The following is a 108507-nucleotide window of genomic DNA, read 5'->3' as shown; positions in this document are numbered from 1 at the left end:
TGCGCCGCCCCAGAGACAACCCCGCGCACCAGCGCCACTACCGCCGCAGGTGTGTTGCGCCCTTTACTGACCTTACACAGATAACACAATACAACCCCCTGCTGGCGGCGGCGGGCATCCCCGTGCAGCTGGCGGACAAGCCGGTGCTGTGCAAGCTGTGCCGCTACTACACCACGCTGCTGCGCCGCCCCAGAGACAACCCCGCGCACCAGCGCCACTACCGCCGCAGGTGTGTTGCGCCCTTTACTGACCTTACATTTTTAACACCACACTAAGTATCAAAATAAAGTGCCGTATCGCTTCGGGCGGTCTATCGTCTTACACTACCAAAACGTAATATCTAGAATATCAGTGACATTAAATTTGAACCTTAATACTATGACGATACCGGTTGTTTTTCAATATGAATGTTGTGCTGGCAGGTGCTAACGCTCGAGCTAGCGGCTTTGCGATAATAGAGACGATGGCCTTTGTTTGAAAGATTAAGGTTCGAAGCGAAAAGTTCACCTCAGAAGAGCCATACTATACACTAAAAGTTTGCGTTACAATGAGATAAGTTGAATAGGGAATATTACGCGAAAGTCTGCGTAGGGGGCGCCACTCCAACAACAAGTAAACAATCTAAGGGTCTACCGCAAACGAGAGAGTCGACATTTTGTTATCTAACCTCTATCACTCTTGCATATTCGAACGCTAAAGAGGCAGATAGCCGAGTTTCGATTTCGCGTTTCCCGGTAGCCCCTTTGTAAACAAACCGCCTTGATGTATCAATGTCATATTTGATTGTCTGTGAAAACTTGTCAAAAAACAGTTTAAGGTACAGCATGTATAAGTTACTCTATGGTATACTTACTAGTGCTGCAGAAAAACATTGCAGTAATACTCCCTATCCTCCTAAGGCCCAAGGTCCTACCCATAGTACTTATTAACTTTGTTATTCAGACCCAGCTCCTACAACAATTGTGTAGTCATAGCGTACCACGGTACTACCAGTAGGACTTAATAGAAAACCCATCATTTTATTTTCAAATTTTGCGCTTATCGAAATTGGCGTGTACGAACTTCTAAAGGACTGTTTTGTTTTGTCTGTGAGCCCATTAACAAGTTCTTAAAAAAAATCAAAGTGCTGTACAAGGTGCTGTATAAGTACAATAACATTAAAAAAAGTCTTTTAAGTACTTGGGTCCGAATGAGTATAAAACAATAGTACTACTGGTAGGACTACGGGCCGTACTGACTACATACTCAATTTTTCGTTGGGCCTTCGGAGGCTATTGTATCAACCTGGACTGAAGGGATTAATCGACGCAAAATCTTAAGTTTTTTAAACTTAATCTCATGCTACCCAGTTTAGCTTTGCAAGTGTCAGTACCAATTTATTCTGGGACTTATTAAGCTTTCCATTTTGTCCGCCACTGATAATGGAAACAATTGACTTCATTAATCACTATGTTCTTTTCAGATTACTGCAAGTGCACAACATCGAAGTGCCGCCAGAATCGGAAAACGAAAGCGAAAACGCGCAACTACAGCTCGAGGACAGCGCGCGGCGCAAAAAAGCGCGCTCCAAGAGCAAGCGCAAGTCCGACCCCGACCGCCCCGATAGCGACTCCCGCGACCGCCCCGACAGCCCTGAAAAAGACAACCAACCCAAGACCCAACCCGATGAAGAAGACATCGAAAGCCTCATATCTTCCAACAAAATTCTAGTCCCCAACGCCAAAGGCACCGAACCCATGCCGAGCGATGGCTCCGACCCCGAAGGCTACATGGACCCCGTCCTGGACAAACAGACCGAGCTACAGATCCTCCTCCAGAAACAGAACAACCCCGCACAGTTCATGCACAACCAGGCCAACTTAACGCAGAAGCAGAGAAACTTGCTGAAAGTCCACCATCTTTCTAACATACAGAAACCTGGCTTGCAACAGAGGATAAACGATAAGAACGCTCGAAGGCTACATAAGCTCGGACAGATGATTGTAAAACAAGACAAAAAGCAGGACGACTTGGAAATATTCGATCCGGAGAAATGCAAAGATGTTAACATGAAGAATTTGTCTATTAACGAGGAGTGCACTATCGAGAGTATACCGAATAAGAAACCGGCGGATATAAACACTTTGAAAAACAAATGGCAGCAGTCTGAAAGCTTCACCCAAGTTAAGAAAAATCTGAGCGAGTTATCAAAGAAATTGACGGTGGAAAAAGATCCTAAACAGAAATCTGAGGCTAAATACTCCAATCCGGTTAAGAGGCTCGAAACCAATCCGTCTATTTCGGTTCGAGAGTTGTTCCCGGGCGAGGAGGAAATGAATCTACAGTGCAACATAGAGTTCGGCAACGTGAAAGGAGTAACACCCGAAGGCTGGGAAAAATGCAGCACCACTATACAGTACGATGTTGAAACAAAGAAGCTGTGGAACGACCTCCAAAGACCTTACGGGAACCAATCCAGCTTCCTGAGACACTTAATTCTCTTAGAAAAGTACTTCAGAAGCGGGGATTTAGTGCTATCGCATAACGCAGCCCCAAACGCCGCTAATTACAGCGATTCGGTCCAAAGCAGACTACGGGCGTACGATAACGTCGTGAACGACGCTCCTAGGAGAAGCGAGCCGGCTATAAGTCTGATTGAATTCAGGAAAAAACCAGCTGTGAACGGTAAAAGCTTGCTAAAGACCAATCAGAGCATGGAAGATAAGGATCCTAAGAGGTTCATGCCGCCGCCAGCGCTTCCCAAACCTAAGCCGAAGGAGAAGAAATCCAAGCCGCTGCCTCCGGAGTTGATAGCTATTAACACGCCTAACGCTCAGGGCAGGAAAGCGATACAGAATGTTCTTCACAATATCCAGCAGTTAGTGAAGGGGGTTTCGGCGTCGGATCCGACGGAGGTGGCAGCGTCGCCGGTGCCGGTGGCGCTGCCGGTTCCGGTTCCGGTGCCGGTTCCGGCGCCGGTTCCGGCCAACACGCCGGATAAGAAAGAGGACAAGCCTCATACGCCGAAGAAACAGAAGACTACGAGCAAGCCGTGGCGGCCGACGCTCATGCCTATTACGCCGGTGAGTTTTTATATTGTTTTTCTACTCCAGCACTTAAATGTGTCAATTAAATGACTGACAGTGATATCTAAAGCAATGTCATTTGAATGATTTGTCTATAGGCTCATAAGATGACTGCTAGCAGTCATCTTATGAGTATAATACAACTGCTTTATTTTTTTTAAAGATACAAGTTCCGATCATCTTGATTGAAAGAGGTATGTTTTCATTTACAATAATAACTCTTTTTTTTTTTTTTAAATAATAACTCAATTTTTTTTAAATAATAACTCTTTTTTTTTAATAATAACTTTTTTTTTGCTGCAGCTGTCATAGAAAAAGTAATGTATGCAACAGCTCATAATTGGTTCTTAAAATTCTCGGGTCTTTTTTTACAAAACTCGACTACGTCTCGTTTTGTAACTTCGACCCTTGAATTTTAAGAACCCTTATTATATCACTGTTGCATAAACTACTATTTGACTGTAGTAAATATTATTTATTTTATTTATTATTCTATTAGCAGGCAGGCAGTTTTGACAACTGATATTGCGTGTATCCAGTTGTCATTGACAAGTAGATGTATAGGTGTGTCTAGTTTATTTTTAAATTGGTCCACATTTTGTGCTAAAACCACATCTTCAGGGAGTTTGTTCCAAGCCCTGACTACTCGGTTGCTCAAAAAATGTTTGTACGGGTTACTGTGGGACCTACGCCTTTCTAACTTTAAGTGATGACCTCTCAGACGGGTGTTGTTGCTGCGCTTGAACATCTCATGAAAATCCCCTGGCTATTTTGTATGTAATATTGACAAACGACAATGTCTGCTAAAGTCACAAATATTACCGAAGTGCGGCCCGCGTCAAATTCGTTAACTACTATGTGGCCCTTGGCTGCTAAAAGGTTGCCGACCGCTGGCCTACAGTATGGGGTTCTTCAAAAAAAGAGTGTACAGGTTTTTAAAAGTTCAGCAACGCGCATGTAACACCTCTGGAGACGCAGGCGTCCATAGGCTACGGTGACTGCTTACCATCAGGCGGCCTGTATGCTTGCTTGCCACCGATGTGGTATAGGTAAAAAAATATATAAAGAGGAAAAAGGGCGTACTCCCATCTTAAAGGTCGGCAACGCACTAACAACCCTTCTGGTCTTACGAGTGTCCATGGGCGGCGGTAATCGCTTACCATCAGGTGATCCGTCTGCTCGTTTGCCTCCTATATTATTATTATTATTATTTCATTTTAGACAGGCAGCTGATGCTGGTGCGTCTAAATCATAGTTCACTTAGCACGATTTCACTGTTTTGATAGTTTGTCGAGTCTATTTTTAAATTGATTCACACTTGTAGAGTTCACAACTTCAGAGGGTAATTTGTTCCAAGCATTTACTATACGATTTGCAATAAAGTTTTTCCCGATATTTGTTTTATGCTTTGTTGTTACTAGTTTAAGGTAGTGTCCTCTTGTGCGCGTGTTTGGGTTTCGAGTGTACAGGTCGCTTAGCTCTGGACTGTCGTAATATCCATGCATAATTTTGAACGTCTCGATCAAGTCGCCACGTTCCCGCCTTTTTTGCAGTGTTGTCAGGCCCAGCTTGACTAATCTTTCCTCGTACGAAAGTGACTTTAGCTGTGCGGGAATTTTAGTAAATCTACGCTGTACTCGCTCGATCATGTCAATATCTTTTTTGAAGTATGGATTCCATATCTGAAAGCCATATTCCAGAATTGGTCTTATGTAGGTCTTGTATATCTTTAGCATTGTTTCGGTGGTGAGAATACGAAAAGCTTTTCTGATTATGTAGATTATGGAATTAGCCTTTTTTACCATTTGTGAAATATGGGGTTCCCACTTGAGATCGTCAGACATAATGACTCCTAGGTCTTGTTGGGTCGTGGTTCCTGCTAATTGTACGTTGTTTAAAGTGTAGGGCAACTTGGGGTTTTTCTTGTGCATATGGAGGACTGTGCATTTTGATTCGTTGAGGTTTATAAGCCAGTTTAGGCACCAGTCCCTAATTCGGTTCAGATCTGACTGTAGTTTGCTATGGTCTATCATAGGGTTTACAAACAGCTTGGAGTCATCTGCAAAAAAGCTGAAGTTGGATTCAATGGTGGTTTGCAAGTCGGTAACAAATATGCTGAACATGGTGGTTGAGATGACCGATCCCTGTGGGACGCCGCTCCAGACATCAAATTCATCAGAGACACTGTCAGCGATGCGCACTCTAAATTTTCTGTCTCTTAGAAACGATTCTATCCATTGTAGAAGCTTTCCTCTTATGCCAAAATGCTCAAGTTTAGCCAGGAGTCTACGATGAGGTACTCTGTCAAAAGCTTTTTCATAGTCCAGGTATATCACGTCGATTGGTTCTGCATTATCCATATGGCTTGACCAGACCTTGACACATGCTAGTAGGTTAGTGACAGTGGATCTTCTCTTCATAAAGCCGTGTTGTTGGTCGACAATTATATGATTCCCATCTAGGAATAGCCTTATTTCGTCGTTTATAATAGCCTCCATTAGCTTAACTGCTAGACAAGTTAGACTGATTGGCCTGTAGTTGTTGGGGTTGAGTTTGTCTCCCTTTTTATAGATAGGTGTCACTAAAGCGTTTCTCCACTTCTGCGGCACGTTTGATGTGTGAAATGACTCCTTCATTATATGCGTAAGTGATGGCAAAATAGCTTTACATTTCTTTAGCAAGACTGCTGGGATTCCGTCGGGGCCCATAGAAGTATCTTCACGTAGCTTCTTTAATTTGTTCCAAACTTTATCTTCCGAAATAGTGATGTCACATAAGGATTCCTGGATCCGAGGGCATGCAATAGGAGGTACCGTGAGGTATATCATAAAAAAAACCGGCCAAGTGCGAGTCGGACTCGCGCGCGGAGGGTTCCGCACCATCAACAAAAAATAGAGCAAAACAAGCAAAAAAAAAACGGTCACCCATCCAAGTACTGACCCCGCCCGACGTTGCTTAACTTCGGTCAAAAATCACGTTTGTTGTATGGGAGCCCCACTTAAATCTTTATTTTATTCTGTTTTAAGTATTTGTTGTTATAGCGGCAACAGAAATACATCATCTGTGAAAATTTCAACTGTCTAGCTATCACGGTTCGTGAGATACAGCCTCGTGACAGACGGACGGACGGACAGCGGAGTCTTAGTAATAGGGTCCCGTTTATACCCTTTGGGTACGGAACCCTAAAAAAGAGAAATATAAATAATTAATTTAAATTTCGCTTCTTCCCCAGGAAAACGTGGCTCGAGCGGCTCGCGAGCCGATCCAAACGGCGGTCGACGGCCGCCGCCTCCCCAGCCTCGTCAAAGTCATGTCCTCCGGCAAGCAGTACCACATCACGCTGCAGGACTACAACAAGATGTGCGTCATGCGCCGCGAGAAACTCCAGCAACTCGGCCACGACGAGAAACCCAAGAAACCGGAGACCGAGACAGTGGTCACCGAGGTCCAGACCTCGGCCATGCTCGGGAACGGAGGCACGGTCGTACAGAACATCACAGAATCGGATAAGCTAGATATGCACGGGTCCAACGCGGCCACTATCCTGAAGAACGTCGGCTTGAAGAATATAACTATAGCCCCGATCACGCCTAAAACGGCCACGGTGACCTCGCAGACGTTCCCAGCACCGGTGGTCACTTCTCCGTCGCTTCTGGTCACGTCGACGCCTCTAAAACTGCCTCAGCTAGGCCCAGCGGTGTCTATTACTAGCGAAGCTATCCTACCGAGCCTGCCTATAATGGCGTCCAGCCCTATGATAATGCCAAAAATCCCCAAATCGCTAACTGTGATACCGCAGTCGCTGAGCGTGAGCGCGCACTTGCCCGCGCCGGCGCCCGACGCGCGCCCATAACGAAGCCTCATCTTCCTGCTCATGTAGCGAGCGCCCGCGGCCACCGGCGTGGCCGACAGTGAACTTAGTGAGCGACAGTGAACTTAGTGAGCGACAGTGAACTTAGTGAGCGACAGTGAACTTAGTGAGTTACAGTGAACTTAGTGAGCGACAGTGAACTTAGTGAGCGACAGTGAACTTAGTGAGCGACAGTGAACTTAGTGAGCGACAGTGAACTTGGTGAGTTACAGTGAACTTAGTGAGTGTTTAGTGAGAGCCGGACGACAGTGTCGCCGCGACACCGTGAAGCCTTATAATTATACCGTGTACATATAGTTAAGTGGACTCGACGTCGGTCGTGTTAAATATATCATATTACTCTATTAGGCTTTGTTTTTATTTGCGCAAATGATGCGAACCTTTAACCGATGCAGGTCTCCTTTTGCTGATTGACTAATTTATTAATCGGGCTAAAGTCAGACCGAGTTAACTCTGCAGCGATTTTTATTATTTTAAACGTCAAACTTCTATGAAATTATGACGCAAATAACACGCACGTCTGCTATAAAAATCGCTGCAGATTTATCGTGGTCTGACTACAAGATATCAGGGATGTTGGAGTAGGATAGAATACTGATTGATATGGAATGTAATGCCTCGAAGGCAAAATGTCGCTTTCGGAGCGCAAAATATAAAATAATCGAGCACTCTGTTGAATTTTCTGTAGTATTTACTATATTTTTATACGGAAATTTGTCTCCTTTTGATTCATCCTAAATCATGTTGAAGCTTACGGACCCTGACCGGTTAGTAGACTAATTTGTAGAAATGGCATATTTATTATCAATTTATGATTGCTACTATAGGGTAAACGGGCCTGCTACTGACAATCATAGTGATAATACGGACTTAGCTGGATTATAGGCTCTCCTGCCTTGTGATAAGGTTTAAATGTTCTTAATTGAAAGAGTGGTTCCAGTAGGGCTGTTTACCCTACCTAATTTATGTTGGAAGCCTACTTAAAGACTTAAATTGTCTAGTCGGCTGGTATTGCATTTATAATTTATTTTATTGCGGCCGTTCACACACGTATCATTTGCGCGACTATGGACTGTATGTAGCATTACTATAGTTCGAATTTCACTGAAGCATATTTTTCCATTGTTGTAATAAATCCTGTTTAATGCAGACTAATTCACATGTATTCATAGCGTAGCGTATAGCACTAAAAATCTACCAAAAAAAAGTTATGGTCCACGTATTTATGGTTTCAGTACAGTGTATTAAGGAAACTATATTTTAAAATAATGTTTTATTTTTATCGAATTGCATATTATTAAGGGTGACAATCGTAATTCATTGGTCCGCTTAATCACATAACCTAATTTTATATTAGCTTACAATTAATTAACAGATTTGTTAGATACGGAACAGTGCCTGAAACTGTACGATAGTATCGCACTGTATATAACCACCACACAGAATGGATAGTTCCGACAATTTTTTATATTAAAAGCTCGTGTTGAGAATAAAATTGTATGTTAAAAATACTTATATATATTGTTGAGAATTAGTAGTACATATTTTATTTTTGGTCCATTGACATAGAGTAAAGGTCCAATGTTATCGATTAGATGTTGTACTGTATGGATTGTATGGAAGCGTCTGCCGAGGCGTCGGCGTCGATCAATAAATGCTCATGATGATATTCTTGTAAATTTGATCTGATTATTTCACCTAAAGGGACCCACTGATTAACAGTCCGCCGGACGATATCAGCCTGTCAGCAGGCGTGGCTCACTCCGCGATTTCGTCGCTTTGCTACAGGTAGCTAAAAGTACATCCGTTCCACACCAATTTTGGTGGCTAGCCATAAGCCGCGCGGCGCTGTCGCCACCTAGCGGCCATATCTGTGCTGCGGGCTCAGCACGGTTCCATTTTTATCCACTATCACTAAGCCCGTCACTTTCGCACTTACATACTTGTTAGAACGTGACAGGCATGGTGATAAATGATAAAACTGCGACCGTGCTACTAGGGCTGATCGTAACAGACGCGTTTTGTTAGAGAGTGAGTCTTCTGTACCTAGTACTATTATTAAAATTTATTCTGTGCCTGTGCTGTCAGTTAGAACGAGAAGTTGACAGTTCCGAACAACTGACAGGCCGATATCGTCCGGCGAACTGTTAATCTGTGGGCCCCTTAACACCTGACTGATTTTCCTTCGGTTTGTTAATGCATGATTAGATGATTACAACTCAGCTAAGGCACGTACCGTACCAGTAATTCGATTCAATGAATAATTGATATTAAAACAAGAAAATGAATATTAAGGAATATTGACCACAAACTCCAGTGCCCGAGGCTGCGCAGTTGGTACATTTTTCGTTAGCGCATTTGTTAAAATTGATATGGCATTCCTACATTTAAGCTTAGTAACAAATATTATACACAAATTTATTTCTTTTTGCGCTGGAAGTAAGAATAGTTGATGAAATTAGACTGAACATACAAACAATACATGATTTAGAATGTCTATGCATGATATGCAATTGTATGAATTGGCAAAATAACACAAAAACAAAATTGATTCTGATTTAAAATAAACTAGGTACTTGTGTAAATTTTTCGTATCGAAATTTACTTAATATTAAAAAAAAACAAGACGTTCCGAGAGATAAGGTACCTAATGCACCAATATAATGTAAAATGATATTTTTCACGTTTTAAAAGCGTTAACGTACTTAACGTAAATGATTTAGGTACCTCTCTCTTCTTCATCATCTTAGGTACCTACCATAAAAAAATGTTTTTATTGTTTACTGATTCAAAATGATTTTCATTTAATTTTCCATTGTCACGCAACATTATCATCTTATCTTTCTAAAATGGTGGGAAATATCAAGTAAATCGCTGGTTGGCGCCATACATTTTATAGTAATTAGATTTTGCCCTACTTTACGCGTCTTTAGTACCTACCTAAACTTGTCTATAAAAAGTGTTTTTTTTTTTGCATGTAGGTACTGCTTCCTTTATCTGAAAACCTAGGTAAAAATGAAAACTACACAAGACATTTTAATGAAATCCATATTCGGATAACTTTGCGATAATATTAATCGCCATGAGCCAATAATTGTCATTCTAAATTTAAAAAAATAAGACACCTCAACAGACGCATTCCATGTTATGGAGCTATTACATAAGTCTGGTCGTGATAACGGTCTAAAGCAGTTTAAGCAGTGTTTTTCAACTGGGGGCCGCGACCCACTTCTGGGTGACTTTCTTCAAAATAGCTACTTATTTTGTAATGTTGAGCTTTGACCCCACAGATTGAAAAAGATTGCTATCAATTAGCTAAGCCATACTGCTTGGCACAGTCAATTAGTCAATTTATTTAATTTATTACCTAAAACATAACGGTGCCTAGCCATTGCGACAATCGCTTGCGCTACGACCACGAAATGCTTTGCGTCTCTCTATTAAATAGTGCAACAGCGACAGATCCGTTTCTTTCGCTACGGAGTGTAAACGATTGGCATGGAGGTGTCAACGTAGCCAAGCTGTATAAAATTTAAATGATTACGAATTCGAAGTTTATAATAACCGGATTATAACCGTGTCAAACATCGCAAACGACCAGACCAATGTAATGGAGCCATCAGTGAGCGCACTGTGGACGCTCGAGCGGAGCGGGTAGCGAGCGTCAAGCAAAGTGCACTCTCATACGTTTGCCTATGTTACAAATGAACGCCGCACGCCCCGCTCGGGCGTCTAGTTCGTACTACTAGTAATAGTATTTGGAAGTTCCGACTACACGATCCGTTGCTCAGGCCACCACGGACGCTCTTCCAAAGATATCGTGGTAGGTTATCATATTTGTTTAGTTTATTTCGGCACTGCCGGAGGTATGAATTTGTCTAATAAACATATCCTTATCTCATGAATTTGTGTATTTTTTATTGATCTAATTTTGAATGGTCAGAAGATCACTAACAACTACTAAAATAAGAAATACCTATATACTTATAGGTTCTGCATATTAAGGAGAGGCAAGTGGTACTTATGCTCAATTAATGGAACGAAAATGGCTGTTCTTACAGTGTATTACCTATACGGGCGTAATACTTATAGGAATATTCAGAAAAGTCACTTGTGATATCAACTTGATTTCCTTCGGAATGTTAAACTCGCGCTATTAGACTACAGAAGCCTTAACCTTTTGAACGCCACAGTCGGCATATGACGTCAACGCAAAATCGTGACATAGACGGCATTTGACGTCGATAGTTTTTTGATAAAAATCTACTGAAAAACACCCCACTTTTAGTGACAAGGCAAATGGACGCGCCGTTTGGCGTTCAAAAGGTTAAATAAAAAAGGCGTATTTAGAATAGGGTTGGCAACTGTCATTTGCATAGATGGCGCCAGGCGCCATCATAACTTGTCCCTTTTTCTATGAGATTTGGCTTAAAGGGCTGGCATCAAGCTGATGCTAGCTTAAAATAACAAAAAATTGACATAATTCTAGGGACTGACAAGGCAAGCTATGATAGCGCCAGCTGCTAAATACTTCGACCGGCCAACCCCATTGTTAAACATGAAAACAATTTAGTTTTGAGTGGCATACTTTTGCATAAACGGAGATGTTGAAAAGTATCATGTTCTAAAAATCTGAATATAGACGATCAAACAATTACCTATGTCACTAGAAAAATGCGCGAAATTCAAATATCTATATGGGACGATAATCTTCGCAACTGCATTTTTTAAATTTGCCGCTTTTTTCTGCTGACGGAAATGGCTTGACAGACTATACATCGTAACAATAGCCATCGGTCACTATTAACCTTTTCGACGCCGTGTCAAACACAAAAGCTGTCACGCTGACGCCACGTCACCGAAGTGTCAAAACTGAAATTGAACTTTATGCATACGCACGTAGGTCTATGTTGCTCTGTGGTCTGTGAGTGACCGATTAATCGGTCCTTGGCGTTGAACCTACGGTGCGGATATATCGGTCATTGGCGTCCAAAAGGTTAAACGTTGTGGCTTTCAAAATGTTTACAAAATCCTAGTCTTTCTTCTTCGTATAGTTGACAGCGCCCTTGGTACGTTTCCATTTCATTCTTCTATTCTGGAACCACACCTTCACCTGTCAATAAAAACAGTGGGTCAAATCAAACAGTCGATCTTCACATTTTTAAAAAGCTCTGGTGGTCTAGCGGTAAGAGCGTGCGACTTGCAATCCGGAGTACGTATCCGGAATAGGACTACCAATGAGTTTTTCGGAACTTATGTACGAAATATCATTTGATATTTACCAGTCGCTTTTCGGTGAAGGAAACATCGTGAGGAAACCGGACTAATCCTAATAAGGGCCTAGCTTACCCTCTGGGTTGGAAGGTCAGATGGCAGTCGCTTTCGTAAAAACTAGTGCCCATGCCAATTCCTGGGATTAGTTGCCAAGCGGACCCCAGGCTCCCATGAGCCGTGGCATAATGCTGGGACAACGCGAGGATGATGATGATGATCTTCGCATTTTTGCATCAGTACGATAACCGCGTTAGCAATTTATCATATTCTGGTTCATTTTGTAATACATAATAAGTAAGTTTTTTAGGGTTCCGTACCCAAAGGGTAAAAACGGGACCCTATTACTAAGACTCCGCTGTCCGTCCGTCCGTCTCACCAGGATGTATCTCACCGTGATAGCTAGACAGTTGAAAATTTCACAGATGATGTATTTCTGTTGCCGCTATAACAACAAATACTAAAAACAGAATAAAATAAAGATTTAAGTGGGGCTCCCATACAACAAACGTGATTTTTGACCGAAGTTAAGCAACGTCGGGCGGGGTCAGTACTTGGATGGGCGACCGTTTTTTTGCTTGTTTTGCTCTATTTTTTTGTTGATGGTGCGGAAACCTCCGTGCGCGAATCCGACTCGCACTTGTTTTCTAACAGGTAATATCTGGGTTGACCCGTTGACCCCATAGTATAAATGTAGTTCTATTGGGATTATTGACACACAAAAATTTGGTTATTTCGCTACGCTTCGGTCAATATTAACGTTTGTTATACTAGACCCGTAAAGACTTTCTCCAGCTACGCGGCGTAGCGGTGCTACGTGTGCTACGGCGTAGCACAGAAGCGGATTGGCGGGAATTCTGACGCCGCGGCGAAATAATGGTGAAAGGACAGAGCGTTAGAAATATGAACCCTAAATAAGGGATGATAAGGTTGAAGTTGTCTTGAAGCATCGCTATGATTGTTAATTGTTATGAGGTTATCATTTTTTTTAATGAATTTAAGTTTATCTGTTGCAGGCAAATGGAATGTATAGTTTGGCCCAGGACTGTCTCATTTCAAACATAGACAGAGAGTTGAGAGAGTATCATACTGTCTTTGACTTACGCTAGTACTACATATAAGTTATAATATAGCCAGCCTTCTAGGCACACTGCACATCGGCAGTGACTTGGAGGCCGTGTTTTATTTATAGGGCGTTTATTTTAAATTTATTTACAGATAGTTTGTATTATTATTTTTAAGCGTATTTAATGTTCCGTGTGTATTTAATAGTGCCAAAATAAAATTCTACATTTTTTTTAGTAAAAATGAATCTTTATAGGCATTAAATAATTAAGTATTTGAGCTTAGTCACTGCCGACAGCCTTTTGTAGATAATTACTATAAGTACCTACATATTTGCCTAAGTCACAGAATAAATAATAGTACTAAGTACAGAAGACTCAGGCTAGGTTCACACGGCGTAATTTTTTCCCGTACCGTATACGGGATTTTATCGAATACCGTAGTGACAGCCAAATTTGTAAGGAAACGTTCAAAGTCGTTCACACGGCGTCTATGCGGGAAAGCCGTCTAGCCGTCTGAACGATTTTGAACGTCTCTATACGCCGTGTGAACCTAGCCTTACTCTCTAACAAAACGCGTCTGTTACGATCAGCACAGATATGGCCGCTAGGTGGCGACAGCGCCACGCGCGGCTTATGGCTTTCCCCAAAATTGGGGCCGAACGGATGTACTTTTAGCTACCTGTAGCAAAGCGACGAAATCGCGGAGTGAGACACGCCTGCCTAAGTTATAACATGTATTAAAATCTATTTTTTAATTCGGTAGACTAAAATGACATTTCATAGTATGAAATCACATTTTATGTTCATACTATGAACTGTCATTTCAGTCTACCGAATAAAAAAATAGACTTTTTAACCTGTCTCTCGGTGAGGTGCAACGCCACGGCGATCTCGTACCGGCGCAGCCGAGTGAGGTAGTTCGCGCGCGTGAACTCTGCCTCCAGACTCTTCACTTGAGCTTTCGTGAACGCCGTGCGCTCCTTGCGGCCCGGGGACCGGAGTTCTGGGGACAAAGTTAACGTGCCAAAGTTTGGCCATGAAATGTTCTCGGTATTTTTCTCTGCACACTTATTTGCCAATCCTTATAACGCTACGGCTTACGTAGGCGGACAACGCGCGAACGCGGCGTTGATAGGCATAGACATAGACATAGACATAGACATCCTTTATTGGTAATGATAGATTACAGGTCACAACTTAGGTGAGGGTGGGGAGGGTCGATCCCTAGGGGACACTTGGTAAACTTCATTTTTAATCAAACCAAACGAGATAATTTTTTTTGCACTGGTAACACTCATTCAGTCGTTCCTAACTTCACGTTCTGTCATGGCACTGTATCGGAAAAGTCAGTGTTTCAAAAATGGCGGACGGTGAAAGATTTTCTGCGTACTATATTAAATTTTCGGTAAGCTTTAACTGGGTTTATTTTATAATATGAGATGGAAATGATGTTAGTGAGTGTGCTTATTTTATTTGTTGTTTATTGAAGTGATGATTAACTTGGATTACATTGATATACGCAAACACACGTTTCGAGTACGGCACGTTTTATAATCTTGCTATGTATGGGGAGACTTTGTCTTTTTCTTCAGGGGAGATATGATTCCGGGATCATGTCACCCCCAAAGCGATCAAGTATATACATTGTAATAAATTTACTTACAAAATGATTCATAGAGCTATCATAAATATTTTCTTTTCTTTAGTAAATCATGCCGCAAAAGTACGACCAGAGAAACACTGATTTAAACTTTCAAGGTTTTTGACTGATTATTGTTTATTAAAACGGGATTTAATGGCGTATAATTCAGTTTTTAATTATACAACCGACTCCGAACTCCGAAAACGGAATTATCCCCGTGGCCTTTGAAAAGACTAACTAAAGTTGACATCAACATTTTACGAACTACCCGCACTTGGTCTTGTTTATCAAGTTAAACGTTTTACACACAGGGGATGTTACTCGGTCGACAAACAACACTTATAACGATATTTGGTTTTCAACCGGCGATATTTGTTTTTATGGATGAAATGCTATTTCAATGGCTTTCCGACCTTATGTACTATAGAACCGACGGTGCATAGAAAGGATTTTAGGATTATGCAGCTCAAACACCGTCCTCGAAACGTGAGCAGTAAATTTCTAAAATTATTTATTATAGTAAACAATAACGACCAGAGATAGGTAAAAAATTTAAAATTGCTGTAGGTATCTGACGCTAAAAAATACCTTAATAATAACTTTAAAAAATTTAGCTTGTTACAAGAAATGTTATGTTAATAACTTAGATTTTTGTTTTTTTTTAACTTTTTTTTTGGTTCAAAAATTGATTCCCTATTTTATGTTGTTTTATGGATAATACGATTACATTGTTTTTTAAAAGTATAAGATTATGGATTAATATGTGTTAGATATCTACATATATTAATTTTCTGTAGATAAAGTGAATAAATTAATGTAGATACTACCCTCGAAATATGACATTGCCGCTTAAAATCTTTTTACCAAGTGTCCCCAAATCTGGAAGACTTGATCCCTTCGGCTTAGACATCTGATTACCGGAAATACAACTTCAAAGCATGGAAGATGCAATTTAAATATGTTTGCTGTGTATTTTACAAATTATAGATGCATTGCTAATAGCGATCCTAGTTATATAATCAATGAGAATCTGGTATGGGGAGACATGGTAAAAATCTGTTTACCATGTGTCCCAAGAACCAGGGTCACTTCATCCCCCTAGGATCAAGGCTCCCGACCAGGGGTAAACAAGTCTCCCTTACATAGGGGACACATGGTAAAAGTCAACAGTATGGGTTTTCATTAAATAATGGTCTAATTTATTGCACAAATCTGTTCTAATTCAAACTATTAATGAAGAGATAAATTCTGAATCGTATGGTCTATAAAGTTTTTCAATACTACAAATAGTTAAGAAAATGTATGCTAAAAACAAAAGGGGTGATCAACCCTCCCCAGTTTCCCCTACATATTATTCAATTATTATACATACGACATTATTTACACATTATTTACACACAACTTATTTGTTCATTACGGTCACATAACAATTTATGAAAATAATAGCTTGCAATTATTTATAACTCATTATTTAATTGTTATAATTTAATAACTATTCAAACAAATATAAAATATAATTTAATAATTATTCATACACACTATTGAATGTTATTTCTTTATGTTCAATAAATTCTTTATAACTGTAGAAACATTTTTCAATAAGCCATTTTTTAGGGTTCCGTAGCCAAATGGCAAAAAACGGAACCCTTATAGATTCGTCATGTCTGTCTGTCTGTCCGTCTGTCCGTCTGTCCGTCTGTCTGTCCGTCCGTATGTCACAGCCACTTTTCTCCGAAACTATAAGAACTATACTGTTGAAACTTGGTAAGTAGATGTATTCTGTGAACCGCATTAAGATTTTCACACAAAAATAGAAAAAAAACAATAAATTTTTGGGGTTCCCCATACTTCGAACTGAAACTCAAAAATTTTTTTTTCATCAAACCCATACGTGTGGGGTATCTATGGATAGGTCTGCAAAAATGATATTGAGGTTTCTAATATCATTTTTTTCTAAACTGAATAGTTTGCGCGAGAGACACATCCAAAGTGGTAAAATGTGTGTCCCCCCCCCCCCTGTAACTTCTAAAATAAGAGAATGATAAAACTAAAAAAAATATATGATGTACATTACCATGTAAACTTCCACCGAAAATTGGTTTGAACGAGATCTAGTAAGTAGTTTTTTTTTATACGTCATAAATCGCCTAAATACGGAACCCTTCATGGGCGAGTCCGACTCGCACTTGGCCGCTTTTTTAATTTATATTTAAAACTTGGATCGCTTACAGCCTCTGTTATGGATTTTGGCAACTTATTATAGACTACAGGTGCTGTAATATGGATAGTCTTTGCTGTCTTTTTGAGTGTGTGAGGGATGGTCTTTATTTTGTGCGCGTTTCGAGTGACCCGGTCAATTCCGTCTCCTCGTCTCCCATACAGTTCTAGGTTCTCTCTCGCATAGACTGCCGCCTGGAATACTAAAAGTGAAGGTAATGTAAGTATGCCTAGTTCTATAAAATAGGGCTTGGCGCTGTCGTCGTGCTTAGCGCGTGCCAGGGTTCGCACAGCGCGCTTCTGCAAGCGGAACACGCGTTCCCATTCAGCAGCTCGGCCCCAGAACTCCAGGCCGTATTGCATTAGGGCTTGTATACTTGCGAAGTAGCACGACCGCACTGCATGACATTGCAATGTTTGGCTTAGCCTCGACAGTGCAAAGCAAGCCTTGCTCAGCTTGCCACATACCGCGCTGATATGAAGTTCCCACGTAAGGCCTTGGTCGAGCTGGAACCCCAGAAATGTGGTAGTTGAAACTTGTTGGATGCTATTTCCTTGCTGATTTATATTAAGTGGACGGCGTTGTCTACCCGATAAGTCAAATTGTATGAATTGTGTTTTAGTTAAGTTCAATAGTAGTCCGTTCAACCGGCACCAATCTAGAATATGTTGTGCGGTTGTGTTCAATTTAGATTCCAGCTCGTCCAGGCTCTCGGCCGTGACAACGGCCGCCACGTCATCCGCGTACATGAAGACTTCGCCAACCTTTACGGTGTTCGGGAGATCGTTAAGCATGAGTGAGAACGCCAGGTTAGATAAAGACGAGCTTAGGTATGTCCTACTCGTACGTGAGCGATTTAGACGCGAAGCGGCGCGGCGGCCGCGTGGCGTTCGCGCGTTGTTCGCCTACGTAAGACGTAGCGTAATTAGTTAGTTTCGATTTCTATGACACTTGAAACAGACGCCAATGAGTAAGTAATGTAAACTGAGTAATAATCCCTAATCTGAACGGGAACTTTGTAAGTGGAAACTTGCATGATAATTTTTTGAATGTTCTGCATCTTGCACATTGTACATGACCGTCCATACATGTCCACGTGGTATACTCGTATTGTTAATTACCTATACACGCGGCCCGCACCTGCACACAGGATGGCCGTAAAGTTCGCGTAAACAAGCCAGGCGCCGGCGCATCGTACTTGTTTACCAAGTCCACACTGAGTCCAAGGCGCGTTTTCCGGGCGGGGCGTGAGCGTTGTATATGTAAAAGCGGCGCGCCCCGCCCGGAAAACGCGCCTTTAGGGTGCGTTAGTTTATCGGTCCCTTTTTTAAACTCTTACCTAACTGAATCATTATAAGTAGGTATATTATGAAAGAAATTCGTAGAGGCAGAGAGAAACTAATAATTTATAAAAAGTAATCATGAAATAATCTTTCGCAAATTAAGTTTCTATGATAAATATAAGTTACTTAGTAACCTAAAATACTAATCGTTCTAGCCTTCATTCAGCACTTCACAGAAAACAAATATGTACAATATCAAATTTACGATAGTGTGAAGTCCACTCGATTTCTTCAGAACCAGGGTGCGTAGCCAGCGTGCAATCGAACAAAACGCAACTGTCACTTTCGCACTAGAAAGTGTGATACTCGTAGAGATGACATATTGCATAATAAAATACAAGCTAATACTATGTGATTCTGTATGTAAAATTTAATATAACTTTGTGTATTTTTTATTATGCAATACCTAAATGTGTATGTAAGTATGTCTAGCCGTAGACGCAAGTCGGGCTATTGTTGACATCTTTGGTAAACATAGGGAGTAATAAAACTGCAATAAGTCCTAGTTTTATGACCCCTGATTTCCAACGGAAAATCGAGGTGGACAATTGAATGTTATTAAGACGTTCTCGAACAATAGTTATTTGTACAACAAGAGATCAAAGTTTGATATTTCTTCGAGTGCTTATTTTGTGTCCCGTGCAAGCGAAAGATTCTAGAATCTTGAGCGTAGTAAGGGACTCAAAAGCGCACGAGATGTAAATAACTTTGATCTCGTGTAGTTCACAAAACTTTTCACCTCAGCAGTGAGAACATATTAGAGAACCCGAAAAATGTATTCCTTCTTCATCACTTACCTCTATTCACTCATGTTTTCTTAAGATATACCAACAATTAAATTTTCACCTCAGCAGCTCGAACAAGGGTACTTTGCTACTAAAAACAGTGAGCAAAATGCGATTTTGCTCACTGTTTTTAAGTAGCAAAGTACCCTTGTTCGAGCTGCTGAGGTGAAAAAAATTTTTAATCAAGTTTTATTGGTTTTACTCGAGTTCACTCCTTTGTGCTTCTCAGCCTCCTCTTTAACCGCTACCTGCTGGCCCCACTGGCCCCACCCTCCCCATACCCACTGCTCCCGATCTGTATTTGTATGAGATTATTACCCGAGTTGACTCCTGTGTGCTCCTCAGCCTCCTCTTTGACCGCCACCGGCTGGCCCCACTCGCCCCGCCCTCCCTATTCCCACACCTGATCTGTATTATGAGTTTGACAACTTACCCGCGTGTTCCTCAGCCTACTCTTTGACCACTACCTGCTGGCTCACTCGCTCCACCCTCCCCATCCCCACTGCTCCCGATCTGTATTATGAGATTTATGAGTTTGTCAACTTACCCGGGTTCATTCCCACGTGCTCCTCAGCCTCCTCTTTGACCGCCACCTGCTGGCCCCACTCGCCCCACTCTCCCCATTCCCACTGCTCCCTATCGCGAACCACCGGCGCGTAGGGATACTCCTGAGAAACACAAGGAAAATTCTTTGTTGCGAGTAATATTCTTATACCTTTTTTTAAACGAGAGATTCTTGTATATACTTAATGTTTATTTATATATATTTCGGGGATCTCGGAAACAGCTCTCTAACGATTTCGATGAAACTTGCTATATAGGGGTTTTCGGGGGAGAAAAATCGTCGGACAGACAGACAGACGCACGAGTGATTCTATAAGGGTTCCGTTTTTTCCTTTTGAGATACGGAACCCTAAAAATTAAACATAAACTAAATAAAACTGATTCCGCCGCTTGAAGTCATAATTTTGCTTCTTCCACCGTCCTTGGGGTACTTATTTTACAGACCTTAAATAGATCTTACCTGTTGGTTCCAGGTCTCCTGCAGGTATACTGCATCAAAGTGGGGCTGCTCGTAGCTCTGCTGGTATTTTTCCTCTTCTTCTAATAGGAAATTCGATCCAATGTACTCCATGACTATAATAACTATTTATATTTTTCTTAGATGCTTCGTATCGAGATGACCTACTAATTGTAATGTTAAAATCGCACACTTATAAATTAGTTAGAAAGATTTGTATGAATCTTATATGGCATATTTTCTCTTAATATTCTTTTTTTGTTAAAATGTCGGGAGTAATCGCGTTGCTAACACTGAATTCAAACTAAGATCGTTAAATGGTTCCCTAATAAATTTTCAACGTTGCAAAAACACTTGTCCATTGGTTATAGATCACCAAAAAAGGATTAAGACTTTTCCTACATTGTAAAATCTCTCTTGTACTTTGAACGAGTTTAAAAGTTCAGGAGCTGAAAGCGCGCCCAGGCTTCAGCGACTGAATGAGACACGAGTGCGCGCGCGCAAGGGGCGGGACCGAGGGGGCGGAGCTAGGACGTGGAACTTTTCGAGGCAAAATAGACTTGGTGGTGGAACGGAAAAATGTACCCATAAACAAAACAAATTACAAACATAATTACAATATTTACACACTTATCAGAGGGCGTAATTCGTGTTTACTTATTAGGTGACAGCTTTTCCGACATTACTACTTTATTTACTGGTGAAATCTAAAACCCACTTAGGTATACCTACCTAGTGCCTTAGAATTTATGACAGGTACATTTCGTTTTGAGCATTACCTATACACCTTCTATCGCTATCAGTACCTATGATAACATTTGTGACAATAGAAATTGCAAGCCCCAAAGTTGGAGCTGGTTGACCAGATTGGTTGGCTGGCCAATATTTTGCCCAACGGATCAGCATTGCCATCCAACGGGGCAATGCGGCCAGGCGTCTGGGTACCCTACCGAGCAACCAGCACGACCTAGGCCAAATTTATTTATTTATATTAAGTGTTTTTAGAACCTACAGTCGTTCTTTTTTTAATGGCCTCCCAACCTAATAATAGTCAGTACCTACTAACAACGCCAGCCTTATATTGAGCTTACTGTGGGACTAGGTCAATTTATGTTATTATCCCATAATATTTATTTATTTGTATCGACCTAGTTGCTCGTACTTCGGATGCGGATCTAATAAGTAGGCGCAGCGGCTCCAAACGGGTCGTGTAACCAGGCGGCACCCATTGACCACTCGCGATCATAGATAAGGACATCCTTGTGATTACAGTGCTCGTTTATGTATGTAACTATGTACGTTCTAAGACTTCTAAGGGACATGGATTTTCTGTGGATCGGTTCGATTTGTGTAAGGTACAGACAGAGAGCTTGAGAGGTAGAGCCGCAATGACCACTATTGTTAATACATACCTACATACAAACATATATGAACCCTGAAGGGGAAGTTGTGTACTTATTTAAAAGTTTGTATGAACTATTATCTTGCCTAACTACTGATTTTTGTCTTCTTCCTTTGGCCTTTGGTAATGTAATATGCAGCTAATTATCATTCATGTACATATCACCGGGGCCATAAACGTCCTATAACAAACTAATTAATTGACACTTCATTCATCAAAATTGGCTTAGTATTTTTGGCAATAAGGACTGCATCGTGCCTCCTTTGAAATTCATATTTGCGCTCTACACATCACATGTAGCTCTCAAATCAAATCCTTACACAAACTAAACAAGTGATTAGTTTGATTAATCTGTGAACTCACTGACACGACACGGACCTGGTTAGTGGAGCCCTGGGGACTGCGCCCCTGCCCCCTGTTCCCACGCTTGGACGAGTGATAGGTTTATTACGATAGTTATTAGGAAGTGAGGACACTTCGGGGCCCCAAGGCATTGCAAATGAGAAATGGTGGGTAATTAATAAGTGTTGTATTTCGGATGATAAAAACTAAGCTAGGTTTTCGGACATCTAATTTGAATAGATTCCCCGCCGCCGCCGACTTGCCTATTTATTACCAATTTCAGATAATTATAAAATTCTACTTAGGAATAAATAAATAATAAATAAATAAATATAATAAATAAATAAATAAATATTATAGGACATTCTTACACAGATTGACTAAGTCCCACAGTAAGCTCAAGAAGGCTTGTGTTGTGGGTACTCAGACAACGATATATATAATATACAAATACATAGAAAACACCCAAGACTCAGGAACAAATATCTGTGTTAATCAGAGATGTGACTTATTTGAAATACTTGTATTTAAAATGCAAATACAAAATGCAAAATACCTATTTTGTATTTTGTATTTAAATACCTTTTGAAGAAAACTATTTTGTATTTTATTTGAAATAGTTTTTGTGACCTATTTTCTATTTTCAAAATACAAAATACTTTATAGTAGGTAATGTAGGTAGGAGTTACAACCTCTTCTGATCTTACAATCCTGGCAACTCTCTCATTCTTTTAACATGGAACTGTTGAATCTGTTTAGTAACGTCGCACATGATCACAAGCGTAGCGAGTGGTTAAAAAAGGGGAATCTTGAGTGTTACGAGGGTTTCAAGGTACGAGAGGAGAACAAACTTTTCTGCCCTGATGAAAAACAAACGAGACGTTTTTATCACACTAACGAGAGGCATTATACTAGCTGCAAATCTAAATTAATGCTTTTAAAAATTGTCCGTTATAAACCATCATCCATCGGATCCATCCTTCCGGTTAATATGAGCAAACAACTAGAAATTTGCACTTTAGATAGAGGACTGATTGACACACTGTTTTCAAAGAATAAAGAGAGTCTTTTCAATTCGGATATTCTGAGTAATACTTTTTAATTCAGACTAGGTATTCACTATTCAGAGTACCTTTTATCGCAAAGTATTTGTATTTTTAAAAAGTATTTTGAAAATACCTATTTCGTATTTTTTATTTTAAATACAAATTCAAAAACTATTTTGTATTTTGTATTTGAAATAGTATATCAAGGAAGTATTTGTATTTTGTATTTAAATACTTTTTATAAAGTATTTTTCACATCTCTGGTGTTAATCACACAAATAAATGCCCTTACTAGGATTACTAGGATTCGAACCCAGGACCGCGGCTTAACAGGCAGGGTCACTACCCACTAGGCCAGACCAGTCGTCAAAAAAAAAGTAAGACATATTAACTCCAGCTTGCCTTTCGTTTTTTTGAGAGAGAGAGAGAGAGAGAGTTTGTTGGTTTCAGACTCAGCGACGTAAATTCAAATCTTGCCCGAGGCGGTTTGTTTTATATTTCTTCCGTATTCCAGAAACGTAGGTACTTAGTATGTAAGATACCTAACTTGAAACGAAACCTATCGGGTATTGATTACCTTAAAAAAATGATTCATCGCCTAAAATACGAATACATCCAATGTCCAACTTTTTTATTGGGTACAAGCAAATACAGTAGTTTGAAAAATAGTGAAAAAGGTAAAAAAAACACGTATGTTTGGTTTATAATTATTTACAGGCGATTGAACGTCGCGTGCTCATGTTGTGGCAGCTGCGGCGCCATTCGTAGTTTTTGTCTTTGCTTTTTATTACCGCCCGATGATAGCTTTGTCATTGGGTGAGAAAGTTATGGTATCGCGTGTTTTTACTTCACATTTGTATCAACAACTTTGTGGAGTTGAACTTGCTATTAAATATTTCTGGAATTAAATATTTACATAAGGTAAACGTACTGGTGCTCGACGCGGTCCCAATACATGTCATCTTGAAACTTAAGTCATTGTCAAGTCAATAGAGGTGACGGCAGGGTGTCATCTATTGGGCACTAGCATGCCGAGCACTCGTACGTTTACCTTAAAGATAAGATAAAATATAGTTTATTCAAGTAGGCATAATTACAATGAGCTTATGAACGTCAAATAAAGCTACATGCACCGGCTCCAACCCTACACCTCTGCCCCGAGAAGATTTAAATCCCCCCTCAATTGGAGGAGGGTATCCCAATATGGGACCGGCAACAAACTCGGCTCTTACTTAACCTATCTATTTAGAGCAGGGGTCACCAATCAGTTTTTTCAGGGGTGGTGCATGCCCCCTGATTTAGAGGTTCATGCCTAAATAAAGCAAGACTCACGCTAGACCGGACCGAGCCCAGGCCGAGGCATCCGACATGTCATTTTCTATGATGACTGCTCGGTAATCACGTCGTGTTTTCCATAGAAAGTCAGCCCGGTCTAGCGTGAGTCATCCTTAATGGCGTTCATAAATATATGCGCTATTAGAGGCCTCAATTTAGCTATTAATCTTTTGTCTTAGGGCCGGTTGCACCAACTACAATTTGCGGACTGATCAAAGGCACTCAGCATCAGCACTATCAGCAGTGAACTATTAAACAAAAAGGTTTAGCAAACGGTTTAACGGTGACAGACGGTCAGGTGCAACCGGCCCGAAATCTGTGATGTTGATTGTTATAAAATTATATTATTACGTTCTATGTATTTGTAAAAAAGGGATAAAACATAAATTAACTAACTGAGGCTTTAGTTTTATGAATAAGGGGGTTAGTAACGAACTTAACTTAGGTATCCGCAATAGGTACTTTTTAAACCTTAATACATTTATCAATGACTCACAATCGCAAGCATGTATCGTAAAATATACGCCTACTTAAGTAGGTAGGTATGTATATAATTTAATGTTATTCTTTTGTTTTATATTAAAGTGTTCATTTCATTGAGCGCCGAAATCAGTACTGACCTCATGATGATGCTCTGACATAACTCAGAAATAATCTCAGTCTTTGGTACATACTTACTTAGTGCAGGGTTGCTACTCTTCAGTTTTCTAGATGTCACAACTTACACTGTGTAACGTACCTACCTACAATCTCGTAGCATTTTGAGGGTTATTCCCACTAGTTACCACCAAGTTGTTACCAGTGGTAACTACTGGGAATTTTTTTCCCACCTTTTACCACTGGTAACTACTGGGAAAAATTATTCCCAGTAGTTACCACCAAAATTTTGTTAGAGTTAAATACTAATAAAAACAGTATAAAAATAGTATAGTATAAATATATAGTGATTTTGAATTACCTAATAAAATCACTTGAAAAATAATCTAAATCGATTATTAAATTTATCTTACATATTTTATAGTTTTTGTACTAGTACCTGTTAAACTGTTTCAATATTCTTGATCACGTTTAAGGCAGTTTACTAAAACACTAATCGACTTATAATAGTTTATTAAATCACTCTATATTTATACTATACTATTTTATACTGTTTTTATTAGTGTTTAACTCTAACAAAATTTTGGTGGTAACTACTGGGAATAATTTTTCCCAGTAGTTACCAGTGGTAAAAGGTGGGAAAAAAATTCCCAGTAGTTACCACTGGTAACAACTTGGTGGTAACTAGTGGGAATAACCCCATTTTGAAGAAAGCGTGGTGATGGATGAGTTTTACTTTGTGAAACTGTTGAATGAACCTAGTTAGGTAGTAGTAGTAGTAGGATTAAGCAATCGCTGTATGTACCTAATCAATTTCGTTTCAGTCAGTTAATTCAAATTTAAATTCAGACATAATGTTTATTAATATTTCACTCATGTGTCCAAGACTCCCACGTACTTTATTAATATTTATACAGACGTTGCTAATATTGCTCTTAATTGAGCGTATGAATTTCACTCCTCAACGGTGATATTAGATTTAATTTTAGATAATTTCACGAGCATCTGTGGACAATAGGGTATTTGACTATTAGTCAAATCAGTTTCTATTTTCGAGCTGTCAAAATGAGTTGCCATTATTGAATTTATATATAACACACGATTTACGAACTTGGGTAATGAATGCTTTCCTAAAAAGTTTCTCAGAAGTAAAATATTTGAACAGGGTTATTATGGTAATTACAGTCCAACAACAAAAATAGGTTTTAAAATCAATTTATATGTTCACAAAAATACATATAAACCTAACTTACCTATATGTACTAATAAACATTTTTAATATCCAGTTCGTCGACAACCCTGCGAGCTGCGCCCGAAACCTGCGCACAGGCACTGATGAGTTGCGCAGACGCCATAAACAGCCGCTGTTCATCACGCAGTCCATTATTACACGCTCCGCGCCGCTTTCCGACCATTTCGTGGCCCAATTGTTTCGTCATATATATATATATATACTGTACCTACCTATTTACAGTTAGCGTAGATTAGTGACGGCCGAAGTGGCCAAATATGTACATATCGGGACACATCCTTATTTCTATGGTTAAGGGGTGTTAATGTATTCGTGTGCTCCATAGTAGGTATCTACCTACTTGTTTTTGTTACTTAGGGGCTAGCTTGCGAAATATGTCTTGATACCTTACCTACCTATTTACTAGATAGACGATTATCGGTGAATACTTACCTACTGCACAACTATACTGAATTCATCCATGTGTAATTACTGTAAAAGGCTGTATAGATTTAAGAAAAGACGACATTCATACAACAGTTTATTTAAAATAATTTTTCTTACTAAATAAATCGAGATCCGTTTAGGTATGTTGATGTCACAAAAGCAGCGTTTTTAACAACTCATGAATAAATTATATGTACCTATAATTAAAAATGCACTATTGCGTGATTTTACAAAATGTAAAATAGGTACCCGTAGGTACTTCAAGCGACATTGAAGATTATCATAGTTTTAGTAGGTACGAAATAATACTTAGGTAGGTACTGATTCTCAAATAACTCGTGTGCATTTGTTAACTATAAAATAAGTATTCTTACAAAGTAAAATCTTATCTATTTAATATGTATTTAGTTAGCCACAGATTTTTGAGGAATTTTGTTTCAGTTAATAATACCTAATACTTTGATAATCAAACATTATACATATACGAAAGATGCTTGTAGCATTTTTTGACACTTTAAACAGCGGTTGGCAACCTTTTAGCAGCCAAGGGCCACATAGTTAACGAAGTTGACGCGGGCCATACTTTGTTAATATTTATGACTTTATCAGACATTGTCGTTTGTCAATATTACATAAACAATAGCCAGGGAGGCTCGCGGGCCATAAGTGACAGGTTCACGGGCCGCAGGTTGCCGACCGCTGCTTTAAAGCAACTGGTTTAAAAAATAAGATTGCTAAGACTAATCTCTACATTTCGCGACAGGCTTTACCTAACTCTACCAATGGAATTAACCAACACAACGTGAAAATCTGAGTGGGTGATATTATTATTAGAAGCTTCGCACAAGTGAATAAAAAAAGTTGATGACATTAGAAGAGTACTTTTCTACTAATAGCCTTCTTCAGCAATAAATAGTACATTACATACCTAGGGAGGTGAATTCATGAATGCTCCAGATCGCAGTCTTTGTGTAAATACATCATAAATATGCGATCTGGGGCTTTCACGAATTACCGCCCGTGGTTTGTCTAAAGTTTTACGTCTTGCCTTGGCCAGGAAGTGAGATTTTCTCCTCGCGTAGCGGGGAGAAAATCCCACTTACGGGCCTAGGGTGACGTAAAGATTATTTATGATCATTCAAATCCAGGAGCACCTTAAAGTGGCTATTATTGTAAGTATCCTTTTATACTAAAAACAATGAGAAATATTTTGTTTTACAGTTCTATTAGTAGCCGTACCGCGAGTTGACACTTGACGTTTACGTTAGCGACTGCGTAACGTAAACTCGATCTCCATCTTGCTCGCACTGATTATTGGTGCGATAGAGATAATGCGATCGAGTTCACGCAGTCGCTAACGTAAATGTCTAATGCCAACATGTGGAAAGCTACCACGAGTTCAGGTTTCTGTTACTTATTATACAATACTTAAGGTTCATTTTCACCCGGTACAAATAGGTTCTTTTCGATGTGAATGACCACACTAAATAGACTCTACCTACTTATATCTCTCGTTTCCACTTCAATCGAGTTGTATTAAAGCTAAAAATGCCACAGATTTGTCAAACGATTTTAAACCTTATTTTTCAAACAGTAGGGGTTAAGAATATGAAGTTACTTTGCATTGAATTACATTCTCAACAGTTTAAACACAATACTTAAAAAAAACGCTGCGGTTTAAAATCGTTTTCAAAAACGCAATGTATACTTATTTATTGTAACAAGCGTGAATATTTCTTTATCAACTAACTATTAACCTATACTAGAATGGTTTTAAAAGGCTGGAATTTGTTTTTTAAAATCTTTAAGAATTCTCAATAAAAAAAAACTAACCTATATTTATAGTGTGTCAAGCCATTTCAGTCAGTAGATAAAAGCGGGAAATTTAAAAAAATGTAGGCGCGAAGGGTAATCGTCCCATAGAAAATTTGAAATTCGCGCCTTTCTCTACTGACAAAGTTGTTTGACCGGCTATATAATATCTGTATCGTTCAAAAATAATAAAACTTTCCGGCAGTTTTCAAATTCTTATGCAGTATCGAAACGCAAATTCCCGCCATGTTTGACAGTTCAATTTTTTTTCCCGCTTCTAGACTAGGGTCACGACTGTAGGGCCAATATCCTCACGAACGTGAGGGTGGTGTAGCTGACCACGCTGCGTAGTTTGCTCGCTTGCTACCGTCGGGTGTCTTGCGTCACGGAGTTACTGAGCGCGGATAGGGAGCTTGCGCGCTTCATGCTGGGAAATTCAATTTTAATTTGAAACAGTTTTTTTTGTTTTTGGATAAAGAAAAAAGAGTCTGTGCGGCAAAAGTTGTAATAGATGAAGATGAAGAGATGTAGGGGAGCCTATACAATCTACGACTCTTCTCTTTCCGCACAGACCCTAGACACCATACTCCAAAAGTTTGTTATGAAAAGAAACGAAAAAAAAACTTACTGAAATGTTTGTGAAAAAAGGAAGAAACTGCCCAAGAAGGAACATTACGGAACAAATGCAAGCCATGCCGTAGGTAGGTGGTAGGTACATTTCTTACGGTTAACTTACACATTCCGAGAGTTATTTACAAAATTTCTACCTTCATAGCATAACATATTTATAATAATCGGAAATACCATACCAGCTAAACTTAGAAAACATCCCTTTTACAGGGTTTTAAAATACGCCAGCCCCGTAGAGGGTAAGAAATAGCACAGCAAACTGCTATGAAATGAAAAACTTTATTTTCAGGCTATGTTATGTTACGTATCTCATGACTCGCATGCAGATCTCCACTATTCGAAAGCGGTTAAAATATTATCCCATGGAAGTTGTGTTATCTCACAGAGATAATTTTCTGTGTGCTACACAGCACACCAATTGAAAAATTTACTGATCGACGTGCACCCTTTCCCCAGGTTAGCACGATAGAACTTCCCTGTTGGTTCTGTGTTTATGACCATAGCATGGTAGTCTAGACATAGATAACTTACGTAAATAGGTACCTAAATAATTCTGTCTAAGAAACGACGTTAGACAGGGGAAAGTCAGGAAGGTTTTTGAATTTTATAACCTGGCCGCGTAGCCAACGGGCCAATCGCTAACGCTCCCTAGCGATCGAAACGCAACTGTCACTCGCACTAATATGAAACAGTCTTAAATAGAGAGACACAAAGCGTTTCGTTGTCGAAGCAATAGCGATTGCAAGGCTCGGAACCGGTTTTTTCTTCATACAAAAAATACCGGTATTATTACGTTCTTTGGTTTATTATTTCATTTTTAATGAGACAATCTAATAACAAGAAGTTGTCACCAATGTCACCTAAATACATGTTTCAGTCCTACGTAAAGAGCTTAAATATTCAAAAATATTGGGCTATTTTGGGTTTTACAAAAAACCGGTTCCGAACCCTGAGCGATTGTCACCTTGGCTAGGCCGCCTTTAATTTAAACCAAATCTCATAGAAACAGGGGAAACCTGCTGACGCCATCTATTGAAACCTTTGACAGTTGCCAACCCCATTAACCAGCACCCAAGCTTTACCTGTCAGGATCAGTGTAGTCTACGTCCGGCAGACAGGCGGAGTGGCGCCCCGCGAGGCGGCCGAGCAGGCGCGCGGACGACCGCCGCAGCGACTCGCGTAGTTTCGAGAAACCAGTCTCCCCCTCCCGCCCGTCCTGCCGCGCCGGTGTTATGCAATTTACACTCCATTTTGTTTCAACTAAAAATTGGTATGGGTTTTTAAGGTTAGGTCCTATTGAGGTTGGAATTTTCAAGGTCAATCGACTTTAAGGGGCCAAATTAAGTTTTTTTTTTAAATTAGAGAACATTTGAGGTCTGCGGGGATGTTCTAAAAATGTGAAGATGTCAGTACAAAATAACTGATTTACAAAGTGTTCCGTGAACAAAGTTTTGTACGGAACACTAAAAAAGTAGGTACGCCATGAAATCAAATGGCAATTTTAACTGTCAAGTTTCAATATGACAAACTTATCTATTTTCATGTCATTAAAAAAAGAATTCAACTAAGAAATGAAGTCCAATTGTAAAACACCAATGATTCAAATCAAACTACGTGACAACATGTAAAGTAACTATTACTACAATGTAATGTAGCGTGTGATTTTGATATGAAATTATGGAAATGATTTGAGGTGCCTACATGCTTCTACAACTAACAGCGAAAGCCGTTAAGTATGTTGAGTACCTAGTGAAGAAAAATGTATTTTGATCCTTTGAACGCCACGCCTGTAGTGTGCGACATGTCATTGTGAACCTTGTCATAATGCACGAAGGTTGATATTGGGCTGTAGCCACCGCGTCAGTTGATGTATTTGGCGGTAACAGGGTTAAATGAGAGTGTAAATAATTTTTGCATATTTATCAAGTTTGTGGGCTATAAATTGCATAACACTGTAGACTCACCTTTTGCGAACTCTTAACTTTAGACTTTTTTATATTTAAAAAAACGAAAGAAAAAAAACAAAACAAAATGTTACATAAATATTTATTAACAGTTTAAAAATTACCAAAATTAAGATCGATGTGATATCGAGACACAAAGAAACCAATAATTTAAATTATTGTGACAGCGCCAATGTACTAGAGATTCCTTGTATTTAGAATTGTTTTAAGCCTGAACATGTCTCTTGTAAAATATATCTAGTGTACATAGAGTAAAAAATTGCATTCACAAGCAGCACCCACATACAAATAGAAACATTTCAATGTATATAAAAATAATATACTATATCACTTACTCTCACATAAAGCTTAGACCGATACACACTAACATTGGAATGACATTATGTAAGCATTATTTAAAAATTGATAATTTAAATAGTATCCATTTTGATTCCGCATCGCAAACAATAAAATAAATAAAACGTTCACAAAATAACACAATCATGCGTTCTTCCTCAAAGAGCACTGGATTAAAGTATCAGCAAATTAAAATCGAAAGTGAATAAAAATAAAATCGTTGTTAATTATAATATTGATTCCACACCACAATTAAATAAATGCAATTTCAACTTGGTAAAATGCGGCCGAAACTTACGATAAAATAAAAATTCGGGTAAGTTTAGAACCGCGACTATTAAAGTCATAATTATAAAATTTGTTAAAATCCGCACCTTAAATAATAAATTTGCAATACTCCGGACGGTTCATCTTCGATAAAATCTCTCTTGTTACATTTTTTTATATATTTTCTCGATTTGTATCATAAAATTATACTTAAGCATGCTAACATAAATAGATCTAAGCTAGTAGACGTGCTGGCACTGTTTCATTTATGTCAGCGCGGCGGGTGCATGCTCGATCCGCGCCCGACAAAATGAAACGTGTGAGCGACAAAATGAGACGCGGGCGTTGCTTTATAATCATACATCGGGGTTTTCGGTGCGGGAATGATTTCGTGTATTTATAACTTTGTTTATTGTAAAATAATTACCAAACTATGAATTAAACGTAGGTAGTAAGCAAATGTGCTTAGAAATGTTAAATTAGTATCGTTTTTACAGTGTTTACCTGTTATTTGGCTAGTGTAAAACATTCCCGCACCGAAAACCCCGATGTATGTTTATAATGAGCGAGTGCTTGGGTGTGGGCCCACAGATTACCAGTTCGACGGACTATATCAGTCATTTGTTCGGAACTGTCACCTTTTGCGTCTGACAGGCCGATATCGTCTGGCGAACTGGTAATCTGTGGGCCCCTTTAGTGACACTTGAATTGGGCTAATTTCTAACACATGTAAGACTGCGATACAATAGGTATCACTGTAATTTTTGCAAAATTGATTTCGTAAAAAAAATATACACGTGGAAAACACAATTTGTCACTTCCATAATAATGACTTTCGGTGCTATTCGGTAAGTATTCCTCCTTCCATTAGGCTTAGTATATGAATAACAAAAAATCACCATCCAAAATGGCAACCAAAAGTCAGCTCTTACCAAAACCATTACATAAGTGTATTAGATCGACACTACAGGTAATTCAAACGAAGAATAAAAATCAGGTCAAAAAATATCTCGCAGACGCATTTTAGTATTTTCGACCCAACTATATCGTATTACAGCTAATTTAAAGTTCATAAGTATCCAATATACCTGCTGAATTTACGAACACATTTACAAACACCACCCCTATGCTTCACGCAGTCGGGTAATGTAACTAACACCTCGCCCAGCGTCACCCGCGTCCAAGCGTGACTTAAACTAACTTAACTAACTAACTAATTAACTAACTAACTACGGCTGCTGCGTGTTGATGCCTAGCGCATTGAACAGCTTCGACTTTAGGTTCATGCGGGGCTCGCTCGCCGGGTTCGCACCCTATACCAAACAAAACATAAGTTAAACGCAAATTAAAGGTGGAAGCGTGGAAGTAAACGGTGTTGTGTGCGTGGATTGTGCGAAATTAAAAAAAATGTGGCTTTCCACAAGGGTCTTAATGTGGGTCTCTATTGTTTCTCAAAAAGTTTTAAGGCTTAATGTATTGTTTGCCCGCATTTTCGTTAGTCATAATTTATTTGGTTCAGAAACGCGTCACTTTTCTGGATTGCCATAAAACAAACCTAAACTACCTATCTATAGGATCACCTTACGAAAATCCTGAAAAATTAACGGTTTCAGTTTTATGACTAATGATGACAAACAATACATTATGACTTAAAACTTTATGGGAAACAAAGGGACCCCTCCTAATGTACATGGATATAAGGACCCTTTTCAAATGTATAAAGATATAATTAAAATCTAGTGACTGTCAGTTTTGCGTTTGGAGAAAATATTTGAAAGAACGAAAGAAGGCTGCATTTGACTAATTTGGAATAGTAGGAACTAATTAATATAGTGATATTTTTGATATTAACAATTATTTATATTATTATTTAGAGACCTATTGCAGTTCGGTCAAATAGAGCTGTAAATATCTATCATAGCACTTAAAAACATAGCTCAATCTTTTCTTAAATAAAAGGAATAATTTCGCACAACCGAATTTATAAAACGAAATAATAAATTAGAAACAAATAGAAATAAAACTATACCTATATAAAAAACATACATAGTAAGCACTATAATAATGAAGTACACATAATAAGACGAGCGGTGTAGGGTGACAATGGTTTTGTGATTATATCGGAAAGTCCTGTGATTTCATGAGATACGATAAGACAGAGACGGTGCGACCCACGGTGCTGGGAACGAATGAGACGAAACATGTGCAATGATGACAGTTAGTTCGCTTTAATTCTGTTAAGTACATTTTTATTAGTAAAACGTGATGTTTTAGTGACAATGGCAGTGCGTTTCCAACGTTATTGATCATACAGTGCTGTCATGCGTATTATCACCCCAGTTTATGTATTTATCTTTTCAAACAATGATAAATTAAATCCAAAAATGAGTCTCTGACATGTGTGCAAATTTGTATACCTACATGGCGTCATTTGCTAAACATCAAAGATAAATGAATGGTCTCAGAAAATATTATGCCGGCGAGATTTACAGCTAGAGTAGTTGGCGCTGTACGGTTATATGTTTTCTGGTAACTGAATTGTCAAATGTCAACTTTTGACAAGAGTTACCGCATAGTGTATGGAGCCGTACAGCGCCATCTATTAGCTGTAAAATTCGAAGCACGCTTAGTCTTTGAAAAAACAAAAGAGATACAGAGTTATATTTTAGCAAATGAGCCATGTGAAAACTCGTCATACAACAGTTTTTAGTTCGTCACACAGTGAAAGGTACAATTTGTGTCATAAACAAAGTGACAGATAGACAGAATGAAAGCGAACACCGCACAAACATCCGGCAACGAGCACAAGACGCGACAGCTGAGCCTTCATCCAGCAACACAACGCAACGTCATACGTGAACCAGCACAACACTATTTCTACTTCAAAAGTATGAGGAAAATTAATAAACAACTAATAAAACAAATATGTAGAAATCAATTTTCCTCATAGATGAAACAAAAAGCATTTTGTCACTCGAAGCAAAATTGATTTTAAATTTATCGTTTGAATCTCAACACACTCTAAATTCAAACGGATCCTTAGTATAATTATTATTTTTTTGCTTATTTACGTCAATTTTATTGTGAATTATAATGATTCTTTTCCTCGGTACACTGATTTAAAGTTCGGTACATTAATTTTTACCACAGAAATGTGTGCATCTAGATATATACGCTTCGAGGCTGAGGAACTTTTCGTATATTTAAGTCAAATGGCTGCTCAAAACATATGTTAACATGCTTAAGTCAATGCTAAACATCAGTTAAGTCAATACTGACTTTGAATCATTTTACGGTTTAGACTCACTTGTTTTAAGTCACTCGCGCGACATGTTTCGGAGAGCCTAGGTGGAGACCTGAAAGGAGTTTCTCAAGCACTAAACAGTGCGAGCAGCGTTCACAAATAAGCTAGTCTAAACCGTAAAATTATTCAATGTTAGTATGTCTCACAACAGTTTAAATTCGATCAATACCGACTTGTAATAATTATTATAATTCACGTTATAAAATCGACTAAAACATGACATGAACAGTGGAACAGTGCGTATGTGTTGCGTTGTGTGCGTGTTGAAGGTTTATTCGCGAACCTCGTCGTGGTTGTCGGGCGGCGGCTCGTCGCGGCCGGGGCGGCGCCGCGACTGCTTCACGATGTCCAACGCCTGAACACAACCCTAGTGTTACACGAGTTGATAGAACAATGACATACGTCGTCGAACAAGGAGTAATGACTGACGCAAAGTCTTGACAATTTCAACACATTAGAAAAAATCTTTTAATTTACAAAAAACATTTTAGAAACTATATAAAAAAGGTAAAACAATGATAAACGAATTTCCAGACATTTCCTAGACAACACAATAGCATACTAGGGAGAATTAACTTGTTCATCTAGGGAGAATTAACTCTTTTATTTGAATGATTGTCACCCTAATTTGAATTCACTCAAATAACTAAACAAGGATCAGTCTACTGCAAAAATATTCTCGAAGTTAGAAGAATCTATGAGTAAATGATAAACTAAATTACCTACGACTGGAGTTATTAAATACATTGCTATAGGGCACGATTTACACGTCACGTAAGTACGAGGGGTATTCAAAATATTCTCGGTATGAGAATGAAAACAAACAAGTACAAAAAGTTTGATATTTTTATTTTTCAATATACTCCCCCCCTATGTTCATACACTTAAAAGATCGATCAATTATTTTTTTTAATCCCTCGTAAAAATATTTTTTATCTTTCGTGTAAAAATGCTCCTCCACTGCCGCCTTCAATGCTTCATCGTCAGAAAATTTATTTCCACGCAGATCCTTTTTAAGATTGGGGAGCAAAAAGAAGTCGCTGGGGGCTAAGTCCGGACTATACGGTGGGTGAGTAACAGTTTTAAACCCACGTTCAACAATAGCTGCCTTGGCAATATGAGCAGTATGGACGGGGGCGTTGTCATGCAGAAGCAGAATACCTTTGGTTAACTTTCCTCGCCTCTTTTCTTTAATTACATCCTTTAATTGACGTAGAATGTTAGCGTAGTACTGTCCTGTGATATTTACACCTTTTTCTTTATAATCGATTAGTAATACTCCTTCACAATCCCAAAATATCGTGGCCATGACCTTGCCAGCTGAAGGGATGACCTTCAACTTCTTGGGATGAGCTGAACCCTTAAATGTGCCACTGCATGGACTCTTGTTTACTCTCTGGGTCATAATGATGAACCCAGGTTTCATCTCCAGTAACTATTCTTTGCAGCACCTCATCAGGATTTTCACCGCACAGGTCAATAAAATCGGAACAACAAGCTACACGCATGTCTTTTTGAAGCCGAGTCAGCATTCGCGGAACCCATCTTGCACTTACTTTTGACATATTAAGATGGTCATGTATAATATCATGTACGGTACCAATAGAGAGATTGGTTACTTGTGCTATAGATTTTACCTTCACTCGACCATCTTCCAATATAAGTTTTTCCACTTTATCAATATTTTCTTGTGAAGTAGCTACTACAGGCCGGCCAGGTCTAGGGTCATCTTCAATACTCTCCCTTCCGCGTTTAAACTCGCTTGACCACTTTTGAATGGTAGATAAAGAAGGAGCAGACTCACGGTAAACACAATCCATTTCCTCTTTTATGGTTTTTTGATTTTTACCCTGTTTTGTCAAGAATTTTATCACGCATCGATGTTCTAATTTAGTTAACATTGTCAATTCGCACAGGATGTTCATGTTTGTTCAGCAATTGCAGAAAAACAAAAGACTATCTCGGTTCGAATTATACTTTTTTTTAATGTCAATGAATAAACCTTAGCGGCCAGTAACGAAAGAAATTTTAGAAGAGGTCGTAAGATATCAATACCGAGAATATTTTGAACGCCCCTCGTAAGTAGATATTACGGTGATTAATAGTCTCGCTATCTACCCTAAAGTTTTCAACTAGCCAAAGGTGAAATCAGGGGCCGATTGCGTAACAACTTACGTAACAAATAATAATATTAGCGGAAGTCTCTTTCTAATTCCTTTTATCGAAAAGAGACTCAGTGGTCAGTTCAAACTAGTAATGCTATTTTCCTTGTCTGTTATGAATGTTTTAAAAGGTAACACCGATTTTACAGTACACCTTTGATATCTACCAAGAGAGAAAATGGCACTGACGTCTCAAGTTGTATTCAGTCTCAAAAACGTACTTAATCGTACTCAAAAAACTGGCTAGGTGGGAGTCGGACTCGCGTTCCAAGGGTTCCGTACATTAAGTCCGACTCACGCTTGACTGCACATTTCTAATAGGTTTTCCTGTCATCCATAGGTAAAGAACTATCTTGTGTATTTTTTTCAAAATGTTAGGTAGACCCAGTAGTTTCGGAGATAAAGGGGGGAGGAATGGTCGGACAGACAGACGCACGAGTGATCCTATAAATAAGGGTTCCGTTTTTTCCTTTTGAGGTAAGTACGGAACCCTAAAAATAGCTCAAAATAGTTTATTTTAAAGACGATACACAAGTGTCAGTAGCTCTACCACAGAACTTACTTGTTGAACCCGTGCCACATGCTGGCAGCGTAAAATAAAATCGTGTTAAACTGTGCCCCGTCGCTAGCGACCTACGTATATACTCGTAAATACATAATAAGAACATATATTGCGTGTTGGGAAGCATAAATAAAATGTTTAGATACTTAATTAAATCTGGAATATAAAAATATATATAAGTGTGTAGGTAGGTATTAAAATTGAAATAAAAAAGAATTAATACAATATGGAGTTCACTACCATCGCCCACTCTGTTAACTGTACATCTGTGGACCTTATGCCGTTAGTAATAAGGTCCACCGATGTACAGTTAGTGTTGCCGTTTGTAAGTACAAGACACAAAGTGTAAATAGTTTTAAGATACATTTTTGTGTCTTGTGTTTGTAGAAGAATGGCACCTCACTCGCAGAACCAAAAAAAATCCCGTTATGATTTTATATGTTCAGTCGACGTCAAAGATATGTTTACATTTTTCGCCTTATTCCAAAAGCGTAAGGTGCAAAAGTGTAAATAGTTATTTGTACAACAAGAGATCAAAGTTTGATATTTCTTCGAGTGCTTATTTTGAGTCCCGTGCAAGCGAAAGATTCTATAATAGATTCACGAGCGTAGCGAGTGAATCTAATTTAGAATCTTGAGCGTAGTAAGGGACTCAAAAGCGCACGAGATGTAAATAACTTTGATCTCGTGTAGTACACAACATTTTTCACCTCAGCAGTGAGAACATATTAGAGAACCCGAAAAATGTATTCCTTCTTCATCACTTACCTCTATTCACTCATGTTTTCTTAAGATATACCAACAATTAAATTTTCACCTCAGCAGCTCGAACAAGGGTATTTTGCTACTTAAAAGCAGTGAGCAAAATCACATTTTGCTCACTGAGTGAGCAAAATCGCATTTTGCTCATTTTGTCTCACTCAGTGAGCAAAATGCGATTTTGCTCACTGTTTTTAAGTAGCAAAGTACCCTTGTTCGAGCTGCTGAGGTGAAAAATATTTTTGACGTCGACTGTTCACGTTAATTGTTTTGACAAGGTCACGTATGGCATCGCAATAAGTAACTGATAAGTGGCCAAGTGAAATGCTATTCTTATGTACGATTTACATCAATCGGATGGGATGCATTTTGGTGTCACTTAAATAAGGACTGTATCTGCTGTATTTAGGGTTCCAATTCCTGCAACTCTAAGACGTAGTCCAATGTGAATCGTACATCATGTATCCATACGCATTTGTGGCTGCAACCGTACGCGATTGCACTTGACCAACGCGTCCAAACTTAGTGGATGCGAGGCTAGGTACATGGTAAACAAACTTATGCAAATCCCATAAACGTTTTACACCTTCGAGCAACACGGAAGACACAAAGCATTCGTACTATTTCCCCTCTGCCGAAGCATATATACAACTGTAGCCATTACTTATTTTGTGTGTTTTGTAGTCTATTGCTTAAAGAAATAGAGTCGTTAATTATTTATACTAACATTTCAAGGCGGTTATAATTTGCTTTTACTGTGTGCACGTTTACCCCCGCAAAAATATGGCAGAATGATTTGTACGCATAGAAGGTAGCATCCTATACGCGTGCCTCCGTGAGGGAAAAAACATATTAATTCGACCAATCATCCATACTAATTTATGGTGGGGAATAAAGAAAAATGTGAGACTGTGACAAGGACAAACAATAATAGCGCTTTCGCTGCTACTCCTACTGAGAGATACATAAGACTATCCCGTACTGTCAGTTATCCCCACCACTCATGCCCAATCCAGTTTAATACTAGATTCATGTTTGTACGGTAAGATATCGCTTAGGCTCCCTTCCGACATGTCGAAAGCCGGTGTTGCTCGAAGTTTTAGGTACACCGAACAAACGTATAGTGGTCGGGTCTCTATTGTTTACCAAAAAGTTTTAAAATAATCATAATGTACTTTGAATAAATGTCATATACTAAGAAAAAGTGACCAAGGCCTCCAGTGCCCCAGGCTGGAATCGAACCAGCGTCCTCTGCTATCGCGGCAGGTGCCTGAGCCATTCGGCCACCGGGCCACAGCGGCATAGGTCCAATTTTTCCAAGTATATGCACTTCTTGCTGAAGGCTTATGGCGCCCCCTGGCCACCTCTAAGGTAGAACAGTATGGTTCGACCTTTCTAACTGGATCATCTCAGGTGATACCGAAATAATCAATCATAATGTATTGTTTTCCCGCATTTTCGTTAGTCATAATTCATTTTGGTTCAGAAACGCGTCACTTTTCAGGATTGCCATAAAACAAACCTAACCTATCAATCTATAGGATAGCCTTACCAAAATCCTGAAAAGTTAACGGTTTCAGTTTTATGACTAATGATGACAAACAATACATTATGACTTAAAACTTTATGGGAAACAAAGGGACCCCATGGTCGGCGTCAGCATCGAGCGTGCGTTTTGCATCCAGTGTCCAGTATGGAATAGCGTCTTATCGGCGTGGTAGCGCCCGCAAATGCGTATCGGGTGTATTCAACTCAGTGGCGGCGCGTCCATAAAAGCCGATTCCCACCGGCTTGCCTGTTTTTGGACGTTTGAGCAGGGTTGTAATAGTACATTACTGCAGACGCCGGGAAAGAAGGGCTTGCCGGGTGAGTAGGTATAGCCGGCCGACCGTAGGGAGGCCGGATAGTGATACGAAGCCGGCAAGACCTTTTCACGGCTAGGCATGTATAGTGCTTTTCTCAAACATGCAATGAAATAAAAAAATACACCACTAAAAAAAACAAATTTATAATCTTTATAATAAAAATCCAACTTCACAACAAAAGTTTTTTAATTTTCCTTCCAATCCCGCCATAATTGTTTTTTTTTACGGATTTCGTCCGTATTTCGCGTGTGTAGTGTTCGAATAGACCTTATTAGGGCCATTATACACAATCTGATAATAAGAATCTCAATTTCTATAAATAAAATAAATGCAGAGGATTTTAAATATTGTCTATGGTCTCTGGTGACTTACGTATAGACAAAATTTTAAATTTATTCATCAACACATTGAATCATACAGATCAGGGACCGGAACCGGTTACCTTAACCGGGGTTTTTTATAGGGTTATTTTAGAAGTGGTTATAAAAACCCCTACCATAACGGTAACCGTCTGATAAGGTAACACTTTGATTCGGTAACCGTATCAGATCGAGTTAACCCCTGTTACCGGTAACCGAAATAAAAACCCAGTCTATTCTGTTACCTCATAATAAGGTTTTCAACCAGTTCAAACGATTGTAATCTTTACGCAGACTTAAATTCGACTTATTATTGAATAACCGTGGTTGGCATGGGCGGTCTATGAAGCCTCCAGCACAAACAAGTTTTTTTGCCGGTAACTTCGCTTATTGTCAATTCAAACAATATTGTACTTTGAGTCCTTAAGCTAAAATTGAAAACATAAGTGAGCGATTACAGTATTATTTTAGAGCGTCAGCCGCAGCGCGGCCATTCCTTTGTTTATCTTTATACCTGTGTGTTCCTATTGTTTTTGTTAATCTCGGAGCAATTCTAGTTTAGACATTTTTAGAAAAGGGGTTGCAAGTAAACAACATCATATCCTAGTAATATCTGCTATTATTTAGTTATATTTTATGCTACTTAGATTATTATTTTTATTTTCGGGTTCACACTTGGTACCTACAGATTAAAGACTGATTTAAAGAAAAATTTTCACCTAACTAGTAATTTTACTGGTACCTAGTTAGGTTAGGTATAATTTATCTTAAGTGATTTAAAAAAAAAATCACTTTGTGATAAAGATACATGCGCTAGCGGATTGTGGTAGATATTTTACCATTGTTAACAAATGACATATGTACTAGTTATTATGAGCTTATTTTATAATAAGCAATTAAAGTCTATTTTTTTATTCGGTAGACTAAAATGACATTTCATAGTATGAAATGAAATGACACATGATGTTCATACTATGAAATGTCATTTTAGTCTACCGAATAAAAAATAGACTTTAGTTTAAAATGTTTTCAGATGCGGTGAGTTGTATGAGCTAAGTCGTAATTTACCTTGTACCGCTTAATGCAGCGATCAGAAAATATATATCTATAGCAGTTATAAACTTATTTTAATACTACAAATCTTTCATTAATACCAGGGGGCTCAGCACGGTTCCATTTTTATCGACTATCGCTATGCCCATCACTTTCGCACTTACATACTTGTTAGAACGTGACAGGCATGGTGATAAACGATAAAAATGCGACCGTGCTACTAGGGCAGAATTCATTATACATATTCATTGGGTATCTATAACATTGGTAGGTGAAATAGTTTTGATTAAATTAAATAGATACATACATACTTAGTAAGCAGTGTTGGGCATTCAAGAATAAAATCATTATTTAAATAAGAATTCCTAAGAATAAAATCATGTTGATTTTATTCCCGTCAAAATTATTCAAAAAGTTTTATTCGGAAATAATTCGTATGTGAAAAAATTGAATAAGAATAATCTCATTGTTAATCAAATAAATATAATCATGATTTTATATTCTAAATAATATTCCTGGATTAAACATGTAGTATGCGTGCCGTATAGGCGTTACGTATAGATAGAAGTAAATTAGACAAGAAACTATTATGTTTCTTGACTAATTTATACCTGATTTTATGCAATAAAATCTTACAAATTTAATTTACTGCCGCATAGTCTTGGTATTGGACGATACCCGTATTTATTTTAATGTGATAACTAAATCATCAGGTACAATTCAGCTGCTCTGAACGGATGGTGGATAGCGAAACTCTTCAATGGCTCACTGTGCCTAAATTAATGTAAAAAATAAAAAACCGGCCAAGTGTGAGTCTGACTCGCGCAGGAAGGGTTTCGCACCATTACGCAAAAACCAGCAAATAAATCACGTTTGTTGTATGGGAGCCCCCATTAGATATTTATTATATGCTGTTTTTAGTATTTGTTGTAATAGCAGCAACAGAAATTAATTATTTGTGAAAATTTCAACTGCCTAGCTATCACGGTTCATGAGATACAGCCTGGTGACAGACAGACGGACAGAGGAGTCTTAGTAATAGGGTCCCGTTTATACCCTTTGGGTACGGAACCCTAAAAAAGATGTTTTTAAAGGTAGAATAAGGAATGGCTCGATATGGTGTATTCCTATTTCTCCCCGCCGGGCACAGATGGGAATAGGCGCTTCATTTAAATCATTCCCATATGTCCCCGCCTCATGTATCGCGGCGATCACGTTGGGCAGGAACAAATGGGGAAAATACTCATGATTTTTTTCTGTTTTTGAATTATGTTTATAGTTCGTTTTTTTTTAGCATTAGAAAGAACTTGAAGGAAGGTAAGCGATTTTGACATGTCTTTTAATTGAAAAACACTTTTTTAAAACCATAACTATTACTTATGAAAGCAGAAGACTATAAAAGATCGTATTAGATTCATAATTGTTACATATTTACCGTAACTTATTTTTAAAATGCTAAAAAAAAATGAACTATAGTATGTGGTTTCAGTATCCGAGTTACTACCAAGACTTATGGTGTTTTTAAAAGCTCTTCTGATATTTAAAATTTGCATTTATTATTTAGACGGAAATTAACAGGTATTAATATCGTTTGACACAACGCTTGCCGCACATGTTTAGCAAATGCTGACAAAGAATTCACCACGCCACGACTTAATCCTATTGTTATTGCCAATGAGTAATAAATGACGGTCTCAAGTGGAAACACGCCTGCAACTTTCTGCAAATCTATTTAATTATAATAGTGATAAGCGTAGGACTCTTTTCTTACCTGCAGTAATTTACTATCTCATTCACTATCCGTAGGTGTGAAAGAGATAGCATACGTAAGACCTCGAGGCTGGTAGGAATAATAAACAAAATACATACTTAATACGCAAAGAAATATACATTGAACCATCATAATTATAATTTCGCAGTTTACTTTCTATGTAGCTTCATTATAAAATTATCATCACCGTTTCGAAGGCTTCAAAAAATTCAAATCAATCCGACCATTGAAAAGAGGGGTGAAATTCATTTTACTATCTATATACATTGTACTACATATAATATGACCAAATAAATGCCATTTAACCTTGTTACCACTAACTCATGTATCTACAATTACATCAATTAGTCATGACACGGCAGAGCACTGGTAACAATACTGTAGTGTAGTACAATAATAAGGCTTTATTGTTGTTACTATGACTCTCACCGCATTCTGCTTAATCCTAAATATCCTAATACAATAGAAAATACCACGACCTTTAAACATTCGGTGCACTTGCGTTGTAGCGCGTGCCAGCGGAGCGCAGCGTTTCGATTTAAATACGCATGTTGCTTCGCCTGTGTAGGTATATTTATTATCTTCATGTTATTAGGTACTAGGAAGTGCAAATAATTGACTTCATACATGAAAGATGTTTTACAGATTTTGTTCAATAGTCACCTTCAATAACACGAGAGTAATCTAGAGCAGAGTTGGGCAAAAAATAACTTGAATAAGAATAAGAATAAAACAGAAATTTCATTCTTATTCCAATCGATTTGAATAAGAATAATTCTTGCACTCCTTATTTTAGAATAAAATGAAAGTGAATAAATCATGACACTTTTATTTTAAATGAAAAAGACAAAACGGAATATTTATTCCAGATGTAGGATTATACTAAATAACGTTTTATTCAATTAGAATGTTATTCTGAATTAATTTAACTTTTGTAGTTACTACTACTTTTAATTTTGTAAGTTTCTAAAATAAATAAAACAAATGAAATAGATAAAACAAATAATATAAATGAAATAAATAAAACAAATAAAATAAATTATATTATTTACATCTATTTTATTAGTTTTGCATTTTAGTTTTTATATAATATTATAAGTATTAGTTTAATTTTTAAGTAGGTTTATTTTAATTTTAGTTTAGGTTTTAAATTTTTAATTCATAGTTAGTTGTAATGTTTTTTTATTATTACCTTTTAAGTTAAATAAATGAACTTTATCCTAATAAAATAAATAAGATAAATAAATTAAACAAAATAAATAAAATAAACAAAATAAACAAAATGAACAAAATGAACAAAATGAACAAAATGAACAAAATGAACAAAATGAACAAAATGAACAAAATGAACAAAATGAACAAAATGAACAAAATGAACAAAATGAACAAAATGAACAAAATGAACAAAATGAACAAAATGAACAAAATGAACAAAATGAACAAAATGAACAAAATGAACAAAATGAACAAAATGAACAAAATGAACAAAATGAACAAAATGAACAAAATAAACAAAATACACAAAATAAACAAAATAAACAAAATAAACAAAATAAACAAAATAAACAAAATAAACAAAATAAACAAAATAAACAAAATAAACAAAATAAACAAAATAAACAAAATAAACAAAATAAACAAAATAAACAAAATAAACAAAATAAACAAAATAAACAAAATAAACAAAATAAATAAAATAAATAAAATAAATAAAATAAATAAAATAAATAAAATAAATAAATAAAATAAATAAAATAAATAAAATAAATAAAATAAATAAAATAAATAAAACAAAATTAATAACAAATAAAATAAATGAAATAAGTAAAATAAACAAAATAAAAAAATAGACAAAATAAGTAAAATAAACAAAAACTTTAAAATAAACAAAAACATTAAAATAAGCAAAATTAAAAAAATTACAAAAATAACAAAATAAACTATTAGTTCTATTAATAAATTAACTTTTTCTTTTAGTAGGTATTTGACTGACGGCACATCACTAAATACGAATGTAGCAAACCAATAAGCAACCGATAATAAAGGTTACCATAACTGAATAAAAACCGGTTAAAAACCCCTAACAAAAACCCTAACGCGATGGGGTTTTGAGATTAACTCGGTTAAAGGTTAAGGTTACCGTTTCAATAAGCTTACCGTTACAATCAGGTAACAGTATGATAGGGTTACCGAATGATACGGTAACCGAATTGATTGGGTTACCGAATGGATAGGATTAAGCGTAAAGAGGGGTTTTCCGGTCCTTGATACAGATTCGTATTCTTAATATCAGTACGTTCGTGTATAACAGGCGTTAACACGGATATTTTGGTCCGATAACCATTCATTCACTAAAAATATTAAAAAAAAATATAATTCGGCTGTTTAGCCTGTTCATGGACACAGACCCCATGTTTACATTAGAATTTAAAAAAAAATTACTTCCCGGCCTATGCCTGCAATTTCGTATGAAATTCCTTTACAGTTCTCTGGAGTTGCTCCGCCCTAAACGTGATACTTCGAAATTGCATGTTTGAGAAAAGTTATGTAAGCCGAATTAGCCCCTTGCCTATGGATATGTTTGACGCCGCCACTGGTGTATTGTCAGGCTACATGGATGGGTTGCCTACCTCCTTCCTGCTGCGCAGCGCGCAGTCCTCGAGGGTCTCGGCCGCCTCGTACTTGCCCTGGCGCCGGTACAGCGCGCCCAGGTTCTTCAGGGTGGTGGTCACCGTCGGCGAGTCCACCTGCGGACGGTAACCAATGTAACTTCACTAGCTCAACTCTTTTTCAAAAGTATTTTATGCCCAAGATGAAACCAAAGAGAATAGAGTGAATAGAGAGTTACTGTCATGGTAAATTATGTAGCCCCAGTACATTTACCGCCATCTTTTGACAAAATATTAAAACTGTTAGAACGCCATATGTACCAGAGTAATATGTACATTGTGGAATACATAGGCAGCTTTATGCCAGCCGCCGTATTAACCGAACGGCGCGTTTTCCTTTTGAAGATAGTCGTGATTATATGAATGAATGAATTGTTCTAGCGAGACCACAATATAAGGACAAAGCACAACTACACACATATTAGTCCCTAATAAGATAGAAAGTATTATGCACATTGTGGAATACATAGGCAGCTTTATGCCAGCCGCCGTATTTTCCGAACGGCGCGTTTTCCTTTTGGAGATATTTGTTCCAGCTAGACTACAATACAAGGACCACAAGTACACACACATTAGTCTCAAGATAGAAAGTAATATGTATATTGTGGAATACCTAGGCAGCTTTATGCCAGCCGCCATATTTTCCGAACGGCGCGTTTTCCTTTTGGAGATATTTGTTCTAGCGAGACTACAATACAAGGACAAACCACAACTACACACAGACAAAGCACAACTACACACACATTAGTCTTTAATAAGATATAAAGTAATATGTACATTGTGGAATACCTTGGCAGCTTTGTGCCAGCCGCCATATTCCCCGTACGGCGAACTTTCCTTTTGGAGATATTTGTTCTAGCGAGACTACAATATAAGGACAAAGCACAACTACACACACATTAGTCTTTAATAAGATATAAAGTAATATGTACATTGTGGAATATCTTGGCAGCTTTGTGCCAGCCGCCATATTCCCCGTACGGCGCGTTTTCCTTTTGGAGATTTTGTTCTAGCGAGACTACAATACAAGGACAAACCACAACTACACACAGACAAAGCACAACTACACACACATTAGTCTTTAATAAGATATAAAGTAATATGTACATTGTGGAATATCTTGGCAGCTTTGTGCCAGCCGCCATATTCCCCGTACGGCGCGTTTTCCTTTTGGAGATATTTGTTCTAGCGAGACTACAATATAAGGACAAACCACAACTACACACACATTAGTCTGTAATAAGATATAAAGTAATATGTACATTGTGGAATACCTTGGCAGCTTTATGCCAGCCGCCATATTCCCCGTACGGCGCGTTTTCCTTTTGGAGATATATGTTCCAGCGAGACTACAATACAAGGACAAACCACAACTACACACAGACAAAGCACAACTACACACACATTAGTCTTTAATAAGATATAAAGTAATATGTACATTGTGGAATACCTTGGCAGCTTTGTGCCAGCCGCCATATTCCCCGTACGGCGCGTTTCCCTTTTGAAGATAGGCGTGATTATATGAATGAATGAATGAATGAATGGTTCTAGCGAGACTACAATACAAGGACAAAGCACAACTACACACACATTAGTCTTTAATAAGATATAAAGTAATATGTACATTGTGGAATACCTTGGCAGCTTTGTGCCAGCCGCCATATTCCCCGTACGGCGCGTTTTCCTTTTGAAGATAGGCGTGATTATATGAATGAATGAATGAATGAATTGTTCTAGCGAGACTACAATACAAGGACAAAGCACAACTACACACACATTAGTCTTTAATAAGATATAAAGTAATATGTACATTGTGGAATACCTTGGCAGCTTTGTGCCAGCCGCCATATTCCCCGTACGGCGCGTTTTCCTTTTAAAGATAGGCGTGATTATATGAATGAATGAATGAATGAATTGTTCTAGCGAGACTACAATACAAGGACAAAGCACAACTACACACAAATTAGTCTTTAATAAGATATAAAGTAATATGTACATTGTGGAATACCTTGGCAGCTTTGTGCCAGCCGCCATATTCCCCGTACGGCGCGTTTTCCTTTTGAAGATAGGCGTGATTATATGAATGAATGAATGAATGAATTGTTCTAGCGAGACTACAATACAAGGACAAAGCACAACTACACACACATTAGTCTTTAATAAGATATAAAGTAATATGTACATTGTGGAATACCTTGGCAGCTTTGTGCCAGCCGCCATATTCCCCGTACGGCGCGTTTTCCTTTTGAAGATAGGCGTGATTATATGAATGAATGAATGAATGAATTGTTCTAGCGAGACTACAATACAAGGACAAAGCACAACTACACACACATTAGTCTTTAATAAGATATAAAGTAATATGTACATTGTGGAATACCTTGGCAGCTTTGTGCCAGCCGCCATATTCCCCGTACGGCGCGTTTTCCTTTTGAAGATAGGCGTGATTATATGAATGAATGAATGAATGAATTGTTCTAGCGAGACTACAATACAAGGACAAAGCACAACTACACACACATTAGTCTTTAATAAGATATAAAGTAATATGTACATTGTGGAATACCTTGGCAGCTTTGTGCCAGCCGCCATATTCCCCGTACGGCGCGTTTTCCTTTTGAAGATAGGCGTGATTATATGAATGAATGAATGAATGAATTGTTCTAGCGAGACTACAATACAAGGACAAAGCACAACTACACACACATTAGTCTTTAATAAGATATAAAGTAATATGTACATTGTGGAATACCTTGGCAGCTTTGTGCCAGCCGCCATATTCCCCGTACGGCGCGTTTTCCTTCTGCAGGTGTTTGTTCTCCTCACGCTCTTCCGCCACTTGCCAGATGGGCTTGTTGTCGCCTGAAACGGTTTTAGGCGGTTAGAAGGATGTGTTGATCGGGGTAGTAGTCCGATCAATGAAGTTTGGAGGGATATTTTATTTAGTAAAAGACAACACTGTTAGTGTAAATTTGAATAGTAAACTGAAGGATTGTAAAATGGAATATGGGTAATTGTCTTGTTGATCAGACTATGGCAATATACAGATAATTGTTGCGTCAAAAAGATAACTTATATGGATTAATATTAAAATAGATACGTCTAAAATAAGGTAATACTCAGGGAGTTTTTAATAGAGATACAATTTGCATTAAAATGAAAAAATAAAATTAGTAACATCTAAAAAGTGTGTAATTTACATGAAATTTATGTCATACAAGTTATATTTTTACACAATTAAATTTACAAATGTGACACAAGTCGGGAAGGTGTGACACAGATAGACATACAAGAGAATAAAAGATAAAATACTAATAATAATAGGTAACATATAGATATTAACAAGTATCATGGCCTTTCCTACCTGTGCCACACGAAATCCAAACTTGTGCCACTTACCTAAAGCTCATTTTTAAACAACCACCTGCTGCTTCGTTACTTGGGTTGTTTCGAAATGAAAATAAAACGTGTTTACGACCTCTGTTTAATGACCAGAACGGATAAAATTAAAAAATCAACTATTAAAATAAATTGTTAGGATATAAAATAATTGTTATAATAAAATTGTATTGAGATGGGAGCGAGTACCTATATATTTATATATAAATCATATATATAAATCATAATCCTGTTTTTATATATTTTTTAACATGCAACGCTGCGCTCGCCTCAGATCACATGTTGGTAGACCTCAACTTCGCCTCGGCCGACAATTTCATGTGATCTGAGACATTTTTTACTTTTCTGTAATGTCTGTATGTCTGTGTCAAATGGATCAAGATTTTTTCAATGATTCGCCCCCAAATCAATACTAGGAATAACAAAGCAAATATATGTATATTTAAAACAGTAACATTTCAGGCATTTTATATTGTCATTTTCATTAGGAACCCTGTATATAATAATAAAAGGCACTATTTCTCAGCCACAATTATACTTACGACTACATTGGCAACAATCATTGGACTATTTTTATTGAACATTATACAATCGTACTGCTTTCCCTTTTAATCCAGAAAAGGCAACAGAGATTGTATTTTTTATATATTTTTACTTGATTCTATGAACGTAAGTTCTAAGTCAAGTTAAAGTAACTTACGACGTATTTGAAACCTAACTAACATTTGAATATCGGTCCACATTATTATGTATCATTGTGCAGATGTAACATTTCTAACCTTCTAAAACCCTTATAATTTTCAGGGAATAGGCCGCAAGTAAATAAAGTTTAATAAAATGATCTCTGTCTATGACATAAGAGTTTAATTTTTACTGGTTTTCTTTTCTGCAGAACTATGATTCATTTATACAGCACATTGGACACAATAATACATAATATTTGTGGTAATAAACACCACCACAGTTACCAGAGAGTGAATTTTCCAAATTAAAATAGCTTTCATCCACGGGTATACGCCAAATTTTACCAAAATGGTATTCAGTAACTTTCGCATCTATAACAGTATGTAAGTAAAAACAAGTAGCCTATCGTTAAAAAGCTACTTATTGCGAAACTAAATACACTTTTTACCTAAACTAATACCCTTATTAATAAACTATACACCCAAGAAAAATACTACACTCATGTTGTTAGCTAACATAAGGAGAGGATATTTTACTTGAGTGATGTCTATTAATGCGGGCACTAAATTGCCTAAAAAACCTTCCTAAAATCACTAATGGCAAGCTAAATACTTAAATCAAAATTAAATAACTAAAAGCGAACTGCCAACATTCGAGACAAAATGCATCAAGAGATCTATTACAAATATGATGAGTCATTTGCTATCTTCTCATGCCTAGAAAAAAAATTGCCCCGGTTTTTCTCACTACTACGCACGTAACAATTTGAAATTTACGAAAATCTGAAATAGAGCTTGAAACAAAAAGTGCGCGGCTATTTTTTTCTAGGCATGAGAAGATAGCAAATTATGAAACCTATCTGCCATTTTAATTTGGCAAACGATGTACCAAACATCCTATATTTAAAAGCTGGAACTGCATTGAACTGATTAAAATTATGCTTAAAACAATCACAAAAATAAAATAATCATATAACATTAAAAGTATCAATTTTGCACCAAATTTCGTCCCACTTACAGCCATATCATTACTGAACATTAATTCGCACTAACCTCAAATTATTTCGAAATCATGCAAATATTTTTCGCTTTTATAATTTTTTTTAAATAAATCTACTATATACAACAACTCATTAGTATCGCATATCTAATAACAGCCTCCAATGATATTCGCGCAAAACCCAAGTAGCAAAAATAAAACATAATACGATAAAATAATAATTAAATTAAAATACATAAAAAAAAAACAATCATGCTATTGGGATTTTGAGCATCGGTTTTCTGTATTTAGTATGTATAAAAGTAACCTCCACCGTAGCGAAAATTAATTGCAAATAAAATCTTATCTTATTAAATTAAATAAAAACTGTCCATGGTAACAGTCAACCGGTTAGGAAAGATTAGTTTCCAACAAGAATATAAACTCATAGTAAATATACTATTAAAACGGTGCGCGCGACGTTTCTCGGACGATATTAGAGTTATTACTAATAACTTATTTATTAGACTAATATTAGCTACCGTTCGAGAATTAAATACCTGTTGCGCATTTGTTAATTCGTGCTAATATTAATTAATCAGTATTCTGCGCCATTATTTTATTAAAAGTTTGGTCATTTTTGCGTAAAAATAAATAAATTCGCTGGAAGGTTTAAGACAAAGACCTATTTTTGTCTATTGTTGGCTCTCTAGAATCTTGAATCTTACCTAACTGGTTAACGTTGACCATTCCTTGACCAATCCAAACGAGACAGCCTACGATTGGCTAGTCAAGATTTAGTAATTACTAATAACCTAGGTAACCTGCCTAGCGCCTATTCCCTATTCGAGACAGTAGAATTAACCTCGTAAGTCCCCGTGTAATTGTACAAGTACAAATTAAATTCGAGTTTAGAACTCATATAGAAATAAAAGAAAGTTCTAAATTCAACGGCACCAAAATTACCCTAGGTCTTACCATAGAGAAAAAAATACATAGAGTGCTCACTCCATACATCCGTTTTAGTACCAAAAAGACTATTAGCATCTAGCATCGAGTAGCGGAACTATCAGTACTGCTACTTGACAATAGATGTAGCACCGACCGGAAAGTCTTATGCTGTTGAGATAAGACTTTCCGGTCGGTGCTACATCTATTGTCAAGTAGCAGTACTGATAGTTCCGCTACTCGATGCTAGATGTAGATACTGAAATTAATAGTCTGAACTGATGTATGGAGTGAGCACTCTATGTATTTTTTTCTCTATGGTCTTACGAGGTTAAACAAGCGTTCAGTATTATTCGTATTATGCAATTAGGAATGTTCCGGCCGGTCCTTACGTTAATATAGCTCGGGTTATTTTTTTTGCTTTTTATTTAATGACGTTATGTACTCTGAAATGGTAAAAATAAACGTTAAAAATAAGCAACGTAATAATATAAGCGAAATTAAAAAGTATGTTGTCAGGAGGGGTAATAGAAACAAGAGTTTATATTCATTAGGTTAAAAATATTCATATTTGCCTTGCGACTCACTCTTGTCATTTATTCATATGAAATATCAGTCAGTCAGTGTATGAATGCATATAATCGACATCTCACGGCACAGTTGAGCATTGTTAAGTCTCTTTTAAGAATACAAACATTGCAACTGAGATACTGTATAGCCGATGAGAATCGATTTTCAAAGCAGTATAGTTACTTTGACAAATGTTTCTATTACACTTAGACACAAGTTACAAAATAAAGATAACTTTATACAATTACTTATTGTAAGAAAGATTTATAACATGGTCCCGTTTCTAAAATGGAGTCCAACGGAAATGGCATAAAATGCGAACAAATATGATTTATTGCCTTCGCAATGGCATTTGAAACATAACCTAATATTTTTGTATTTACGGAAATATGACTATTTAACTGATATTCTAACTTCAAAAGATTTTAATATGTAAATACAAGAATTTTGTGTAAATTTTTTGAATATAATGATCAAGTTTTTAAGATCACGGTTCTACGACACAAGTGCGAAAAGAAGGAAATTCGCAACGAGTGGCGATAAATTGAAACACGACCGAAGGGAGTCACGGGAGTGTTTTAAATCGACACGAGTTGCGAATTACCTATTCGCACGTGTATCGTACAACGTTTTACAGTGCATATGGCACTTTAAGTTTTCGACATACGCACGGAAACTGCTATTTCCCGCACTAGTTCGGGAAAGTAGCACCAGTACTGTAAAAGTTGAGTTCTATATGTAATGTATATGTAAATAATGGCATTTCTATCGAACTCCATTTCACAGAGGTCTTTATACAGTGTAGATGGGCGTTTTCTAAAATAAATATTGAAAACCCGATTCTCCCAGATCCCGGTGTTTTTGGGTTCTTTCAACTCAGAATCACTAGCATATTCAATCCTGGTGATAAAAAAAATTGTCCCAAGATTTTGTATGAAAATTGTACATTCCACTACGTCACGTTACATACAAGTGAAAATTTTTCTCATACTAAAAACGTGACGTAACGGAATGGACATTTTGGGACATCTTTTTTTAATGGTAGGATGGAGAGTGCTGTCGATTCTGAGTAGAATGAGCCCAAGCATGTCCAGATTTGAAAGAATCGGGTTTTCGATATTTATTTTAGAAAAAGCCCAGTTAAGTGAAAGGGGAAACTCCGGGGAAACTCCTAAGAGTGTGTGAGTGACTTACCGTCGATGGTTCCGAATTCCCGCTCGTGCGCCCGCGTCAGCACTTGCTTGTATAACGTCTCCGCCTCTTTGTACTTTCCCTAGAAATACGTATTTCAGTGTTAAAATGTAAAACTTAGGCTTAGCACGCACTGCGGTTTTTAAAAAGCGGTTCCGCTACCGCAAAAAATGTAACGTACGGCATTCTTTATAAGCGCACGCACGCAACTTGCTACATTTTGACCGCAACCGCAAGAAAAAACCGCAGTGCGTGCTAAGCCTTATATAGTGTTCTGAGCGAAAGAACGGCGGAGAAGAAGTGAGAACGGCGAAATTCCGACAGTCTGCAGGTCCAGAATTCATTTACATGGGTTATGCGCGAAATAAATGATTTAATTCAATTTAAATTTTTTTTGGCGCTTCGAGTCAAATGGCCTAAAGATCAATTTTCATGCTTTTAACACAATTTGCAGCGTTTTTTGGCAAACTAGGGCTATAACATTTAATTGTTTTAATCTTTTGTTCCGAAACAAAATTAGTAAAAAGGGACCTTGGTTTGCCTGTCAATGTTCAGACTACATCATCATCATAACTTAAGAGCTTTGCTCTTGTCGGTGGAGTAATCGCCAATCATTTTTTTCTTGTGCCAGTCTTTTAATTTCCTCATACGACGCATTATTTTTTATTTGGCTGAGATAAGATAAGTAATTCTAGGTTTCCCTTCTCTTGTCTTTTCAATCCTGCCTTCCAAGATGTTTAGGAAAAAGTTGTCATGCCGTATCAGGTTCAAACTAGAGATGCCCCGAATAGTGGTTTAGGCCGAATACCGAATATTCGGCCCCTATCTCGACTGAATACCGAATATTCGGCATGACAAGCGAACATTTTGAGTCACAATTATTATAAAAACTGATCGCCAACAAAGGTCAACGTTAGATGACGTTAGCCAAGATATATTTTTGTTGAACAGAATTAATCAATAGAGTCAAACAAATCAGACTCATGATAAAAATAAAATGTTTTTTAACCAACGAATGCTCAAAAAATGGTCTTCGTATTTAACAACTTTCTAAGAACACATTCTAAATATACCTACATAGTTATTGGTTATTAATATTGTGCAATTTTTCTTTTTCAGTAGGTGCAACAGATATTCGGGATTCGGCCGAATAGTAGGCAACATTCGGCCGAATACTGAATATTCGGCAAAGTGGCCGAATAGGCCGAATACCGAATAGTTGCCGAATATTCGTGGCATCTCTAGTTCAGACTACATATTATTGTTTTAATGAGAGCCATGATCTTATGCTCACTCAACACGTTGACGCTGACATGTTCGCCGATAGTTTAGCAAATTTGTGCAAAACTGCTAGACAATTTTTAAATTTTCATACTGCATGACATTGTATAGGGTAACAACATGATGAAGATTCATGATTGTCCCTAATCTGTTTTGACATTTAATTTATTTTATTGTTTTGCTCCATTTCTGTTTTCTTAGAGTGTAAGTAAAATTATAATTTTAATTTGTATGACATTTTTATGCGTATGATTTTATATTTTTGTATGTTTTTAATTGTCCTTAATTAATTAGCATGTATATTGACAATGTATCTGTTTTTCCTAGCGTGTAAGTGATTTGGTCTGAAACTGTAAGCTTACATTGTGTTCAATAAATAATAATAATAATAATGAGGATGAGTGTCGGTGTAGTGGTGAGCGGTACCTGCTTGAGGTAGCAGGAGGCGAGGTTGTTCTTGGTCTTGGCGACGTTGGGGTCGTCGGGGCCGAGCTTGCTCTCGTATATCTCCAGCGCGCGCTGGTAGTACTGCTCCACTTCCTCATATTTGTTCTGCAATATAAAAATAATAATAAACTAACCTATCTAAACAAAACTAAATTAAAACTAAAAATTGAGCCCCTTTGGCATAGTGCCGAGGACGCTGGCAGCATTGCCCCGCTGTATTGCGAGGCTAATGCGCTGCGCGAGAAAGCTGCCAGCTCTGCAAATGTACATTTACATTTAAAACGGTTTAGGTGATATACTTCGGTTTTTTTACCTTTAGAAAGAAGGTAAGTGATTTTGACGTGTATGTCTATTGAAAAACACTTTTGAAAGATAAGTCACGGCAAATATGTGACAATTATAAATCATTTAACTACGACCATTTACATTATTTTGCTTTCATATCATAACTATCATAAGTAACAACTAATAAAAAGACACATCAAGATTGTTTACTAGGTATTTTTAATGAAAAAAATAAACGATGTATACTTAAATAGATTAACATGAGAAAATTGCAATTTTATTGTTTCGAAAGGAAAAGTTTTATGTAAAATAGAGGGTATTTTTTTTTTCATTTCTTCGGTCATTTCTTGTCATACGGCGGTATTAGGGTATGACAAAATAAGTAAGGTTTACACAACATATCTGGCGGTCTAGCATGAGTTGCGTTCCCGCGCGCGACTTCATACATCTTGCGCGACTTCTAGGATGGAATCGCGCGCGAGAACGCAACTCATGCTAGACCGCCTGGTAAGAGTAACGATGACCCGAACTCGCTTATGGTCTTACCATTATTGACAGAGCGTTAAGCTTTGGATTCCTCCGAAAGCGGTGCAGTCATATAGCGGCCGTCATATAGCGGCCGCAAAAGACGGCCGTCTTTACGGTGACGACATGTGGAAAGTACCACGGCGTCATAACACACCGTCAGCCACCAAGGTCAAAGCGGCAAATTTGAAAAATGTAGGCGCGAAGGGATATCGTCGCATAGAAAATTTGAATTTCGCGCCTTTTTCTACTGACAAGATTTGCTTGACCATCTATAATTTACTTGGAGGATGAAATATCATCAAAAGAGGAAAATTATCGTAGTACGGAATCATTCAAATCTCGTGTCATTTATTCAAAATGGTGTCACCGCTATCCAATAAAACGTTCACGAAACTATCGACACCGTCATGACGGCCGTTATCCAAATAACGGCACCGCTTTTTTACGTTACGTTGACAATCAACGCCGTCTAGGAAACCGCGCCATCTTGTTTACATAGACAACGTTCTAGTGACGTCATTCACCGCTATATAGCGGCCGTCATATGACGGCACCGCTTTCGGAGGAATCCAAAGCTTTAGCGAAAGTCACCGTATCAACTTGAGAAAAAATGCTTTCGTATGTCCGGATGTTCTCCTCGACCCATTCTAGGTAAGCAGGTTCGATAATTAATTTTTTTTTTTTCGAAACAGTATTCGGATTTTTATTCAAAACGTCCCTATGGGGATTCGCGAGGTGTACAGGCCACTAGCACCATGTAATGAATGAATGAATGAAATGAAATTGTTTATTTCAGGCAACTAGTGGCCCATACATAAATACCTTAAAACTAGCATACATATTTTGAAATTATAACTAAACATTAAAAAACACATTATGATTGCGATTGCATTACGCAACCCCGCAGTGTCAGGGAGCCGGCCGCGGAACCGCCGGAACTTGACACCCTTCGGCCAAAACTCCTCCTTGGTGAAGGTCGCTAGATGTTCAGTCGGAACGGTCACCACAAACGAATTAAAATTCGCATTGTGTCGAGATTCCAACTTCGCGACCCTCAGGATGAATCCGGTTTTTGCTTTCACATACTTTCCGATATCATCGACCTTCGTAAACACACAACAACAAACAATACTCCGTATAGGTGAACCAGGATCTATTGAGGGTGCGCCATGTTGCGGAATTTCACTGGAACTAATTTTTTCATACTACACTGAATTGTCACCCTATACATGAGAATAACAGCGCCCTCTTGACAATTATCATATATTACTGGTCAGGCTATACCTGGTTCTGGCAGAGCAGCGCGAGGTTGTTGAGCTGCTTGGCCACGTCGGGGTGGTCGCGGCCCAGCACGGCCTCGCGGATGCAGAGCGCGCGCTTGCACAGTGGCTCCGCCTCGCGGTACTTGCCTGCAACAAACCAATCATTCATATAGTTTGTAGCTTTCTAATAGACCCCGAAGGCTAATCCTATTGTCTATTGTTAAGAAAAACCGCACGTGCCACAACCGCCTGCATAAAAAATCGGTACTTCGGTTACTGAGTGCCGGCGAGTCGAACGCTACAGAACCAGTCTAAAATGTGTCATCGAGATGCGTAACAGAGGCGCGTTATCGGAGAGCGCACCTACACTGGTTTTTTGAGCGTTGGACTAGCCCGCGCCCAGGTGCCAAATAGAATAATTAGGACCCTTTTTTGCAGGTAAGTAGCACGTGCGGTTTTACTGAACAATAGACAATAGGATTAGCCTTCGGGGTCTATTAGAAAGCTACAAACTATACCTACACGTTAAACATTTGTCTCTCTCTCTTCCAACCTATATATCCCACATGGTAATGGGGTCAGCTTTCCGTGTCTTTCGCTTCCACTTCGCCCTACACGTTAAACATTTCGTCGCTATACTTACTCAACCTCATATCTGCAACAATCATTTGATGGAAATGTCGCTTTTCTTTCATTCGGAATACGGGTGTTTTTGTCATCAAATGAGTGTTGCAGATACGAGGTTGAGTAAGTATAGCGGCGATTTGTACTTACGTAGATCTGAAAAATACCGAAAGAGCATCATTCAGCACCAGTCAACTATTCTTCGATGAACCCTATTTCTGCAATAAAGTTACAGTTTGTAAGCTAACAACGGTCTCTAGTTTCTCAAATAGTTATGTGTTTGCCCGCATTTTCGTTAGTCATAATTCATTTGGTTCAGAAACGCGTCACTTTTCAGGATTGCCATAAAACAAACCTAACCTAACCTATATACAGAATAACCTTACGACAATCCTGAATAGTTCCACTACTTGACGTTAGATGTCGACTACGAAATAACTCGCGATTTGGTAAGAAAACTGATGTATGATGTTACCACTCTTTGTTTACTTATAGGTGGTAAGGTGATAAGCAAAAATCACTAATTACTTAAAAATATTTAAACAAAATTCAACCTTTTAGTAATTAATATGGTACACTATGGCTATGAACTTGAGATGGTAATTAGTGAGTTTTGCTTGTCACCTGACGACATAGACTAGGAATCCTCTAGACGGAGTTTAGAGCAATTATTTCATGAAACCGATGCTGCCAAAAATACGGCGGTGCGGGGGGACGAGGTGAGCGAGCCCCGTGCCGTGATTGGTCCGTTCAAAGACACGGACCAATCACGGCACGGGATTCTGACACTTTGAGTCGAAGATGGAGTAAAACTACCGTGTACAGTGGCAGAGAGGGTAGCGTTACTATGCTCAGTCTAGAGGATGTCTTGTCTGTGCCTGACGATTTGCCTATGGTTCTACCACAAAATAGATACAGTACAGAAGTCAATCACATGTATGTACTTCACTTTTCATACCTACGCTCGGCGGTCGCTCTAGGGTTGTCAACTATGATTTATGCACAAAAAACTATCGTGATAGTGGCACTCGTATCTAGTAGTGGCCGGGGCGGGGTGCATATCTACCTACCTAACTGTTCTGTTTAACGTTAAAACGAACCATCGAAATACAAGCAGATACCTACTTACCTCTCTGAAACCACTGGTAGCTTAAAAAGCGACAATTCACCGTTTAATGTTGAATTTAAACAACCGTCCACTGAACAGTTATAACTTTTTTTTTTGTTTCTCCATTGCACAAAAAAGCTCACAGACGCGTGTCTCAAGCGGATGGCACTCGCGCTCGCACTGGTCCCAACCGGTCCGAGATATCGTGTCCGTGAGCAGTGTCTATGTGTGCGTTGCTCGAGCGCACTTTGTATGTAGATTGATTTCTGTACTGTATCTATTTTGTGGTTCTACTCTACTCTAAGGATATAATTTACCTCGTTTGCCATATAGAACAGCCAGGTTGTTGAGTGTGGCGGCGACAGCGGGGTGGTTTTCACCGAGCGTCTTCTCACGGATGGAGAGAGCATCGTTCAGCAGATTCGCCGCTTCCTTGTACTTGTTCTGGTCCCTGTAAAACAATGTCATAAGTTTAAAAAGAACCTCGATCTAGTACCCGAAATGCGTTAGTTCCGCATAGCGAAGTTAATTCCCAGTCGCATATTTCCCCATTTTATATTTGGGCCATTTTATTTAAAGTTGTCCCCTACACTTTTTTATCAAAATTGGGATTTTTATGTTATTTCTACTCAGAATCATGAGCTCTTTTAATCCTAATAGGAGAAAAAAAGTGTCCTAAGATTTCCATACATTTTTCGATCTTTCCATTCCGAAACCGCCATACGAAGTCAATGAAAAAACGGTAACGGAATGGGAAAAAACCTTGGGACACTTTTTTTCTCCTATTAGGATAGAAAGAGCTCGTGATTCTGAGTAGAAATAACATATAAATTCACAAATTTAAAAAAAAAGTTTAGGGGCCAACTTTAAATAAAATGGCCCATTTTAACATTTTTAACCAATCGTTTATTTTCATAGTACTACGTTTTATTACACGTGTAAATCCGTGTCTCTTTTTTTCCCCAAAGTGTAATGTTTAACGTTAGTCACACTAAATCAATAGGTAGGTAGGTAAAGTTTGTTAGGTAGCTTCAGCTGCCCGAAGGGCAAATCGCCCAGAAATACGAGCCAGTCTAGTTGAGTTGTGAAGGAAATGTTATTGGAATGAATCGATCGGAATAAAAACCTATTAGAGAAAATAACGCCTGCTAGCCCATGCGAATGGGGAGGGACGAGTACATTGAACGGAATAAAACTCTAGTGGGAAAAAATGCGAATGGAAATAATGCTACGATCGTATATGATTTATAATTCTAACATATTTGCTGTGACTTATTTTTCAATGGTGATTTTTGATAAAAAGACATGTCAAGATCGCTTACCTTCTTTCTAATGATAAAAATAAATGAACTATAGACGGTCGGGACATGCTAGTATGGAGTTATCTCTCACCTGTAGACCAGCGCCAGTATGTTGAGCATGGTGGCCACGTCGGGGTGGTCGTGGCCCGAGGTCTTCTCGAGGTCCTCGAGCGCCTGCTTGCACAGCGGCACGGCCACCTCGTAGCGGCCCTGCGACGCGTACTGGATCACGAGGTTGTGCCTTCAAACCGGAGTTACACTAACCTGTAGACCAGCGCCAGTATGTTGAGCATGGTGGCCACGTCGGGGTGGTCGTGGCCCGAGGTCTTCTCGAGGTCCTCGAGCGCCTGCTTGCACAGCGGCACGGCCACCTCGTACCGGCCCTGCGACGCGTACTGGATCACGAGGTTGTGCCTTCAAACCGGAGTTACACTAACCTGTAGACCAGCGCCAGTATGTTGAGCATGGTGGCCACGTCGGGGTGGTCGTGGCCCGAGGTCTTCTCGAGGTCCTCGAGCGCCTGCTTGCACAGCGGCACGGCCACCTCGTACCGGCCCTGCGACGCGTACTGGATCACGAGGTTGTGCCTTCAAACCGGAGTTACACTAACCTGGAGACCAGCGCCAGTATGTTGAGCATGGTGGCCACGTCGGGGTGGTCGTGGCCCGAGGTCTTCTCGAGGTCCTCGAGCGCCTGCTTGCACAGCGGCACGGCCACCTCGTAGCGGCCCTGCGACGCGTACTGGATCACGAGGTTGTGCCTTCAAACCGGAGTTACACTAACCTGTAGACCAGCGCCAGTATGTTGAGCATGGTGGCCACGTCGGGGTGGTCGTGGCCCGAGGTCTTCTCGAGGTCCTCGAGCGCCTGCTTGCACAGCGGCACGGCCACCTCGTACCGGCCCTGCGACGCGTACTGGATCACGAGGTTGTGCCTTCAAACCGGAGTTACACTAACCTGGAGACCAGCGCCAGTATGTTGAGCATGGTGGCCACGTCGGGGTGGTCGTGGCCCGAGGTCTTCTCGAGGTCCTCGAGCGCCTGCTTGCACAGCGGCACGGCCACCTCGTAGCGGCCCTGCGACGCGTACTGGATCACGAGGTTGTGCCTTCAAACCGGAGTTACACTAACCTGTAGACCAGCGCCAGTATGTTGAGCATGGTGGCCACGTCGGGGTGGTCGTGGCCCGAGGTCTTCTCGAGGTCCTCGAGCGCCTGCTTGCACAGCGGCACGGCCACCTCGTAGCGGCCCTGCGACGCGTACTGGATCACGAGGTTGTGCAGCGTGCGCAGCCGCGCCGGGATCTCGTACCCCGCCGTCACCTGCTGCGCGAACTGCGACTGCGGGGTCGGGGACATCGCTGCAAGTTTCGAATGAATGACTAGATACCCTAACCGAAAATATTTTCAATTTCATACCTAGAATGACCGGCTATGGGTCATATGGTCATTGCAACATAGTTTAAGTTGAGTAATGAGTTACGAGGTGTCTTGTTGATAATTTACTATTATTGCCTATTTTTAGTGATTTTAAAAATGGACACCTTTTACAGCCAGAGTTACAATAAAATGTAATTAGGTTCTTACTAGACCAAAGTATGTGTCGGAAAAGCCATTCTAGAAACTCCACCAATTATTTTGTGTCTCATCCACACTCATAAAACTACGCTTCTGCATGCTGCAATTTGCTGCATTAATGAACATTGTGTATTGCTATTGAGAAATACATTTATCTGAATCTGAATCATCCATTAGGGCTCATTTAGACGGTAACAAAACTCGCATGCGAGTTTCATTAGTCACATTAGATTGCGTCATTTGATCGATCAAAATTGTCGGTCTGAATTGACGTAACCTCAATGGTCCGCAATGTAACTAAAATCGTATACGAGTTCGCGCGCCGTCTAAATGAGCCTTTATGTTGGCAGGGCACATATCTGACATATCATAACATAATTCAAAGGCTCACAACATAGCAATGCCTTAAACCTTGTAAAGAAGTTTTCACACAGCGGGTCGCCAATATTCCTCCAACAGGCTATAAATTAGTTTGTTTTAACCGTTATAAAGCCGCCCGCAGATTAGAAAGTAGATTTTCTATAAGAAAGAGATACTAGTACGAGTATGATTTTGTAACTTACACTTGTTGTTGCGATTATCATCGTGGTCATCATCCGGGAACAGATCGACCATGGGGTCGTCACGCTTGCTCTCTGACTGTGCGCTGCGACTGGTCTCCGATTCTTCTGTCACGTCGCTGTCGTATTTGCTGTAATATACAAACAAACACGTATAAAATTTTACCTTAACATAAAATTATAATCTATGGAAGTATAAGCCTGGAGTCTCTTCTGTAGGCCTGGCACGTGATTGACGCGACAGTATCTCGCGGCGAGATAGACTACCCGTCTTTTTCTATGTTAAGAGCCAACAGGAGTGGTCATTTCTCCATACAAACGTACTCGACTGTTTCCTCCGTGGGTTTTGAAGCTAGAGCAATGATTTTTTCAACACAGATTAATATTGTCAATATCTGTGTCGGACCGTTTTGCTTTTTTTGATATTTTTGTTTTTTAAGGCGCTAGAGCCCTTCAAAAATGGCCAAAATGGCCTAATTGACTATGCCGCAATGAGAGGCGTGCTATTCAAAACTGATATCAATTAGTCAAAAAAGCAAAACGGTCCGACACAGATATAGTCATTATCATTAAGATTTCCAAATTTGGTTACGATTGGTTAAGTTTTGGAGGAGGAAACAGTCGAGTACGAAACCTCGATTTTTGACATTTTTACGCAGGATTTTCGCCTTGTCCTTATCGCACTAGTTTTAGGAGCCGCTTCCGTTAGCGAGACGGGTATATTTACCTAAAATATTTAAATCTTAGCTCCTGTTGGCTCTTAATTAAAGAGGGTAAGGAAGTCTAGCTCGCCGCGAGATACTGTAGCGCCAATCATGTGTTAGCCAGGGTGGGCTGGGCCGTATGTAGTCAGCTCATTCCAGAGCATTCTCGACTCAGACGTATATAAAGACATGAAGTTTTCGGCAGGTAGGTCTTTACTTTACCTTGAAATGAAAATGTTTATTTTCGTTCTCTAACTGAGGTCCAAGTTAAGTTAAGCATTATAATAAAGAATAAAGAAAGTTAGTGAAATAAAGACATGAAGACTAATATGCTAGTAAAGACTAAGGAATACTTTAGGAGTGAAAGTCAAGCCTTACCGTATGGATGCCATAAAGTCCAAATGCTTGTTTTCCTCATCAAGTTGTGCAACTCTTTGCTCCGAAGCCTGCAGTCTTTGCTGGGCGGCGACCAGCTCGTCTATGAACCAGCCAATACCCTGATAGACCTATATGATAGTGAACTCTTACCGTATGGATGCCATGAAGTCCAAATGCTTGTTCTCTTCCTCAAGTTGTGCAACTCTTTGCTCCGAAGCCTGCAGTCTTTGCTGGGCGGCGGCCAGCTCATCTATGAACCAGCCAATACCCTGATAAAATGCTTGTTCTCCTCCTCAAGTTGTGCTACTCTTTGCTCCGAAGCCTGCAGTCTTTGCTGGGCGGCGACCAGCTCGTCTATGAACCAGCCAATACCCTGATAGACCTATATGATAGTGAACTCTTACCGTATGGATGCCATAAAGTCCAAATGCTTGTTTTCCTCATCAAGTTGTGCAACCCTTTGCTCGGAAGCCTGCAGTCTTTGCTGGGCGGCGACCAGCTCGTCTATGAACCAGCCAATACCCTGATAGACCTATATGATAGTGAACTCTTACCGTATGGATGCCATGAAGTCCAAATGCTTGTTCTCTTCCTCAAGTTGTGCTACTCTTTGCTCGGAAGCCTGCAGTCTTTGCTGGGCGGCGGCCAGCTGATCTATGAATCAGGCATTACCCTGATAGACCTATATGATAGTGAACCCTTACCGTATGGATGCCATGAAGTCCAAATGCTTGTTCTCCTCCTCAAGCTGTGCTACTCTTTGCTCCGAAGCCTGCAGTCTTTGCTGTGCAGCGGCCAGCTCGTCTCGGAGCCAGGCGTTCTTCTGCCAGATCTACATGATGATATTGAACTCTTACCGTATGGATGCCATGAAGTCCAAATGCTTGTTCTCTTCCTCAAGTTGTGCAACTCTTTGCTCCGAAGCCTGCAGTCTTTGCTGGGCGGCGGCCAGCTCATCTATGAACCAGGCAATACCCTGATAGACCTATATGATAGTGAACTCTTACCGTATGGATGCCATGAAGTCCAAATGCTTGTTCTCCTCCTCAAGCTGTGCAACCCTTTGCTCGGAAGCCTGCAGTCTTTGCTGGGCGGCGGCCAGCTCATCTATGAACCAGCCAATACCCTGATAGACCTACATGATAGTGAACCCTTACCGTATGGATGCCATGAAGTCCAAATGCTTGTTCTCCTCCTCAAGCTGTGCAACCCTTTGCTCGGAAGCCTGCAGTCTTTGCTGGGCGGCGGCCAGCTCATCTATGAACCAGCCAATACCCTGATAGACCTACATGATAGTGAACCCTTACCGTATGGATGCCATGAAGTCCAAATGCTTGTTCTCCTCCTCAAGCTGTGCAACCCTTTGCTCGGAAGCCTGCAGTCTTTGCTGGGCGGCGGCCAGCTCATCTATGAACCAGCCAATACCCTGATAGACCTACATGATAGTGAACCCTTACCGTATGGATGCCATGAAGTCCAAATGCTTGTTCTCTTCCTCAAGTTGTGCAACTCTTTGCTCCGAAGCCTGCAGTCTTTGCTGGGCGGCGGCCAGCTCATCTATGAACCAGCCAATACCCTGATAGACCTACATGATAGTGAACCCTTACCGTATGGATGCCATGAAGTCCAAATGCTTGTTCTCCTCTTCGAGTTGTGCAACTCTTTGCTCCGAAGCCTGCAGTCTTTGCTGTGCAGCGGCCAGCTCGTCCCGCAGCCAGGCGTTCTCCTGGCACAGACGGCGGACCTGGGTGCGGAGCTTCTGTTTCTCGGCCTCGACTGATTGGAGGTGGGAGGCTAGGGCCATCATCACCTGGAAACAGAACAGTAGGTTTGGTTAATAAGTTGATAATTACCCGAGAATATTGCTGGAGAAAGTATGTACCAAATAATTTTTTTTTACACAAAGGGCCTACAACACGTTGCGAGTCCAATACAATAACATCCTTAGAATGCTGTTAAGGCTGCCGAGGCACTGTAGTGCGTCAGGCATGTTCGCCGAGGCGCGAACGGACGACTTTTATGCCATCAGACGAAAAAGAGTGGCCTCATTACTACGACGTGTGCGCGGCAGCACTAACAGCATGCTAAGGGCGTTAGACGAGCGCCTCGACTGCCCGCTCATTAAATACTGGGTAGAACTAGTCATCGGTAGGTCTAAGTAGATATAGGTTACTAACATAGTGTTAAGTCTAAAATGTTACTAACAAAATATGGATCGTCTTTTGGTCTGAAATAAAGAATTTTTATTTTTTTTATTTTTATTTTATAATAAGACAAGTGGCCGATATAGTCATGATCGGAATCGATCTACATTGGAGGGCACTATCATCCGAACAGACGGTGTTTTGAACGTCTTTCAGTTGATATTTATATGATTTTTTATTTTTAAGGGCCTACTGCAGCCGCGTCTGGCGCTTTGTAAACCACGCCCGCTAGTTCTTCCCTCCCCGCTAACACGCACACATGGAAACGCTTCGCGCCGCACGTGAAGTTTGTGTGACCTTTTAGCACCATCTAACGTTACAGAAGTTAACTACCATTATACGCGGTCGCTGCGGTCGGCCAGAAACTTATATTCGGAAAAAATAGAAACAGATGGCGTTGTTACTTGTTCATAATAGCAAACAATAAAATAATTAATTAATAAACCTAAATATTTATTGTTGGTTTTGGAAGATGTTAACAGCATAGAAGCAGCAGCGTAGATAGCATATAAGTTAAAGAGTATTGATAATAAGAAAATAGCACAAGAACAGAAAAGAGATTATTTTTGATAAAATATGATGAAAACAGATTTACTTGATTACGCTCACCTGACTTTGCGGTCACTAAATGCAAATTTCAACCTTATTGTTATGAGGTTACAATACCCCTGGGGTTGCAGGCGTCCATAGTCGTTATTATTATAAATGCTTTGGTTGAAATGCTTTTTAACCCTCGAATTTTTCATAGGTACAGTCAACTGCAATAATAAGTTACTCTTCGACGGCCGCAAAAATATGTGACACGCTCTTATGGCTCTACAAATAAGATCTAACACGATCTACCGCAAAACGGCCTTCGGTGTGTAACATATTATTGCAGCTGACTGTACTCGTATTCATTGTATAGGTAGGTATTAATATCTTTTATCCGATCGATTTGCATTTATTTGAAATAAATCAGTGTTTAGTAATTATGTTTTATTGAATAAGAGATTATTTTATGTAAGGAATACAGGGTGTCTTTTTGAAACACCCATTTTCTGGATAATTTTGAATTTCAATTGTCAGGGGTTTTAATTAAAATTAATTTAAAATGTATTATTTTGTATTTGTATTAAATGTATTAATTTAAAATTAATTTTTTAATACATTTTACAACGACAACAAACAAAAGTTCAAATTCGCAGTATTTTTATTACCCGGGTCGTGTCGCAACAAAATAGAAAATCATATTTTTCAAATCTAAGCGTTATTGTAATTTATCTCAAATAACCAAAAAACCAATCTGACTAGAACTTAAAAACGAACAGAATTATTTTAATATGTCGATTTTTCTTGGTGACCCAGGAGATTTTTTTTTGTATCCCATACAAAAAGAATGTATCCCAATCGCGTATCGGTTTTGGTTTTTACTTATAAGTGTGAAAAATATATTCTACCATATACGAAGGATGTGTGTTTTTTCATGTTTTATGTGTCTTTTTGTACAATAAAGTGTTTTACTGCTACTAATATATCATATTAACGATTAACTAAAAAGGTATTTGCATCTAATTTAACTGGTAAATTATTGAAGTCCGCTAAAATTTATATATATACAAAAAAATATTTGTTAGTATGTCCCAAAATCATGGCTCATTTTTAAGTCTCCTGACTTACCAAACATATCGCAACGAAGGCAAGGGTACAACGCGGCATCGTGAACCTAATAACGTAACGTTTCAGTTACTTTTTTAGTCGCCGACCATTTTATCCGGGGTACGAAAAGAGGTATTAGATCTATCCTGGGTCTAATATGTTATAAAAACATAGTTTATTGAAAAATGTTCGTAGGTAGTACACAAAATTTAAATTTTCTTTTAAATGTGTTTTGGGTCATCGTTATCCCTGGTGACTTTTCTGGTGACCCAAGAGACATCAATTTTATTATGACTCAGGAGACTTTTTTCTATGCACTTTGATTTTTTTGATGCGCTAATTTTGTAATCTAAAATAACTAATTGACCTATCCTCCTTTCTATTGAAAAACTTTAGTTCCGAAATTGCTGGTCAGTGAGCTTGTTTAAAATTCTAAATTCAAATTTGTAGCGTTAATTTTTTAAAATTCGAATATAAATTGTAAAGTTACCTTGCAGACCTCGCATCTAATATTTGGTCATGATATTTTGAGTTTTATTCACCAGTACTAGAGTTCACTTTTATTAGCGATTTCATCAAGATGTAGCTTTATTGAATTATAATTATTATTTATATTTGAGTGATATAAAGTTATAATGTAACTGTGAGATCCTCGTATTTCAGCCCGTACAAGATTATAACCTTTTTCATGTAATGTCATTGAGTTTTTCTTTATTGATTTAAATGCCATCTAAATGAGTGGCCATCTAAACCTTACGGTCACGTGATCGCCTTACGCTGTCTCGAGTTTATCATTTTTTCCCCACCTCAAAAAGTGCCCAGCGCCGCTAAAGAAGTTTTCTCGTCAATAATCTTTGAATGCAGTTGTTTCTTTAAAAAACAATAATGTTTCATTTAAGTAAAATGAGCAAACTTAAGGTTTTAAGGCACTTTCCCTCCAGGGCCCATAATTATTTTCCACCCGGTATAGTAGACAACAATTTTTTTCGACTAAATGAAGTTTTATTAGATAAATCGTTGATCACATCGTTCGTTTCACACATCACATCAAATCGTTTGTCATCACAATAAAAATTTGTCAAAATAATGAAATGTATGCCAAAAAACATAAATAAAACATATAAATTCAACACATTTTTTTAATAAAAATCTTTCTCGATGAAAAGAACATCGACAAATTATAGTGTGTCAAAGGTCTGTTTGATTTCAAACATAGACAGAGAATCATACTATCTTTGTCTTACACTAGTACTAGCACCCAAAAGAAAAGGATGAGTATAGTTTTTGTTGTTCCTATTTACTGACAAGATTTGGTTGACCCAGTATATGTTCAAAGAATTAATATCAAAACAGATGTCATAATTAGGATTGGCTACTTTAAGAAAGGGACAGAGAGATTTAATCCTCTCGCTCTGCACGTTTTTCTCATTCCTCCTTGTCAAGCCAAAATAAACTATAAAATGATAGTAACACAGTACATTGTAATATTCACTTTTTCCACGGTATCATGTCATTGTAAATTACTTATGTGAAATTGTAGTGGCGTGCGACTTTCAAACCGGAGGTCACGGGTTCGAACCCCGGCCCGTGCAAGTGAGTTTTTGTAAGTAGGGACCTTTTTTAGTGATACTTAAATATAATAACTTTTCGTATTATTGAAATAAAATATTTTATTCAAACAAACTTAATAATATAATAATTAAAACGAATAATATCAATTAGTTTTTAATATTTATTCAATTATTTTAAATTATTTGAGCATGAAACATACTAGATTTATTTTTATCATTACAATAGAAAAAAAGCAAAAAATATATTCTTATAGATATTTTATTTTCAAACAAAAATAAAGCAAAAAGTTACGATTAGATTCTGATGGCTAAATACCAAACAGCTACCGATACATTTCAATATCTGTCGAAATTTCCTAACCCGTTGTAACTGACAAAGAGTATAGATTTCGACGTAGCATGACGTAGCTAAGCAAACACGCACACATGCGTAACGTATAGGCCTGTAAGAAGGCACCATCATAGGTTTACCTCCGATTCCGTTACTACTCAATGGAGTTACGACTCAACGTTTATTGGATATTAAAATTTTACGTAATTCGGAGCGCTGCGCGAAGTGACATAGGTCTTACCTCTTTGAGGCACGACGGCCATCTAACATTACTGGCATAAAGAATGCATTTATGACTTTGACGCATGACAGAAAGAGAAACCGAACTGCGTAAAATGGGCGTTTGCTGTTGAATTCATAAAATCAAAAATCGATAATAAATCCATCGGTAAAGGATAATAAGTTAATATTTAGTTCTTTGAAAGTTAAGACGAGATTAAAACCTTTGCTGTAAGGTGGATTGTGCTGGATATGGATGTGTTTTCTAGTTGCACGAAGCTAAAACCGAAAAATGAACACGTAAGTTTGGATTTATTTTCTATCGAGAAAATTTTAAGCATTCGTGTTTCGACTACTACGAAATCACTTATCATATAGTCAAGAAACATATATCCGAAAATCACTACTGTTTGTTTCCGGGGCTAGCCACTGCCACGTTTCTAAGATCCTGTTATTTTTCGATGCACGGCCTTAACACGCTTTTATTAGGTCGACCTGTATGTAACTAACTATGTAATCATTACATTACATTATAATGGAATCTTGCAAGTTCAATTTGATCCACTTCCCGGTTTCCGATTGAGCTGAAACTTTGCATACAGATGTAAGTCGGGTGACAATGCAACATTATGGTACCATCGAGCTGATCTGATGATGGAGACAGGAGGTGGCCATAGGAACTCTGTGATGAAACAACGCAACCTAATTGTGTTACGGGTTTTTGGAATTGTCTCGATGAGTATTAGTTGTCTGTGGTAAGAAAAGTACAGTCAGCGATAAAAGCTTGTACCAAAAATGAAATTTTTGCCAATAACTTATTTAAACAATTAGTCTTGTTTCACGTAAGTAGCTCGAATCAAGAAGATCCACTAAAACAACCGCCGTAAAGAAAATTTACTTTCATTATTGGGGAACATATGACATATTTCTACAGTCAGCAGCAGAAGTTGCTAAGCGGACGAGGTGTTCAAAATTACATTGACATGCCCTTATTCTCTTAACAACAAGGTCGCGTCAAGATAATTTTGAACACCTCGCCCGCTTAGCGATATCTGCTGCTGACTGTACAGTGAAATAAAACCTATCATATTAAATTATTGATAACAATATCGGACTGACTACTGATAACTATTCCGGGAGATCGACAATGTTTATACACAAATAGCAAATGTGTATTGATGCTCGTATAATCGCACGTTCAGCACTCTGCAAGTCAAGAGCATTACGGTGTGTGGTCCAAGAGAAATGTGCTCACTAATCTAGCGGACATCTCTATATTACAGTAGGCACACACATACTTATATATTCATATAGGTATATACCTAATATATAGGTTATATAACCTATACCTACCTAATATATAGGTTATATAATATATAGGTATATAGGTTATATAACCTATTAACTAAATATCTGTTCCGAAGATCGTTCATGTTTAATGTTTATACACAAATAGCATACCTATGTCTACGATACGTGATACGTTTCGTATAGACGCACGTTCAGCACTTTGCAAGTTACGGTGTGTGGTCTTTTTCGCTGCTGTTTTAACTGCCCGGACAAACTTCCTCTGCTTACGATAACCTAACCCTGTTTAGCTTATCCTGGGCTATAACCGCGAAAATCGACGTTCGCAAATTGCTGGGATCTTTCTCTTTTACTCGAATGAAGGCGTAATTTGAGTGACAGAGAAAAATGCCCGCAATTTGCGAACTTCGATTTTTGCGGTTTCCTATTGGCCCTATAGCCCTGATGTAATATGGGTTTAACCTAAAATAAACGATTTGACATTGAAATTGTCCCATTCCCCTTGAAAAATATTAAAATTATATAGTACTAGCGACCGGGGCGGGTGCCCCGGCTTCGCACGGGTTAACAAATTATACATAAACCTTCCTCTTGAATCACTCTATCTGTTTAAAAAAACCGCTCTAAATCCGTTGCGTAGTTTTAAAGATCTAAGCATACAGACAGACAGGGAAGCGACTTTGTTTTATACTATGTAGTGATTTCGTCTAACACAGAACATAACTTCTTTACATTAAAACCTTCTTTAAATTAAGTTTCGAACTAAAACTAACTCGTTTGGGCCACACGGCAACGCGTCATCAGCCTCACGAGTAGGCTTTGTGGCTGGAGGGCTGCGTCATCATTTAGGGGGCAACTTCGTTTCGCGCCCCTATGCAAGTAGAGGGGGGCTAGACAAAGGCGGGATTAGTACGTATTGGTTTTTACGTCTGCCAAATGAAGAAATGCTGTGAGGTTTATTCTTTTTTACAACCGATATTATAATGAATATTTCTTTCTGTGGAATGACATCTCTGTAGATGAGATTTAAGGAATCAATTCGAAGATATCTAATCATTCTAATCAAAGACGCTTATATTTGTAAAACTTTTAAAAGTTTTAGAGTATCTACTCGTCGCTTAGTACCTAGCATATACTAGTAGTTGAGGCATATTAATTTCGCCGATTTTATGAACAACTTCTATTTTCTTAACTATGACAACAGATTTTGTAATCATTGTTATTTTGTAATAAAATACCTATATTCTCAAGTAAGGAAGTATATCTTTTTTCCTATCAACATCGCATTTATCGAACTTCCTCGGGAATTGTAATGTTCTGTCTAGACGGGTTCATTTTCATGCGGTAGGTATCTGCGGTAACCAATGTACCTGTTTGTATTTGCTCTTTATTCATAATGTCTGGGTGACCGAGCTTCGCTCGGAAAACATATAAAAGCTCGAAAATGCGCGTTTTCACAGAGATAAGACCTAGCTAGATCGATTTTTCGCCCCCGAAAACCCCCATATAGGGAAATTTCATCGAAATCGTTAGAGCCGTTTCCGAGATCCCCGAAATATATATATAAATAAATAAACAAGAATTTCTCGTTTAAAGGTATTAGATAGATAGATATTACATATATGAAGTAACTCGTTTTCGTTTCGGAGCACTAAAGATAGGTCATATCTTTAAAAAGTTCAAGTAAGCAAGGAACTTGGAACTAGAGACCCGTGTCAAACAGACTAACAAAGTTACGTGGCAGCAGTATATGTCTATTAGTCTGCTTCGGTCTGTGAACACTAGGCTAAGTGTAAAATTGTAAATCATAGGTTAGTTAGGTTCCGCAGACTGTTATACGCTATACGCGCCTTCGTTTCCCTTTTAAGATAGTGCAAGTCCTAATGAATCAATGAATCACTTATTATTCTTTACATAACCATTCACAAGCTATCATTATTAATACAAATCATCCGACGAGTAAACGCATTACGCCATCCTAATGTATATTTAACACACCAAAGTGCTCCCTACTAACCTGATCATAAAGTGATACAAATTATCTGTATATATAATACGGCCACGTATACCAAATCAACGTTATGCGCGTGCACGTATGTATATATTTACTTGTGGTCTGTGGTGTGTCTATGAAATGTAGAATGCAACCGCAATCAAGAAAACATCGAATATCACAGCAGACATTTGACTATAATGACTGGAAAGAAGTGATTAAGGTTAGCTACGGATTGGATGAAGGCTTAGCTGTATGAATCTGATTTGTAATACCTAGTAATTTAAATTGTATTTTTTTTAATGCATGTTAATTATAAGATGTAATTTTTTTTGAAAAGATGTGTCCCGCCGAGTTTGTTGCCGGTCCTATATTGGGATACCCTCCTCCAATTGAGGGGGGATTTAAATCTTCTCGGGGCAGAGGTGTAGGGTTGGAGCCGGTTAGCTTTATTTGACGTTCATAAGCGCATTGTAATTATGCTAACTTGAATAAACTATCTTTTTATCTTTTTTTTTATATAATGTAAGTGAAAATGATTTTTCGTCATAAAACTTAAATTAAACCTTCTACTAGAAAATCTCTGCAAAACTTATGTCCCTAATAACCGCCTAATTTAGATGGGTGACCTAAGTGCATGTAGGTATTTTTAATAGTAAGTAATTATTAATTTACAAATATTTTAAAACCAGTAAATATTAGTGAGATAGCAAGGACTCCTATAAGTATATTAATTCCAACTTTTTAATCGGTTCCCTTAATAGAACTATGATCAAAAGCTCCCTTATGCCCTATTTGCTGAATAAACATTTGCCTATGAATATTCCACACAACTCCAGCCCCTACATTATACACCTGCAAGTGCCCCCGTTAATTTCCATCTGGCGCGGTGTAAAATTCAAAAGGCTCTCCTGCCTCGGGCAGGCGACCTAAATGATGCTCCGCGGTCCTTTGCAATTGAGGCCGGCACGAGCTTTCAGCGCCGTGTGAAAGGAAGGGTTTATGTAGTTTTTGTAGTGCTAATTGAACGTTTTATTATTGTTTAATTCAGGTTTTGTTAAGGACTAGGATAGTGAACAGCCACCGTCATAAAGGTGCGTTCAGCAAGTGAGGCAGGCAGGGCAGGCTACCTAAATGACGCTCGGTCCTTTGCGAATTGCGATTGAGGCCGACGCTTTTAGTGCCGTGTGAAAGGAAGGGTTTAGCGGTCTTTGTAGTTTGCTAATTAAACTTTTTATTATTGTTTAATTGTTTTGTTCAGAGTCTAGGACACTGGACCGCCGGCCACTGATGAAGGTGCGTTCAGCAATTGAGGCAGGCAACCTAAATGATGCTCGGTCCTTTGCAATTGAAGCCGCGAGCTTTCAGCGCAGTGTGAAAGGAAGGGTTTAGTAGTTTTTGTAGTGCTAATTTAACGTTTTATGATTCAGATTTTGTTAAGAGAGTGGGATAGTGGACGGCCGCCGGCCACTCGTAAAGGTGCGTTCAGCAATTGAGGCAGGCAACCTAAATGTTGCTCGGTCCTTTGCGATTGAGGCCACGAGCTTTCAGCGCCGTGTGAAACTATTGAATAGTGACAAAGATTGTATTTACCTGTGCCTCTCCAAGTCCCAGCTCGATAGCATCGATGCTCTTCCTCACAAGCGCAGCCTTCTCATGTTCATGCTCTGTATTGGCTGCTAACCCAGCCAACAGCTGCGCGTGTTCAGCCCTGAGGGCCTCGAGCCCTGCGGCGACGGTGCGCGCGCCGGCGACCATCTCCTCCTGCGACATCGCCGTCATCCTGCCGAGCGATTCGATCTTCTTTCTGTGGACAATAGAGAATAATGCTTAGTAAAAGCATCACAGATTTACCAGTTTATTATGACGCTGAAACGCGTGTCGAATAAGTGTTAACTGCAAACGCAGCGCAAGGATTGCATTATCCACAGTAGCCACTTAAACATGAATCCATGACCACTGTTAGTAGTGAACTAAGGAAAATGTTTAAGGCAAGTCAACCTTGCTTAGGTCACGACTGCTTTGTGTCAAATTAAAACTATACTACGGTCAATGTAAACAAGATCTACTTATACCTGACAAAGACAACTTTACTGCTAAAACTGTAAAAGTGCTCGAATATGTTTGTTCCTTTTCCTTGCTAATACACTTTCAATGTATGTACTGTTATGTTTACTATGTGTATGTATGTGCTGTGTGTTCGTTAAATGTAAATAGCTCCTCGGATGTGCTCGGCTATAATCACCTAGTTGACCATAATATTATTGCCACAAAAACTCGTTAATGGCCTCGCGCAAAACTTCCACATTTGACGTGTAAATAGGATACCTAATCATGCATGACGATAAAGATATAATACGACATAACTCCATGTAATGATATAAATTAAAACAACATCGCGTGATGTGGCAATATACATTCAGAATCGTTCAAACCTTCGCTGCATTCGCAAAATGATGACATCAATTTTACTACAATGACCGAATGAGTGAGTGAATGAGTCATTCGTTTGCGAATAGATCTAATCAAAGAGCGATCTGCGTAATTTGACAAAATAAATTAGATGCCTTATAAATCTTGTCATGGAGTGATTGAGCGGAATGGAGGAAGATTTGTTATCTACGATTAAAGATTGTACGCCTCTAAAATCTTAATGTTATGTAAATAATTGGGTCAATCCACTTTCAGAAGTTTATACCTACTTATTGCTTATTAATTTTTAGGGTTCCGTAATCCGTACCCAAAGGGTAAAAACGGGACCCTATTACTAAGACTCCACTGTCCGTCCGTCCGTCCGTCCGTCCGTCCGTCCGTCCGTCCGTCCGTCCGTCTGTCACCAGGCTGTATCTCACGAACCGTGATAGCTAGACAGTTGAAATTTTCACAGATGATGTATTTCTGTTGCCGCTATAACAACAAATACTAAAAACAGAATAAAATAAAGATTTAAGTGGGGCTCCCATACAACAAACGTGATTTTTGACCGAAGTTAAGCAACGTCGGGCGGGGTCAGTACTTGGATGGGTGACCGTTTTTTTGCTTGTTTTGCTCTATTTTTTGTTGATGGTGCGGAACCCTCCGTGCGCGAGTCCGACTCGCACTTGGCCGGTTTTATAACACTATTACACTGTGTAAAGTGTATTGGGGTAGCTGCGAAAGCGGGTTAATTTTGAAAATGACGAATATCTAATAAAAAGGGACACTTTTTAAGTTTCTATTGTAGCAAAAGTAAGCAAGATGCTTTGATAAGCTGTCATGGGGCCACAAGATTTTATTAGATATTTTTGCGTGGTTCGTTGTATAAGTAGTTAGTAAACATTATTATCCCTTTCTAGTGTAGGCTAATATGAAAGTGATCACTTGGTAAACGTAGCGAAACACAACTAGTTTCCCTTTCTCCGCTTATATTTAATAGTCTAGTTACTAGTACTACTACACTGGTAATTGTTGCATTTTTTACAGCTGCAGCGCAAATCTATGCCAAAATACGACTTTGTTTAAAGTCAATGTGGCTAATTCCGTCATAGGGACTATTCCGGCCGTCCACGAGCGTATATTTATTCGTTTTATTACATTTTCAATCGTAGGAAAAAAACCATTTGCTTTTGATTGCTGAAACTAAAAGCAATCGCTGCTTTGTTGATGGATTTATCAATTTTGTTCGTTGTTCGAGAAAAACGCTTATGGACGGAATAGTCCCTATGACGGAACTAGCCACATTGACCTTAATTAAATTTAAACAAGATAGTAGGTATAGTTAACCAATTATTTTCAGGTTTCTGTAACCAAAGATGACAAACGGAACCTTATAAGTACTTAACTTTTTTTCGCTTTGTGCAGACGTAATACCTTAGCCTTAGTGAATATAAAAAAAATCGGATTTCGAAGCACATGTAGTAACGTAAAAAAAATGTGATAATCCTTATTACTATGACAAGCTTATCACTTCTAACAACAAGATCAGAGTAGATTACGTAAGATTAACATACATTCAAAGGGCCGTACTTTAAGAATATTTTACATTAAACGATTGTAGCCTAATAGGTACAGTCAGCATCAAAAGTAACGGATTAAACGACGCGTGAAAAGTATATACTATCCTCTTATAATTTAACAAAAAGAGATGTGTCTACGAGTACATGTCATTCGCTTGCCCTGGTCCCATTCACTTGGGGTCGGCGCGGCGCAGCATGTCTGTTTCTTCCTATCGCCCGTCATCTCATGTTAGACTGTGACTGGTACTTTTGAACGTAAACATATATCTCTATGGGTCTCTATTGTTTCCCAAAAAGTGTTGTCATAATGTATTGTTTGCCCGCTTTTTCGTTAGTCATGTCATAATTCATTTGGTTCAGAAACGCGTCACTTTTCAGTATTGCCATAAAACAAACCCAACCTATCTATAGGATAACCTTACGAAAATCCTGAAAAGTTAACGGTTTCAGATTTATGACTAATCATAATATACTTAATATACTTAAGCCAGTCTTCTCCGAGACCACGGGGACAACGCCGTCCTCGAAACATCGGAGGTAAATCTTAAAAACTTAGATACGCGATTAAGTCCCGTTGTACAATTTAATCATCATAATATGGCAAACAATACATTATGACTTAAAACTTCTCTATTTTTAAGGATGGCAGATTTTGGCGCGTTGTTACATCAACTACTATTGATACTGACTGTACGAGGGGCGTTCAAAATATTCTCGGTATTGATATCTTACGACCTCTTCTAAAATTTCTTTCGTTACTGGCCGCTAAGGTTTATTCATTGACATTAAAAAAAAGTATAATTCGAACCGAGATGGTCTTTTGTTTTTCTGCAATTGCTGAACAAACATGAACATCATGTGCGAATTGACAATGTTAACTAAATTAGAACATCGATGCGTGATAAAATTCTTGACAAAACAGGGTAAAAATCAAAAAACCATAAAAGAGGAAATGGATTGTGTTTACCGTGAGTCTGCTCCTTCTTTATGTACCATTCAAAAGTGGTCAAGCGAGTTTAAACGCGGAAGGGAGAGTATTGAAGATGACCCTAGACCTGGCCGGCCTGTAGTAGCTACTTCACAAGAAAATATTGATAAAGTGGAAAAACTTATATTGGAAGATGGTCGAGTGAAGGTAAAATCTATAGCACAAGTAACCAATCTCTCTATTGGTACCGTACATGATATTATACATGACCATCTTAATATGTCAAAAGTAAGTGCAAGATGGGTTCCGCGAATGCTGACTCGGCTTCAAAAAGACATGCGTGTAGCTTGTTGTTCCGATTTTATTGACCTGTGCGGTGAAAATCCTGATGAGGTGCTGCAAAGAATAGTTACTGGAGATGAAACCTGGGTTCATCATTATGACCCAGAGAGTAAACAAGAGTCCATGCAGTGGCACATTAAGGGTTCAGCTCATCCCAAGAAGTTCAAGGTCATCCCTTCAGCTGGCAAGGTCATGGCCACGATATTTTGGGATTGTGAAGGAGTATTACTAATCGATTATAAAGAAAAAGGTGTAAATATCACAGGACAGTACTACGCTAACATTCTACGTCAATTAAAGGATGTAATTAAAGAAAAGAGGCGAGGAAAGTTAACCAAAGGTATTCTGCTTCTGCATGACAACGCCCCCGTCCATACTGCTCATATTGCCAAGGCAGCTATTGTTGAATGTGGGTTTAAAACTGTTACTCACCCACCGTATAGTCCGGACTTAGCCCTCAGCGACTTCTTTTTGCTCCCCAATCTTAAAAAGGATCTGCGTGGAAATAAATTTTCTGACGATGAAGCATTGAAGGCGGCAGTGGAGGAGCATTTTTACACGAAAGATAAAAAATATTTTTACGAGGGATTATAAAAAAATAATTGATCGATCTTTTAAGTGTATGAACATAGGGGGGGAGTATATTGAAAAATAAAAATATCAAACTTTTCGTACTTGTTTGTTTTCATTCTCATACCGAGAATATTTTGAACACCCCTCGTAGAATAGTATAAGAAATAAAAACTCAATCGTGTTAGTGAGTCATCTAACTCATGAGCACGCTAGAATTCTCACTGGTTACCAAGGAGTTCGTTCAAGACCGTGCTCGGAAAGAAATTAATATAAGTTATGCCACCAATTATATACGTGTTGCATCTCTTTCCTTAATATTGCAATCGAAGGTGACGGTGACACAACGCAACAAGCCACGGAGTAGATTTGTGGCATTAGGTTAGTACAGGCAGTACCTTCGCGCACGTGCTGCGCAGATGTTCAGATTAACGCTGTAATTGGTGCAAAACGGCTTTAAATAGAACGACGGAGATGGCTACTCCATTTAGTCGCAATATAAAGATGTTAGATCTATTGTCTATCAATTATAGTCAGTGATAGTGATAGCATAGATACAAAAATTAAATTAAGTATAAATAAATAAATAATATGGGTCAATACAATCTTACACAGTAAGCTCAATAAGGCTTGTTGTGTTGTAGTCTAAACTATTCATATTCGAAAACAATCATAAATAGTTAAATACACAAATAAATACCCGTACCAGGATTTGAACCCGGGACCTCATTATTCGTAGGCAGGATCACTATCACTGCCAACTAGGCTATAGGAGGCTGTTACAATTTAGGCTACATCACAATCACACACTAGGTACCAGAGATGGGCAAAATTTATTCGAATGACGAATAACGAATAAGAATAACAAAATTTATCGCGAATGACGAATAAAAATGTCGGATGATTATTCTTATTTGAATAAATTATTCGTCGAATAATTTATCCGCGAATAATTTATTCGTCGAATGAATTGCCACGAATAATTTGTTTATTCGAATACCTTATTAACTTTTCACGGTTTAGAAAGATTGGCAACTGTAATGTGCAATGCAACTACCTAAATAGTAACTGTAAATATAAATGCGTTGTGAGATTCGCTCTGAAGCAAATAACTGCTAAGAAAATTTGGTGTTCTCACTCTTTTATTATAAAGCTATCTCTTTCTAGGTCAGGCCAGAAAGTTACTAACTTTGTGTGTGAGTAATTCATTGTTCACGCCAGTCCTTTTTTTATTATACTACCTGGGCTTAGCTTTGAACTCTTAACAATCTTTAACTTCTGAACAAATATACAGTAAAAGAACAAGTCATATGAAACGTGCTATTATTCGTGTTGTTTATTTGAATGGAATAAGCCAAAAAACTTAAATATTCTTCGTGGATTTATTCGAATTAAATAACGAATAAATCATTCGTCATTTGAAAAGTGTTCGAATGATTCATCCGCGGATGAATTATGCGAGAATGAATCATCCGCGGATGAATTATTCGCGAATAAATCATCCGCGAATAAAAAAGTCGTGAATTATTGTTTATTCGAATGATTATTCCGATAAAAGTTTATTCGAATGATGCCCATCTCTGCTAGGTACCAGAGTCAGTATTATGACTTTGACATGATTTGAACCGGAGTAATTAGTATTTATTTATATTTTTCATCCATAAAGTAAGAACATTTTTACGCTTCAGACACATAAAATAAAAATAAAATGTTATAATTACACTAGATTAGTAATAACTTCAAGATTTCATCGCCTTACATTACAAAACGGAACAGAGAAAGGCAAAGACGCATTTGCGAAAGCACCCGCCATCAACATTAACCCAGTCCATTGTAACCAATGACAGCTTGATGACTCGCTGATGCACTGATCTTCAATGTAGGAATCAATGTCCAATGTACAGTCGCCATCAGATATATCGGAGCGGCCAAGGTGCTCACAAATAACGGAACACGCCTCTATTGCCAAGGCGCCAGAGTGCGTGTTCAGATATTTTTGAGCACCTTAGGCGCTCCGATATAATATCTGATGGCGAATGTATGTCACATTTCAAAGTAAGACGTTGATGATTAAGTAAGTTTCATAGAGAAAGTTGATATGTCCATTAAATTTGAAGTTTATACCGTGTGAAATATTGTATGAGTGAGACATGAAACAAACGTCATGAAAGTCGTAGCGTCATATTTAATAAAGCTAATTTAATTATTAACAGTATACAACAAAAAACAGTCGTTCTTAAAATCTCAAGTCGGACTAGCGACAATCCACTGATACGATCATAGATGATCTTAATATTGTTTCGGAGAACGGAATAGGTATCAAATATGTTTCCAAATTGATTTAAGCAAGATAACCTTGGGTTTGATTAAGTTTGATATATATCTAATAGAGAAAGTTGTTGACTGTTAAATTATGTTTGACAAGTAAGAGTAAGTAAGTGTTGTATGTGTTTTTGTGTCTCGAATAAACATTAGTTTTACTATAAACTTGAACCAATCACTTTTAAAATTGAATGTAAGGTATTTTTAGTTTTTAGAACTCTCTTACACTATAGTTATATGTCAGAACTATGACTCATGCGCTCATGAGTATAGCCGTCTACAAAAATAGCTGAATGTAATATTTGGATCTCCATACAGACTACGTAAATTAACGGTTCTAGTAGTAAAAAAAAACAGTCTTACATAACCATTCATTCAATTCTACATACTCATATTCGTGTAGATATTGATATTGGCGAACCTCCGTGATAACATGCATAGTTGCATACATTTGTGTTACATAAAGCGAAAGAAGTTGTGATTGGTCAATTGGAGTTACAGTTGAAATTACCGTGAAAAATAATATTGTAATCTGAAAAATCGTGACACACAGCGACGTTTTACAAAGTCATAGTAACTAAGGACCATTCCACTAACCCGGGGTTAACCGGATAAACCTGGAAATACCATGGTTACCAATACAGTTTGACAGTAGGTTAACGGTTTAACCACTAACCCCGGGGTAGTAGGATGGTGCAATTAGCGCTAACTTATGAGCACGCTAGAATTCTCACTCGTTACCAAGGAGTTCGTTCAAGACCGTGCTCGGAAAGCAATTGATATAAGTTATGCCACCAATTATATTCGTGTTGCATCTATTGGTGGGCCTAGGTAGTACTAACATACGAACATTGCAAGTTAAATAAACGGTAAAACGATTATAAGTTCAATAAATTATAGTTTAATAAGGATAAACTGGAACGATCGATCATGATAGTACAAAGATACCACCAGGAAGGCATAATAGCACAGGAAGAGCCGCGCCCGGTTTCATCACTCCACTAAATAGGTGGAAATGGATGTTACGAAAGCTTTAGGAAACGCCCCGTGAGAACGGGACTAAATGACACGTTCATCGTCTCTCGATGAGTTCTACCCTACAGTATCCGTAATTAAATTGATTAAAACTGATACAACTTTGGAACAAACAGAAACGACATTCAATAATTTTGTGATAAACACATCAGTTCGTTTCTTGTCTTCAAGATATTTTCCGGAATCATCCATTGAATGGAAATATCTCGCGCTAATCACTATCTCTCAATCACTCTGATACCCTGGTACTTTAAATTCAGAACGAATAGCAAATGCTAAAACGTACGTGCTCATATTTAGAGGTGATAAATATTCAAACAGTTTTTGTATTACGCACAAATATTGGGGTCAATAGTGCTTCCTGCCGCTGTGTCTGTCGATATTATCAGTATTCTAATGGCTTGTATATTTATAATTTTCGCGCGTGCGGTAACGGTTACACTGAATATGGCAAGGTTGTTCGCATTATATTACAAATAAAAAAGTAAACAGTTACCTAAATAGTTTGGCGACCGACCGAACTGCTTGCACTTCAAATAGGGTGTAGCAAGCTAGCAACTGATCAACGGTATGCCTTAATATGTTGTACATAGGGTTCACAGAGAGTCATTTAACTGGTAATATGCGAAATAATTAAAGGAATTTGAATAATGTATTAATCTAATTCCGTATAGTGCGGTGCACGTTAAAAAGGAAGCATTACGAGAAAGAGGATATTTCAAGAGAATGAAGCCAGTGGCGTTGCGCGGGAATTTTGCGTTACACATTCGTGATATGCCTGGGTTAATCTTAGTTCATGAAATGGCGGCGTTTCATGATCTGCCTAGGAATATCACACCCTACTTAGTCGATATGCCTATATGTCGCCAAGCAAATCGTCAAACGTTTGAACGGAGTCTCTATTGTTTCCCAAATAGTTTTAAGCCATAATGTATTGTTTGCCCGCATTTTCGTTAGTCATAATTCATTTGGTTCAGAAACGCGACAATTTTCAGGATTACCATAAAACAAACCTAACCTAACCTATCTATAGGATAACCTAACGAAAATCCTGAAATGTTCAGTTTTATGACTAATGATAATATGACAAACAATACATTATGACTTAATACTTTATGGGAAACAACGGGACCCCGTTTGAACGATATGGCTGGTAGTCGCTAGTCTGATCATGAAATGGCGGCTTTTCATGTAAACCTTTTCCTCCAATGCGCGTCATACATTTTGTATTTTAAAGAATCACCGATTTAAAGCAAATGAATTGTACATTTTACATATGAAAAGAAATATTTATTTTCATATTCTGAGCGCCTGATATTTAATTCAGCATGTCTGGCTGGAGGCAAAATGAAATCTTGTACTTGCAAAACTTCGGGCCAACGTAAATTAAAAATTCCGTCTTTGTCGGCGACTTGAGCTTAGGTATGCCTTGTTATTTGATAATTTTCACAAAGTAAATTCTATAGTATGAAATATGTGAAGGAATGCCGCTCTTTTTCCAACTAGTTTTATAAAGAATCAACAAGAAAATCAGCAGCTTTCAACATGAGATGATATTAATCGCAGACCGATAATTAGTATACCACACAGACAGATGCGTTGCATTAAAAACTTGTTTTGACCAAAGAACTTATTCTCATTCCATATCCATCTTCACCATCGCCATAAACAGAAACTCAAGCCCTAATAGTCTTAATAACCTTGAAATACCAGTATTAGCATTAGCAATATAAGAATATTTTCAGTAAACGAGTATAGAAATAACCACCTGTCTAGTGACATTTGAGAATGAAGCGAAGCGTACGGAAGATTAAGTTAACACCTGCTGTGTGCTGTGTAAAAACAAGCAAATACATTGACAGGTGGACAGATACTGGTTTAAAGTTTTAAACATCACAACTTGAAGGTATAGACTATAGATGAAAGATACAATCTATCAATGAAGACAAGGAAACGAATTGTAAGTCAGGACGGATATATTGACATTTCTGCAAGCGATCATAGATAAACAAATCAAATATTATAGGACATCTTTACACAAATAGACTAAGTCCAATGGGTACTCAGACAACGATATGTATAGGTAATATACAAATACTTTGAATAAATTGGTACATAGGAAATATCCATGCATGACTCAGAAGAATATCTGTGCTAATCACACAAATGCCCTTACCGGGATTCGAACCCAGGACCACCGGCTTCCTCTGTGTCTTCAATGTCTATAGCAATGTGCTAAAGCCACTAATTCGTTTCAAATAGGAATAGAACATAATACATATATTTATCACATAATTGGCCATATAGCAGAAGGGATCGAAAACAAAGCAAAATCGATAAACCCAGAAGCAAGAAAATATTGTTAGTGAAGTCACCATATTGAACTTATTTCACTTAGAGAAAACCGTGACAAAAGAGTAATTTTAGTCGCTTCCGAGCCGGCGGCACGCGACTATAGAAAATATTTAAATGTCGGGTCAATAGTCTGCCACTTAGCGTATAGAACTCTATTTTTATTTCAGCCATGAGCACGCATAGGGCTAGTTGAAAATCTATCAACAACCGCTTAATAATTCAATTGTTTTCATTGATGAAAGCTCTACATATTTGCTTTTGCTTATCACGGTTTGGCGTTAAAAGTAGGAGTGCCTATAAATGTTTGGTTTTTATGCTCAAAATAAAACACGTCATGCACGCTTTCATAGTCTCCATTTTCGTTCTCGGGACTGAACTAGCAAAAATGGGCTAAGTAAAACCAGGTGAATACAACTGCACAGGAATGTAAAACAAGCATAAATGACGTTGCTTAGAACACAAACACATATTCTTATAAAAACAACATGGCGAAATGTAATCAACGCCAAGGGATATACAAAGCTACAAACATGAGACCTGGTATCGATAAAAGATCAAGTCAACACGGCTATCATAACCCTGAAGTCACCCAAACAGCCTTAGGACGAGCCTTGCCGAAACCTCCCCTCGGGGGCGCGACGTAGAGCGCATAAAATACCCGTCGCCATGGCAACGAGGGGCGACAACCCTCTTCCACGTTTCAGAGTTTTCGCTAAAACACACTTGTTTATCAGGATAATTTACTGCCTTTTACAGAAGTTAGCTAAAGTCGAAAACTGCATTTTGGAACTGAATTTATAAACTTTGCACGGACTGCAATATGAGCTGCAAAATGTACATTCAAAAGTATAATGTAGTTTATTGCACCTAACGGTAATACCGGTGTAATGAGAGAAGGTAAATTGTAACACAAGACTTCAATTAACAAAATGTTACCGGTAAAGCCAGACATAACAAATTGAAACTCGTGAAAAACAAGGGTTAGGGGAGAGAGGAGTTTACTGGCGCGGTTTTTTGTGGGTTTTATGAATAAGGGGACGCGTTTGGACACGAGCCAGCGAAACAGCGTTAGAGAAAGGTGTACAGAATACACGTTATTGAATCTGCGGCATTGCAAACGCGATCGAAATTTTGAAGATATGTTTTGGCAGTGGAGTTTCTAGTAAAAAGTTTATGCAAAAGTAGAATACGAAGTTACGAAGTCCATCTGTTGTTCTTTAGGCAGGAAAATGTTGTTATGTATTATCTAGTCCATATAATATGACCCATGCTCATGACGATAAAGATAATCGTAACGATAGTCTATGACTAGTAATGAATAATGATTAAAGTAAAGCATCATCGTATCAATAACTAACAATTTCTCAAAACCAATGAGTCGCGAATGAGCAGGCAATTCAAGCAAATGACCCTTCGCTGGGCTCATCGTAAAAGGATACAGCTAACGTAATTAAACCGTGGACAGAGAATCGATCTGTCTAGACAACGCCAGGCTAGCATTAAACATTACTCAACCGGGATATCGGCTGGTTTATGCCTTTCAGGATTTGGAAATGGTTGGCGGTAAGGGACGACCAATTTGTAAAGCAATTTTAGAGGATTTCGTTTATTTTGTTGGGGTTTTTTCTTGAATCCTTAACGACTGTTAAAGATCTGGAATTCTGGAAAAGCAACGATTTCCCGAGCAAATAACTGACAAAAGGAAATTGGATATATAGATAATATAAAATTATTTGATGAGATGGATAGTACGACGTTTTTAGCAAAATGGAAACAGAAAAGAATAAGATGAATATTAAACAGGTACCTTGCCACCTTAAAATTAAACGCTATTAATTTAAAGGCCACTGTTTTAGAGAGATATTAGACAAATAAATCTTCACGAAAAAAAGATATAATTAGAATTGATCAAACACGTGATCATATCCTCCTTATTATTCATATTATAGGTATTTGCCGTTCTGCTAAAAAAATTACCATTTAACGTTCACTCCCCCTCAATATGCGAAGCAAAGATTTAGCGTTCGTAAATTCATGCACGTGTTTTGCACATAATTACTTGTCACTGACAGCAAATACTCAAACACAAAATAATGTGAAAACTCTCCATTACCTCGCCGTATTTATAACAAAACGACATTTCCTCTCCTCCAGTGTCCTTGGTAAAAGGTCTGGCATCCTTGAACCTTCCCGGGAAATTGTCGGCTCAGACTTGTTAGGAAACTCAACCTTGAAGCAAGCATTTCATTATTACGCTTCAAGTGAACATCGATTTGACGGGACTGTCTTGGGAGATGTGGTTGAAGGCTTATTGGAATATACCAGCGTAATTTTAAACCTGTCGATATCAGGTGTAAGAGACATTTAGAAGGAGGTACTAATAGGTTATAAAGGGAGGAGAAATCTGGCTTCCACGGGTATTGTTTAGAGAACTGTAAATTCAGGACAAAAATGCATGGGGTACATGAAAGGAGCCTCCCCGCAAGACGCACTCGAAGCCACTACGATTGTACACAGTGTCTGAGGGGCTACCGCGAAAACCGAATTTCGCAAATTGCGGGGATCTTTCTCTTTTACTCCAATGAAGGCGTAATTAGAGTGACAGAGAAAAATGCCCGCAATATGCGAAATTCGGTTTTCGCGGTAGCCCCTCTGGCGTACCCCGGGCAACGTTCGGTATTCATTTACCGAGCGGCTAATCCTTTCACCACGATGGTTCCACCAAGTTATACATGCGATCAACGAGATACATACGATCAACGGCACTTTTCAGAGCCAGCCCTGACAGTCATCTCTATTAATATAGAGGGCTTCTCTCAAGACAAGGCCCTACTCCTCTCGGAACTGTGCCGCGAGACGCAATGCCATATCTTATGCGTCCAGGAAACCCATCGAGACATAGGCCAAATCAGGCCGCAGATACCCGGAATGACTTTGGTAGCAGAAGTACCACACCCAAAGCACGGCAGCGCCATCTTTGTCAAACCAGATTTAATGGTAACATCTTCTTCTGTAGGCCAAAACACAATGGAAGTTATTACGGTGGACATTGGATCATGTACAATCACATCCGTTTACAAACCGCCCACACAACCATTCCAGCCCTGGGTCCCCGGCGACACGACAAATGGCCGAACCAAACTAGTCGTCGGTGACTTCAACAGCCATCACACTGTTTGGGGCTACCGTGAAACAAACTGTGACGGTGAGGCGGTTGAGGCATGGGCTGAGGCGAACGATCTGGCTCTTCTGCACAATCCCAAACTGCCGGGGTCTTTTAACAGCGGGCGTTGGCGACGCAGCTACAATCCTGATCTAATCTTCGTCAGCGAAAATATCAGCTCGCAGTGCTCTAAGGTCGTCTGCGCCCCAATCCCCAGGACGCAACACCGGCCTATAATGTGCCGGATTCAGGCGGTCGTGAAGCCCATCAAAGTCCCATTCCGACGGCGTTTTAACTTCGCAAAAGCCGAATGGAGAAAATACTCTGCGGATATAGACGGAAAGCTGCGCTCCTTGCAACTACAACCCGTCGCCTCCAACTACGATGAGTTTATTGGGATTGTCCAGTCCGTATCGCGCCAGTCGATACCCAGAGGTTGCCGGTCAAACTACATCCCGGGTCTCAACCCAACGTCGTCAAAACTACTGCAGTCCTACGAAGTCCAGTTCAGGAACGACCCCTTCTCTGCTGAAACTATACAAACGGGCACAGAGCTAATGGATGAGCTGGCCAAGTCTCGCAGAGAAAAGTGGGCAGAGAGCGTTTCCAATATCAACCTGACACACAACAGCAAAAAAGCCTGGTCCACTCTCCACAAGCTCACTGGCGAAGCACCCGCGGCCACGCGCCCGGGCTTGATCACGGCCAACCAGATTGCAAGTCAACTCCTGCTGAATGGTAAGCCGCCTCACCGCATACCTAGGCCCCCTTCCACCGCGGCTCTTCAGGATAACACCAACCATAGCCTGAGCAGACCATTTACTGTATATGAACTCCAAACTGCCATAAAAACCCTGAAAAGTGGAAAGGCGTCTGGCATGGACGACCTCACAGTGGAACAAATTAAGAACTTCGGACCTGTGGCGACCTCCTGGCTTCTGGCTCTCTTCAACGATTGTCTGGTGTCGCTCAGCATACCTAAAGTGTGGCGCAAATCAAAAGTAGTAGCGCTGCTGAAACCCGGGAAGCCTCCCGATGATGCTAAAAGCTACCGCCCGATCTCCTTACTGTGCCACACTTACAAGCTGTTTGAGCGTCTTCTCCTCAACCGGCTGACACAAGCAGTGGATCATCTTCTTATCAACGAACAAGCAGGATTCCGCCCCGGCAAGTCGTGTACGAGTCAGACCCTAAAACTGACGCCGCACATTGAGGACGGCTTTGAGCTTGGCATGGTCACTGGTGTGGCTTTCGTCGATCTATCTGCAGCCTACGACACTGTGAACATCAAGATCTTGCTGTCAAAAGTTGCCAACGTCACTCGAGATGGAGGCTTCGTTCGTGTACTTGGTGAACTGCTACGGAACCGCTGTTTTCAAGTCCAGCTCCATACGGGGAAGAGCCGATGGCGACGCCAAAAGAATGGTCTCCCCCAAGGCAGCGTGTTGGCGCCAACCCTTTTCAACCTATACACGAACGACCAGCCAAGCCCACCGGGGACTCAACGTTTCATCTACGCAGACGATCTAGCCCTCGCAGCTCAGTGTCGCTCTTTCGAAGACGTAGAAGGGACTCTGTCTGGGGCATTGGAGCAACTCGGAAGTTACTATAGGGCTAACTGCCTCCGACCAAACCCAAGCAAAACTCAGACATGTGCGTTTCACTTGCGAAACCATCACGCAAACAGACCCCTTCGCGTAGAGTGGGATGGTGCAGCACTTGAACATTGCCCCCACCCACGATACCTAGGAATAACTCTAGATAGAGCGCTAACCTACAGGGCGCACTGTTCTAACACACGACACGCATGAAAGTTAGTGCGCGGAACAACCTACTGTGTAGGCTAACTTCAACAAGCTGGGGCGCAACCGCGCACACCTTGCGTACCACCGGACTAGCTTTGTGCTTTTCTGCTGGAGAGTTTGCCTGCCCAGTCTGGCATCGGTCCCCACACGCCAGCCTCGTAACCGCCGCGCTCAACGACACCTGCCGCACCGTCTCAGGCTGCCTCAAGCCGACCCCGCTCAACAAGCTTTATCCGCTGGAGTGGCTCCCCCTGATATCCGCCGGGAGGTAGCCTGCGCTGTCGAAAAGCACAAACAGGAGAACGACCAGCGGCACCCCTTGCATGGTCATATCCCACCACCGGCTCGTCTTAAAAGTCGCAGGAGTTTCATGCGGAGCACCAGCCCCCTGCAGGGTGAGCCGCCCGATGTGCGCCGCTTGCTGTGGCAGACCCGGTGCCCTCCACCGGACGTGTACGTGGAGGCTTTGGAGCAACTACCGCCTGGCCATAAAGAACCTTGGCCAATTTGGAAGTCCTTAAACAGGCTCAGGTCCCAAGTTGGTCGCTGTAGGCAAAACATGGCCAAATGGGGACTGCTCCGTAGCCCCTCGACTCAGTGTATCTGTGACACAGCAACGCAAACCATGGCACATCTACTGGCGTGCCCCGCTTGCCCGCATCACTGCTCGGAGCTGGATCTGAGGGACGCGACAGCCAGGGCTGTCAACACCGCTGCCTACTGGGCATCCATTGTATAAAAAAAGGAACCTCGACACGAAAAGAAGAAGGACAAAAATCTGCTAGTATGACTTTCAGCAGCTGAACAAAATAGATAAAACTAAGTGATAACCCTACACCCTGCCGTATAAAATTGTACACTTTTTCTGTTCGAGTACATATTAACGTTTTGAAGTTGATATAATAAATAAATAACTGATTGAATAATGAATGAGGAACATGCTGAGATGAGGCCATTTCGTGGCGCTTTATTCTTATTTTGTGTTTTCTTTTATATTATGTATTGTTTGTGCTTACGAATAAATTATATTCTATTCTATTCCAATAATCTTTGTTTCATCTCATTTCAGTGCGCCCCAAAAACATTTCAAAATTGAAGTATCGCACTCATTTAAAAAAATTACGATAAGATCTCAGTCCATTTCATCCCATCACCGACATTTTAGACTAATGATGAGACATTCCATGAGTCATTATGAACCATAATCATAACGTAGGACTAGGGAGGCGGTGAAAGTACACGATAAATATGGAGTAGCTGTGAAAGCATTATGCTCATAATGTAAGTGAATTTTATTTTAGTAAGTATTTTTGGTTTTATCAGTCAGCAGCAGAAGTGGCTATAAACGTGCCAAGTGTCTAAATTAATCTACATACACTCTTTATTCTTAAAACATCAGCTTCCTCTCCTGGCGATGTCGATACCTACGTACTCACTACTCAGCTAAAAAGAGATGGTCTCATTCTCTACAAATGTAATAAAAACGGCGGAAACAAAAACGCAAAAAACTTTCAGAAAAAAAAGTTCAGACTGAAAATTAAATTTCACCGAGATACTCGTAATAACTTGTTCACCCTATTTTACTAAAATTGACTTTTAAGGGGACGGTATATGACGTTTTCGATTTAGAGCTCACTTTGTGCAATCAATTTGTTCAAGATATGTTTAATAACTGCATTAAATTATACGTAAATTTGTTCACGAAGAAGCCGTGTACCGGCTCTTCACGGCATAATATTTTTTATTTGCTGTAATTCTCTACAAATCGACACTAAAAGTATCCAAAAATCAAAATATGGAGTTCCGTTTGAGCAACACGCATTACAGTTTTGCCTTTAACAGTAATTGAGTTGTTGTGTGATTTTGAAAGCTAGATAACTAAACTATCAAATTATTATCTACTTATATTTTTACTCACAAATACAACACAGAAATTCAATCCCAAATGTAAACTTTCGTACAATTTCCATACATTGACGACATCACTCAAAATTCTTCTTCGAGTCAGATGGCCGCTGGCCTTGGATCGAAGCAGACGTATACGTCGTCGTAGCTCGTTTTTGACATTATTTAGACATTTCATCATATACGCATACGAAAATGTATACCAGTAGATAAATTGTATTTCAAAAAATAGGGTAAATAAATTTATTTAAAATTTGATTTGTTGTTATTTACAGGTCGTAACGATCGAAAACAGCAGTAAACTATCCTAAAACAATACGATTACAATTGAATTTAAGTAACTTGTTCCTTCAAAACCCGCTTAAAATGAAAAAAGTTTAAAGACTCGTTTTACTGATTGGGATTGATTTTCATTATGCTGGTATCAATTTTGCGTCATTAAAAAAAAGTATATGACTTCTGTACGTCAATGACATTTGATGTCAATTGTAATCTTGTATTTACGTTAGAGAATATTATATATTCATTTAAATATTACTTAACTATTAATACGAAGCGTAATTCGTTTAATACCTGAAAGTCTTAGTGTCTACACCTACTTTGTTGCCGTTCGTTCCGTCTATATGTGTGCGATTACGTGCTGTTCTCAATAATCAAGAAACAAGCCATAATCTACAAGAATAAAATATCAGCAAGACCAGCATTTAGTACTAACTAGTTTTTGCGGATTTGGAGACAAGAGATGAAGCTTACAGGCTAATACCGCTGCGGTCTGGTTATTGTTATGTGTATATATCGAGTATTATATAAATTTACTATAAAATAACAATGTTTTATTTCAATGACATTATGTGCGTAGGTACATACATATGTTTCGGTGATTATAAGAATTTTGTCCACACAATAATTGTGCAAAGCAGAGACTGCATCATGCTTTCTTTACGGTATAAGCGGTATGGTACCGTTATTATTTATCAATACCGGTTCGTTTTGAAGGTAAAACTATACCGGTTGAAATACAAAGTACGGTACCGGTATAAAATTACAGCAGGGACAACCATTTTTATAGGTGTACAGTCAGCTGCAGAGAAAAGGTACGACCAGATAGATATTGTATGCAGGGGTGGTACCTTTTCTCTGCAGCTAGCTGTACCTAAACCATCATTGACCGAGCGTTGGCGAAGGTCTCCGTTTCTACTTGGGCAAAAATGCTTTCGTATGTCCGAATTCTTCTCCTTTGCATATCACATTTCTCAACTGATTCTCGTGAAAATTCGGTAGTCCGATATAATTATTCGGTTTCTTTTTTTTTGAACAATTTAAAATAGGCAGAAATTGTCATAAAGGACTTAAGCGCCAGTAGGGTCTGTGACACTTAAGACCACTGCGATTATTAGGTACTTACTGGCAGTGGCGGATTTCCCATAAGGCACAGTAGGCTCGAGCCTAGGGCGGCGAGATATTAGGGGCGGCAAATTGTGACAAAAAAATCGCTGATGATAACAAGAAATAACTTAAAATTAGGCCAGGCAACGAATTCTCAAAAAAAGGTATAGAGGGAAATGCTTGGAATACAATTTTTGACTTCGTAACTTTATTTGAACTGGTTAGGAGGTGAACATATCAAAAGTCCCCGGCCGTAGCCGGGGGAAGAGGGAGGTTTGGAGGTCCTATTTTTCGGTTTTTCGCTTATATCTCGGAAACTATGCGTTGTAACGACTGATCATTGTACAAAATGAAAGCTGATTAAATTTGCTACAAGTTTTATTTAGTACAGTTTTTCGATATCTTGAGGGCCCTCCACAGTTGTGCGCGAATCGCGGCGCGAAGCCGCGAACGCGAGTGTGGCGTCGATTTCACAGATTGTTCACGCCTTCGCGCCTTGTTTCCCGTTTTTTGTCGGTTTTTCGGCCAGCGTCAAAGGAGGCGCGAAGCGCGAACTTGCAAGACTCCACAATACACACTATTTTGGCTCATCAGTTGCATGATAAATATTAATTCTATTATATATAGCGGCTATATTTTACGGTTTTACAACAAAACAAAATGGAAAAATAGCTACAGCAAGCATGATGCCTTAGATAAATGACAGTTAAACTCGATCAGCTGATGCTTTTCAGCCATCTTGGCCCGAACTAAACTGCGAAATCACCGAGAAGTTTGAGAGTGTGGAGTCATACGTCAACGTCGCGATATGTTCGCTCGGCGAAGTAGCGCCGCGATTCACGCACAATAGTCTGGAGGGGGGCACAAATACAAATAGGGCCCTCCACATTCGTGCGTGAATCGCGGCACGAAGCCGCGAACGCGAGTGTGGAGTCGATTTCGCAGATCTGCTACACTGTTAAAATCTTTCGGGTTCCTTTCCTCGTGAGCACCGTGAATATTATTGATGGAAATTTAATGCAAAATTATAGACATTCAAGAGCGGATATCTCAAAAACTAAACAAGATACCTATCGAAAAACTCGACTGTATAAAACTTGTAGCAAATTTAATCAGCTTTCATTTTGTATAATGATCATGTCACAACGACGCATAGTTTCTAAGATATTATAAGCGAAAAACCGAAAAATGGAACCTTCAAATCAAACCCCCCTACCCCCGCTCAAGGGCTACGGCCGGGGACTTTTGATATTTTCACCTCCTAACGAGTCCAAAAAAAGGTACTAAGTTAAAAATGTGTCCCAAGCATTTCCCTCCATACCTTTTCGTTGCCTGACCTAAATGTAGTCAATATGATGGGTGCTGATGCTGAAGGGGCGGCTACAGGGTCTGAGCCTAGGGCGGCAAAGACTGCAAATCCGCCACTGCTTACTGGCCCCTATTTCACCACGACCACGGTGACAGGTGCGACAGTTGTCGACATCACTGTTGCTGACGTCACAGGCCTCCATAGGCTACGGTAACCGCTTACCATCGGACGGGCGATGTGCTTGTTTGCCACCAACATTTTAATAAATAAATAAACTCCATTATATTGCCACTAAAAAAATCTTATTTTGCGAAGCTAATGACAATTGTCACAAGAAACACGGCAACTATCGAAATTGCGACACAGAACTCATTTCCTGTCAAGACTTACCGAAAATTCTTTGAAAAATCTTGTGACAATTGTCACAAGATTTTTTCGCGAGAGAAATGTCTGTTTTATCCGATATAATAAAGTTTTTTTTAATAATAGGTACAATGACGGTGGCAAACACGAATACGGCCCGCCCGATGGTAAGCGGTAACTGTATTATTAAATTGTACAACGGGACTTAATCGCGTATCTAAGTTTTAAGATTTACCTCCGACGTTTCGAGGACGGCGTTGTCCCCGTGGTCTCGGAGAAGACTGGCTTAAGTTGACATCAGCATCTTCTAACCGCGCGAGTTTTTCGAACTACCCGCACTTGGTCTTGTTTATCCGCTTGAACGTTTTGCGGTTCCGTTGTACAATTTAATAATGTGTAAAAATCGTGAAAGTTTAAATCAGTGTTAGCGGTAACTGTAGTCCATGGATGCCTATGGCGTCAATAACAGTGATGTTTTTGTCGTACCTGTCACCGTGGTGAAATAGGGGCCAGATTACGCCGCGCCGCGTGGAACGTGAGGTGCATTGGGGTAAATGCATACCATTCACTCAAGGAAAATAATCTCCCTTATAAGATCACTCGTGTGTCTGCCATTTTGTTAAAGCCAATTTTCACCGTAACTACTGGACTAGTTCAATTGAAATTTAGTACACATATGTCAAGTAAGGAAGTAGTAAGTCGGTGATCCGAAGATGAGTAACGTAAATAAATGAACTTTTAACTTTGCGGCGATTTTTGGTATCATGTGACATATCAGATATAAGACATAACTATAAGTAGGTGAGCAAAAATGTACCATAACCTAACTCAGAATTGTATTACATAAATACATATACAAAAAATAGTTCAACGCCAAAAGATTAATGGAAGACCTATGTCCTATAATAGGTGAGTTGGTCTTAAACAAAAAATATGCAATAAAAATGTGTAACTGTGGAACCCATAGTGAATCCTACTCGTACATGATCGGTTTTTATATTATGTACCTATAAGATATTTTCTACTTTATACGTGTACCTACATAATATTTACTTATAAGCAGTTGTCACGTAAAATATTTGTAGATTTTTTTGGAAGTATGTGTCACATCATCATCATCTTCCTCGCGTTGTCCCGGCATTTTGACACGGCTCATGGGAGCCTGGGGTCCGCTTGGCAATTAATCCCATAAATTGGCGTGGGCACTAATTTTTATGAAAGCGACTGCCATCTGACCTTCCAACCCATAGGGGGTAAACTAGGCTCTTATTGGGATTAGTCCGGTTTTCTCACGATGTTTTCCTTCACCGAAAAGCGACTGGTAAATATCAAATGATATTTCGTACATAAGTTCCGAAAAACTCATTGGTATGAGCCGGAATTGCAATTCGCACGCTCTTACCGCTAGGCCTCCAGCGATTTTTTTGAAGTATGTATAGCACAAAAAAAATATTTAGAAATGTAACATTTAAGGTAGGTAATTAAAATACGGTATAAACATTATTGGAGAAGACTTGGAGGAAGTGTCATAGGGATCTACATTCGATGCGTGGAAAACAAGTTCTTTTGTCTAATTATAATCCATCGGCAATCACGCGAGCGCATAAAACGAAAATCATTTTTTTTTCACTCCCTAAAACTCCCGTAACCTAATAACAGTAAAACAAAAAATAAAATATAGAGGGTTACCAACCAGCCAAAGAATTATAAGTAGATATATGCACTTATCCCAACGCACCTCACGTTCTACTCTGCACGGGGTTCATTGCCGCTCCTACCGCCGTAAGTAACTATCAACACCTACATTATCAAGGCTACGATCGAAGATAATCGCTTCAGCACTGAAATAATACCGGTGGAATACCGGTATAATATTTTTTATTTTAATTGTATTAATTTAATAGTGAAACAAAAGGCGAATATACCACATAAAAGTAAATCGGTAAAGATATTAGGGGTACATTAGCCAACACTGTTTCCATATATTTTCAAATTTTATTTTGTCCGCCTTAATTAAATTTTGCACCCTGCCGGAACTTTATTTATTTAAATTCTCATTTAATTGATTTTGAGCCTTATGAAAAGTCGTATAGAGTAGTAAATAAAATTTTACATCTGACTTAATGACATCTGGTTTTATTCGGTTTAACTTTAGAAAACGCGTATCTCGACAAAGCCATAATGTAGAAAATTGTCAACAACCAAATGAATTATTAGAATTTAAATACGTCACGTGTGACATGAACAGACAAGGAAAGCAAGATTAAATGTATTGTTTCTCTTTCTTCTTTCAATGGAACGCTTTTCCTAAAAGGAGGCCACTAAACTCAAAACGCTATCTTAAAAAAAAACTTGATGGGTCAGTGACCTGTCCCAGTAAAGTGAGGTAGTGTGCGTGAAGTGCGCTTGTGTGTGAAATGGGGTAAATTGACAGAATCTGAAAATTTACCCACCTCTACCGTCACCTTAAGATTAAACTTCAAAGAGCATTCGCTGGAGTTAAACGTCATTCGTGGTTGCTGGCACGAAACAGGGCTTAGCCCAAAATTGTTCCAACAATGTTTGCACTTTAAACGAGGCACTTAAAGGCAGGCAGTAAGCTAGTAAGGTTGTTATTTCAGCAGTATCTAGCTTTAACTCGCTACGTTTTAAACAGATGTAAAAGTTGGCTACACAGAAGCCTTTTTTAGCATTGCGTCATGCAATAGCGTAATCCGTTATAATACTTGCGGTCATGGCCGCTGTACATTTGAGGATCCATTTCTTTTTCTACCATATATTCTTCCTTCCTTCTTTCTAAAATATTTTTAAACCAATTCGGAGTGACCCAGTTCATATAAGTATAATTTTTATCCTCGAAATCCAGCGTTATGGTCATAAGGACCCGGTATCTAGGTATATGCTTGCTTTCTTCGAATAAATGTGTCCCCGTCGTGTGATCATTTAGGCAGAAAATGTTTCCGCCAAATTGGGCAAACGCGAACCTTAAAATAGCCTGGAATTTTCCGAACGGTCTCAGAGTTAGTAAAGTTTAATGATGGAGAAAATCTAAAAGCCTTGACGAAAATAACGAGACCGGTGTATTTCTAAATGAGTATTTAATTTTATGATATAAATTTAGTTATAGATTTGAGGGGAGCAATGGGAACATAGGCAATTTAACGAAGTCAAATCCAGAAAATACATTACCGCTCCGAATGCTGCTATCATGATTCTGTTAATGTATGCACGTGACATAAAAGGTTTCAGAATATGTTAATACAATATAAAATTATTGCGTTTCCCACACTAAGTTGACCTGATGCAAGCATTGTCTTGTCGCACATAGTAGCTAATGAGGAAGAAAACATGTAAATGCTTCAGTAATTCATATTCATACTTACATTCTATATGCGTTGAGAGTCTTCGACATTATCAACCGCTTCAACAAATATCCATTCCACTACACACCCATCACTACACGAGTATTGGTATCACAATCACATCAAACAATAACAAACGTATCAAAATATTCCCGTCTAAACACTGAAAAGAAATGGTATTGTAAAAAAAATGTCACCAGACATTAACAATAACGAAGGTATTTTGTTGCCATTAGAGCACGAGGAAGAAAATACCTTAGTTATAGTTAGCCAGGTTAATAGGCACCGGTCACGAAACGGCCTTGGAGGACAACGCATAACTTGTTATGATTCCGAGTATGTGAAAATTGTGTAACTCATTTATATGCTACGTTCTAAAGAATGACGTAAGAGTTCTGGGGCACGGCAACGCCGTTGAAGATTTTGTAGAAATTAACGTTATTTTACATGTTTTCAATTTATCTTCTCTTGGCAATGTTACTAGTTAGCTGCATGATTGGAATTTTGTTATTGTAGTCACAATTGCATAATTGCGTGTTTTGTCATTATTTTTGATAGGTAGTCGTTAAGATCACAGTAATTTCTAAGTGCCTACGCGATTGGGAACTTTCCGAACGGTTTCAGAGTTAGTAGTTTACAGCTTAATGATGAAGAAAATCTACAAGCTTTGTCGAAAATAACGAGACCCGTGTATTTATAAATGAGTTTTCTATTTTAGGATATAAGTTTAATCATAGATTTGAGGGGAACATAGGCAATTTTGATTCAAAAACAAAGTCAAATCAAGAAAATACATTACCGCTTAGAATTATACCATTATGCACGTGACAGAAAAGGGTTCAGCATCAGCTTATTGCGTTTCCCATCTCGATATTAACATCTCCGTCATAAAATCTATCCGCAACTATTCCTTCCAACTAACTGAATCTACCAAGTCATTTCCTGATAACATAATTCGCTTCCGAAGATCAAAGCTAGAATTTCCTATGGTACCTTTGGCTTTATTCAACGAGCGTTGACAGCATTGGGACTGCATTCAGGTCACGAGATCGAAACCGGGCTGCAGCGTGCCAAGGATTAAGAGATAGAGGTTAACAGTCGGTGCTCTAGTCTAGTTGACCGAGGAAATAGCGAAATTATCGATAATGGAAACTAGATTCGTTAAAGTTGTGAAGAACCTCGTTTACTTTGGTGCAAGAAAAGTAACAGAACTTTCAGTTTATATCCAAGATTTTACATAAAAAGACCAAGAATTCGCAAGAGTCGCAAATCCTTTTTAATTAGATTTTTGAGAATGACAATGAATGAATTTTTGTCTCTCATTTTAGGATTAAATAAAATAAAATAACATTTAAAACAGTTTCGCTCGAGAAGGCCCCTTTTAGATATGTTTTTGATTAAATTATAAATATTGGTGCGCGTAGATAATTATTCTTAAAATAGTCTACTAAATATTTAAACATGGTAAACAGTACACACAGGTCCCTCAGGGTCTGGAGTCAAGTTGTACACGAAAAACCTTTTGTTGTCAATATTGTTATCGACTTTTGGACAGTCTATCTGATCAATGAAATCGAGGACAACGTTTGTTTAGGTAACAAAGGACTGAATATATTTGTTGGAAAAACAGATATTGGTGTTTTTGAGGCGTGCAAGTAATATTTGCATGGCTTTTAGCTTTTTCAAAAAAGAGGTAGACAATTTATATATTTATTCGCGGCCAATTCCCTTGTCAATCAAAAATAAACTTCACAATTCAAAAGTAAAAGTCTAACTACCTCAGGTCATCCACGTGTAGTTTTTGGCACATAACATTAGGAAAAATATATCTCTTGCCAATTCTTGCTCAATTCCGACGTGTGCGATAGCAATATACGAGGTGCGCGTGTCAGCGCAGGAGAGATGTACAAACTCGATGTTAAAATAGATACTCCTACGCAACGCGGTTGCAGTGTCGTTGATCCCTGGATCGTCCGTTATCGATGTTTGTTTGTTTTTGAGCAATCATATCATATCAATCAAAGCGAGGAAACTGTCGCGTCGAAAGCGGTCTGGGACGCAGATAATCTGTGAAGTGTTTTGTGACAAACGAGTTAGGAAATACGAAATTAAAATACACTGCGAAGCTAATTTGTTTATTGTTTCAGATACGGTAGCAACTTGTTTATTAGTCAGACAGTAGAAAATCAATTAAGAGATAAGATTTATAAACCATATCTGATGTTTATTTTTAGATTCTATTTCCGAATGTTCCGCTGAGTTTCATTCCAAATTTAGTAAATAATTATACTAATAAATGCAGTTAAATCTTATAAAATAAACTTAACAAAAATAATGTATTATTTTGATTTGACCGCTGTCGTACAAATTCGTTGAAGCGACGCCGCATTGCGCAGTAATATTGTTGAGCCTACAGTTGTGAAAGCAATTACTCATTTCATTTACGATCCAAAATAAACTAAACTCGTAAATTAAAACGTGACATTTTCAGCGTTCGAGCGCTACTGAGCTACAGTGCTAAAAATGAACTTGCAAATTTATTTTACACTTTCAGCTAGTCGAAACGGCTCATTTCCCAGGAGAAACTTTTAAATCTGATAAGACTACAGGCCAACTATTGGAGTAGAGAAGTCTGGTTTAGTAGCTCGAAAGAGTATAATGAAAAGATTTAGAAGCCAGACGTTAAAGACGATCAAAAGTTATTACCTAGTTTCTTTAAAATCATCATGATCATATCAACTGCTGGAGGTAGCCTTTGCCAGATATCTTTCGAACAACCGTGCACTGTTTAGACGACTTCCCTGCGAATCCTTTGAATTCATGCTCATGAATAAAATTATTTCTATTCTATTAGTCATAATTATGTCATTTGAATATAAATGAATACTAGACTACTAGTACCGTATAGACATATTAGCTCTTTTTTTAAAAGCGTTTTCATGTCAGTCTTCATCTAATATCCAACTTGAACACACCTAACACGTGTTTTCAAGTAGAACTTAATTAGCTCAAAATTCCTCACACATTCATATCACTGTGAATTCAATACATTTCGTTTACAATTAATTATGCCCTAATGATGTTCCGAAGCGGATTGCGTCTGGGATCGCAACAGTGTATGGCGACAAAAGTATGTGCGGGTTATTTTTGGATCCCGCCCTCATTGATCCAGTCGCTAGGACATAAACGTACGCGGTAAAGGTAACATTGACAAAACAGGTTAAACCTACATTTTACGTGTTTACGACTTCATAAAGGAAGACCAGTCTGATACAAAACACATTAAGGAAGATCTTTCTGATACAAAACGCGAAATTGTGAGGAATGATGTTTCGTTACTTTTGAACAATAGTCAAACGATTATCAAGGGTTTGTTAGACTTGTTAGGGGTTTATGCATTACGCCAATAGTGTATACTATGTGATTAGCTCTAACAATGCTGTTCATCCTCGATATTATTTTCTTAGAGGATGAAATGGGTTATGGGTAGGTTATGGGATTAACGAGTTCTAAACGAAAGAAATTATGTACAGGAAAAAACTAGTTTAGGAGATATGGGGACAATTTTACAAAGATATATATACATATTTGCCGAACAATAAATACTGCATTTGAAATATGAATTACTCTGGAGTTTTATTAGGCACTTCTAAAACCTCTCTTCTAAAATAAATTAAAGGTAAAATTGCTAGAGAAGCATAGATGATTTGATTTATGAATTGGACAATATCTCACTTGATAGATAAGCAGAAATAAGCAGAGAGCGCGTAATGTTTTTGTTTTCAACCCCTGCAATGTGGAAGCGCATTGCGTACAGGCGTACCGTGTGAAATCACGCGATAGCCTAACGAGCGAATTCAATCGCATCAACGGTCTGATTACGAAAATTATCATTGCGAGTACTAAGCCTTAATTGACCATCGATGGATGCAATATGCCTGCAATGCCTTTGCAATAAGGTTAAGATTCGTCGGTTAAGTGTGGTACCGCCGAGAAAACGGACCGAACGTTACTGTTATAGCGACGATACACGTAATGATCACACTGAAACTTTAAGAGGAAATGTGGCATTAAGTACATGCGAAAACTTCGTTTTTGTGATGACATTTTCGACAGTTTTGTGTTCGGAAAATGAACCTATGTTGACACTTTCTATACAAAAATAAGAGTTTTTTCTGTAACTGTATTTTGCTTTTATTTGTAGGTAAACAACTCATTCAATGAATTGGGGACAATAAACAAAAATAACCATTACCAGATAATACACAAACATTGAAAAACATTTTTGTTTGTCTTTATAAGAATAAATATTGGTATAGATCTATTTTTAGCGTTGAAAGAGGATACACGAATAAAAGTTTTTGCAAAGACAAAGCGCCCGCTTCACAATTGTTCATAATTATCAAGCTGAAATCCTTCTTCAACAACTTATTCAACTTTGAAGCCTTAAAATCCCCCATATTCCTCAGGCCGAATCCACAAGGCTATGACACAGATCCTTTGAACGTGTCCTGCGGGAAATCTCAAGTGAGCTAGCAGCGAAGCCTGGAAAAGAGCACTTTGATGTCTAAAGAGGTTTATGTTGGGGATAGTTTTCTTTGTAAGTGAGAGGGGAATGCAGTTTGCATAAAATCGATGCAACACAAAGGATTGTTGGAAAGGCTTTGTTGAAAGAAAACGGAAATATAAAGGGATTGTTGGATGCCGGTAAAATTATTTCTATGATTAAATAGTTGTTTGCTTATTTCTATGATTAAAAAGCTTTTTGTGATGAGAAAGCAAATAAAGTGAATATAAATTGATACCAATTTTTTTGTAATAAAAATAATACTTATAGGTATTGCTTGAAGTTTAAGGAGTTTCCTTCAATCATTGGTTCCGTGGACTAGAATACTGACAGTGACAACAGAAATACATTGAACATTTTTCTCAGTGTAATATAAAGCTTAGTAAGGTTACTTAGTTAAAATTGGTATTGAGATTGAGACAATAATTTAAAACATTTGCAGAACTGATATAATGTTCCAAGAGCACGTAAAGACAAAGTTTTTCATAGTAGGAGCGATTTAAGAGAAGGAATTTTCAACACGCAAGTCGCAAACTTACAAACAGGTTTATCCACTATGCGTGTAGCCTAGGATAGTTGTTGCGTTGGTCAGTTAGTATCTGGATATTGGTCCTCGTTTTACAACAGAACCAAGATAAAGAGGATTTGTAGTTATTGTGAAAAGAGAATACGAATATGATTATATTGCAGTAAGAAGAGCAATTTAAAAAGTTGCAACGTGATAGTTGCTGAACTATATTTTTAATGCTCTTAAAAATTCTTCGTCTACCTTTTATAACCTCGAAGTTTTATGAAGCATGTTCAAGCCGGAAAATTAACGAGAGTTCTCTGGATCTCATTCTGTCTTAGTTTAGGGGAAAAACTTCTTGAAGAGTTTCTTGGCGTTCATACCCCGGAACGGCCGGAACATAGTCTCTTATAAAGCAATAATTCCAATACCACGACTCGCTGGTCAGTAATTTACTTTGACGCAAATGGGCAGAACTTAAAACTATTCACGCCGCTGCATCATGCCAAATAAGATCGTGGTGTAGTTTGCAGAAGACTGAAAATCGGTTGATATGATGATGTCCATAAAAATGCAGGATAGTGCTGCAGTCGTATTAATGACTGGACTACTGGAGGGATAGACCGGCTCATGTTTAATGGCAGTAGAAATGTAAGAAGATTTATAGCCCTCATATAGATATCAGAAGCGATGTAATCGGTCAATTAAATCCTAAGTAGGGTATTTCTTCAAATAAAAGATATAATGGTTTCATTGATATTAAAATAAAAGTAAAAGTGAAATGTTATTAGCGACTTTCATCTGATTAAGATTGAATCTCTGTCGATACGGGAGACAATCGGTGCGTTGATAGGAATTTTAATTGCCAGAGAGAAATCGGACTAATTACTTCATTAGAAAAAGAATGTCAGATGAGAGCAAGGAATTAATTTCGGAAGTAATTGCAAAGCCGAATGGAGGCATCTGAAAACACCTGTAGCTGTTACAACTGACTTTGTTGAGATAATGAATGTTGGTGATGCGTAACGAATGGGAATTCTATTAGAATTACATTTGATATTGTTGGGAAATGGATTCCTAACTTCCCCGTTACTTGAATCACGCGGCTTCTAACGTAATATACAAGCAATATTTACACCAAACAATAAAAAAAACAACATCAAGATCGATAAATATACAAGACCTAGTTCATAAACACGCGATTACGTATATATTCAACACAGAAACAAATAAATACGCCGACACACCGGTGGAAATAAAATTCATAGTATCGGAATTTAATCTCTGTCGATAGAGTGGTCCTCCAAGGCAAAATAAATATACCACTGACACTTATAAACCGGACGGTATCACGGTACTATGGACGCGGTTTGAATTTTTTTTTATTTTTGGGAGCGAGGGGCTAACGTCCAGACGTGGCCGCTGCCGAACGCGTACTGGCTAGTGACAGAGTAGGGACGGGGTGGAATAGTGCGGCGCACGCAGCGACAGTAATCGAGTCGATAGATTAGACAGGTGTATTCGATAGTGTGATGATGTTGCGGATTTATTCAATGCGTTGTTGTTGGATATTTTGGTCAAGTGTATAAATAAGTTGGAGGTGAATATTTTATTAGGATGTTTTCATTGACCAAATAAGTTATAATGTTGACTATGTCGTAAGTAAGACTTGTAAGGGTGATATCTGCTTTAGAATGTTGTTCTATGAGTATTTTATAATTTGAACGTTTTATTACGAACACTGAACATTTCATTTTACATCGAAACAAGACAAGCAACAACAATGATCCAAAATAGACAACAGCTTACATCTTTAGAATCACAAACACATAGTTTCATAAGCAAGTAACATAAAAACCTCAATCAAAACGGCCTCAAAACTATTACCTAACTAAACTGTATCATTTTATTACGTCACAAACAAAAAACGTGCACGTCCACCAGTCATCCGATAGCAAAAAGATGAAACCGACGACAAAATATTCGATTAAATTCGTATTCGTAATAGAACCGCCCTAGAGTTTACCAATCGCTTTAACCGAGGGTGGATCCACCCTCCTCACATGCGCAATGCAGTATAAAAACGAAATGGCGTAAACGACAATATAGTTTATATAAACTTACTGCTTGTGTGTTTCGGATTAGAGTTGTGCAAAACATGCACATGAATTAACGTAGGGGTTATGGTGATAGTTATCAATATAGTTAACAATAATACGCATTTACTTGGCGCCCTTCCACATAACTCGTCTGCAAAAACTAGCTAAAAGAAGTCTAATAGTTTATGAGTTTTTGCTACATGTGTATACCTAATGGGTCTTCAATAATGCTTATTATTCGGGATTTTACTATCGAGTTCATAGGATGATGATGTTAAAATTATGTACATACATACCTACTACCAAAATTAAACACTTCTTGAAAAAAATCAAAGCGTAAAATACCTAATTAAGAGTAAAATTTATTTCACTAAAGTCTTCCGTGATATTTACTTTACTACATACATACTATTTAATTAAGTTGAGTTATGTAGGAAACGCTAGTTAAATTAATAATTAGAAGAAAAATATCTATATATACACTGGCACAGCCTCTTCAGTAGAAAAAGGCGGCAAATTTAAAAATTGTCGGCGCGAAGGGGATGATCTCCCACAGAAAATTTGAATTTCGCGCATTTTTCTACTGACAAGTATAAACGATAAAAGTAAGTATAAATAAACCTTACTAATGCTACTAACCAGCGGGATAAGCCGCAGAAACCTTCAAAAGTTACATAAAGCACAAGGTCGGCCGAATCGATAGTCGCCACCAAGTCTGCTCTAAAGGATATTTTTACCTGATGAGATGTCGAAACGAAATTAAATGAAAAGCAAGCAATGTCAGGGACGGAGAAAAATCGGAGAACTCTTTTATTATACAGGGTTGGTAGATCTAGATAACTGCAGTAGAAGTTTAGTTTACATTTAGAATATTTGCATGTATTTTGTCATATTTCATTTCTGCCGCATTCATAAGTCTGGGCTTCAAGAATAGGTATTTTTACGAAATGTCGATGTTAATTTAATTAATCCAATCAATATACGTTCGAATTGGCTGGAGGCTTACTTTTGCTTTATCACATTTGCTATACAAGTGACTGGTGTGCAAAAATGAAAACTGGAAATATCGTATCATTTTTCATGACTGCCACGTTACCGATAAATCGAGAAATTTTTTGAGTATTTTTTTCTATTTAGATAGGTTAGGCGAAACTGGTACTAGTAGTTGTACTTTCATTAATTAGAGAGGGTGATTCATCATCCCCACTGCGGTGTAGTCTAGACCTTATTTTCTTTGTCTGACGTTGCACTATTACTCACTTTAATCAGCAATTCTGTACACTACGATTGTAGGTACTTGAAAGTTATTAGTCATTGCAATTGAATAACAAGAGATTAAACTTAGAGACAAGATATATATTAGTTTTATTGTTATTTGTGTCTAAACGAAAATTGATAATTATAATTACGAAATCAATTTATTATCAAATTACTTTTTAATCATTTACAACACAACACAAAGGATACAAAGGATATTAATCGCTTGAGATACCGTTCAAAACAGCTAATGCATTATTTGACCACTATCGATTAAAGAAAATTGAATTCAAAACTACATTTGCCAACGTAACAATAGAAAACTTTCACCGTCGATCTCGCGTAATCGGTACAATGGTGGAAATCTTGATTGGGTTCATGCCGTGTTCGAGCAAAAGGAAAAAAAAAACCTAGCTTTCAATTTAATTGACTTCTGTAGATTCTGTAAGTTTCATCCGTCGCCTTTCCTTGCAAGTATCTCAATTATAGAAAGGTTTCCTTGTATCTTAATTAGTACTATCCTATCTACAATGGTAGAGTTATTTAAGTTAATTTAAAAATAGTAGATACTTTACTAATTAAGGAACCGTTCTCCCCTAGTTTCATCTTGATTTTACATGTTTGTAATTTTAACTTTCTAACTAAGTACTAAGTAAACTATATTGCATTTAATCACACCCGTATTATCGTTCACTGATATCAAACGCATTGCAATTTTTGTCCAGTTGCTGAATAAAACAATAAACAAATGTGCTCACCGATCACTGATCCGTGTGAGTCACACTACGGATCCGCCTAACGCCATTGATGCATTACGATAGTATCTTTAGAATCTTTACGGACTTCACACTTGGGAATCTCGGTTATGATCTTCAACGACTGCATGATAAAGTGTGGCATAAATTATAGTATCTAGGTGCTACCGTTTTTTAAATTTAAAACATTCGAAATGATTGCTCATAAATCTTCGTTCCGTGGAAATCAAATTATCCAAAAAAATAAATGTTCTTTTTTAAATGCACCATTATGGACCGCCAACAGTTTAACACTGACATTATTATGCATGTACGAGCGAGATGCATAGAAAGTAAGTTACGCAGTCGCACACGCTAGCGTCAGTTGGACTGTTGCTGTGCAGTTCGTATATGTATGGCTACATTTCCGACGCAAAAGTCGCGGAACTACAAAGTTACTTGGTCGTATCGTAACTCCCTAGAGAAACGTGCAGTTGCCCGCTATACGCTAGAAAATGTATTAAACTAAATAACAATGTAAAGGAGTCGCTTCCCGTGGAAATTCCCGTACAGTGTGACCCGTTCTCATTGCTTGCAAGTGCAGTTTGCACCTAATTGCCACAAAGCTTGTATACGAGTCTGTCCGTGGTACATTAAGTTGCCAAGGCACAAGGCTGACTTAGTCTTTTAACTTCTTGTTAAGCCCGTTGGCTTTACAAGTTAATTAGTGTTTTCATTCAGAAAAGTTATGATCGAATTATGTATATATTTATTTGTTATGTTTGTAATGCATGAAACTGTCATAAAAACCTAGGCTAAAACAGTTAATACTAAAAAAATATTGATGAGATTTAGCTAGCCGTAAAATGCATGAAGGTTTCAATTAAAAAATAGCATTACATTCTTGTCGAGGAGTATGAAAGCATTAGCTGGCTCAGTATTCGTTATTAAGGAACGAACTTGAGATTTCGCTTAATAAGAAGCTAATTATATCCCATCCAGATCCAGGCAAATATAGCGCTTTTCTCAAAAATGTTGCTAAAACCAAAAATATCGATATTTCCATTATTAGACGCAAGCATTTGACAGGCTTTGACTTGTCAGATTATTGAAAGAAATATTTAATGATATTTATAAATTCTAGTAACAACCAGACGCCACCGAATGCATATAAAAAAAAACAATGGACCAAATGGCCGCTGTTCACTCTGACTTTACT

At 38.5% G+C, this 108507-nt stretch overlaps 2 protein-coding genes across 2 annotated transcripts in view; one reads left to right on the top strand and one right to left on the bottom strand.

The window, feature by feature from the left end:
* The window catches only part of LOC134653364 (uncharacterized), a 26992-nt gene extending 20019 nt beyond the window's left edge, over positions 1-6973 (top strand). Inside the window, 2 exon segments of the mRNA XM_063508701.1 lie at positions 1463-3062; positions 6298-6973. Coding sequence (XP_063364771.1) covers positions 1463-3062; positions 6298-6918 — 2221 coding nt within the window. The 3' untranslated portion in view covers positions 6919-6973.
* A 25840-nt stretch (positions 6974-32813) lies between these two features.
* LOC134653373 (kinesin light chain) lies at positions 32814-98286 on the bottom strand. The gene is made up of 13 exons (XM_063508709.1): positions 98145-98286; positions 74877-75090; positions 65627-65829; positions 62941-63068; positions 61932-62160; positions 59819-59952; positions 57792-57916; positions 55674-55799; positions 53970-54048; positions 48949-49058; positions 46158-46274; positions 35280-35351; positions 32814-33005 (listed from the first exon to the last, which is right to left on the bottom strand). The coding sequence occupies exons 1-13, from the start codon at positions 98171-98173 to the stop codon at positions 32922-32924; spliced, it is 1650 nt and encodes a 549-aa protein (XP_063364779.1). The 5' UTR covers positions 98174-98286; the 3' UTR covers positions 32814-32921.
* Positions 98287-108507: the final 10221 nt, after the last annotated feature.

The sequence above is a fragment of the Cydia amplana genome, chromosome 13 (genome assembly GCF_948474715.1).
Source record: "Cydia amplana chromosome 13, ilCydAmpl1.1, whole genome shotgun sequence".
Lineage (NCBI taxonomy): Eukaryota > Metazoa > Arthropoda > Insecta > Lepidoptera > Tortricidae > Cydia > Cydia amplana.
Note: the sequence above shows the minus strand (reverse complement) of the source record. Positions and strands in the feature narration are given on the sequence as shown.

What these genes read in the sequence shown, in the direction of transcription:
- LOC134653373 (XM_063508709.1), bottom strand. Translation starts at nt 98,173, where the DNA reads ATGTCGAAGACTCTCAACGCATATAGAAT. An exon ending in TGATAATCGCAACAACAAGT is followed by an intron (nt 62,161 to 62,940) that starts GTAAGTTACAAA and finishes CGAAACTTGCAG; the next exon opens with CGATGTCCCCGACCCCGCAG. An exon ending in GGAATTCGGAACCATCGACG is followed by an intron (nt 49,059 to 53,969) that starts GTAAGTCACTCA and finishes AAACCGTTTCAG; the next exon opens with GCGACAACAAGCCCATCTGG.